A 144,179-nucleotide genomic window follows, 5' to 3' on the forward strand; every position below is an offset into this window, starting at 1 on the left:
AGCAACTGGAAGCAGTTAATTCCATAAATTATCTGGGAGTACGCATTAGGAGTGATTTAAAATGGAATGATCATATAAAGTTGATCGTTGGTAAAGCAGATGCCAGACTGAGATTCATTGGAAGAATCCTAAGGAAATGCAATCCGAAAACAAAGGAAGTAGGTTACAGTACGCTTGTTCGCCCACTGCTTGAACACTGCTCAGCAGTGTGGGATCCGTACCAGATAGGGTTGATAGAAGAGATAGAGAAGATCCGACGGAGAGCAGCGCGCTTCGTTACAGGATCATTTAGTAATCGCGAAAGCGTTGCGGGGATGATAGATAAACTGCAGTGGAAGACTGCAGGAGAGACGCTCAGTAGCTTGGTACGGGCTTCGGTTAAAGTTTCGAGAACATACCTTCACCGAGGAGTCACGCAGTATATTGCTCCCTCCTACGTATATCTCGCGGAGAGACCATGAGGATAAAATAAGAGAGATTAGAGCCCACGCAGAAGCATACCGACAGTCCTTCTTTCCACGAACAATACGAGACTGGAATAGAAGGGAGAACCGATAGAGGTACTCAAGGTACCCTCCGCCACACACCGTCTGGTGGCTTGCGGAATATGGATGTAGACGTAGATGACTCAAATATTAATATATCGACTCTTCTGTCACAATCTTTACACAGAATTTTATACAAAAAGTAATTTTTTAGAAAATGTTATTACAATGCACCCTTGAATGACTACGAGACAATTTGTTGCTTTACTGGGAGCACTCATTCAACTCAGGGAAAAGAAAAAAAATTAATATACACATTTTTACATGTTCGACAAGAGCAATCCAATAAATCAAGTTCCTTGCGCTGGCTTGTCCACCAGTATACGTCAGCATGACTTGTGAGCAACTCTGTTGTGTGACAGAGCACAGTTGACACACTTGTCGACTTGGGCACGACACACGATGCAGGTCGCAAGTACTGTGGAAGAGTGACGTCAGATGCGGGTTGCGTGACGTCACTGGATGGCAGCCAGTGTGATTTCCGCCAGTACCGCCCGCGATCCACGTACAACGCGCTGTTTTCTTCCTTCTCACCCCCGTGTCTGCTCGTATTCTTGTAGCAGTGCCGAAGTTCCGGGATCCGTGAAATATTTGTTCCACGCAATCAGTCTCTTGAAAAAGATGCACTACTACAGTGCACACACATAGTTAAAATACGTAGATAAATACATATACAACAGATAAAATTTGAATAGTATCGTGATTTTTCAATGTTTACACTTGTACAATATGAATTATTTCTTTTCATTTGATTTTACTGAGTGGAGAGACTTGGATATTGCTCAGTGCAAAGGTGTAGCTTGAATTCAGAGGAAATTATACAGGGTGTTACAAAAAGGTACGGCCAAACTTTTAGGAAACATTCCTCACACACAAATAAAGAAAAGATGTTATGTGGACATGTGTCCGGAAACGCTTAATTTCCATGTTAGAGCTCATTTTAGTTTCGTCAGTATGTACTGTACTTCCTCGATTCACCGCCATGATTTCATATGGGATACTCTACCTGTGCTGCTGGAACATGTGCCTTTACAAGTACGACACAACATGTGGTTCATGCACGATGGAGCTCCTGCACATTTCAGTCGGAAGTGTTCGTACGCTTCTCAACAACAGATTCGGTGACCGATGGATTGGAAGGGGCGGAGCAATTTCATGGCCTCCACGCTGTCCTGACCTCAACCCTCTTGACTTACATTTATGGGGGCATTTGAAAGCTCTTGTCTACGCAACCCCGGTACCAAATGTAGAGACTCTTCGTGCTCGTATTGTGGACGGCTGTGATACAATACGCCATTCTCCAGGGCTGCATCAGCGCATCAGGGATTCCATGCGACGGAGGGTGGATGCATGTATCCTCGCTAATGGAGGACATTTTGAACATTTCCTGTAACAAAGTGCTTGAAGTCACGCTGGTACGTTCTGTTGCTGTGTGTTTCCATTCCATGATTAATGTGATTTGAAGAGAAGTAATAAAATGAGCTCTAACATGGAAAGTAAGCGTTTCCGGACAATGTCCACATAACATATTTTCTTGCTTTGTGTGTGAGGAATGTTTCCTGAAAGTTTGGCCGTACCTTTTTGTAACACCCTGTATGTTCGATTTTCCTTTTTCGTCGTTATAGTACTCTGCTTATCTACGGAAGTCAGAAGCTGACAAGTTCACACGAATATTATCGTGTCCATGTTTTGTTTACATATATTTACATTTGAATGTTCAGTCACGTGCACCGAACAACCATTCGACGACAATCACTTTCTACTGTAGGGGCATCTGCAGTTTGGTTGAGACATGATCGTTGGACGCTGCGACTCCTGTTTATACTATGTGAAGTTTTCTTGTAGAGGACTGTTGTTGGAGACGCCTTTTGGGTTCCTGTGCAGTGGAATCCACCGATACCTCTACGGTAGCATAAACCCCCCCTGGAGGAAGCAACTCCAGTTTTTCCATGAGATAAGTGCACATCTTTGTATCCAGCAGAAATGCTGTGTACTTGTCCTAATATTCGTTTAACATGAAAGGGTACAGTACCGCCCGACATTGAAAATAGGTACAACATACTTCATTATTTTTGTCAGAACAACACATTTTTTTCTAATAATAACTCAACTTCAATTAATACAGCGAAGCCGGATACCAGTGTGGGAAAGAATGACAATTTATTTATTTAATTGATCACATGTGCACTCCCACAAAATAAATCCCTACATCCAGTTTGGTGAGATCTGTGAAATGAATGAATGTATGGTCGTTCGCTAACCGCAGATGGTGAATATGAATATATGATCATCTTTGAGACGATCCTTTGGCCACCTTTGGTGGAACCAAAGAGATGAAACTTACCGGAGCTTTGAGCGCCTGAAATGTGGCTGACCAATACGGTAGCAAGGTGCTCCCCCACTTCAGCAGAGGTGCGAGAGGACCTGGAGAACGGCCATGTTTCGGCACTCTGCCTTTGGATCTTGTGCTGTTAAGACCTGTCTTAGTTGTGCTCCGTAAAGACAAAAGAGTGGAGACATGGTATGCACGTGGAATATTTAAGAGTAGTTTGAAATAATAATTTCTCTATTTCAGGAACTTTTGTGGGGAGAATTAAGTGTCAGGCAGGTAATATTAATGGGATCGTAGTAATCTTCGGAAGTGACCAACGGTCACAATGAAACCACATGTAGCAATAAGTTGAAATACTTCCGTGTGCTTAAGTTAAGCTGAATTACTAGCGGTTGTACAATAAGTTGAAATATTTAAGAAACAGCGTGTGTACCATAAGTTGAAATATTTAAGAAATGGCGTGTGCAGGACTTGAAATTAGAGACGAGTACTTCCACGTGGTGAGTACTGTGTGAGTCTCAAACTGTGTATGAGACAAAAGATAAAGGGAAGTACTCGTCCATGGTATCAGTTGAGGACTCGCGTGTGTGATGAGTACGTTCTTAATATTACTTTGCGTGATATGATTCCGTGTGACGCTAGATTCAAACTCTGAGAGAGAAGCAAGGTGAGTCGGCCGTCTATCCAACAACGCCACTTGGCTTGCATTGCACAGGAAGACGTGCATATATCTCCAGGGTTCATAGTAGGAAAGTAGAATTACGAAGTGGGGCAGTGTCGTGTGAAACTGGGATGAATATTAATTGAAGTGGGAAAGGTGAAAGCGATAATGTTGTGACTATTCCCTGTGTAGTATTTCATATTGTAGTGTGGTGTATGTCATGTAATTTGGGTATGTGTGGTTTGCATGGGAGAGTAGCGAGGTAGTTTCAAAAGATTAGTGGGTTATGCTTGTTCCTTCGGTACCGCTCGGTCTGGAGGAAAGTTTCGTGATGATGAATGTGAGAGTCGAAGTGTGAGGTATAATAAAAGATCCACCATCCTATCCAGAAAGTGCACTGTAGCGTTAAATAATTACGAGACCATAAGGTAGAGAATCACCAATGTAAAGCCATGTCCGCTGGGCGGAATTTTTCATGTGTTATTGTTGTAGGTTATAGAATTTGTGTGTTTAGGTTATAGAATTTATCGGAATAAATAAGATAGTGAAAAGAAAAAGATTGGTGGACTTTTCCTTCGAATTGTATGTTGTCATGATGTCCCGAATTTATAATGTGTGCGCCATTCATATTCAGTGCGGTGGCCACGTGTTGATAAAAGCCGTTAAATAAAAAAGAAAGAAAATGTGGTATTGCCAGTGCGTAGTGTACAGTCAGAGTTCTGTAAATCACTGATAGTCAGATGCGTGTTTCCGTTGCGTATTATTCATACAGGAGGATAATTTGCAACTTAATTGTGAGTACTAGAGCTCATGTTACTCGATAAATAAGAATGAGTCCACTCGCTTGGCAGACCACTCATCTTGCAGGCCTGACTGCTTGATGCCACAGTATGAGCAAGGCATGTGGGTGCCTCTCAAACAGCCCGCCATGGACCGGGATTAGGCACAGTGCACTTACTCTCTGCCCCAACACAAGATTGGTCGCTGTTTATCAAATAAACACCATTAGTTTGTTTTCGCCATAATAGAAATTTACGCACTTTTGTACGTGACTCCTTATTTAGTAGAGGCTTTTATATTTATAGATTCTCTGTCCAAGTCATTTTATCTAACAAGTTCATTTTCTTACTCGTCACATATTTTTACATATTTCATTTATCCTATTTTCAGCCTTGAAAATATACTTAGAATCTGGATTTAGGATTGATGTATCAGACAGTTTATATTTCATTTACTTGTAGACACACAAAAGTCAGGTCAGAGAAAGTGAGTGCTCAATACCAAAGTATCTACTGTTAGAAATGATTTAAGTACAAAGCAAACAGATGCTCACGCAAAAGGAGCAGTGGAGAGAAAAAAAGCCCTCTAGTTACAAGTTTCTTGTCAGCAGTACATGTTGTTTAGTAGTATTTTGTGTGAGTGAAACACTGATGTTTACTTTTCAAATAGGCTAGTACATTACATACATGCGTGCGTTCGTGTTGTGTTTGGATGGTGCAAGGCACAAAGTGTATCTATACAAATGTTTTCATTTATTGACAGGACATCAACCTCTCGCATTCTATTATTCGCTCACTTTAATCAGCTCATAGTCATCTATTCTCTTCACAAAATAAATGTCATAGTATTGAAATGGTTTAAACGTAGAACGTATTCAGCAATGTGTAAATCTGAGATACACCTTTGCACTCTGAGAAACAACCTTATATCTACACAGGTGAAAATAGATAGATTCATAATAAACAAAGAAAATGCATAGACAAAAGCGAATTGGTCCCACTGCACATCTTCTTGAGATTAACACGTGGGACCGTATGCAAACGGGTGAATATAACTCCAGCTAGCGTAGATCCTGCATCTCTGATATACAAGCGCATTGCGAATATACTGCTAATTCCAAAATAAATCAGGATACATGGCGTTTCGTATGTTTTAAGTCGTTCGGCGAGCAGAATGACGGGTATTCTCGTAGCTGTTACTTACCTTTCATAATGTTTATTTATTGGTTTGCCGTACATTGAAAGTTCTTCAGATGTTTGTGTGGGTACAAACCTTCAATCTTATTGGTTCTAGAATTTGTGAGCAAACAACCACCTGGGTGTGGAATGCGTGTGATGATATATGGTCCTTCGTAATCTAGCTCCCAGTTTCTGAATTTTTTTGTGAAGATTTGTGGTGAGTTCTGAATAAAACATAATTTCTATTTAATAATTTTGCGTGTTTTTTAGAGTCTTGCCATACTGTGATTTTCTAAGCAGCACTTGACGAGTGCAGTTAAAATGGATCTTACCTTTTCTTCGTGGTATTGTGCTTGCCTCAGAAGCTTCGGAAGAGGATCTACCCACTCGTTGGTTTCTTTGACACCCAAGTCTGCAGGAGTTTATTGTGTGCCATAACACGATGGGAAGGTGGTTCACTTCCTGCTCAAAATACTGTGCCAAGCAAGTGTGTTGCTTGTGTGTTTAAGTGTGTAATATTCTGTTTAATTTTCAGAACATTTGTTTGTAAGGACTTTCTTGTGGAATAAAGCGTGATACTGAAATTATTTTTTGTGCATCTTTCTCGCAGAAACTCTCTCCATTTGTAGCCAGTGGAGTAAGATGCATTGTTCGTCAGCAGTGACTTGGGTTTTCCTAGTGTGGTGATGTAATCATTTGAAATTCTTTCGATAATCGCTGCAACCATAGTAGTCTTAGCTGCATATAACTTTGCAAACTTCGAAAAAAATGTCATATAAAACAATAGCGTATTTGATATCTCCTCAGACGGTTGGGTGTGGACGGCAATATTAACAGCTACAATTTCAAGAGGATTGTTCGACAAAATATAGCGCAATTCAGTCTTGTAAGGTGCTAGGACATGGGCACTTACACGTTAGCTTACCAACAATAGTATTAATAATAAAGGGACTGGCAAGAGCATCAGGTCATGACTCTATTGAATTACGATAAATATGAGGCACTCTCGAGCAGTATTCCCTGCATGTCTGCATGATTAAGTCACTAACTTAAAGCGTTGGTGAAAAGTGTCGGAAGTTGATAATTGTGGAATATAAAGTCTGCAGCTGGCCGTAGCTCGCCGGCCCGCCGTGGGCGGTTGGTAGCGGCCACCGGAAACCAGGGACAATACGGCGCATTTGGGGATAGCCCGGCATCTGGAACCACCTGTGCTGGGCAACACGTGGCGAAGACGGAAATTTCGTTTGCCTAGGGGCGTTACGAACTACTCGATCATTGGGTAGGTCTCAGAAACGCCGTTGGAGGGATTTCTGCGATGATAGAGCGTTCGACATTCTTCCGCCGCGTTTTAGTACGCGGGGGAGACGGGAGAATTGTGGAGAGAGAGGACTTCGCCTTCAGCCATCGAGCGGTACGGACTTGGAGACGGCGTCTTGGCCTTCGCCTTCGAAGGGAGATATACGGTCTGTATCGCGGCACTGCACGAACAAATGTTCCGTGCAGAGTTCTGCGCTTAGAGCTCTTTGTGTGTTCAGAAGCGAGATTTTCACCAACGCTTAACCACTTCCAAAAACTTACCTAATATTCTTGATCAGGTAGTTATCCTTGCGAGGTGACGAGTATTTATCAACGTAGCTGCCTGTAATAGGGGGCAAATAATTACAAATTGTTAATGTGCAATTCTCAGGAGTGTGTGGGTGGACAAAGAAATTGACATTTTTGTTGTAAATTTTGTCAGTTGTGGGGAATATCAAATTAAAATGCCAGTATTACAATCAAATTATCGACTTCGTTGTAGTTATCATTTACCCGGTCCCAGTAAGCTTTACATGTACTCTAGTCACTGCACAGCTTGCTCAGACGGGAAGGAAAGAAGGTTTGCGCTCTTCTATGTCAGCGACAGACTAATAAGCTTACAGTCTTACATGTTGATGGATTTCGCTTTCTAACGGATGACAGGTGCTTAATAACCGTTGTACTTTTCGTCGCAGATTTGAGAATTAGCAAAATAGGTGGTAGCATAGCGTCTCCAGGCATGATGGGCATACAAAATAAATTTAACTACACTCTCTGATGGTATTCATACACACAACAATTCGTATTAAGATTTCTTCTATAGAACAATACGTTATTGTGTAAAGTGTAATATTGTTATTCTGTTTCAGCTGTGGGATCTGCTTCTTATGTTTCTACCACTAATGTAGTAACTGAATTTTTTTAAATGCCTACACACTTGCTAGTGTTTCTAATTATGTCGCTGAGTAAGGACTCTCGCATTCAGCGAGTGCTCTACTTGCAAAACTAATCACTTTTCCTTCACACTTATCCTACTCTTCATCAGTTTGAAACAGACACGAGACCAAACATGTATATAAGGCATCTGCAGCGACACAAAAAAAATTTCAGGATGATGTAGGATATCTGAATTAACTAACCCTTGTTTGATTGCATGAAAATCATTGGTGCAGTCCTGTGTTCAAAACCATAAAGCGTTTTGCTTAAGTAAACCCAGTAATGCTGTGCTATTTAATGACTGATCTGCAAAGAAACGCCGGAAGAAATAGAGACCAAGAAATGCTTTTAACTGTTTGTTTGTGTGTGAATATGGGATATTCTTGACTATGCTAATTTTTTCAGGGACAGGTTGTATTCCCTGTGAGGATATTATATGGCCTAAAAATTTGATCCCCTCTCTTGCAAACTTAGATATTTGTAGGTTTACCATTACACCTAATTGTATAAACTTCACTAGTGTTCTTTCTAGATTATGTAGATGTTCTTCCCAAGTATCTGTTGCTATTAGAATGTTGCCAACATACAGTGTTACACTTTATAGCATTTCTGCACCTTGTACTATGTGTAAAGCAGTGATGAACACTGGAGAACCAACTTAAGTCCGAAAGGTAAGACACTAAACTGATAACTCCTAACACCAAAAACAAAGGCCATATATTTTCTAGATTGCGGTGTTAGTTTTACTTGGCACTAGGACTTATTAAATCATTACTTGTAGAGTATTTGATAACATGGCATTTTTGTTACTGCTCATCGAGGTTTTCAGGTCTTCCGCGTAGAGGTACAATTAGTCTTTTTATGGCTTGTACGTATAACACGGGACAAATCCTTCCATTAAATTTGGTTACCGATAATAATACAGTATGGGATATAGATGGTACAGTTATGTCCCATTCTAGTATATCTCTCACTCCAGCTTAATTCGTGGCAAAATACATTATGGAGCGAACTTCCATTCTGAAAAAGTAGGTTTTAATAACATCTGCTTTGCATTTAAATACCTGTAAATAGTGTAGTAATAAATCATATAACTACTTACCTTGTTGTTCCTTTTTAGTTGCTGTTATGAAATAATCAGTAAAATAATAAACGAAATTTCACTAAGCAGTGTATTTGCCTAGAAATCACCTACCTATAACTTCGTAATTTGTAACGGATAAGTGTTTTCTGGGGCCGGGGGGGGGGGGGTCACTATGGTGGAGGCGAGTGGAAAGAAGGCACAGGTCTACAAAATGAAGAGCAAGCAGGCGAGTCGCCATTCTCTTTACCACACTACGTCACAAGAAGCAACTACAGTGTATTCCTCAAAGTTATGCCAACCCCTTTGCTGTGCGCCTTCTGGAGATGCCTTTTGTGGAAGAACGCTACTATCTTACAGAATGTCTAAGAACCAGATTCTTTTCTAACAGCACAGAACAGCGTGCAGAGATTTATGTAGCCTCTGTCCATATGTTTTTGTTACATTACCATTGTTTACAGCTCATATTTGTATTCCATGAAGTACCATCGCACTTTGTTGAAAATAAACAGTCTTCAGGCCTGTCTACATACTGTATCACTACTGATCATAAGGCACACTGCAAAACAGCCAGCATAATTTTGTGGCACTCCCTGTAGTCGCTATTTGTGACGTAGTGGGGTAGAGAGAGTGTGGACGCGCCTGCTTGCTCCTCATCTTCGAGACTTGTGAAACAGGGAAGTGCAAGGCCACAATCTAGCGATCTACCTTCCATCTCACTTCTGCTTTCCACTCACCTGCACTCTGTTACATGTCGCAGAACACAATTTATTGCGCAACACGGCTCTATTGCACTTTGCCATGGTACACACATTTAACATTCGTTCTTAAGTCACTTCATGTAACAATAAACATTAACTTTATACCATTAAAAGAGCATATTTAATAATCCGCCATTTTTTCATTCCCTGTAACAAGGAAAATACACTACTGGCCATTAAAATTGCTACACCATGAAGATGACGTACTACAGACGCGCAATTTAACAGACAGGAAGAAGATGCTGTGATATGCAAATGATTAGTTTTTCAGAGCATTCACACAAGGTTGGCGCCGGTGGCGACACCTACAACGTGCTGACATGAGGAAAGTTTCCAACCGATTTCTCATACACAAACAACAGTTGACCGGCGTTGCCTGGTGAAACGTTGATGTGATGCCTCGTGTAAGGAGGAGAAATGCGTAGCATCACGTTTCCGACTTTGATAAAGGTCGGATTGTAGCCTAACGCGATTGCGGTTTATCGTATCGTGACATTGCAGCTCGTGTTCGTCAAGATCCAATGACTGTTAGCAGAATATGGAATCGGTGGGTTCAGGAGAGTAATACGGAACGCCGTGCTGGATCCCAACTGCCTCGTATCACTAGCAGTCGAGATGACAGGCATCTTATCCGCATGGCTGTAACGGATCGTGCAGCCACGTCTCGATCCCTGAGTCAACAGATGGGGACGTTTGCAAGACGACAACCATCTGCACGAACAGTTCGACGACGTTTGCAGCAGCATGGGCTATCAGCTTGGAGAACATGGCTGCGGTTACCCTTGCCGCTGCAGCACAGACAGGAGCGCCTGCGACGGTGTACGCAACGACGCACCTGGGTGCACGAATGGCAAAAAGTCATTTTTTCGGATGAATCCAGGTTGTGTTTACAGCATCATGATGTCGCATCCGTGTTTGGCAAGATCGCGGTGAACGCACATTGGAAGCGTGTATTCGTCATCGCCATACTGGCGTATCACCCGGCATGGTAGTATGGGATGCCATTGGATACACGTCTCGGTTACCTCTTGTTCGCATTGACGGCACTTTGAACAGTGGACGGTACATTTCAAATGTGTTACGACCCGTGGCTCTACCCATCATTATATCCCTGTGAAACCCTAAATTTCAACAGGATAATGCACGACCGCATGTTGCAGGTCCTTCAGGGGCCTTTCTGGATACAGAGAATGTTCGACTGCCGTCCTGGCCAGGGCATTCTCCAGTTCTCTCACTAATTGAAAAGTCTGGTCAATGGTGGCCGAGCAACTGGTTCGTCACAATACGCCAGTCACTACTCTTGATGAACTGTGGTATCGTGTTGAAGCTGCATGGGCAGCTGTACCTGTACACGCCATCCAAGCTCTGTTTGACTCAATGCCCAGGCGTATCAAGGCCGTTATTAACGCCCGAGGTGGTTGTTCTGGGTACTGATTTCCCAGAATCTACGCACCCAAATTTCGTGAAAATGTAATCACATGTCAGTTCTAGTATAATACATTTGTCCAATGAATACCCGTTTATCATCTGCATTTCTTCTCGGTGTAGCAATTTTAATGGCCAGCAGTGTATTAGTCCTAGAGAAAACATGAGCAGCAGTCGAGATGACAGGTATCTTATCCGCGTGGCTGTAACGAATCGTGCAGCCACGTCTCGATCCCTGAGTCAACAGATGGGGACGTTTGCAAGACGACAACCATCTTCACGAACAGTTCGACGACGTTTGCTGCAGCCTGGACTATCAGCTCGGAGACCGTGGCTGCGGTTACCCTTGACGTTGCATCACAGACAGGAGCACCTGCGATGGTGTACGCAACGACGCACTTTGAACAGTGGACGTTACATTTCAGATGTGTTACGACCCGTGGCTCTACCCTTCATTCGATCCCTGCGAAACCCTACATTTCAGCAGGATAATGCAGGACCGCGTGTTGCAGGTCCTTCATGGGCCTTTCTGGATACAGAAAATGTTCGACTGCCGCTCTGGCCAACACATTCTCCAGTTATTTTCTATATATACATCTGCACAGGTGTAGATGTATAAAATACGTACGGTGCGTGACGGAGGGTGGCGTGCACCACTGCTAGTGATTCCCTCCCCTGTTCCACTCCCAAACAGACTGAGGGAAAAAGGAGTGCCAATATGCCTCCATATGAGCCCCTTAGTATCTTATCTTCGTGGTCGTTATGCGCATTGTATGTAGGTGGCATCGGAATCGCTCGGCAGTCAGCTTCGAATGTCGATTCTTTAAATTTTCGCAGTTGTGTTTCTCGAATAGAACGTCACTTTCCCTCCAGGGATTCTCATTTGTGTTCCCGAAGCATCTCCGTAACATTTGCAAGTCGTTCATACCTACTGGTAACAGATCTAGGAGCAAGCCTATGAATTGTTTCGATATCTCTTCCCTTATCCTGGTACGGATCCCAAACACTCGAGCAGTCCTATCTGCGGTCTCCTCTAAATGTGAACCACGCTTTCCTAAAATTTTACCAATAAACCGAAGTCGACGATTTGGCTTCCGTGTAACAGTTCCAACATGCTCGGTCCATTTCATATCGCTCTGCAACGCTACGCCCAGATATTTAAACGACGTGACTGTGTCAAGCTGGACACAACTAATATTGTATCCGAACATTACAGGTTTTTTTTCCCACTCATCCAAATTAACTTACATTTTTCGACATTTAGGGCTAGCTGCCATTTATCTCACCAACTGGAAATTTTGTCTATGTCGTGTTGTACTTCTCTACAGTCACTCAACATCGACATCTTACCGTACACCACGGCATCTTCTGCACACTTCCCTGGGGCACTCCTGACGATACCCTTGTCTCAGATGAACATTCGCCGTCGTTGACAACATAATGGGTTATATTATTTGAGAAGTCTTCGAGCCACTTACTTCTCTGTAAACTTACTCCATATGCTCGTGCGTTCGCTAACAGCCTGCAACTGGGCACCGTGTCAAACGCTTTCCGGAAACCTGGAAATATGGAATCAGCCTGTTGCTCTTTATCCACAGTTGGCAGTGTATCATGTGACAAAAGGGCAAGCTGAGTTTCGCACGAGCGATGCTTTCTAAAACCATGCTTATTCATGTACACAAGGTTCTCAGCCTCAAGTAAGTTTATTACATTCGAACTGAGAATGTGTTCAAGGATTCTGCAGCAAAGCGAAATTAGGGATATTGGACTGTAATTTTGCGGGTCTGTTCTTTTAACCTTCTTATAGAATCAGCAGTTTTTGAGGTATCCTCATCCCCTCCCCCCCCGCCACCACCCCCTCACACGCTACCGGTGTAGATTTTTAGTATGTTGTTCTTGGCACTCCGTCGTAACACACATACATACACACACACACACACACACACACACACACACACACACACACACATTAGTCATACCGGACTCGAGAGTCCATTACCGCAGCCACGTGTTTTCGCCATCTGTCCCTGTCTTGGGTTATTTCCTTCCATTCACCTTCAATACCTAGGCTCCTCAAATCAGTCTACACATTGTCCTCCCATCTACGCCTCGGTCTCCCCACAGGACGTTTTCCCTCTAAGTGCCCTACCAGTACTCTGCGCGCTGTCCTGCCCTCATCCATTCGAGCTACGTGACCCGCCCATCGCAGCCTACGTGATTTAATAATTCTGATTATGTCAGGGCTTGAATAGAGTTCGTGAACCTCTTCGTTATGCAGTTTTCGTCGCTCTCCGCTAATATCCCTTTTTGCTCCGAAAATTTTCCTTAAAATTTTGTTTTCAAATACTCGAAACGGCTTTTCATTTTGCATTGTGAGAGACCAAGTCTCACACCCATACACCATAACTGGTAGAATAATAGTTTTGTATATTCTAATCTTTAAATTCCTAGACAATATCCGTGATGAAAGTAATCTATTCAGTGAGACGTAGCACGCATTTCCCGCCCGTAATCTCTTCTTCAGTTCGGATTCAATCTCATTTCTCGAAGTGATGTCCACCCCTAGATACTTAAATGTGTTCACTTTTTCAAACAGCATGTCTCCAACTCTTAACATTTCCTGATCTACTGCTGTTGGCGTTCTAGTAGTAACGAGGTATTCAGTTTTGTCTTGACTTATCCTTAGACCTACATCTTCACTAACCTTGATTAACGCATTCGCATTTGCTGTTACAGATGCTTTCCTATCGCTAATGATGTTTAGATCATCTGCATACCCTAATATCTTAATATTTCCATTTAACTCCACACCCTCTGAATTATCTGCTGCCATTCGTACTATATATTCTAGGACTAAATTAAAAAGTAGCGGAGACTACCGCTGTACAAAAATTTGCAACTACAAGAATTTTTTTCTCTAATTTTCCTTCATTGACTGGACTGTTATTTCCACGGTACTGGCTCCATTTATACCGAAACTGCAGGCCATGTAGGGGTCTCAGTTGGATCTTAAGTCGTCGGGACGATCGCAGAGTTCTGTAAGTTATACCGAAATGGCCTTTTCATTCCGAGTATTCTGTCCCAGCTTACTGATAGGCGGGCGACGGTCCTTGGATCAGGCAGACTACTGTTGGTTGAAATGGATTTCATGCCGCAGATTTTCTACCTTAGGCAGACTATTCAGCTACGTAGTCGAAATTTCACGAACAATTCCAATTATTTTATTCACTGGTCGGAGCAACAAAACCACGCCGGCCGTTGTGGCCGAGCAGTTCTAGGCGCTGCAGTCTGAAACCGCTCGACCGCTACGGTCGCAGGTTCGAATCCTGCCTCCGGCATGGATGTGTGTCATGTCCTTAGGTTAGTTAGGTTTAAGTAGTTCTAAGTTCTAGGGGACTGATGACCTCAGATGTTAAGTCCCATAGTGCTCAGAGCCATTTGAACCATTTGAACAAAACCACAATCATAAAGTCCTGTGCTCACTACGGCCCACAATCTATAATCTGGGTACCTACACTACTGGCCATTAAAATTGCTACACCAAGAAGAAATGCAGATGATAATCGGGTATTCATTGGACAAATATATGATACTAGAACTGACATGTGATTACATTTTCACGCAATTTGGGTGCATAGATCCTGAGAAATCGGTACCCAGAACAACCACCTCTGGCCGTAATAACGGCCTTGATACGCCTGGGCATTGAGTCAAACAGAGCTTGGATGGCATGGACAGGTACAGCTGCCCATGCAGCTTCAACGCGATACCACAGTTCATCAAGAGTAGTGACTGGCCTTTTGTGATGAGCCAATTGCTCAGCCACCTTTGACTAGACGTTTTCAATTGGTGAGAGATCTGGAGAATCTGCTGGCCAGTGCAGCAGTCGAACATTATCTGTATCCAGAAAGACCCGTACAGGGCCTGCAACATGCGGTCGTGCATTATCCTGCTGAAATGTAGGGTTTCGCAATGATCGAATAAAGTGTAGATCCACGGGTCGTAACACATCTGAAATGTAACGTCCACTGTTCAAAGTGCCGTCAATGCGAACAAGAGGTGACCGAGACGTGTAACCAATGGCACCCCATACCACCACGGCGGGTGATACGCCAGTATGGCGATGACGAACACACGCTTCCAATGTGCGTTCACCGCGATGTAGCCAAACACGGATGCGACCATCATTATGCTGTAAACAGAACCGGGATCACTTCCGAAAAAAATGGCGTTTTGCCATTCGTACACCCAGCTTCGTCGTTGAGTACACCATCGCAGGCGCTCCTGTCTGTGATGTAGCGTTAAGGGTAACCGCAGCCATGGTCTCCGAGCTGATAGTCCATGCTGCTCCAAACGTCGTCGAACTGTTCGTGCAGATGGTTGTTGTCTAGCAAACGTCCCCATCTGTTGACTCATAGATCGAGACGTGGCTGCACGATTCGTTACAGCCATGCGGATAAGATGCCTGTCATCTCGACTACTAGTGATACGAGGCCGTTGGGATTCAGCACGGCGTTCCGTATTACCCTCCTGAACCCACCGATTCCATATTCTGCTAACAGTCATTGGATCTCGACTAGCGCGAGCAGCAACGTCGCGATACGATAAACCGCAATCGCGATAGACTACAATCCGACCTTTATCAAAGACGGAAAGGTGATGGTACGCATTTCTCCTCCTTACACGAGGCATCACAACAACGTTTCACCAGGCAACGCCGGTCAACTGTTGTTTGTGTATGAGAAATCAGTTGGAAACTTACCTCATGTCAGAACGTTGTAGGTGTCGCCACCGGTGCCAACCTTGTGTGAATGCTCTGGGAAGCTAATCATTTGCATATCACATCATCTTCTTCCTGTTGGTTAAATTTCGCGTCTGTAGCACGTCATCTTCGTGGTGTAGCAATTTTAATGGCCATTAGTGTAAATCTGTTGTCTACGCACTGACGCCACTACAGTCTGATTCTTCCTTGTTTACGTTGTGTACTGAGTGTTTAAGATGCCTCCAATAATCATGAGTCCCGCCGACTGTGAAGTACGGACTGTTGAAAGATTTCTTAGTGCTAAAAGCCTAAAAGCGATCGATATTCATCGTGAGATCTGTGCAGTTAACGGAGAAAATATTACGAGTGATGGAATGGTAAGAAAGTGGGTGAGAGCATTTAAAGATGGCGCCACAAATGTGCATGATGGACAACGGAGTGGACGTCCTTCGGTCTTTAATGAAAATTTGGTGCAGGAAGTGGACAATAAGGTGAGAGAAAACAGACGCTTTACGATTTCCTCCTTGCGGGATGACTTTCCTAATGTTTCTCGTAGTGTTTTGTATGGGATTGTGACCGAGCACTTGAATTACCGAAAATTGTGTGCACGTTGGGTACCGAATATTTTGACGGATGTGCACAAAAGCAAACGTTTAGAAAGTGTATTGGCTTTCCTTGAGCGGTACCACAACGACAGTGATGATTTCTTAAGCCAAATTGTTAAAGGGCGATGAAACATGGGTGGCCTATGTCACACCAGAATCAAAGCAACAGTCCATGGAATGGCGGCATTCAGATTCACCCAGAAAAGTTAAGTTTAAGCAAACAATTTCTGCCCAGAAAATCAAGTGCACAGTTTTTTGGGACAGAAAAGGAGTATTGCTTGTGGAATTTCTGCCTCATAATGAGACAATCAATGCAGCGGCTTACTGTAAGACATTGCCCAATCTGCGTCGTTCAATTCAGAACAAAAGACGTGGCAAGTTGAGCAAGGGCATCGTTTTGCTGCAAGACAGTGCCCGTCCGCATGTGGCGAATCAGACCAAAGATCTCATCACATTTTTTCGATGGGAAACTAGCTCATCCTCCGCACAGCCCCGATCTTGCGCCCAGTGACTACCATCTGTTCCTGCACTTGAAGAAACACCTGGGTGGTCAGCGTTTTCAAGACGGTGAAGTCAAAATAGTGGTGATGCAGTGGTTAACAAGTCGGGCGGCAGACTTCTATGAGAAGGGTATTCAAAAAATGGTACAACGTTATGACAAATGCCTCAATATTGTTGGAAATTATGTAGAAAAGTAGATTAAGGTACAGGCTTTCATGTAAAAATATAGCACGAATTTTTTAAATTTCAAAACGGTACTTACTCAAAAAGCACGCCTCGTACATTTAAGTTCGGTATCGACTGCCAGTCCCTCCACCATTAATCAATCCTCTCCAGATCATTCTGCAAATCGATATCGTCTTGGCGTTACTACTTTCTTATAGACTACCGTCTGAGGACAGACTTAGAGAGCTTCAGTAACGGACTTATCACACTTCCTTGGGGTACTCCAGAAATTACATCCGTCGATTTTGTTCTGTTAAGAGTGGCGTGTTGAGTTCTCTCTGCAACTAAGTCTGAATCCAGTTGAAAATTTGGTCCGACGCCGTAAACTCGTATTTTTTTCACTGAACTTCACTGAAGTTACCCCGTGGTCTAGGGGACAGTCGGCTCTCAGCCGTGGCAGCGTGCGGACGGCCCCGCGCGCCGGCCAGTGCTCTGCTGCAGGTGTTTGTTTACTTCCGCGTCGTAGCTTTAAGGCTTGTGTCCGTCCACCATGAACAACATGTCGAGCGCTTACCGCCGTGCGACCCTTAAAGTTTCCTTCCCAGCTGAACATGCGCGACCTCGTGCACATGAAGTTGAAACGTTGTCGGACTTTTCTAACGCGTGACATTCCGGATCAGATTACTCCCCTTTCATTCTTATTTCCAGAACGTGACTATTTTCCTCGGACAAAGACCAATGCTGTGGATTGGATTCGCGGACATGCCATTCACTACCTATTTGGACAAACTGTCGACTCTGTACTCGATTTTTGGACATACCTCAATGACCGTCATTATGTCGTTGTCCGTCACCCAAAACACAGACAATTTTTCTCAAACTTCCTTGGGAGTGCTTTCCACGACCCGCCTCGCAGCTGGAATGTGTTAAGCCAAGAGAGAAGAAGTTTCCCTGTTCGAACCAATGAACATTTCTGAACAATTTAACGGAACACAAACATTTCCAGAAGACGTGACTCAACATATTACCAGCGGGGCGCAGAAGGCCTCTGATCAATTACACAACAAAAAGAAAAACAAAAAGAAAAAGAAAGGAAAACAAAAAAAAGAAAAACAATAAAAATAAAAATAAAATTCAGAATAAGAGGAAAAAACGGGGTAGCATCTTTGATTCATAATCAAAACGTCTTCGGTCCCGGGTTCGATCCCCGCCACTGCCTAAATTTTGATAAATAGTCAGCATTGGCAGCCGAAGACTTCCGGCATAAGAAGTCAGCCTCATTCTGCCAACGGCCTTGTCAAAGAGGGCGGAGGAGCGGATAGAGGTTCAGGGCACTCTCTTGTCCTAGGGGTGGGAAATTGCCCCTAAAGGCGGAAGAATCAGCAATGATCAACGACATGAGGATGCAGAAGGCAATGGAAACCACAGCATTAAAGGCACGTAACGTGTATCAACAGGACATATGTCCTGTATTTGAAGAAGTGTCATGATGATCTCTCCATTGGCAAAAGATTCCGGAATAGTCCCCCATTCGGATCTCCGGGAGGGGACCGCCAAGGGGGAGGTTACCATGAGAAAAAGATTGAATAATCAACGAAAGGATAACGTTCTACGAGTCGGGGCGTGGAATGTCAGATGCTTGAACGTGGTAGAGAAACTAGAAAATCTGAAAAGGGAAATGCAAAGGCTCAATCTAGATATAGTAGGGGTCAGTGAAGTGAAGGGGAAGGAAGGCAAGGATTTCTGGTCAGATGAGTATCGGGTAATATCAACAGCAGCAGAAAATGGTATAACAGGTGTAGGATTCGTTATGAATAGGAAGGTAGGGCAGAAGGTGTGTTACTGTGAACAGTTCAGTGACTGGGTTGTTCTAATGAGAATCGACAGCAGACCAACACCGACAACGATAGTTCAGGTATACATGCCGACGTCGCAAGCTGAAGATGAACAGATAGAGAAAGTGTATGAGGATACTGAAAGGGTAATGCAGTATGTAAAGGGGGACGAAAATCTAATAGTCATGGGCGACTGGAATGCAGTTGTAGGGGAAGGAGTAGAAGAAAACGTTACAGGAGAATATGGGCTTGGGACAATGAATGAAAGAGGAGAAAGGCTAATTGCGTTCTGTTCAAGAATCACAAGAGGAGGAGGTATACTTGGCCGGGGGATACGGGAAGATTTCAATTAGATTACAACATGGTCAGGCAGAGATTCCGAAATCAGATACTGGATTGTAAGGCGTACCCAGGAGCAGATATAGACTCAGATCACAATATAATAGTGATGAAGAGTAGGCTGAAGTTCAAGACATTAGTCAGGAAGAATCAATACGCAAAGAAGTGGGATACGGAAGTACTAAGGAATGACGAGATACGTTTGAAGTTCTCTAACGCTATAGATACAGCAATAAGGAATAGCGCAGTAGGCAGTACAGTTGAAGAGGAATGGACATCTCTAAAAAGGGCCATCACAGAAGTTGGGAAGGAAAACATAGGTACAAAGAAGGTAGCTGCGAAGAAACCATGGGTAACAGAAGAAATACTTCAGTTGTTGATGAAAGGGGCAAGTACAAACATGTTCCGGGAAAATCAGGAATACAGAAATACAAGTCGCTGAGGAATGAAATAAATAGGAAGTGCAGGGAAACTAAGACGAAATGGCTGCAGGAAAAATGTAAAGACATCGAAAAACATATGATTGTCGGAAAGACAGACTCAGGATACAGGAAAGTCAAAACAACCTTTGGTGACATTAAAAGCAACGGTGGTAACATTAAGAGTGCAACGGGAATTCCACTGTTAAATGCAGAGGAGAGAGCAGATAGGTGGAAAGAATACATTGAAAGCCTCTATGAGAAGAATTAAATGATCTGCTGAACGGAATGAACACTCTAATGAGTACACAGTATGGTTTGAGAGTAAATCGGAGAAAGACGAAGGTAATGAGAAGTAGTAGAAATGAGAACAGCGAGAAACTTAACATCAGGATTGATGGTCACGAAGTCAATGAAGTTAAGGAATTCTGCTACCTAATCAGCAAAATAACCAATGACGGACGGAGCAAGGAGGACATCAAAAGCAGACTCGCTATGGCAAAAAAGGCATTTCTGGCCAAGAGAAGTCTACTAATATCAAATACCGGCCTTAATTTGAGGAAGAAATTTCTGAGGATGTACGTCTGGAGTACAGCATTGTATGGTAGTGAAACATGGACTGTGGGAAAACCGGAACAGAAGAGAATCGAAGCATTTGAGATGTGGTGCTATAGACGAATGTTGAAAATTAGGTGGACTGATAAGGTAAGGAATGAGGAGGTTCTACGCAGAATCGTAGAGGAAAGGAATATGTGGAAAACACTGATAAGGAGAAGGGACCGGATGATAGGACATCTGCTAAGACATGAGGGAATGACTTCCATGGTACTAGAGGGAGCTGTAGAGAGCAAAAACGGTAGAGGAAGACAGAGATTGGAATACGTCAAGGAAATAATTGAGGACGTAGGTTGCAAGTGCTACTCTGAGATGAAGAGGTTAGCACAGGAAAGGAATTCGTGGCGGGCCGCATCAAACCAGTCAGTAGACTGATGCCAAAACAAAACAAAAAAAAAACATCAGTGCGCGTCGGTTTCAAATGCCTTCTTGATGTCAAGGAACACGGGCACAGACTTGACCGCCGTTGCCTATTCTTATTTGTAAATACGCGATTTAAATGACAGTATTTTTCATTTACCCTCTATAGGCCAATCTCTCAGTCTAGCAGTAAAGTACGTGCCTGGAAACAGAAAGTATTTTGTGAACTTGCAAACTAATGTATTCGAGAAATATCAACCAAAAACTAAGGTTAACTTCTCGTAACTGGTGTTAGCTACCACGTAAAATATCTGACATGACACAGAAGCTGGTTTCATCCCACTGCGTTTTTTATAACAACCTCTTGCGTGCATTGTACTCTTTTAATCTCATTTTAAGTACGTATCTCGTGTGCTGCTTAATTTTTGCTCATATCCATAATATTGGGTATTTGTTTTTGTTTCATATAAACCACCAGCTGCTTTCGTAGTATGGTGTCCTGTGGACTCACATACATTTGTTATTGCTTATGAGTCCGTATGTGAACCGCCTGATTTAAATGTATTGTACAAGTAAGTATATTGTTCATATTCTACTTCATTTTTGTTCGCACCCACATTTCGTACTTTCTCGCATTTAGTCGAGAACTTCCTGTTAGCAGCTTTTGACAGAATTGGTACTCAACTTTATTACATCTTGCCAGGGAACGAGTTCAGTATTGTAATTCTGCTTTGAACGGTGTCGTTTCTTGCCACACTATTGAACGCAGAATTACATACTGTACTCATTACCTGACAAGACGTAATAAAGATGAATACCAATTCTGTCAAACGCTGCTAACATGGAAAGTTAAATGCCCGAAAGTGCAAAAAGTGGGTGTGAACAAAAGTAGAATACAAACAATATACTTACAGCGTATTAAATCGAACAGTTCACACATGGACTAGTAAGCACTGTGACTCCAGAGAAGCCACGAGAGCAGAAATTCAATAGAAAACGAGCAACATACTTACGCTGGAATTCAAAGGGTGCGATACACACGAGAAGTAGTGATCACGAACACAGTGCAATGTAACCAGCTTTAGTTTACAACGAAATGAAATCAAACACGGAAGACTTCAAATTTCCCAATAAAAAATCGAGATAAAGGACTGGTAAACGTTTAACACTCCAAATGGCCTGGTAGCGAACGAAGGTCGTGTCACCGGCAGTCCATATACACTACGTGATCAAAACTATCTGGACACCCTCAAAAGCAGTGGTTAGACACTGGACTCGCATTCGGGAGGACGACGGTTCAATCCCGCGTCCGGCCGTACTGATTTAGGTTTTCCGTGATTTCCCTAAATCGCTCCAGACAAATGCCGGGATGGTTCCTTTCAAAGGGCACGGCCGACTTCCTTCCCCGTCCTTCCCTAATCCGATGAGATCGATGACCTCGCTGTCTGGTCTCCTTCTCCAAACCAACCAACCAACACCCCCAAAAACACGTTTCTCATAGTAGGTGCATTTTGCTGCCATCTACTGCCAGGTACTCCACATCAGCGACTTCATTAATCATTACACATCGTGAAAAAGCAGAATGGGGCTCTCCGCGGAACTCACGAACTACGAACATGGTCGGGTGATTGGGTGTCACTTGTGTCATACGTCTCTACGTGAAATTTCCACACTCCTTAACATCCCTAGGTCCACAGTTTCCAATGTGATAGTGAAGTGGAAACGTGAAGGGACACGTACAGCACAAAAGCGTACAAGCCCATCTCGTGTGTTGACTGACAGAGACCGCCGACAGTTGAAGAGGTCGTAATGTGTATCCAGACCATTATACAGGAATTCCAAACTAAATCAGGATCCACTGCGAGAACTATGACAGTTAGGCGGGAGGTGAGAAAACTTGGATTTCATGGTCGAGAGGCTGCTCATAAGCAACACATCACGACGGTAAATGCCAAAAGACGCCTCGCTTGGTGTAAGGAGCGTAAACTTTGGACGATTGAATGGTAGAAAGACGTTGTGTGGAGTGACGAATCACAGTACACAATGTGGCGATCCGAAGGTGGGCTGTGGGTATGGCGAATGCCCGCTGAACGTCATCTGCCAGCGTGTGTAGTGCCAACAGTAAAATTCGGAGGCGGTGGTGTTATGGTGTGGTCGTGTTTTTCATGGAGGGGGCTTGCACCCTTTGTTGTTCTGCGTGGCACTATCACAGCACAGGCCTACATTGATACTTTAAACACATTCTTGCTTCCAACTGTTGAAGAGCAATTCGGGGATGACGATTGTATCTTTCAACACGCTCGAGCACCTGTTCGTAATGGACGTCCTGTGGCGGAGTGGTTACACGACAATAACACCCCTATAATGAACTGGCCTGCACAGAGTCCTGACCTGAATCCTATAGAACACCTTTGGGACGTTTTGGAACGCCGACTTCGTGCCAGGCCTCACCGACCGACATCAATACCTCTACTCAGTGCAGCACTCCATGAAGAATGGGCTGCCATTCTCCAAGAAACCTTCCAGCACCTGACTGAACGTATGCCTGCAAGAGTGGAAGCTGTCATGAAGGCTAAGGGTGGGCCAACACCATGTTGAATTCCAGCATTACCGATGGGGGCGCCACGAACTTTTAAGTCATTTACAGCCAGATGTCCGGATATTTTTGATCACATAGTGTATGTGTTTCACCCCCTGAGGAAAGCACACTAATGCTAACTGCCAGCGCGGGTCAGTTGCTGGGGCATTGTTGGAGTCAACCCCACAATGCACAAGTGATTCATTTGCCCGTACCTTTTACTATTTTGCAAATGTTACAGTAAAGTTATTTTATTAAGTACGTCCTAACGAATAACTGAATGGGACATTTCCTTACTGTTTCGCACATTCGCTTAATAAACAGTACTGAAGTTACTATACTCGAGTAACCAATCAGCCACGTTAGCTAAACGCAGGAGCTCGCCAAACTGTAGTGCTTGGTTTCCTCGATCGCAGAGTATATGTATCTATGGAGCTTGCATTGCCTACTGGGCACGTTTTGAACATCAAACCGGGATAGTCACGTGATTTTTGGACTACACTGCTTGTCTAAAATTTGTGGTGAAAGCGTAGCTTGAACATTACACTTATTTTGTCTTGTTTTGTTTACGTTTCTGCGCTTTTGAGTTTTATTAACAGTTGTGGTGCTACGGATGTAAAGGAAAGACTCTGAAAGGAGGACCAGTACTTTTCATAAGTATGTACAACGAAAGTATAATTGTAAATGCCACATTGATATGAAGCACTTTATATGTTAAAAAATATCGAGACATAGTATTATAAAGTCTTTCGTTGCAGAGATCATTTCTGCGCTTTTGTGGCTTGTGTTTACGACACAAGTGCTGGCTAAATTTGCAAGTGTATTTGATTAAACTGCCAGTCAGTGTGTACGTAATGGTGCTGCGTTCGTCTGCAGATAAAATTTATACATGACAGTCTCATTAATGTCCTCAGATTTATGCAGGTTCTCAAACCATTCTGTGTATCTAAGTATTTCTGCCTAAGGCGGTTTCCTGTACAGTGACATCGTAACGCAGTTCATTAGAACCGAGATTCGAAAATACGAATAAGTGCAACGTAAAAAAAAAAAATACTGTTGGCTGTCAATTCTTATCCCGTTACCGAAAAACACCTAAATAAAGTGGAATCTGACCTATGATACTGCGGCAAAAAAACACAATACCATTGCTCTTCACATCTTCACAGCTTCAGTTCCTGGTACAAAGCTGATAAGATGTCTGTAAAACACGTATACTGAGTTTCACGCTACTTCTTAAGGCGATCTAACTGTAATAGCGAAGTAATAACACTCAAAATAAGCTAATCGCTCAAAGGGTTAAAATTCACCGTCCCAGACGTCGCGGACAGAATTCTCCTCCTGCACCTCTGAATGCTCACTCCATAGATATCTATACTCTATGGTCGCTAACGCTGAACGATACCTTTTTATGACGTCAGCGGCCTATTGCAACACTTCTTTAAGGAACAAGAATAATATTTTTGTGCCTCGCGCTTCCGCGAAACTACGAGACTGTGAGCTTAGTGGCTGCTTCACTAAACTTCTGTGCACAGCACGCTCAGTGTTCGTGCGTATCTGCAGAGATACAAAAAACCCTAATCTTCCTTTTTTTCTTTCTGAAACTCCTTGATTTGTGGACCCAGAAATATATCTTCCTTCGCCGTCGCAATTAAAGACGAGGCAATTTGTCAGCTAGATTTGCAAATCCTCCGCTTGCTGGATGCGAGGTCGTTACAAATTGTTTCATTAGGCCAAGCCGGCTGTGAAATGGTGGGAGTAGTATATCTACACGAGCTTCCAGATTTTCGCGTTGAAAACTTTTTCCTCTCTCTTCAGCTCCGCTAAGGTCATTTCTTTCTCCCGTAGTGAGTGAGATTTACGGTCTTAACTACCCCTTGCGAAGGGAACATTTACATTCGTGCAGTCTTGTTGCATTCCCAGTGACACAGTAATACTTGGAAGTCATTGCATATTTCCCGTTTCCGTTCATTGTATTTCTCTGAATGTAATGTGCTTTGCAGGAGCTTGTAACTAGCTAACGGTGTGCGCAGCTGGGACATTGGAAATGGAATCACGTCTGTACCTGCCCTCGCTGAGGTCGGTACTTCCATGGCGAAGAGTGTAAATCTCAACCAAGGAGTTCGGCATGTTATTTACTTCTGCTTAAATCACGCACTAAACCATTGAAACCTGTTTGATATAGTGTGACATTGACTCATCTTCATTGCAATAACGAGAATCCTTTTTTTCTGTACGTCTGATTTCTTTTAATTTTCATCGAGGGATACAATAAACTGACATGGGCTGAGTACAACGTTTAAGCAACTAACGGGAATGCAGCCGGATGACTACGTCGACAACCAGCGATATTTCGACAGGAGCCCACCCTGCCATTTTCAAGGCATAACTGCAGCAAGTAACCGCTGTGCGAGGGAATTTAAAACCTCGATTTTCAAAGAAACTCCGAAAAGATAGCACTCACTCATACTGTAAAGAAAGGCGTTCCTCTTCGTCCGATTGCGAGTAACATTGGTGCTCCGATACAGCAAAACACCTTGTCACTCTGTTGAGCCCTATAGTGGATCGGTGTGAGCTTCACATTAAGAATTCGGTGGATTCCTTGCGTGGTTTAGAGAGAAACCGTGTGAATGACTTTGATATTCTAGAAAGTTTTGATGTGGTCTCTCTCTTCACTCGTGTTCCTCTGTCTGAGTCGTTATGGTCGATTGAGGTTAGGTTTGGTGCTGAGTTAACGAATTTATTTCGACATGTGTTGACTTCCACGAGCATACCGATGGAGTTGTGATACCAAGCCCCTTGTCAGGTATTATTGCCAATTTCATTATGGAAGACTTCGAGAAACGACCCTCTTAGCTGGCGGCTTTTAAGTCTGCGCGGTTTTTTTCATATATGGCAGTGAGAATTTGAACGACTTTTTGGAACACCTGAATTCAGTCCACCCGAATATTTGTTTCACGACGGAGGTGGAAAAGGATGGCTATCTTCCCTTCTTTGATGTGTTGGTCAGAAGGTTGATAGGAAGCCTGCTGACATTGACTTGTATCTGCAGGCTGGTAGCTGTCACCATCCGGCCCAACTTTGAAGGGGTACTCTGTTCCTTGGTTCACATGGTGTGTGTAACCGTGGACCCTGAGAGTTTGTCAGCCCATCTCGAAATCACCTTTCGTCAGAATGGTTACAGTGAGAGACAGATCAGACGTGCGTTGCGCTGTCGACCAACTGTGCACTGGATGACTGGTGATGATACAGAGGTGGCACCAAAGTCTACGGCCTTTCTGCACTACGCAGGGAGTATTTGGAACAGGTCTGGTAATATTTTGCGGAAATATGGTGTGAAGTGTGTTTTTCGACCCATCATTTAAGATCAGGGTCCTTTTAGATTCCGTAAAGGATTATCTTGGTTTGCGTAAGCCTGGTGTCTACCGTATTCCTCGCAATTGTGGCGTGTCGTATATTGGTCGGACTTTTGCGACTGTGGAGGACCGGTGTACTGAATATAAGTATCAGCCGAGTAAATCCACCACTGTAGACCATTGTCTTCCGACAGAATATAACAGGGACATTCTGGTACGCTCTTCCAGCTATTGGGATACTGTTGTTAAGGAAGCTGCTGAAATTACGTAAATTAGCAAGTTACCTTATAAATGGAGATGGTAGTTTTTGTTTAGGTTCTGATGGAATCCAGCTCTCTCCATTGTCAAAAAAGCAAAGGGACAGAGTTGATGCTACCTCACCGACTGATTATTAATGTCGCCATCGATAACTTCTGACGTCGATCATCTGTGGTTTGTGATGACGCTATTGTTTACAGTGTGTGTGCGTGTTACATTTACGGAGTTGCTCTGAAACCGATGTTTTAAATTGACTTGTGCAAAGCTTGCTTGCTGCAGTTATGTCTTGAAAATGACAGAGTGTGCTCCTGCCGATATGTCGGCGCGTGTTGACGTCACCCGGCTGCATTCCCGCAAGTTATTTGAACACTGAGACATGGCCCTCTGGCTTTTTTTCCATTGTATAGGCATAGCACGCAACGTTACCTCTTTTTTACCTTTTCGTCAATTAATTCACATGCTGTACAACATAATGGGATGCCCACTCCGTCTCCAGCTTCTATTCCAAAGCAATGTTTGAACGCTTTCTTGGTGACTTGTTCAAATTTTCTTACAATGTTGAAAATAATAAAACTGTAATAGCTGTTGTCTAGATTAAGCAGACATCTAGGCACTTTGTGGAAATCAAAACATATCTTGTCGGTAATATAGCCACATAACATTAGTACTGAATACCCCTCCGAAACACTAAACTGTGGAAGCGAACGCTTCATGCAGTTTCTGAACCGAATGAAACCAGTTTCAACACAGTTAGTTATAAATAATCAACCAACGCTTAGGAATGTCACATAGTTCTTGCTTCAATAAAAATTGCCATTGAAAATACATTGTTATCGGCATTTATTACTGTTAACGACAATTACTGTTGACCCAGTCGAGACGTGTAATGTTGTTCTGAAGTGTCAGCGGATGATCATATCTATCCTATTTTCGCCTTTCAACTGCTGTTAAACAAGAACGTGGTCCATTTGATCACACTAGGTGCATCGACATGAACGTGTATTTTTCTAGAATTTTCATGTGTTTAAGGTGAACTTTATATCATTCGTGTCAAACGCAGAAAATTCTACACATCAGGTTTTACAAGGTATGAGTGTCCAAAACCATTTCAGAATTTTAAGCGGTCGTAGACTCGTCAGATGCAGAGTAAAAGACGATTTGTAGCTAGAAATAAACAGACGGATCAGACAAAGAGTCATAAATGTAGATTATAATAATTTAAGGATACAGAACTATATCATGATAACTCAGGCAAAGTTAAGCATTTCAGGAAGTGAAGGTTTGACAGAAGTAGACGAAACGGGCATTATTTAACGAAGATCCTTATGCAAGCAGCTAATGACGTTGTAGATACGAAATAATTATTAGAAAACACACTGGAATGGGCCAGCTATTAAAAAGTGGGAATTTAAGGTAAACAAAATTTGTCAGAATGTCTTCGAAATGGTAGGAGAAGATACAATTAAGGTTTTAGTAAGAGAAAGTATTTGAAAATCAGTATTGACAAAACAAAGCAGAACACTATTCGTGGTAGAAAGGACGTTTCATCGGCTATGATGGCAGAACGCACATTAACTAACAACATATTCTATGTTTGTACAGCTAAAGGGATGAACTGAAAAATTAGGTAACTGACAATGAAAATGATGATATCACAAAAAATGGCTCTGAGCACTATGGGACTCAACTGCTGAGGTCATTAGTCCCCTAGAACTTAGAACTAGTTAAACCTAACTAACCTAAGGACATCACAAACATCCATGCCCGAGGCAGGATTCGAACATGCGACCGTAGCGGTCTTGCGGTTCCAGACTGCAGCGCCTTTAACCGCACGGCCACTTCGGCCGGCCGATGATATCACATATTCCTCAGATAATGCAGGTTTGAACGGCGACCAACACAATCAGGAAAAACGTGTTTGTTTTATTTCATAGTGGCAATGTTTTTATTTGGCCTACTGGTTACCAGTTTCGAGACATAGTATCGTCGTATGATCAAAAAGTTGCTCTCTATGAGAAAAACGTATTGTTTAAAGCGCAACGTATATATTTTAAGGTTGCGCTATCATACGTTTGCTACCACAGAAAATATTTCGTAAATGTTTCTTATATTACTATTTTAACTATGTGCTGTGATTTTTTTGACCGTGTGATGGTGCTGCGTGTCGAAACCGGTAGCCAGTACGCCAAACAAAAACATTGCGTCTATAGAGTAAAACAAATACTTTTTCCTAATGATGGAATTCCTAAAATAATGCCAGATGACCGATATAATGCCATTCGAGATGCAGAAAAAATAACGAGACGGCGGTGTTTAAGCAGAAATTATAAAAACTGAAACAAATGTCACACAAAAAAAATCTTTTACAGAATATCTGCGCGAATACATTATTTTTCATAGTTTGAGCAATGTTGTAATTATTCTACTTCACACGATAAGAGACAGACAAAGCGTAAAAGACTATACTTAGAGACGTTTTCCAAGTGTTTGGAAAAAAGTGCAAGCGATTCTCGTATATAAGAATGGTGAAAGAACGGACCCGTAAAATTACAGACTATTAACCTTAAAGTCCAGTTCCTTGCAGAATTCTTGAGTATGTTCTACTTTGGAATAAGGTACTATAAATTTTCTTGAATGAGAGAAACTTCTTCCCGGAAATCAACACGGATTTAGAATTCGTCGCTCGTGCGAAACTCAGCCTGCGCTTTCCTCAGTGATATCCTGCGAACCATGGATGAAGGGCAGACAGACAGATTCCATATTCTTAGATTTCCGGGAAGTGTTTGACGTACTGCAGTACTGCTGGCTGTTTACAATTCCCAGAGAATACGCGATAGATTCCCAGATGCGAGTATCTGAGTGACTCGAATACTTTCTAAGAATCTAGTACGAGTGTTCATCAGAGTGACCTAAGGAAGTGTGATAGGACTGTTCTTGTTCTTTTCATACATAAACGATTTTTTCGGACAGAGTGAACAGAAATCTGTGGTTTTTCGCTGATGACGCTGTGGTGTACTGGAGTTGATCGTCTTTGAGTGACTGTGGAAGGATACGGAATAACTTGGATAGAATTTCAATTTGGCGTGAAGAATGTCAGCTTATTCTAAATGTGGACAAATGTTAGTTAACGCAAGTGAATAGGAAAATAACTCTAGAAATTTAGAAAATAGTATTAGAGGTATTCTGCTTCACAAAGTCACGTCGATTCAATTTATAAGCGCAACGTTACAAAGCGACGTAAATGGAACGAGCACATATGGTCGGTTGTGGGAAAGGGAAATGGTCAGACGTGTTGAACCAATGGATGAGGGAGAAGAATTATTAACATTATTAGAATGAACTCACGAAAATGTTTTTAAACAGCGTTAAGAAAAATGGAAATCTCACTCGAATCAGAAAATATCTTCAGATTACGAGGTGCCCGCAGACCAGAGGGCTTCCGGCCTAGATTTGAAGAAGAAGAAGAAGAAGAAGAAGAAAGATAAGGATTCTGCATCCGTCTGCATCTACATGGTTACTTTGCTATTCACAAAAAATTGCCTGGCAGAGGCATTTTAGACGGAGATCATGCTCGGATTGTTTCAAGGATGAGGAAGGAAGTCGACCGTGTTCTTTCAAAGAAACCATCCCGGCATTCTCCTGCAGTGATTTAGGAAAATCACGGCAAACCTAAATCTGGATGGCCGAACGCGGATTTGAACCGTTTTCCTCCCGAATTCCAGTCCACTGTGCCAAGACTAGACTCGAATACAAAAACAGAATATCGAATACTGAACAGCAAAATATCATAAATGCAAGGCCCACGTTACGATACGGAAACAGAGACCGACAGTAGCTCTCTTAGTGGCCTGGCAGGCAGTTTCAAATAGGGAAAATATGGCGTGAGAATCCAGATTCTTGTCTTGCGAAATATTCACCTAATGAGTAGGCCTGGCAAAGTAATATATTTGAAATAGGAGAGAGTCAAAAACTAAGATGATCGTCTCGTAGCTGAAGTTCACAGTAACGTAAATTTTCTACATGACATCGATTTGGCCTCTTTACTGTAAAATTATTTATTTGTAAAATTCAATACTGAAATTTCGACCATGTAGCTGTTATCGAGTAGAAACTGTGTTCCTGATTACGAGCTTCCTCTGTGTATTGCATTCTTAGAATTGCATTGTAAATATGTTGCCCGTATTCTGCTTAATGTTTTGCTCCCGTCCGTAATATTGGGCGGGATATATGATTAAGTGTTTGTTTTTGTTTCGTATACAACAGAAACTGGATTCATCGTATGATACTATATGGACTAAAGTCTATCCGTTACTGCTTAGGAATCCGTGTGAGAACTGCTGGTATATTACGTTATTTTTGTTCCCATACATTTCTCGTGCTCTCGCATATTGGGAGGCTACCGAAATTCTTCTTGACTTCTGCTAGAATGTATTGTTTTTCCAGTACGCGTTAACGTGTGAACACACCTGCCTAACTACCGTCACATTTTTAGTATTTGTAAAGAAGAAAGCGCTAGTCGCTAAGACTACAAAGCAAACTCATCTACTTCTACATCTTCATCCATGGTCTGCAAACCACTGTGAAATGCATAGCACTCAGTGGCAAGAAGTTCTAACAATCCGACCTTTATCAAAGTCGGAAACGTGATGGTACGCATTTCTCCTCCTTACACGAGGCATCACACCAACGTTTCACCAGGCAACGCCGGTCAACTGCTGTTTGTGTATGAGAAATCGGTTGGAAACTTTCCTCATGTCAGCACGTTGTAGGTGTTGCCACCGGCGCCAACCTTGTGTGAATGCTCTGAAAAACTAATCATTTGCATATCAACGCATCTTCTTCATGGCGGTTAAATTTCGCGTCTGTAGCACGTCATCTTCGTGGTGTAGCAATTTTAATGGCCTGTGATATATTGACAGGCCAGTGTCAACATACCCAGACTAGTGAACAGGGGTCGACAAGAGATTCGCGAACTTACACCACTTATTGCCTGAACTGCTCTTTTCTGAGCCAAAAATATCGTTTTAGAATGGGAGGAGTTACCCTAAATTATAATACCATATGGCATAAGTGAATGAAAATAACCAAAGTAGACCAATTTTCGTGTCGAACAATCATTTACTTCAGATACCGTTCGAATGCTAAAAAGGATAGCTTTAAGTCTTTGAACAAGGTCCTGAACTTGAGATTTCCATGACAGTTTACTATCTGAACACCTAGAAATTTGAACTGTTCAGTTTCACTTATCATATGCCCATCCTGTGAAATTAAAAGGTCGGGTTTTGTTAAATTGTATGTTGCAAAAACTGAGGCTTACTGTGATTTAGCGTTAGTTTATTTTCTACAAGCCATGAACATATGTCATGAACTGTACTATCTGAAACGGAGCCATTGTTGCAAACAACATCCTTTACTACCAAGCCAGTGTCATCAGCAAACAGAAATATTTTAGAGTTAGCCGTAATACTAGAGGGCATATCATTTGTATAAATAAGGAATATTTAGGAGTGGCCCTAACACTGATCCTTGGGGCATCCCCATTTGACCATACGCCATTCAGACCATTCTCAACACTGTGAATAGTGATTTTTTGCTGTCTGTTGTTGGGGGGGGGGGGGGGGGGCGGGTTAACCAATTGTGCGCTGATCCCTGCATTCTGTAGTGGTCCAACTTCTATTTTATGGTCAACACAAACGCCTTAGTTAAATCTAAAAGATATGCCTAGCGTTCGAAATCTTTTGTTTAACCCATCCAGTACCTCACAGACAAAAGAGAATATAGCATTTTCAGTTGTTAAACGACTTCTAAAGCCGAACTGTACATTTAATAGCAAATTATGTGATATAAAATGATCAATTATCCTTACATGCACAGCCTTTTCAATAACTTAAGCAAACACTAATGTTACAGAAATAGGTCTACAATTGTCTACATTATCCCGTTCTCCCTTTTTATAAAGCGGGTTTACTACTGAGTAATCGTTCAGGAAACTGACTATTCCTAAAGAAAAAATTACAAGTATAGCTAAGTACAGGGCTAATATGTGAATCTTGGTACCTTAACATACTGCTAGGCACTCCATCATATCCATGAGAGTCCTTAGTCTTCAGTGATTGAATTATTGACTCAATCTCCCCCTTGTCTGTATCGTAGAGGAGTATTTCAGACATCAATCTCGGAAAGGCATTTGTCATTTCGCTGTATAAACTAATTTTTTTCTAATTCACCAGCAATACTCAGAAAATTATTGTTAAATACTGTACATATATGTGATTTATCAGTAACAAATATTTTTACTAGGAACTGACTTTATATCGTCGACCTTGTGCTGCTGACAGACACTTCCTTCACAACTGACCATATGATTTTAATTTTATCCTGTGAGTTAGCTACTCTATTTGCGTACCAGATACCCTTTGCCTTCCTAATAACACTTTTAAGCAGCTTACAATACTGTTTGTAATGGGCTACTGTAGTTTGATTGACTACTTCTAAGTTGGCGTCGGAGCCAACGTCTTGCTGCGTCAATTATCTCCCCATCATCCACGTACTGGTTACCGCGAAATGCATTCTTCAGCGGACCGAATGGATGGAAATCAGAAGGTGCTAGATCTGGACTGTAGGGAGATCGGACAGGTATGCTCTACTTTGTCGCGATGAGGACAAATGCCTCGCCCAACGACTCACCGTGCTTTTGTTCGCTTCCAAGCCTCCGTATACAATCTGCAAGCGCCTATGAATATTTGCGATGCTCTGGTTTTTCACCAAAAGAACACTCTGCTTGGAACGCACCACCGTTGCAGACGGCATTTTGAAGGTTCTGTATGTCGCCGCCATCTACCGAAATGCCATGAAACTACAGGGGCTGAAGCAGGAATACCCCACGATGTCCCACAACAAATTCTGCATTTTTTCAACCGAAATTGGCTGAGAAAAAGTGTATTGCATTACATATTGAAAGCCTCTCGTATGTGTAGAAAAAGAAGGTGTGTATAGGAGAATAGATCGTGATAATAGTATTTTCGTGTCCCTCAGTGGCCTAGTGCAAGTCTTTCATTTTGACGGCACTTCGGCGACATGCTTGTCCCTAACGTACCCCGGTTGCTCAGTCAATGAAAGGAGACTCATATTTTAGCGTGGAATCCGAACCACGAGTCGTTTCTACCGAATTACCACATTACTGAGAGGTGAATGGTAGGTTAAAAAACAGAGTGAAAAAGTCTGTGAACCCACCAGAATTCGACTTCGCGATCTTTCGGTTTCGAGGCACACACAGTATGGTTCAAATGGCTCTGAGCACTATGGGACTTAACATCTGTGGTCATCAGTCCCCTAGAACTTAGAACTACTTAAACCTAACTAACCTAAGGACATCACACACATCCATGCTCGAGGCAGGATTCGAACCTGCGACCGTAGCAGTCGCGCGGTTCCGGACTGAAGCGCTCGGCCACCGCGGCCGGCGCGCACGTAATATCCCCACACCACGAGACCTTTGCCAGCTTCTTGCCACTTTCCGCTGCTCTCGTTGTCGTCGTAGCTGTTCACCTCACTGCTTTTCCCGCCAGAGACCACCTCCTGTGCTCCTTTGCAAGGAGCTCGGAAGTAGAAGAGATGGTTACCAATAAATAGACGGGAGAAGACCCCTTTTACAATTGGGCACAAGATCGAACAAGACAGTGAGAATCCAAGTGTACATGCCTACATAAACCTGTGATGAAGAAGAAGAAGAAGAAGAAGAAGAAGAAGAAGAAGAGTGTATAGTGAGATACAAGGTGCTGTAAACATTGTCAAGGGCAAGACAACTTTATCATTATGCAGGCTGGAATGCATCAGTGGGAGAAGGAAGAGATGGAACTATAGAGGGTCTTTGGGCTTGGAAAAGAACGGGGAGACAGATTTGTAGAATTCTATGCAGAACATCGGACAGTAACACATAACACGTGGTTTCAGTACCATCAGCGAAGAAGGTATACATGGACAGCCCCTTAACATAGGCAGAATACCTGATCTACTTCATCCTAGTTAGACAAAGGTTCTGGATTCATTAAGAAACTAGATGCTACTTAGGCCCAGACATTGATAGTGGACATACCGTAGTAATAGGAGAAAGTGATCTGAAATTCAAAAAAACTGAAGAAAATAACTTCGGAGAAACGGGATCTGAATAGATTAAAGAATGATATGGTTACGTCGACATACAAGGAACAAACAAATATAGTTACAGAAATGTTGAAGAAAGATGGGTGTTGTTGAAAAGCAATACACTCCGGGCAGTAAACGAAGTAGTTGGGAGACAGAAGGCAAAGCATGATTAAATATTGATTACAGAAAGCATAAGAACAAAAATAAATATTAGATGTAAGCTGTAACAATAACACTGAGGAAGGGCGAACGCAACATAGAGCATTGAGAAATGAAGTCAACCGAGAGTCAAAATAGGTTAAACCACAATTCTTGCAAAACCAACGCAATAACTCAAACAGATCTTTGAAAAGAGCCAAATCAAATGGAGTAGAGTCCGCTAGTGTTATACTGTATATGGGGAAATACATAGCAGAAAGGTGGAAACAATAACTTGAAAAACTGTATGCAGACAGTAATGAAAATCTGAAACTGGAGAACGATGAGGAAATTAATCCAGAAAAAGAGGGAGACTATATCTTGCGCGATAAGTTCGACCTTGAAGTCCGGCAGCTAAAACCTGGGGAAAGCCACTGATTGGTTATATACCAGCAGAACTCATCAAGGCTGCTGGGAAACAGCTTCGTGAAAGACTGTTCAATCTCATACACGTTATATGCGAAACCAGGGAGCTTCCAACAGACTTTAAAATGTGTGTCACATTCCCAATACCAAAGAAAGCGTCTGCTAACAAATGTAAACAATATAGGTCCCTCAGCTTGATAACACACGCCTCTAAGATCTTGACCTCTGTGATTCTAAGGCTGAATGAAGGCAGGTTAGATGCAATGATCACGGACGACTTTAAAGGAGGTGTAGATACAATAGAACCAATACTCGGCTTACGATTAATTCTTGAGAAAAGATTAAAGATAGGTTAAGAGACGTTTATTCCCTCAATCGACTTCGAAAAAGCATTTGACAGGGTACACTGTCGCTAGCTTTTTAAGATGCTGAGAGGCAAAAGGTATAAGGACAGAAGAGTAATGCAGAGACTGTATAGAGAAGAAGTGGAAAACATCAAGAACAAACTACTGGTAATCAGGGTGTACTACAGGACCGCTCACTCTCTCCTACTCAGAGAGTAATAGATGAAGGCAGAAGAAACTAGAAGCTATAAGAAGAATTAAAATTAGAGGTAAGAAAACAGACGTTCTGAGATTTGTTGACGATACCGCAGTGTTAAGTGAAGATGGAGAACAATTAGAAGTGATGCTGTTTAATATTTTTTTGTGTGGGATCTAAAATTTAAAAAAACCTCTCTCACACCGGCCTGATTTAGCTTCACTGATCAGGATAGTAAAAACATGCGTATATTAAGGGAATTTTCATTCACAAAGCAGGCTTATCACATTCACACAGTTCAATACTGTTCTATCCTGATTAAATTGAGCTTAACTTAAATTCCATAAGGCAGTGAAGCAATTTCGAAGTTTCGGTGCGACGAAAATTGTCAGTCGATTCCTGAAAACATTTGTAACAATTATTAACTTTCGGTGATCACATGGGGAAGACCGGAGATTTGCTGGTAAGACCGTGTTGGCCTATTTATTTGAAGTAATAAACTGGGTATCTTGAGCATACAAAACGGCAGGTTCGACCAGTGTAAATCAGACGTTCCCCACTGATCCCGTGCAACACAGCGTAGTAAGCAGACACTGTCAATAATAATCAGTTAAATAATACGCGAACACACTTACTTTAGTTTAGTTCATGTATTAAATTCCTTCTCATACAGAATCTCATCAAAATGGCGACTAGCTCAACAATACATACATATACATCCACCTTCTTTCACGGCTAATCGGCAAGATCTCCTCCATTCTTTCCATAAGAGAATACACAGATAGCAGAGAAGCTATTCCATGGAGTAAATGGACGCTCCAAGGAATAATAGGGCTTCAAACTACTTTGCATTGATAATCATCGTATATTAAAGTTTAGGAATCGGTAAGATAAGAAGAGATATTTCGAGATATGTACTGAGTTATATAATTTATAAAATTTCTGAAAATATCGCGGAGAGACCGCTGCAAGAGACATTACAGCTGGCCCATATGAAAACCATTCTCAGCTCCTCCTACAGCTTGAATATTAGTAACGGTAAAACAAAAATTGCACAATGCTGATTGCTCACTTAATAATGAGCGACTGGAGACAGTTGAATCCTTTCCCTACCTATGAAGTAAGATTACATCAGATGGAAGGTTGAGTAAGGATATTGCAAGCAGAATCCTCCAGGAAAAAGCTGCTATTAACAAGAGAAGAAAGCTTTTCACAACCGTCAGCAAAGACAAGCATATCAGAAAAACTTCATAGGTTGTTTGGAGTGTACCGCTGTACGGAAGTGAAACATGGACACTCAGAGAAGCAGAAAAATGTAAAACAACAGCCTTAAAGATGCGGTGCTAATGCAGAAGGGTCAAGATTTCCTGGGTAGGCAAGTCTTCAAACGAAGAGATGCTCCAAGACTGGAGGAAAAGAAGCCTTGTCTCCTGAAGGTAATCGAACACAGAAGGACACATGGTTCGGGAAGCTGCTGTGACATGATGGTGTCATTAAAATTGTCAGTAAAGGGACAGTAGAAAGGAAAAATACGAGAGGCATATCGAGACTAGACTACATTAACCAGAAACTAGGATATCAGCTGCACCACCTCACCTCTCAAGAGGAAGGCCGGAGACAGAAATGCAAGACGGACTGCTGCTAACTAACGTGATGGTTGAAGAAGACCTAAGAAGTAGACCGCCTCCTGTGTAGTTGACCAGCTCGGAGCTGCCGTAGTTGCCACAATATGTCACCCCAAACGCCAATTACATATGGAACAGGTAACAGCATATTTATTGGACTCCTATTATTTCTTAGAGGTAATACATTACGTACGCAAAACTTCTTCGTCATTCAGTCTATCTGCTAGGAAATCCGTATCAAGATCCGTACAGTAGTTTCTGAGATTAGTCGCAACACACAGACAGAAAGTGTGGCTGGTGACTTTCATTTACAGTATGTACCCCTGACTGGCTTGTGATTACCTTCATTTAACCCAAATAGAGCAGCCATGGATCTGCTCTCCTCTCTCTCTCTCTCCCTCCCAGCCTCCCTTTTTCCTGGATGGCAGCTCATTATGTGGCACCGTTGGCTGCCGCTGCGCGTGCACACAGAGCCGGCCGTAATTACAGCTGACACTCAACGTGCCACTTTGCATTCCTGTTTCCTGACTCGCAACGGCTTTCAGCTTTAAAGCGCCCTTTCCCTGCCCGCTCCCAGTGGCACAGTGGCACACATCTGTGAACACTCAAAGTAACTTCTCTGAAGTATATTCGTTCTCGTGTAGCAACCTCATAGAGTTGTTGGATGTCCTCGTGAGGGGTAGCGTGCCAGATTCTGTCCAAATCGCGTGTTCCATTCTCAAAATCCCGAGCTGGTTGGAGGATCCTGCCCATAATACTCCAAACGTTCTACATTGGGAAGGGATCTCCTGCGAAACGCAACTCGCGCTTTTTTCACATGATATCTTGCGATCCATCGATGAAGGGTACCAGACGGATGCCATATTGCTTGACTTCCGGAAAGCGTTTCACTCGGTGCCCCACTGCAGACTTCTAACTAAGGTACGAGCATATGGGATTGGTTCCCAAGTATGTGAGAGGCTCGAAGACTTCTTAAGTACTAGAACCCAGTACGTTGTCCTCGATGGTGAGTGTTCAAAAAATGGCTCTGAGTACTATGGGACTCAACTGCTGAGGTCATTAGTCCCCTAGAACTTAGAACTAGTTAAACCTAACTAACCTAAGGACATCACAAACATCCATGCCCGAGGCAGGATTCGAACCTGCGACCGTAGCGGTCTTGCGGTTCCAGACTGCAGCGCCTTTAACCGCACGGCCACTTCGGCCGGCGATGGTGAGTGTTCATCGGAGGTGAGGGTATCATCTGGAGTGCCCCAGAGAAGTGTGGTAGGTCCGCTGTTGTTTTCTATCTACATAAATGATCTTTTGGATAGGGTGGATAGCAATATGCGGGTGTTTGCTGATGATGCTGTGGTGTACGGGAAGGTGTCGTCGTTGAGTGGCTGTAGGAGGATACAAGATGACTTGGACGGGATTTGTGATTGGTGTAAAGAATGGCAGCTAACTCCAAGTATAGATAAACGTAAATTAATGCAGATGAATAGGAAAAAGAATCCCGTAATGTTTGAATACTCCATTAGTAGTGTAGCGCTTGACACAGTCACGTAGATTAAATATTTGGGCGTAACATTGCAGAGCGATATGAAGTGGGACAAGAGTGTAATGGCAGTTGTGGGGGAGGCGGATAGTCGTCTGCGGTTCATTGCTAGAATTTTGGGAAGATGTGGTTCATCTGTAAAGGAGACCGCTTATGAAACACTAATACGACCTATTCTTGAGTACTGCTCGAGCGTTTGATATCCCTATCAGGTCGAATTGAGGGAGGACATAGAAGCAATTCAGAGCCGGGCTGCTAGATTTGTTACTGGCAGGTTTGATCATCACGCGAGTGTTACGGAAATGCTTCAGGAACTCGGGTGGGAGTCTCTGGAGGAAAGGAGCCGTTCTTTTCGTGAATCGCTACTGAGGAAATTTAGAGAACCAGCATTTGAGGCTGACTGCAGTACAATTTTACTGCCACCAACTTACATTTCGCGGAAAGACGACAAAGATAAGATAAGAGAGATTAGGGCTCGTACAGAGGCATATAGGCAGTCATTTTTCCCTCGTTCTGTTTGGGAGTGGAACAGGGAGAGAAGATGCTAGTTGTGGTACGAGGACTGCGGAGTATGTATATAGATGTAGATGTATATTTAGACCTTGCTGGCCGGGATAGGGTTAGGTAAGCACAAAGTTAAACAGTAAAAGCTCTTGCCGTGAGCGAGCGGGCAATATCTTGCTGAAATGTAAGTCCAGGAGGCTTACCATGAACCGTTAAAAAACAAGAGGTACAACGTCGTTACGTAATACTGTGACGTTAAGGATACCACAGATGACAGCCAACATGGTCCTGCTATGAAATGAAATGGCACTTGGTTGTCGAGCTGTGTGGAGGGTGGCAGTCAGGTTGGCGTTTCCAGACGCGTCGTCGCTGATAATCTTGGCTCATTTCGATGCGGGACTCATCCCTGTTCTACTCCAGTCAATGAAACTCCAGCCCGAATATGCCCGACGCCTTTGCGAACAGTCTTCTCGGTGTATAGAGGTGAATTGTGGTCGGCATAGGGAGTGCGGTGACCTCAGCTCCCTTTCTGGGAGCCGCCTGTTAATGGATCTCGCGGTCACTAAAACAGCAGCTGCACGTCGGATCAATGACGACGATGAATCCGGGGCTGTGACTGCCTCTCCGACGACTGCTAGGTGCTCAGTTTGTACCCTCTTTCTAGGTCAGTGGTTCCCAGTCTGGGGGTAATTACTGCCTCAGGGGTGAAATGAAATTTTTTGAGGGGTAAAAACTAAACGAGTCAATTCTGTTTCAGTCACGAAACTAAATTATTTTAAAAGATCGTTACTATTATCACAGTTTTGTAATACTCTACTACTGATTATGTAAGTTACCAATAATTACACTACTGGCCATTAAAATTGCTACACCACGAAGATGACGTGCTACAGACGCGAAATTTAACCATCAGGAAGAAGATGTTGTGATATGCAAATGATTAGCTTTTCAGAGCATTCACACAAGGTTGATGCCGGTGGCGACTCCTACAACGTGCTGATATGAGGAAAGTTTCCAACCGATTTCTCATACACAAACAGCAGTCGACCGGCGTTGCCTGGTGAAACGTTGTTGTGATGACTCGTGTAAGGAGGAGAAATGCGTACCACCACGTTTCCGACTTTGATAAAGGTCGGATTGTAGACTATCGCGATTGCGGTTTATCGTATCGCAACATTGCTGCTCGCGTTGGTCGAGATCCTATGACTGTTAGCAGAATATGGAATCGGTGGGTTCAGGAGAGTAATACGGAACGCCGTGCTGGAACTCAACGGCCTCGTATCACTAGCAGTCAAGATGGCAGGCATCTTATCCGCATGGCTGTAACGGATCGTGCAGCCACGTCTCGATCTCTGAGTCAACAGATGGGGACGTTTGGAAGACAACAACCATCTGCACGAACAGTGCGACGACGTTTCCAGCAGCATGGTCTATCAGCTCGGAGACCATGGTGCGGTTACCCATGACGCTGCATCACAGACATGAGCGCCTGCGATGGTGTACTCAACGACGAACCTGGGTGCACGAATGGCAAAACGTCATTTTTTCGGTTGAATCCAGGTTCTGTTTACAGCATCATGATGGTCGCATCCGTGTTTGACGACATCGTTGTGAACGCACACTGGTAGCGTGTATTCGTCATCGCCATACTGGCGTATCACCCGGCGTGATGGTATGGGTTGCCATTGGTTACACGTCTCGGTCACCTCTTGTTCGCATTGACGACACTTTGAACAGTGGACGTTGCATTTCAGATGTGATACGACCCATGGCTCTACCCTTCACTCGATCCCTGCGAAACCCTACATTTCAGCAGGATAATGCACGATCGCATGTTGCAGGTCCTGTACGGGCCTTTCTGGATATAGAAAATGTTCGACTGCTGCACTGGTCAGCACATTCTCCACATCTCTCACCAATTCAAAACATCTGGTCAATGGTGGCCGAGAAACTGGCTCGTCACGATTTGCCAGTCACTACTCTTGATGAACTGTAGTTATCGTGTTGAAGCTGCATGGGCAGCTGTACCTGTACACGACATCCAAGCTCTGTGTCACTCAATGCTCAGGCGTATCAAGATCGTTATTATGGCCAGAGGTGTTTGTTCCGGGTACTGATTTCTCAGGATCTATGCACCCAAATTGCGTGAGAATGTAATAAAATGGTTCAAATGGCTCTGCGCACTATGGGACTTAACATCTGAGCTCATCAGTCCCCTAGAACGTAGAACTACTTAAACCTAACTAACCTAAGGACATCACACACATCCATGCCCTAGGCAGGATTCGAACCTGCGACCGTGGCGGACGCGCGTTTCCAGACGGAAGCGGCTAGAACCGCTCGGCCACAACGGCCGGCAGAATGTAATCACATGTGAATTCTAGTATAATATATATGTCCAATAAATACCCGTTTATAATCTGCATTTCTTCTTGGTGTAGTAATTTTAATGGCCAGTAGTGTACGTTTTCATAATTAGTAGCATTAGTGCCGTGGAGGTTACAGGTTCCACACATAGTTCCCCCATTACACACATACATTGTGCTTTGTCCCGTTCATCGCTGATGATAAAAGTGAGACATAAATCTAAAAAATGCTAAATATCTCAATAAATTGTCTTCTGCAAGTTGCAGATAGCACGTGCTGTAGTCCAGAAATTGGTACACTATTGCCGGCCGCTGTGGCCGAGAGGCTCTAGGATTTCAATCCGGAACCGCGCTGCTGCTACGGCCGCAGGTTCGAATCCTGCCTCGGGTATGGATATGTGTGTTGTCCTTAAGTTAGTTACATTTAAGTAGTTCTAAGTCTAGGGGACTGATGACCTCAGATGTTAAGTCCCATAGTGCTTAGAGCCATCTGAACCATTTTGCTACACTATTCGCTTCGAAACAGGCAAACGAATCAATGGACACACGCCACAGCAGTAACTACGTAAGAGCTATTAAAATGTAGTAAAAAGTATTATTATTATTACTGCTACTACCACTACTATTAGTGGGTGTGATCAGACACAAAGCATTAACAGCCTGAAGTCTTCCAATTTCTGCCACTTCAGAAGTTCAGCAGTCAAGTAATTTAGGAACAGTAAGTATAGCGCACACATTTTAACTTGGTTGTTTTTAAATGGGGGTTCCAGTGTGCAGATCAAGCAATTGCCGGAACGGAGAGGAGTAATGCAAGAGAAGTACGTTCTGTAACTAGTGTCTATCTTCACTGTGGGTAGTTAGCTTTCTTATCTGATAAGAAGTTGTGGGCAGGACTTATTATGGAACGCCAAGACCTTCGTCATTCATTCTAACACATACACTCGCAAATAAATATCATTCATCTGTCATCATTTTAAAAGCAAAAGTGTCCCAAGAAAAGTTGTATGAAAGTATCCACGGAAAGCAATATTTAAAAAACAAACAGAACAAATGTAATAATGTGTTACAGTGTTTTATAACTATGCTATTTTCTGCATTTTTTAGATTTAAAGTACCCACTGATGATGGCGATATTTGCCGCTGAAACTATTTTGACGAAATAAATAAGTAAATAAATAAGAAATAGTGTTCTGCATCATGGCGGACTCACATTTCCCATATTGTTGCCAAAGAAAGTCTTTCATTCTACAGTTTAGTTAGGTCCGAAAGTTGGTGATAATGTGGAGGACGGGGGTAGGGCGACGGCATGGGTGGCGGGGCGGGGGGGGGGGGGGCGGGGGACAGGGGTACTAGCTAAGTCTAGTTGCAGTCAGGGTTAACGACATAACAAAGGTTGGACATTCACCCATGGGCCACCAAAGTCTACAATTTTCCGTCGTTATGTGTATGAATCTGAATTTATGGAGAATTTCTATAAGTGATCCGTGAAGCAGGAGCCGTGGAAAAAATTGGTGTTTTGAAGAGCGCTCCGCAGAGCGTAGTCTGAAGCAGTCGCCCTCCGTTTCCGGCGGTGGCGCCGCTGTGGCAATCGCAGCGTTGGTGTCTCTCTCTGGTGGGAAAGGGGAAAGGTTGCCTGTTCACGTGCATTTAAGGAGCGTTATGAGCTCGCCAGTCCCACCATCTGCACTTAACACTCCCATCACTACACAGGACATCAGGCCGGCCGCGGTGGTCTAGCGGTTCAGGCGCTGCAGTCCGGAACCGCGGGACTGCTACGGTCGCAGGTTCGAATCCTGCCCCGGGCATGGGTGTGTGTGATGTCCTTAGGTTAGTTAGGTTTAAGTAGTTCTAAGTTCTAGGGGACTTATGACCTAAGATGTTGAGTCCCATAGTGCTCAGAGCCATTTGAACCATTTGAACCAGGACATCAGCCTCACACTCCGCACTAACGCAACACTGCTCCTGGCCACGACCCCGTTACCTACCGCCACCTCAAACACTGCCCCCCCTGATTCCTTTCCATCCTTGCCACCCTCTACAATGTCATCCTTGCCACTGACTTCTATCCCGACCTGTGGAAAACCTCCCGTATCCTGATGTTCTCCAATCCCAACAAGCCTCCATCTGATGCCTCTTCCTATCGTCCTATCTGTCTCACATCGGTGTTCAGCAAGCTCTTGGAATCCATCCTTTCCCGGCGCATCCATCTCCACCTCCACCAAAACCACCTCCTCCCAAACACCCAATGTGGCTTTCGACCTTCCTTCTCTGCTGATGACCAACTCCTCCGCCTCACTCATCTCCTCTCCCTCCAGCTTAACTCCCGTCGCTCCGCCATTTTTGTCTCACTTGACCTCGAAAAGGCCTACGACCGTGTCTGGTATCCCGGTCTCCTGTTTAAACTCCAAACCTACGCCCTTCCTATCAACTACATCCGTCTGGTGGCCTCCTTCCTCTCCCACCGCCCCTCCTATGTTACCATCCATAATGCCAATTCCCACACCTTCTACCCCTCTGCAGGTGTGCCCCAGGGCTCTGTCCTCTCCCCTCTCCTCTACCTCCTGTACATGGCAGATATGCCCCAACCCCTCCCCTCCAGTACACCTCTTGCAATATGCTGATGACACCGCATTGCTCGCCCTCGCTCCTACCCTCCACCGGTCCCAATGCCTTCTCCAGAATCACCTTGACCTTTTTGCTGCATGGTGTAACCAGTGGCTCCTGAAACTCAACCCTTCCAAGACCCAGGCCATCATCGTAGGTCATACCACTCGCTCCTTCCGGCTCCTGGATTTCTCCCTTACTGTCTGCGCCCGTCCTGTCCGCCTCACCCCCACCCTCACCTACCTTGGCCTCACCAATGACCGTCACCTCACCTGGATCCCTCATCTCCGCTCCATCCAATCCAAAGCCCACAACCACCTCCGACTCCTCAAACTCCTCTCTGGCCGGACATGGGGGTTGCACCCCTCTACCATCCTCCACACCTACAAATCCTTAATCCGTCCCAGCCTCTGTTATGCCAGTCCTGCCTGGATATCTGCCCCCTCCCAAATTCTATAAGTCCCTCCAGATCTTTGAGCGTCATGCACTCCACCTCGCCTTCCGTATACACCTCCCGTCCCCCACACGGATCCGCTATGATCTCATTCCTTCCCCCATCTGCTCCTATTCCTTGAACATATCCGCATCCTCTACACCTCCCGCCGTCTTGAACCCCCTCACCCCTGCTTGCTCCTCTCCTCTCCCATCCCCGCCCCCTGCCACGTCTTCACCATTGTCCCCCCTACTCTCCATCTCTACACCCTACATCTCCTTTCCCAAGGTGGCTTCCATCAACTCCCCCTCCCGGATGATGCCCTTTCTCCCTCCATTTATCCTTCCTATCAATTCTGATCCTCACCCCCCTCCTTTCCTCCGTCCTTTCCCTGGGCTCCCTCTTCCTCCCCCCCTTCCATCCTGTGTTTTCTCTCCGCCTACCCTCTCCCTATCTCCTTTCTCCCCCCCCCCCCCGCATCCTTTTGTACTCCCCTTCTCTGCCTTCCCCACTCCCTGGCACGTCTGCTCAGCACGCCCCCCCCCCCCTCTTATGTATCCTCATCTTCCATTGGCTCCATTCTCCCCTCCCCCTTCACTTTTCCTCTCCTTCCCCCCCTTTTTTCCTGTCATCTGACCAGTTTCCCCCCACCTGCTCTCGGGTGTGGTATGTCATATTTGTGCCAATTTTTTAGTGCAGTGTTTAAGTGAGTGTTCAGTGTTGTGCGTCTTTCCACAGTGTTGCGAACAGAAATCATGCTGTCGCTGGGTGTGCTTTTTATATCTATTGAGAACAGAAACCAGACTGTCGCCGTGTTTTTTAATTGTTTGTCTATTATTTTTCTGCTTCCTGTGTATTTTATTAGCATCATCCACCCTGTGTTTTATGTTTTAAGCTCCAGTATTTTCTGCCATTTTTCCTTTAAGTCACCGATTTTATCACCAACTGTTATTTTTTTATTATCTTCATCTTTTTAAAACAAATTCTGTAGGCTGAAGAGCGGCGTAATAAGCTGCTGCCAGCCCGCCCCCTTTAGGGGGAATCGAAACTCAATAAAGGAAAAAAAAATAAATTCACCAGTCGGTCAGTTGGTCATCCAGGCCCGTGTGGGGCAGACAATGTCTGTCTGTCGTCCGGAGTGCTAGTATGTGTTAGGCCGCCAGTCTGCTCGAGTTTGTTCAGACAATGGGCATTGGCGGTTGGATCGATCGGTTGGTCGGTCGCGCACTGGGACACAAGATGATTTGTCCGTCTTGAGTGTCGGCGCATGTGAGGTCGCCAAGTCAGTCCAGTGGGCCGTGCCGTATAGCGAGGGGTAGTGGCTTCGCGGCCGACACGAGAGCTACTCTAGCCAACCCACGACATCAGTATGGCCGCGACGGGAGATCGGCGCGCCTTCCTGCGTCCATTGAAGCGGCTGGCAGCGGACGGTTCGGGAGAGCGTTTTGAAGATGCTGCGCCGGGTCTTCGCCAGACATCGCAGTTTATTGGAAGTTAAGTGATTCGTGATATGTTGTTTCGTTTACTTGTTAAATTCTACTGGTTTTCTTGGTCAGTCTCTCGTCCCCAGCTTGCTCGTCTGTCTCTCGTCCGCATTTGTTAGGCAGTTAGTGTATGTCTGTCTGCCTGCCTGCCTTTGTCATGTTTGTCGGATTCGGTGTTAAGGAATTTATGGCTTAAGGTGTAAAGGCCGAATTTCTGAAATATGTTTTTATCTTACCTATCATCTGGAGAGGCGGTATATGTATAACGTAGAGCACGTTTGTACATTTTATGTAAGACTGCATTTCATGGGTTTTTATTTAAGTGGTCATTTTAGTATATAAAGTTGCCACCCTTCCACCGTAACAGTGTTCTTTTAAAAACAAGTTGCACTTTCGGTGGCAAATAATTTTTAATGTGAGTGTTTTGTACCATTTCCACCCTTCTTACGGGGTGCATAGTTTATGTGCTTGTGTGAGTTGTTAAAATTTTTAGTTTAAAGTAATCTGGTGTGTTGCAGATTTGCACCAGTGTAGTCTTTCAGAGGTTGTTGTGAGCGGTCGTGACTACGGCCGTGTTAAAAGGGAGCGGCAAGGTTCACAGCACGAAAGCTCATACTGTCAAAAAAAAATTTTGTTATTTGTGCCTCTGAATAAATTGTGACTTGCTATTTACAGGGTGCTTTCTGATTATAATTTTAAATCTGTTTAAAAAGGGGGGAGGGGCTTTTAAGGAATAAAATTTCCATTCATTAAAAAAAAAATAATTTGTTTTCATCAGTTACCCACTGGCAACTACTTCCACTCTCACATAGTGTGATTAAATGTGTTAATTTTCTTGATGAATCATTAGTAAATAAAGTAAATTCCTTAAGAAAAGTTTTGAAAGAAAATCAACGGTTCAAAGCGTAACACTGTCTTGCGCATTGCCGCCTTCATAACCATGTGGCTTTGGAAAGCGGATATCTCATTTAGTTTTCGTCATATTGTTATTTGAATGTAACGTGTTTAAGTGTTGATAGCGATTTTTGAAGTGAGTGGTTTTCTGGAGCAACTACGCAGTGTAAATTTTTGCATGAAGCTGGGCAAAACATTTACAGAAACGTTTCATCTTTTCAAAGAACCATCCCGAGATGATGCTCTGGGTCGTGCGTAATGTTACAAATGATTTTCACAGTTCAGAAATGGTTGTCAGCCAATTGATGCTCGACCAATCTTTCCGCTTCAACTGATAACCAACACTTTCAGAAAATCAACAATCTGGTGCCTGCAAATCGCTGACTGACTGTCAGAGAAATTGCGGAAGAGGTTAGTACGTCAGTCTAGTCATGTCATGAAATTTTGACGTAAAAATCAAACATGCGTCGAGCTGCAGTAAATTTGTTCCTCGTTTCATGAATCAGCTGCAGAAAGAAAATCCAGGGGCCGTTCCTCAGCAACTCCTTGGAAAAGCCAATGACGAGTCATGCAAAGGATTATAACGGGAGACGAAAGTTTGGCGTACGGTTGCGACATTGAGACAAAAGTTCTGTCATAACAGTGAACTGGCAAAGGATCCCCACGCCTCAAGAAGGCACGTGAGTATCGATCCAATGTCGAAGTAATGCTCACTTAACTTCGTCCATTGCCCAGTTTTGTCCCAAAACTCGACCGCAGCCTTCTTACTCGTCAGACCTGGCTCCTAACGATTTCTTCTTATTTCCGAAATTAAAATGAGTTCTTGAAGGACCCCGTTTTCATGGTATTGGTGAGATCAAAGCAAAGTTGTCGCTGCCCTTAAACGCCATCTCAGATGAAGCTATACAGAACTGTGATGTGAAATGTAAACACTGCTGGGAAAAGTGTGTGAGTAGGCAAGAGGAGACCCGATAAACTGTAATTAAGAATAAAATTTTAAAAATAAAGATCGGTTATTTTCCGAACAGACTTCGCACATACACTTTGCCCCATCTAACTTTGCCACCTCAAATATTTCCGAAAAGATATAATATGTGAAAAAAGTAAATGACCACGAATGCACCTATGTCAGGGGCTCACACAGTTGGCAGAAATGCACAGTCCCTACAAATAAAAAAACATCACTTCCAACACTAAGTTGCGTTTATGTTTTTGTTTTTGTTTTAATGGCTCAACGTAAAGTTTTGTAGCGAAATAAAAACTAGAGATGCGATTAGTGATGGCAGACTTGGTTTCACTGCTCTACACGTCATTTCCTGTTGAAAACTTAGACTTCAAATAATGGAAACACAGTTTCTGGCGTCATGCTGTAATACCGTAATGCGTATTGCCTGCATTGTCCTGATGTCTGCCGTAGGTAAGCTTGCTCTGTGCATTGCGGCAGATCCTCTGACGCTGTTGCAACCGTTTGAAGTCTACGTATTTCAGAAGATATGAGGTGTATAACAGTGAAACCCGGTATGCCACCAGTAATTGTACCTTAATTTTCATTTCCGTTGAAAAACACATATGTGCTATTAAAAAAAAGAACTTAACTTTGTGTTGGAAGTGATGTTTGTTCACGTTTATGGATTGTGCATTCCTGTTTCTTGCGTGATCCCCTGACTTAGGTGCATCCTTGCCCAATTGCACTTTTCACGTATTGTTTCACTTCGAAAATATAAGACGTGGCAGAGTTAGGTGGGGGCCCTATATATAAAGGGCGATTCCGTGATGACGTTAACAATCTTTCAGGGATGATGGAGACGGGTAAATGTATCAGTCTGAGGCCAGGGACCCTTGTCCATAAACGACCGACTCGAAAGACAAAAGCAAAAGTCGTTCTGATACCTCTGAGTGGTGGAGTACATGCACCGCTAGTGTTGCTAAGATTCTAGGCGAGGCAACTTTTAAGGCCGTGTCCTACGTGAGCGACAGAAGCGAGCGACTTCTGGATACGCGCCACACCAGCTGCAGTCAGCAACATCGGGCGAAAAGCTTGGATGTCCTACGTGCGAACGACCATGTCGCGTTACAAGGTGGCTGCTTAGAGCCGACCAGCTGTTTCTATAAAACGTCGTCCCTAACCTGTAGAGTACTATAGCTCGAGAGCAAGGCTACAGAATTGTGTGTACTTAAGAAAATTAAGCGAAAGGGAATGCTGTGCATGAAATTTACAAAGGGAGGAATCTCCATGGAGAATTTCATAAATATCGTCAACTACGAAGATCACCAGACAAATTCTTCGAATACACGTGAATGAACAGGGTAGCATTCGCCTATCTCATCAATAAATTAAATACGAATGTTTTTTTTACATGATCAAGAACTTGTAACAGCTAATAAATGCAGAGGAATGACTACCTATGCTAAATGCAAACATAAGTATACAAATTCATATCAACAAAAATAAGCTAACTGTGGTGTAGGGGTAGCGTTTACAGTTCGTGATTGTTAGGAAGTGGTCTTGGGTTCGATTCCGACCTGTTTTTATATTTTTACTGATTCATTTACAATCTGTATACCAAGTTTTACGTATACTCTATACACTGCATCGCTAAGTATATTTTTAAGGTCTTGCCAAAGAACCTGATCTTCACACCTATCCCAGTATGTCACACACAATTCATTCCTAATAAATTACAACGAACCACGAAATTTACAGATATTTGATGTTGCGAACGTAATTCATCAGCTGTCAGTGTTAAGGCCAAGCGTTTCAATTACTCTAAATAGTCTGTAAAAGTAAAGGTTGCAAAATTTTTGAAAAGAAAGGTAAGTGTTTGTCTAAAAGTATGAAATAAAAAATAATAGGGAAATGTTTGGTGCACCTCATTTTCTGTTCACGATTTCGAGCATCATTCAAAGGCATGTAGAACGTTTCTCTGATCTACTTATTGCTTTCCCACAAATAATTTCGTAAAATATTTTATTTCTTTCATTTTTTTATTTCAAGTTTTATTCAGAAAGTATGATTTTACTGAGTCCTCGTTTGCCTTCCTAACGTACTTGATTCGAAGGAAGCCTTTTTGACATTTAAATACCGCACCAATGTATCTTTTTATGTGCAAAATAGCTAGGTCTTGAACAGATGAAATTTTTTACATTTCATTTACAGCGGCTTTTCGTGAAATATTTAAATTTTTCCTCGGCTTATTAATTAAGTTTTCCTTAATTACCCTGGTTACTTTCAAGCAGTTAAATATTTTCATGCCAAACTAGGCCTCATGCTGGTCACTTTGATACCCCGTTTACCTGTTTCTCTCCCTTTGTTTGGCTATGAAAATTTGGACAAAACCTCATGGTGTAAGTTATAGGGAGTCTTGTGTTCGGCTCTGCTCATGCAATTAGAAAAACGTATCTAGTGTTAATCATATGGTAAAATTGTCCTTTCTGCATGCTGTCATTTCCAAAATTCGTCGTTTCGATATCTTGAACCTTTTATGAGATACGGCGATTTTTATGACCACTTGATTCCCGAAGCACAGGAAAGGTTCAGATGCGCCGCGAGAGACTCGTCCGCGGATATATAGTAACAACCAATATCTCAAGAATGAAAAGAGATATCAATCCGGTCTCAACTGTAAATACAATTTAGATATATTGGTTACATTTCATACCCAATAATGTATGGCCTTAAATGAACTATACAGAAAGTCTACACAATATGATTTTACCTGTGTAAATTTTTAAAAATTTCGTGCAACCATGTATTTAATTTCGTGCAGCACAGTAACTATGACGAATAACGAAAATAAATTCAGAGATTTATCGTTTAAAGATATCAAGCTATAGGTTGCGGAAGAATCAAATTTTTTCACCTAATAGTTTTCTTAAAATCGGATGTTAAGTATTTCATAACTGCCGTCGCGTCCGCTCCACTGCTTGGCAGAGAAGACACTTGGCTGTCGCTCTGTGTCGCGCGTGTTGCAGCGACAAGATTCAAACACGTTTAAATTCAAACGTCGTCAGTTGCAGCGGGAGACAGGCAGCGACACAGATGTCGCCTGAAGCTGTCACGTGCTGTCGCTCGCTTCTGTCGCTCACGTAGGACACGGCCTAAGAGGCGCCAATATAGACCAAACATGAAAAAAATTCTTTAGCAAACATGATCTTTAAAATTAAGGTCTTAAGAGGTAGAAGCACGTGTTTATCTTCGATAAGGAAAAACACATTTCTACTGCAAGCTCTTTGGTTTCCCTAGTCTTGGAGGAGGTAGTATGGACCAAAACAAGAAGAAATTTATCAGTAACTACGAGCTCTAAATTGCATACCTCAAGAGCTATTGCCGCTTGTTCAACAGAAGAGCTGTGCTTCACAGTATCGAAAATGAACAAGTGCTCACAGTTCTTAAGATACGCGCTGTAGAGCCCACGCATACTGGACGTTTTTGTCTTGTTTTGGTCCATACCGCCACCTCTGAATGTGCCTGCTCTACAACTTAGCAGCAACAGCGCCCGTTCGTGTATTCCACCGTCAGAGATGGCAGACCGATTTTTACTTATAACTTCGGGCTCGGTCCTTTCCAGACCAGGGTCCCTTATACTGATACATTTAGCCCTCTCCATCACTCCTGAGAGTTTGTGACGTCATCACGGAACCACTCTGTATGTAAGCGTGTCTTTCGTAACAGCCCCACCGAGCGAGGTGGCGCAGTGGTTAGCACACTGGACTCGCATTCGGGAGGACGACGGTTCAATCCCGTCTCCGGCCATCCTGATTTAGGTTTTCCGTGATTTCCCTAAATCGCTTCAGGCAAATGCCGGGATGATTCCTTTGAAAGGGCACGGCCGATTTCCTTCCCAATCCTTCCCTCACCCGAGCTTGCGCTCCGTCTCTAATGACCTCGTTGTCGACGGGACGTTAAACACTAATCTCCTCCTCCTAATAGCCGTCAGGCGAGTTTGCTTTGCCGTTTCTCTTTTGCGGTGTGCAGCTAGAGTGAGCCCAAACAAATACTGATCATCACGTTTTTCGTGCGACACCTAGTGTCGACGGAAAACGTGTGTTTGTTTCCTGTTACAAACAAAACGTCTTTGAAATTGGAAATCTGTGTGCCCATTCGATAAAGCGATCCCAAATTAGTCTATGTACGTGCGGTGCCTGACATGTCCGACACAACAGACAGCACTGTTTTTTGTACAACGGCCGTAAACATTAATATTTCGAGTGGGTTACCGATGTCACCCGCAAGTGAGCACTGAACTAATTCCATGATGTAAGTTGAAAATTTGTGCCGGACGGGGGACGCGACCCCGGATTTCCCGCTTTCTGCGAGCTGTCGCCTTAATCGCTTTTTTTTTTCTTTTTTGCGTAATCGAACCCGGGGTGCTAAATGGCCGTCACGCCCGCTGAACACCTTTCTTTTTAGTCTGCACAGTCAAATTAATTACGTGGAAGAAAAAAAAGTAATGCAGCAATGGATATTTGAACCCTAGACTTCGTGCTCGTGAAACAAACATCTTAACAGAGGTTTTTTCCTTTTTTTTTTTTCTCTGGCGACCTTTATTTTATTTTTTATACTGAGTACGTATGAAGCAACAAACACAAAGAAACACTTCTAGAACTCACCACATGCGGCGTCGATACACCTCGAGCGCCGCAGCCTACCAAAGTGAAACAAAAATCAACAGTACAGTGGTACCACACGCCAAAAATTATGACATCATGGAAACTAAAAAGAGCCATCTTGTCCGCTGGGAACACGTTATCGAAGCATGCGGCCAGTAAGAGGTAATAGAACACAGTACGCTGTCCTCGATGGTGAGTGTTCATCGGAGGTGAGGATATCATCTGGAGTGCCCCAGGGAAGTGTGGTAGGTCCGCTGTTGTTTTCTATCTACATAAATGATCCTTTGGATAGGATGGGTAGCAATGTGCGGCTGTTTTGCTGATGATGCTGTGGTGTACGGGAAGGTGTCGTCGTTGAGTGACTGTAGGAGGATACAAGATGACTTGGACAGGATTTGTGATTGGTGTAAATAATGGCAGCTAACTCTAAATATAGATAAATGTAAATTAACACAGATGAATAGGAAAAAGAATCCCGTAATGTTTGAATACTCCATTAGTAGTGTAGCGCTTGACACAGTCACGTCGATTAAATATTTGGGCGTAACGTTGCAGAGCGATATGAAGTGGGACAAGGATGTAATGGCAGTTGTGGGGAAGGCGGATAGTCGTCTTCGGTTCATTGGTAGAATTTTGGGAAGATGTGGTTCATCTGTAAAGGAGACCGCTTATAAAACACTAATACAACCTATTCTTGAGTACTGCTCGAGCGTTTGGGACCCCTGTCACGTCGGATTGAGGGAGGACATAGAAGCAATTCAGAGGCGGGCTGCTAGATTTGTTACTGGTAGGTTTAATCATCATGCGAGTCCCCCCTGCGGGTCCGGGGATTAAAATAGGCCCGAGGTATTCCTGCCTGTCCTAAGAGGCGACTAAAAGGAGTCCCACCCCCTCAAGGGGGTCGTTAGCGCCTGCGTCCGGAGACGGACGGTTCCACGACCTCTATTTGCGATCATTTTGCTTTCTCACTTCTCGTTTCTTCCTTCCTTTGGTTGGTTCCTTTCTTTGCTCTTTTCCTCCTCACTGTCTTCCTTACTCTTTCCCTTGTCTTATTCTCCTTGTCTTCTCATTGCCTTCTTCTCCTTGCCTTCTCCTTGCCCTCTCATTGCCTTCTTCTCGTTGCCTTCTCATTGCCTTCTTCTCTTTGCCTTCTCATTACCTTCTTCTCCTTACCTTCTCTGGTCTCCGCCTCAGCGTTTGAGACAGTCTGTCCTCTCCCTCCCTCTCTCTCTTCTTTTTCCTCTTCTTCCTTCCTCCCTGTGCGTGCCTGAAGGCCGACCCACGCGTTCGCACGCGTAGCCGGTGATGGGGTAACGCGTAATTCCCCGCCCTGGGTAGACATGTAAGGCACGCGCGTACCCCCTGGTAAAGGCCAGGCCCGGGGAGGGGTGATTGCCTGAGCTGATACCTTCTGACCATGCCGATTGGTCCCTCCGTCTGTTTCTCGGGAGGTGTGACCTGAGGTGTAAACATTCACCTAAGGCGGGAGTGCCCTCTGAGAGGGTCCCCACAAGGAAGGAGCGCGCCATCGGAGACGCTGGCAATCATGGGGGATTCCTCCGCAATGGATTTCACTCCATCTGTCTCGACTTCTGCCCAAAAACGGAAACGTGACCAGCCACCAGTGACAAAAGTACTACCGCCTGCCCCACAGTTCCTCGTCGTTTCTCGATCTGAGGACGGAAAGGATTTTTCCTCTGTCAACCCTTTCGTTATCCAGAAGGGTGTAGATGCCATAGCCGGATCTGTCAAATCTTGTACCAGGTTGCGTAACGGTACCTTATTACTAGAAACTGAGAGCGCCTTTCAGGCACAAAAACTGCTTCGGGCCACACTCCTGTACACGTTCCCTGTGCGGGTGGAGGCTCACCGAACTTTGAATTCGTCTCGTGCTGTGGTCTATACTAGCTCCCTCGACGGATTGACTGACGAGGAGATTCAATCATTCCTCGCTGAGCAGGGCGTGACGGCTGTCCATAGGGTCATGAAAAAGGTCGACAATGACCTTGTACCAACCCGGACACTATTCTTGACCTTCGATAGTGTTAAGCTGCCATCGCGCATCAAGGCGGGCTACGAGGTTATTTCTGTTCGCCCCTATGTCCCGACACCTACGCGCTGCTACCAGTGTCAGCGTTTCAATCACACTCGACAGTCTTGTTCCAATGCGGCTAAATGTGTCACTTGTGGCAGGGATGCCCATGAGGGTGACTGTCCACCTCCGTCTCCTCGTTGTGTGAACTGTCAGGGTGACCATGCCGCATCCTCCAGCGACTGTCCTGTCTATAAGGAAGAACGCTGTATCCAAGAAATTCGGGTCAAAGAGAAAGTGTCCACCTCGGCTGCTCGCAAGCTATTGGCTAGTAGGAAGCCCACGCTGCTCCCAGCTGGGAAATACAGTACTGTCCTCGCCTCTCCTCGGACTACCAGGGAGGTGGCAACCCAGACATGCGATCTGACCTTCAGCACCACGGTCGTCCGTTCGGCCAGTGCTAAGATCGCCCGGTCGACGTCTCCTCTTCCTCCCGTCACCCCTCAGACACAAGCACCTTCATCAGCTTCTGCCAAGATGAAGACCCAGAAGTCAGATGCACGGGCCTTCAAGAAGGAACCGTCCCATGCAGACTTCCTACGTACCTCGACCTCCCAGCCTTCGACCGGTACTTCTACCAAACGTCCTTCCAAGAAGGCTCATAGGAAGCACAGTTCTCCTTCTCCGCCACGGCGCATTTCTTCTCCTGCGCCACCCAGTGGTTGCCGCCCCAGGCCGTCATCCGTTTCGCCTGGCCGCACCGCTGGTAGCCGAACATCTGGCCGTTCACCGGCGGAGGAAGCTCCTCCTCCCGGCCATCTTCCCAAGATGGCCGATGAACCTGTAGACCCAATGGACGATGACTGTCCGCCTACTGATAGCGGCGGCAGTGCTCGCTCGCAGCCAGGCCCTCAGCGGCCTTCGAGGTGACCCCTTCTTTCATCTTCCTTTTCTTCTTACGATGGCACTTATTCACTGGAATATTCGCAGCATTCGCTCCAACCGAGAGGACTTGAAGTTGCTGCTCCGCTTGCACCGTCCGCTCGTCGTAGCCCTCCAGGAAACGAAGCTACGCCCATGCGATCAAATTGCCTTGGCACACTACACCTCCGTGCGTTTTGACCTACCCCCTGTGGTAGGTATCCCGGCTCATGGAGGGGTTATGTTGCTGGTCCGGGATGATATTTACTACGATCCCATCACGTTGCACACCGGCCTGCAGGCAGTTGCCATCCGCATTACTCTCCCCACTTTTACATTTTCCATTTGTACCGTTTACACTCCATCGTCATCTGCCGTTACCAGGGCAGACATGATGCAACTTATTGCTCAGCTACCTGCACCATTTTTGTTAACTGGAGACTTCAATGCCCACCATCCCCTTTGGGGCTCTCCAGCATCCTGCCCGAGGGGCTCCCTATTAGCAGACCTTTTCAACCAGCTCAATCTTGTCTGCCTCAATACTGGCGCCCCTACTTTTCTTTCGGACACATCTCACACCTATTCCCATTTAGACCTCTCTATATGTACTCCCCAACTTGCACACCGGTTTGAGTGGTATGCACTTTCTGATACATATTCGAGCGACCACTTCCCGTGTGTTATCCATCTCCTGCAGCATACCCACTCTCCGTGCTCCTCTAGTTGGACCATCTCCAAGGCAGACTGGGGGCTCTTCTCTTCCAGGGCGACCTTTCAGGATCAAACCTTCACAAGCTGCGATCGTCAGGTCGCACACCTCACGGAAGTCATTCTCGCTGCTGCTTAATATTCCATCCCTCACCCTACTTCTTCTCCACGTCGCGTACCGGTCCCCTGGTGGACTGCAGCATGTAGAGACACTTTACGTGCTCGTCGACGTGCTTTACGCACCTTTAAACGCCACCCTACAGTGGCGAATTGTATCAGTTATAAACGATTACGTGCTCAGTGTCGTCGTATTATTAAAGAAAACAAGAAAGCCAGCTGGGCTGCTTTCACAAGCACCTTCAACAATTTTACTCCTTCTTCTGTTGTCTGGGGTAGCCTGCGCCGGCTATCTGGCACTAAGGTCCACTCACCAGTTTCTGGCTTGACGGTCGCGAATGACGTCCTTGTGGCCCCTGAGGATGTCTCCAATGCCTTCGGCCGCTTTTTCGCCGAGATTTCGAGCTCCGCTCATTACCACCCTGCCTTCCTCCCCCGCAAACAGGCAGAGGAGGCTAGGCCACCTAACTTCCGCTCCGCCCCATTCACCATGCGGGAACTCGAAAACGCACTTGGCCGATCACGGTCCTCCGCTCCAGGGCCGGATTCAATTCATATCCAGATGCTGAAGAACCTTTCTCCTGCGGGTAAAGGTTTTCTTCTTCGTACTTACAATCGTATCTGGATTGAGGGACATGTTCCCGCATGCTGGCGCGAGTCTATTGTTGTCCCGATTCCTAAGCCGGGGAAGGACAAGCACTTGCCTTCCAGTTATCGACCCATCTCGCTTACCAGCTGTGTCTGTAAAGTGATGGAGCGAATGGTTAACTCTCGATTGGTTTGGCTGCTCGAGTCTCGACGCCTACTTACCAATGTACAATGTGGATTTCGTAGGCGCCGCTCTGCTGTTGACCATCTGGTTACCTTGTCGACCTTCATTATGAATAACGTCTTGCGGAAGCGCCCGACCGCGGCTGTGTTCTTTGATTTGGAGAAGGCTTACGACACCTGTTGGAGGGCGGGCATTCTCCGCACCATGCATACATGGGGCCTTCGCGGTCGCCTCCCTCTTTTTATTCGTTCTTTTTTAATGGATCGACAGTTCAGGGTACGTGTGGGTTCTGTCCTGTCAGACACCTTTCGCCAGGAGAATGGGGTGCCACAGGGCTCAGTTTTGAGCGTTGCTCTCTTCGCCATCGCGATCAATCCAATAATGGATTGCCTCTCAGCTGGTATCAGGCTCCCTTTTCGTGGACGATTTTACCATCTATTGCAGCGCGCAGTGTACACGTGTCCTGGAGCGCTGTCTTCAGCGTTCTCTTGACCGTCTTTACTCCTGGAGTGTCGCCAATGGCTCCCGTTTTTCTGCCGAGAAGACGGTCAGTATTAACTTCTGGCGCTACAAAGAGTTTCTCCCACCGTCCTTAAGACTCGGTCCCGTTGCTCTCCCAATCGTGGAGACAACAAAATTTTTAGGTCTTACATTTGACAGGAAACTTAGCTGGTCTCCACATGTGTCTTATTTGGCTGCCCGTTGTACCCATTCTTTAAATGTCCTCCGTGTTCTCAGTGGTATGTCGTGGGGAGCGGATCGAACCATCCTGCTTCGTCTATATAGGTCGATCGTCCGCTCCAAGCTGGATTATGGGAGCTTCGTATATTCCTCTGCACGGCCATCCATCTTACGCCGCCTCAACTCCATACAACATCGGGGTTTACGACTTGCGATCGGAGCGTTTTATACTAGTCCCGTAGAGAGTCTTCATGCTGACGCTGGCGAATTGCCACTCACCTACCGGCGCGATATACTGCTTTGTCGGTATGCCTGTCGGCTACTGTCAATGCCTGACCACCCGTCTTATCGTTCCTTTTTTGACGACTCTCTCGACCGTCAATACGGGTTGTATGTCTCTGTCGTGCTACCCCCTGGGGTTCGCTTTTGTCGCCTCCTTCAACTCCTTAATTTTTCACTCCCTGCAACCTTTCGAGTGGGCGAGAGCCACACGCCACCTTGGCTCCGGGCTCAGGTCCGCGTTCACCTTGACCTCAGCTCGCTCCCAAAAGAGGTTACCCCCGGTTCGGTCTACCACTCCCGTTTTGTTGAACTTCGTTCAAAGTTCATCAATATGACCTTCATTTATACAGATGGCTCAAAGACCAATGACGGGGTCGGGTGTTCTTTTATTGTCGGGGCACAAAGTTTCAAATACCGGCTCCATGGCCATTGTTCGGTCTTCACAGCTGAGCTCTTTGCCCTCTACCAGGCTGTTCTTTACATCTGCCGCCACCGACATTCTGCTTATGTCATCTGCTCCGATTCCCTGAGCGCCATCCAGAGCCTCAGTGATCCGTATCCGGTTCACCCTTTCGTGCACCGGATCCAACGCTCTCTTCAGCGGCTGGTGGACGTCGGTTCTCCGGTTAGCTTTATGTGGGTTCCTGGCCATGTCGGTATCCCTGGGAACGAAGCTGCAGATGCCGCGGCCAAGGCTGCGGTCCTCCAGCCTCGGACAGCTTCTTGTTGTGTCCCTTCATCAGATTATAGCAGGGTCATTTGTCGGCGCATTTTATCGCTGTGGCATGCTGATTGGGCTGCACTTACAGACAGCAAGCTTCGGGCCTTGAAACCTCTTCCCGCGGCTTGGACGTCCTCCTCCCGCCCTTCTCGGCGGGAGGAGGTCGTTTTGGCCCAGTTACGCATTGGACACTGCCGGTTCAGCCATCGCCAACTGCTGACGGCTGCGCCGGCGCCGTTCTGCCCATGTGGGCAATTGCTGACGGTCCGCCACATTTTAATGTCATGTCCTGATTTTAGCACACTGCGTCAAGATCTTAACCTACCATGTACTTTAGATGCCATTTTAGCAGATGACCCACGAGCAGCTGCTCGTGTTCTTCGTTTCATCAATTTGACAAACCTCTCTAAGGACATTTGATGATGCTGTTTTTTAATCCTATGCCTGTCAGTCTGTCTTTTATCGAGTTTTCCCTTTTAGTTGTTGTTTTAAACTTGTGCCTCGCGGTGCATTCTTAACTTAGTCAGGGCGCTAATGAACATTGAAGTTGTGCGCCCTAAAACCACAAAAAAAAAAATCACGCGAGTGTTACGGAAATGCTTCAGGAACTCGGGTGGGAGTCTCTGGAGGAAAGGAGGCGTTGTTTTCGTGAATCGCTACTGAGGAAGTTTAGAGAACCAGCATTTGAGGCTGACTGCAGCACAATTTTACTGCCGCCAGCTTACATTTCGCGGAAAGACCACAAAGATAAGATAAGAGAGATTAAGGCTCGTACAGAGGCATGTAGGCAGTCATTTTTCCCTCTTTCTGTTCGGGAGTGGAACAGGGAGAGAAGATGATAGTTGTGGTACGAGGTACCCTCCGCCACGCACCGTATGTAGCTGTAGAAGAGGCGGTCGTCATTTCAACGATCGTCACGTCGCCAACCGTCGGAGTCTCCGGGGTCGCTGCACACAGTCAGAGACTCTTTCCATTACCGTGTGGGGACAGTGGAAGCACCAAGTCTGCAATTCACCTTCTTCTCGCACCCGGCACGAGCCAGCTCGCCAATGGGTCTGTGAACGACGGCCCCAGGTAGTTAGCAAAACGGTTCCTGTATTGCATTCTGTTTGTTAAGACCATGCACTCGTCCCTCATGTATTGCCACAAATTGAGTACATCCTTTTCGCCGGCGCGGTAATGTAATGGATCGCCATTCACTTTACCCATCTGACCGCATTCATCCATGTCATCGGGAAATAGACGGCGTCGGGATGAAAGAGATCCATGGGCACAATTGAAACATAGCGGCGACGTAGAGGGAAAGCCAGTATCTGGTGGATCAGTTTCCAGCACTCGCATGCGGAGCCACAGTTCAATCTGTGTTTGTCCGTGTCTATCGTCAGACAAATGTGGCACATGGGATCGTCATCTACACTACTGGCCGTTAAAATTGCTACGCCAAGAAGAAATGCAGATGATAAACGGGTATTCGTTGGACAAATATATTATACTAGAACTGACGTGCGATTACATTTTCACGCAATTTGGGTGCTTAGATCCTGAGAAATCAGTACCCAGAACAACCACACCTCTGGCCGTAATAACGGCCTTCATACGCCTGGGCATTGAGTCAAACAGAGCTTGGATGCCAATGCAGCTTCAACACGATACCACAGTTCATCAAGAGTAGTGACTGATGTATTGTGACGAGCCAGTTGCTCGGCCACCATTGACCAGACGTTTTCAATTGGTGAGAGATCTGGAGAATGTGCTGGCCATGGCAGAAGTCGAACATTTTCTGTATCCAGAAAGGCCTGTACAGGATCTGCAACATGCGGTCGTGCATTATCCTGCTGAAATGTAGGGTTTCGCAGGGATCGAATGAAGGGTAGAGCCACGGGTCATAACACATCTGAAACGTAACGTCAACTGTTCAAAGTGTCGTCAATGCGATCAAGAGGTGACCGAGACGTGTAACCAATGGCACCCCATACCATCACGCCGGGTGATACGCCAGTATGGCGATGACGAATACACGCTTCCAGTGTGCGTTCACTACGATGTCGTCAAACACGGATGCGACCATCATCCGAAAAAATGGCGTTTTGCCATTCGTGCACCCAGGTTCGTCGTTGAGTACACCATCGCAGGCGCTCCTGTCTGTGATGCAGCGTCAAGGGTAACCGCAGCCACGGTCTCCGAGCTGATAGTGCATGCTGCTGCAAATGTCGTCGAACTGTTCGTGCAGATGGTTGTGGTCTTACAAACGTCCCCATCTGTTGACTCAGGGATCGAGACCTGGCTGCACGATCCTTTACAGCCATGCCGATAAGATGCCTGTCATCCCGACTGCTAGTGATACGAGGCCGTTGGGATCCAGCACGGCGTTCCGTATTACCCTCCTGAACCCACCGATTCCATATTCTGCTAACAGTCATTGGATCTCGACCAACGCGAGTAGCAATGTCGCGATATGATAAACCGCATTCACGATAGGCTACAATCCGACCTTTGTCAAAGTCGGAAACGTGATGGTACGCATTTCTCCTCCTTACACGAGGCATCACAATAACGTTTCGCCAGGCAACGCCGGTCAACTGCTGTTTGTGTATGAGAAATCGGTTGGAAACTTTCCTCATGTCAGCACCTTGTAGATGTCGCCACCGGCGCCAACCTTGTGTGAATGCTCTGAAAAGCTAATCATTTGCATATCACAGCATCTTCTTCCCGTCGGTTAAATTTCGCGTCTGTAACACGTCATCTTCGTGTTGTAGCAATTGTAATGGCCAGTAGTGTAGGTGAATTGCGTGGAGCCTTCGTTCCTCTTCGGCTATCTAAGCATGCTTTCCGTCCGACTCAAATTCTCAACTCATCGTACACTGCGAAATAGCTACCGCTGTCCATGTATGTTGTATATTTGTAAACTTGACTGCAATGATAGCCTCTTGGCGGATGCACAGCTGAGTCCGAACTTCTTGCTTGAATACATGAAGCGCTGTGAGAAAGTGAGGTGAACGGGCAGGGACACTACTTGGTAGTGTGTGGTAAGTTGATAATTTGAATCAGACAGGAAGCACGGTAAGACAGCCAAAGCATTAAGGTGGCCACTCGTGCAAAGCAGGAAATCTTGGTACGAGTCCCGGTCGAGCAAAAATTTTCTCCGGCGAAATGCGGATGATATCAGTACCTCCCTCGAAATATCCAACTCAGTCTTGTGCGATATTCATTCAAGTACAGTGAAACTCAAAGAATGAGCAGCTCTTCAGCGGCGACAGAGCAGCGCTGCCACATGGTGGTAGAAGTCAGTGCAGACCAGGGCTGCTGTCACTGTTGACTGATTATTCTGCGCTTTTACTGTCCTTAATACATGTTATAATGGGAGGCGGGGATTGCCGATGTGGGTGGCAGTTCTCTGGCGAAGATGGGTACACGTCCAGCAGAAGAAGATCCTGGTGAGTTTGCTGCAACTTCTGTGTTGGTGTTTGTTCACTATGATGGGACTTAGGAGCTGCAAGTGACGAAGGCGAGCGAGGTGAATACTCTGACACAACGTCCGCTGGCACAGCGGCCTCTGATTGCTGGCAGTGCACCCCGCTGCTATTGCTGCTGCTCATATTCCACGGTCGAAGTACGAGTGGTGCAGCGGCGGTAATTACATGTACATCTAGCTGCATCACGCGCCTATATCTCAGAACACAGAAGTCCCCCGTTGACACCTCGGTCGGGGCGAGTCCCTACTTTTTTTGTAAATGAAGATGGTTGCACAACCACTGTAACCTATGTTCGATATGTTGCCGTGATGAAAAGCTTTTTTACGCACCAACTGTCCCAACAGTTGGTTCCAACACGACGCAACATGGGCACATTCGGCACGGATATCGTCGGTGTTGTAACCGTGACCGGAACAGTCGCGGGGTTGCCGAGAACGAATTGCGGCCGGACCAAACGGTAGCTCCCCTCGAACAAACCGACGAACGGGAAAGGACGGACACGAACAACGACGGACGACCGAGCAAGACCTTACGAACAACAACATGCAAGAAGCAACAAGGTCACAAGCGACAGCCTCACGAATCCACAACGTCTACTCGTACACAGAAACAAAGCAAAGTAAACACACTGTCTGCAGGCGAGATGTCGATAGACTCACGTGAATATCAGACTGCCTCGCTGAGCTTCTTTTTTTCCTTTATTGAGTTTCGATTCCTCCCCGAAGGGGGCGGGCTGGCAGCAGCTTAGTATGCCCATCTTCAGCCTACAGACTTTGTTGTAGAAAGATGAAGATAATAAATAATAAAAACAGGCGATAAAATCGGAGACTTAAATGGTAACATGGCGAAAAAATCGCGGAACGTAAACCATAGAACAAAGGGATGACAATGCTAATAAAATACGTATGAAGCAGACAGGTAAAATAATAGACAGACAATTAAAAAAAAACACGGCGACAGTCTGGTTTCTGTTCGCAAAAGACATACAATTCACACCCAGAGACAGCATGGTTTCTGTTCGCAACACTTTGGAAAGACGAACAACACTGAACATTCACTTTAACACTGCACTAAAAAGTTGGCAAATATGACATACCGCTGCCGAGAGCAGGTGGTGGGAAACTGGACACGTGATGGGAAAATAAAATCGGGGGAAGGAGAGGAAAAACGAAGGGGGGAGGGGGGGAAAGGAGTCGATGGAGGATGAGGACCCATAAGAGGGGTGGGGGGTGCTGGGCAGACACGACAGGGAGTGGGGAAGGCAGAGGAGGGGAATAGAAAAGGACTTGGGGGAGAAGGGAGGTAGGGAGAGGTTAGGAGAGGAGAAAACAGGATGGAGGGGGACGAAGAGGGAGCCCAGGGAAAAGCACGGAGGAAAGGAGGGGGGTGAGGATGATAGAAGGGATAAATGGAGGGAGAGAGAGCATCATCCGGGAGGGGGAGTTGATGGAAGCCACCTTGGGAAAGGAGATGTAGGGTGTAGAGATGGAGGGTAGGGGGGACACAAAAGTGAAGGTGTGGCAGGTGGCGGGGATGGGAGAGGAGAGGAGAAGAGCAACCACGGGGTGAGGGGGATCAAGGCAGCAGGAGGTGTAGAGGATGCGGATATGTTCGAGGAATAGGAGCAGATGGGGGAAAAGAATGAAGTCATAAAGGATCCGCGTCTGGACAGGACGCATATACGGAAGGCGAGGCAGAGTGCATGACGCTCAAGGATCTGGAGGGATAGAATTTGAAGTGGGGGGGGGGCAGATATCCAGGCGGGACTGGCATAACAGAGGATGGGAAAGATTTGTAGCTGTGGAGGATGGTAGAGGTGAAACCCCCATGTCTGGACAGAGAGGAGTTTTAGGAGTGAGGCGGTTGAGGGATCTAGTTGAGGTGACAGTCAATGGTGAGGCCAAGGTAGGTGAGGGTGGGGGAGAGGTGGACAGCACTGTAAGGGAGAAATGCAGGAGCCAGAAGGAGTGAGTGGTATGACCTACGATGATTGCCTGGGTCTTGGAAGGATTGATTTTCAGGAGCCACTGGTTACACCATGTGGCAAAAAGCTCAAGGTGATTCTGGAGAAGGCGTTGGGACCATTGAAGGATAGGAGTGATGGCGAGGAATGCGGTGTCATCGACATACTGCAAGAGGTGTACTGGAGGGGGCGGCAGTTGGGGCATATCTGCTGTGTACAGGAGGTAGAGGAGAGGGGAGAGCTCTGAGGCACACCTGCAGAGGGGTAGAAGGTGTGGGAATTGGCATTATGGATGGTAATATAGGAGGGGTGGTGGGAGAGGAAGGAGGCCATCAGATGGATGTAGTTGACAGAAAGGGCGTAGGTTTGGAGTTTACACAGGAGACCAGGATGCCAGACATTGTCGTAGACATTTTTGAGGTCGAGGGAGACAAAAATGGCGGAGCGACGGGAGTTAAGCTGGGGGGAGAGGAGATGAGTGAGGTGTAGGAGTTGGTCACCGGCAAAGAAGGAAGGTCGAAAGCCACATTGGGTGTCGGGGAGGAGGTGGTTTCGGTGGTGGTGATGGATGATCCGGATAAGGATGGATTCCAAGAGCTTGCTGAACACTGATGTGAGACAGATAGGACGAGGCATCAGATGGAAGCTTGTTGGATTTGAAGAACATCAGGATACAGGAGGTTTTCCACAGGTCGGGGTAGAAGCCGGGAGCAAGGATGACGTTGTAGAGAGTGGCAAGGACTGAAAGGAAGGAGGGAGGGCACTGTTGAGGTGGCGGTAGGTAACGGGGTCATGGCCGGGAACAGTGTTGCGTTTAGTGTGGAGTGTGAGGCTGATGTCCTGTGTAGTGATAGGAGTGTTAAGTGCAGATGGTGGGGTGTGGCCCAAGTATTGGAAGCTAGGAGCAAGGGGAGGAACAGAGGTAATAGTACAGTTGATGACATCAGGTAAGAGGGAATAATCAAACTGGGGATCATCTGGGGTAGAATAAACATCAGTTAGGTGAGAGGCAAAGTGGTTGGCCTTACTGAGGTTGTCAGGAAAGGGACGGTCATCAAGGAGGAGAGGGTACTGGGGGGTGCGGCCGTTCCCAGTAAGGCGGTGGAAAGCAGAACAGTACTTGGAAGAGTTTATTGGGAGCATGGTGCTGAGTTGTAAACATGTCTGGCGCCAGGCGTGGCGTTTCTTCACAGTAAGTAGGTTGCAGATGTGTTGTTGTAATTGCTGGTGGTGGGTAAGTGTGTCCTGGACACGAGTGCGGAGAAAAGAGTGGTACAGGCGGCAGGATTCTCGAAGGAGAAGGACGGCCTGTGGAGGCAGGGTGGGGTGGTGAGGGTGGATGGCTTTGGTGGGGATATGGATGACAACGGCGTCAGACAAGGTCTGGTGCAGGAAGGCAGCAGTGTGAGAGATGTCATCAGGAGATTGGAGGATAAGGTCGTGGTCTTCAACCTGGCTGTGAATGGAGTCCCAGTAGGCATCCCAGATGGCACGGGAGTAATCAAGGACAAGTTTAAGAGGGATGTCAGGGTGAGCAGTGGGGCGGGGATGGCGACCACTAGAGATATTGAGGAGAACAGGAGCATGGTCACTGGCAATGAGGGCAAGGACATCAGCGGTGATGCGACCAAGGAGGTTGGGAGAGGCAAGGACCACATCGGAAGTGGTGTTGGATTCGGGTCGGGTGTGCTGGGGGAGGAGAACCAGGTCTCCCTGGATGGTGGTGATAAACTGATGCCACCGCTGGAGGGTAGCAGGATCACGGCTGTGGATATTGAGGTCGGCAGTAATCATGTAGGTCGAGAAGGTGCAGTCAATGTGGCCCAGGAAATCATACGGGATGGGGGTGTGAGGGTGGACATAAATGGTGGCACAGGTGATGGTAAGGGTGGGGAAGTACAGGCTGAGGGTGAGATGCTCGGCAGGTGGCCTATAGCAACGCCGCCATGTGCCAGAGGGTACAGGTTATCGGTGGGATCAACAGGACGGACAGGGATGGTGAGCTCAGGGGTGACTGGAGGAGGTTTCGCTTTACACTTCGAGGAGTAGGTAGGATGTGGTTCGTTACAGGTGTTGCAGGGGGGGAGAGAGGTGAGGTTGGGGCAGTTATTGAGGAAGTGGGAAGCTTTGCAGTGGGGACAAGGAGGGGGGGTTCTTGCAGGCAGAATTAACATGGTCATTGTAAGTGAGGTAGCATTGGCAGTGGTAGGATTGGGCTGGAGAATGGGAGGGGTCCACCTTATGATGGCGATTGTATATGAGGGCTCCCTCAGTGAGGAGGCAGTCGATGGAGGAGGGGGATTCAGTGAATATCTGCATTAGATAAGTCGGCCCGGCGTCATTAAAGATGCAACGGGCCAAGCGGATTTCGATGTTGGGCAATGACTTGAGTTCTGCCAACACCTCAGCCTCCGTGACCACGTGGCTAAGCTTCGTGATCACTGCAGTGAAGGTTGGCAGACGTCAGTGAGGTTGAGGCTGACGGGGAGAGGATGGGGTGTGGTAGGGGGTGAGGGTTGCATGTTGGCCAAGCCAGATACATGGGATGCAGGAGAGAAGATCAGTGTCGAAGGAAGCATTGGAGGATTTAATGAGGACCGAGTCCTTATGAGGAATAAGAAGGGAGACAGGGGCATTGGGGTAGTACTTACAGATGGCCAGGGTGAGGGTGCAGGCATCAACTGAGGGTCAGGATTGGAGAGGACAAAGGTGTGGGTGGCAGGCGTGGCAAAGTTGAGGGTCGGGGTCGCGTCCATGGGGGTGGGTGGGTCACGTGGATCGGGGATTTTCTTTGAGGAGATTGTGGGGGAAGGGTCAACATTAGGGCGCTTGGAAGGTTTTGCGATCATGATAGGGCAGAGAGAGGGCTGGAGGATAAGGTTGCAGGGGGAGATGATGGTGAGCAGTACAGCCCTGAGAACCGGATGATGCTGAGGGAGGGGGCAAGGGTGTCACAGAGACTGTGGAACGGCGAGCCGAAATCTGTGCTGGCTTGGAGCCTGTCAGGGGTGGTGCAGGGAGCAGCAGAAAGTCTGCACATATCGATGGGGCGACAGTGACAGGGGCGGGAGCGTTGGGGGTAGTTTTTTTTTTTTTTTTTGGTCATCAGTCTACTGACTGGTTTGATGCGGCCGGCCACGAATTCCTTTCCTGTGCTAACCTCTTCATCTCAGAGTAGCACTTGCAACCTATGTCCTCAATTATTTGCTTGATGTATTCCAATCTCTGTCTTCCTCTACAGTTTTTGCCCTCTACAGCTCCCTCTAGTACCATGGAAGTCATTCCCTCATGTCTTAGCAGATGTCCTATCATCCTGTCCCTTCTCCTTATCAGTGTTTTCCACATATTCCTTTCCTCTCCGATTCTGCGAAGAACCTCCTCATTCCTTACCTTATCAGTCCACCTAATTTTCAACATTCGTCTATAGCACCACATCTCAAATGCTTCGATTCTCTTCTGTTCCGGTTTTTCCACAGTCCATGTTTCACTACCATACAATGCTGTACTCCAGACGTACATCCTCAGAAATTTCTTCCTCAAATTAAGGCCGGTATTTGATATTAGTAGACTTCTCTTGGCCAGAAATGCCTTTTTTGCCGTAGCGAGTCTGCTTTTGATGTCCTCCTTGCTCCGTCCGTCATTGGTTATTTTACTGCCTAGGTAGCAGAATTCCTTAACTTCATTGACTTCGTGACCATCAATCCTTATGTTAAGTTTCTCGCTGTTCTCATTTCTACTACTTCTCATTACCTTCGTCTTTCTCCGATTTACTCTCAAACCATACTGCGTACTCATTAGACTGTTCATTCCATTCAGCAGATCATTTAATTCTTCTTCACTTTCACTCAGGATAGCAATGTCATCAGCGAATCGTATCATTGATATCCTTTCACCTTGTATTTTAATTCCACTCCTCAACCTTTCTTTTATTTCCATCATTGCTTCCTCGATGTACAGATTGAAGAGTAGGGGCGAAAGGCTACAGCCTTGTCTTACACTCTTCTTAATACGAGCACTTCGTTCTTGATCGTCCACTCTTATTATTCTCTCTTGGTTGTTGTACATATTGTATATGACCCGTCTCTCCCTATAGCTTACCCCTACTTTTATTATCTCGAACAGCTTGCACCATTTTATATTGTCGAACGCTTTTTCCAGGTCGACAAATCCTATGAAAGTGTCTTGATTTTGCTTTAGCCTTGCTTCCAGTATTAACCGTAAAGTCAGAATTGCCTCTCTCGTCCTTTTACTTTTCCTAAAGCCAAACTGATCGTCACCTAGCGCGTTCTCAATTTTCTTTTCCATTCTTCTGTATATTATTCTTGTAAGCAGCTTCGATGCATGAGCTGTTAAGCTGATTGTGCGATAATTCTCGCACTTGTCAGCTCTTGCCGTCTTCGGAATTGTGTGGATGATGCTTTTCCGAAAGTCAGATGGTATATCGCCAGACTCGTATATTCTACACACCAACGTGAATAGTCGTTTTGTTGCCACTTCCCCCAATGATTTTAGAAATTCTGATGGAATGTTATCTATCACTTCTGCCTTATTTGACCGTAAGTCCTCCAAAGCCCTTTTAAATTCCGATTCTAATGCTGGATCCCCTATCTCTTCTAAATCGACTCCTGTTTCTTCTTCTATCACATCAGACAAATCTTCACCCTCATAGAGGCTTTCAATGTATTCTTTCCACCTATCTGCTCTCTCCTCTGCATTTAACAGTGGAATTCCCGTTGCACTCTTAATGTTACCACCGTTGCTTTTAATGTCACCAAAGGTTGTTTTGACTTTCTTGTATGCTGAGTCTGTCCTTCCGACAATCATATCTTTTTTGATGTCTTCACATTTTTCCTGCAGTCATTTCGTCTTAGCTTCCCTGCACTTCCTATTTATTTCATTCCTCAGCGACTTGTATTTCTGTATTCCTGATTTTCCCGGAACATGTTTGTACTTCCTCCTTTCATCAATCAACTGAAGTATTTCTTCTGTTACCCATGGTTTCTTCGCAGCTACCTTCTTTGTACCTATGTTTTCCTTCCCAACTTCTGTGATGGCCCTTTTTAGAGATGTCCATTCCTCTTCAACTGTACTGCCTACTGCGATATTCCTTATTGCTGTATCTATGGCGTTAGAGAACTTCAAACGTATCTCGTCATTCCTTAGTACTTCCGTATCCCACTTCTTTGCGTATTGATTCTTCCTGACTAATGTCTTGAACTTCAGCGTACTCTTCATCACTACTACACTCCTGGAAATGGAAAAAAGAACACATTGACACCGGTGTTTCAGACCCACCATACTTGCTCCGGACACTGCGAGAGGGCTGTACAAGCAATGATCACACACACAGCACAGCGGACACACCAGGAACCGCGGTGTTGGCCGTCGAATGGCGCTAGCTGCGCAGCATTTGTGCACCGCCGCCGTCAGTGTCAGCCAGTTTGCCGTGGCATACGGAGCTCCATCGCAGTCTTTAACACTGGTAGCATGCCGCGACAGCGTGGACGTGAACCGTATGTGCAGTTGACGGACTTTGAGCGAGGGCGTATAGTGGGCATGCGGGAGGCCGGGTGGACGTCCCGCCGAATTGCTCAACACGTGGGGCGTGAGGTCTCCACAGTACATCGATGTTGTTGCCAGTGGTCGGCGGAAGGTGCACGTGCCCGTCGACCTGAGACCGGACCGCAGCGACGCACGGATGCACGCCAAGACCGTAGGATCCTACGCAGTGCCGTAGGGGACCGCACCGCCACTTCCCCCTGGGGTATCGGCGAGGACCATTCGCAACCGTCTCCATGAAGCTGGGCTACGGTCCCGCACACAGTTAGGCCGTCTTCCGCTCACGCCCCTACATCGTGCAGCCCGCCTCCAGTGGTGTCGCGACAGGCGTGAATGGAGGGACGAATGGAGACGTGTTGTCTTCAGCGATGAGAGTCGCTTCTGCCTTGGTGCCAATGATGGTCGTATGCGTGTTTGGCGCCGTGCAGGTGTGCGCCACAATCAGGACTGCATACGACCGAGGCACACAGGGCCAACACCCGGCATCATGGTGTGGGGAGCGATCTCCTACACTGGCCGTACACCACTGGTGATCGTCGAGGGGACACTGAATAGTGCACGGTACATGCAAACCGTCACCGAACCCATCGTTCTACCATTCCTAGACCGGCAAGGGAACTTGCTGTTCCAACAGGACAATGCACGTCCGCATGTATCCTGTGCTACCCAACGTGCTCTAGAAGGTGTAAGTCAACTACCCTGGCCAGCAAGATCTCCGGATCTGTCCCCCATTGAGCATGTTTGGGACTGGATGAAGCGTCGTCTCACGCGGTCTGCACGTCCAGCACGAACGCTGGTCCAACTGAGGCGCCAGGTGGAAATGGCATGGCAAGCCGTTCCACAGGACTACATCCAGCATCTCTACGATCGTCTCCATGGGAGAATAGCAGCCTGCATTGCTGCGAAAGGTGGATATACACTGTACTAGTGCCGACATTGTGCATGCTCTGTTGCCTGTGTCTATGTGCCTGTGGTTCTGTCAGTGTGATCATGTGATGTATCTGACCCCAGGAATGTGTCAATAAAGTTTCCCCTTCCTGGGACAATGAATTCACGGTGTTCTTATTTCAATTTCCAGGAGTGTATATTGTGATCTGAGTCTATATCTGCTCCTGGGTACGCCTTACAATCCAGCATCTGATTTCGGAATCTCTGTCTGACCATGATGTAATCTAATTGAAATCTTCCCGTATCTCCCGGCCTTTTCCAAGTATACCTTCTCCTCCTGTCATTCTTGAACAGGGTATTCGCTATTACCAGCTGAAACTTGTTGCAGAACTCAATTAGTCTTTCTCCTCTTTCATTCCTTGTCACAAGCCCGTATTCTCCTCTAACCTTTTCTTCTACTCCTTCACCTACAACTGCATTCCAGTCGCCCATGACTGTTAGATTTTCGTCCCCCTTTACATTACCTATCCTCAGTGCAGCACTCCGTGAAGAATGGACTGCACCTGACTGAAAGTATGCCTGCGAGAGTGGAAGCTGTCATCAAGGCTAAGGGTGGGCTAACACCATCCTGAACTCCACCATTACCGATGGAGGGCGCCACGAACTTGTAAGTCATTTTCAACCAGTTGTCCAGACACTTTTGATCACATAGTGCACTTTACAATTAACGTGTGAAATATTTGACGATAAGCTTTTAAGCGAGGATAAGTTAAGAAAAGGTTTGAAATTAAGTTTTTAAGCTTATTGTAAGTCGCAAAGTGCTCTCTGTATCAAACACTGTATGAATATACTCTTGGTAGTTTGCATTCTGTTGTGTACAGAAACTGGTTTTCCGCGAACCCGAATGTTTATGACTTCATATCTCGCCAACTGTGTACCGTACAATAGTATAATTTTGCTCTTACATTCAGGGGTATATACGGATACTGTCTGCAAAATGTGTTACGAATAGAATTAGTAGTAAAGAAGTAGAAAATTAAAACGTTGCTTAAGTTTCGCAGCATGAACAGGGAAAATGTACTAAGTTGAAGGCCGGCCGCGGTGGTCTAGCGGTTCTGGCGCTGCAGTCCGGAACCGCGGGACTGCTACGGTCGCAGGTTCGAATCCTGCCTCGGGCATGGGTGTGTGTGATGTCCTTAGGTTAGTTAGGTTTAAGTAGTTCTAAGTTCTAGGGGACTTATGACCTAAGATGTTGAGTCCCATAGTGCTCAGAGCCATTTGAACCATTTTTGTACTAAGTCATAAACTTCCTTTCACTGTTTTGTGGGGATGTGAGGCGGCAAAAGTTCCCTAAAAATTTGAGATTATGTGTAAGTTTTGTTGCAAGTCACCAGATGCTCAGATTCACAAATGCTGGATGTATACAGCGTGGGTGGTTTGCGCGCTACGATTTACGCTGCCTGGAGACGTGTTCTGACTGTAATACGTATCTTGCTATGTTAAACCTATAACATAAGATTGTAGTTCTTAATGAGTAGCTTATAACAGCATTCTAAATTTTTAAATTCAGTCAGTACTCATCTAAAATATTGAAAATAAATTGTTTGTCCCACAGGAAGCCGTGAGATAGGCAACCTGCACTCGCGCTCTTATGCTATGTACTGTTTCCGCCGTTTAGTAATACAGATTATGTATACAGGTAACATCAGATCCTGTTATTAAGATCTTACTAACATAGGAATGAGAAGTGCTATAAGGACGATACCGGTCACAACAATAACAAATCACCTACCGAAACTTAGGACTTGTGAAATAAAGTCCAGTGTCAATTGCCCTATAACATCTAGACATGCCATTTATCAATCTGGTTCAAATGTTTAGAGGTATAAAGGTGCTAGCGGGGAAGTGGCGCGAATTTTAATGTACCTAGCATGTGTGGTTACAACTTGCAAGAACTATATTTTTCATCTGCTGTGATTGTTTCACTCCTCTCGTGCTAGAAGGGTTGTCACTGGCATAAATATCACACTCTTCAGAAAAAGAAGTTTTCAAAATGGATAAAGGCAAAACAATTTAATTGAAGAGTGAATCATTTACGTGTGTTCTAAAGTAATAAAACGTACATTTCACTAGTGGTGTAGTACAGAATTATACCGCTGACTTGCTTCGTTTTTGTTTGAAACCACAAAACTGAGAGAAAATAAAAATGAAAAAGAAATTTAAAAGGCTAGCACGCGGATGTCGGTCTTAATATGAAGCACTGAACTTTGACTAAAAGATGAAGGAACTTCACTGGCAAAAGATGTTTATGGGGAGGGAGGGGGGTGAGGATAGATGGGAGCTCTATGAGGGTAAGTGTTGGCTGTGTGCCACTGAAGAGAAAAGGAGTAGGAGACAGGAATATTGGTAGAGCTGCAGTATGGAAAAGATGGAGAGGGAAAAACGGGGGGGGGGGGGGGGGGAGGGGGGGGGGGGGAAGTGGGACTAATGTGCTGCGGAGGGATAGGTGGGGAACATCTGAACACTTACAATTGATATCTGAACTACATATCGGCGCAAATTTGATAGTCTGTTTCAGTGTGGGGTATGTCTTTGGATGTACAGTGGTTTTCACTTTGGACGAGAAGAAATGAGAATTGATGATATGGTAAAAGATCCACGTGGGAACGCGTGGAGTAAACAAGACGGAGTTTGTGGCGTTCAAAGATTTAACTGGAATGCTAGAACGTTGGTGGAGCGGATATCTGTGCAAGACTGGCGTAGCAAAACGTAGTTCTAATAGTTTTAATTGGTTTGTATCAGTCTACTTGTACGGCCAGATTTTAGTAATTTTAGTCTATCATGGCTTTTGTTGCTTCATTAGCATGTGGGGTTTCCAAGTTAGTTGACGGTCGAGTGTTAGTCTCAGGATTTTAGTGTATTTGTTAGTTGGATATAATGCCATGAACAGTTAGGTGGAAGTCATGCAGGTGGAGGCCGCGGATGTTTCGTATTATAACTATTGCCTGAGTTTTGGAAGAGTGTTCCTTGAGGATCCATTAGTGGCATTAACAGGCAGACTGGTTACAATGTAGCTCCAGGGATCGTTGGGATTTCTGGAGTGTAGAGTACAGGAACATGAATGATGTGCCATCAGCGTAATGAAAGAGGTGAACAAGTCTGGTAGTTTGGGCATATTGGCAGTGTAGAGAACATAGAAAGAGAGGAGAAAGGACAGGTCCATTGGGCACGGCTGCAGTAGGATGTGCTTGCAGTATCTCCCTTTCCCAAGAAAACATCAACCACCCTGCTTTATGAGTTCGAGCATCATCGACCATCAGTACGAACGAAGTCTGGGCCCACAGCATCCCGCAACGACCGCACCTGAGGTCTCAAAATCTCGTCTCGATACCTGAGAGCGATTAAACCGATTCACCCGTACGATTTCATTGTGAGGTGTTTGAGTGGTCAACATAACCCCTGCCCAAACTGTTAGGGATCTTCCTCGATATCTGTCTTGTTCCACAATGTTTGGGACCCAAAATAGTGTTCCACGTTCCCTCCAGATGCGAATCCGCAGAGAATCACTCTCCAGACAAAATCGGCACTCATCTGTGAAAAGAACATTGGCCCACTGTTCGATGATGCAAGGTCAGATGCCAGTTGCCGTGCAGTGCTAAGGCGGTACCATCGTGTCCTCACAGCAAAATAACGGTCCTCTGTTTCTGATATCACACGTTATAAATCATCGGGCCACAAGAGTTTGCTACTGTCCTGCTTCCATTCTTCGTACGGCCCTCCACCGCAGAGAGTCAGGTAGGCGTCTTCTCTGTGCCAAGCTGCTCCGTCTGTGACAATGTACACAGCGATTATGGATGTGGAACTACCCGGCAAACCCTGCCCCGTTTGAGAGGGGCCAAGACGTCATCGTTGGGATTATTGTCGGTTGACCGGAAAGCCATCTTCCGTACAGAAAACGATCGAACGAACGTCTTTCGACAGTTTGTATAATTATATCGTGAATTAGACACTGGACGGGGAAATAGCGGTTGTTGCTTTAATTTCGGATACCAGTGTATTTAATAGCATCGAAGATGAACAAGTGCTCCTACCTCTTACGGTATGTATTTTAGAGGCTATGTAACTTGCATCCTTTGCCACCCAGGGCACAGGCGTAAACTGTGTTGCCGAGCTTAAGGCGCACCAAATACTTTCTGGGCCACTTCTATTTTGCCTGCCCGGTGCAAGGTGTATCATAAAATTGACACAGTTAGAAATAGACGGCAACCGAAGTGAACACATTTCAAACGTCACGGGCATGCAGACGCGCAGTCTGGGAGATAATTGCGATTTGTTGGTGCCCCATCTTGCACGTGCCATATTCCATAACCATGGACTATGGATTAAATTTGATTCAGGCGCTCAGTCCGGAGCCGTGCGACTGCTACGGTCGCAGGTTCGAATCCTGCCTCGGGCATGGATGTGTATGGTGTCCTTAGGTTAGTTAGGTTTAAGTAGTTCTAAGTTCTAGGGGACTGATGACCAGAGATGTTAAGTCCCACAGCGCTCAGAGCCATTTTTTGATTAAATTTGAACCGACTTAGATAGGGACTCAGTCGAATAGTTTACATTGCAAATGCAGCTGTACTAACGACGCCCATATTTCATACTGGAGTCTCTGGCGGCCGACAGTAAAAGGTTCGTCAGCGGAACTTTGGTTAAAAGATCGTTTTTTCTTCTTTTACCAGTGTTCGCAATTAATTATGATACACAGTGTATATAACACTTCTCATTCTTATGTTAGTTTGATTTTAATTACAGGACCTGATGATGGCAGTAGACCAAACTTTTCACTGATACTCTGGCAGAAAAAAATCGCAGTGCAAAAAAAAAATTAATGTAGAACAATGAATTTTTGGGAATATATTTGTCTAGGTAACATATTTAAGTGATTAACATTGCAAGATCACAGATTAATGTAAGCGCGAAATAAGCCATAGCAGTTGGGAAATGCTGGTACATTAATAGCCGATGTAACCGCCATAATGTTGAATGCAAGAATGCAAACGTTGATCCATTGTATTGTGCAGGTGGCGCATGTCAGTTTGTGAGATGGAGTTCCATGCCTGTTGCATCTAGTCTGTCAAAGCAGAGACAGCTAATGTTGTTTGTGGATGACGGTAGAGTTGTCGTCCGTTGAGGTCCCTTATGTTCTCGATTGCAAGCAGATCTGGTGATTGAGCGGGCGAAGGCAACATGACTGTCAAGCCTCTCTAGAGCATGATGAGTCGCAACAGTGCTATATGGGCGAGCGTTATACTGTTGGAAAACAAGCGCTGGAATGCTGTTCATGAACGGCAGCACAACAGGTCGAATCACCGTACTGAGGTACAAATTGGCAGAGTGTGCTCCTCCTGTTATACAAAACCGCAGCCCAGACCGTGACTTCAGGTCTAGGTCCAGTGTGTCTAACACAGACAGGTTGATTGCAGGCACTCAACTGACCTCATTCTAATCAACACACGGCCATCACTGGCACCGAGGCAGAACCACAAAACACAACAGACCTCCACTCTGCCCTCCAATGAGCTCTAGCTTGGCACCACGGAAGTCACATATGGCGGTGGTTTGGGTTCAGTGGAATGCACGCTGCATGACATCTGGTTCGGAGCTGTCCTTGAAGTAACCGATTTGTAACAGTTCCTTGTGACAAAAAATACATGAGCACATACCGCAAGACATCACCGGCAGTGTTGATTACAGAGCACACATGCTGACAGATATCATCACACACACACACAGAACACCTGTATACCCACACAAAGAATGACAAAACACCAAAATATTCCCTGGACTACACAATTAACACGACTCAAACATGACTCAAAACGTAAACGTAAGCTTTACCAACGAGCAATTTCAGATAGAGAAAGACAATTACGACTACCGGCTTGCCAAGGACAAATATAAACTTGAGCTGAATAAGACCAGGAAAGACCATTGGAACAGCCATGTAGCAGCACAAACACGATTAAACATTTGGGGGGAACCATACAAAATCGTGACAGAGAAAATTAAGAGCCCACTGGTTCTGGGAACGCTGCAACAGGAGGATGGTGAGATGACTAAGGGCTGGAGACACACAGCGGAGTTCCTGCTGAGCAAACTCCTGCCCGACGACATCGCAGACACAGACACACCACAACATGCAGCACTGAGACGCGAAGTAGACACAGTATACACCACACTAACCGTCACCTGTCCATTTGCGCAGGAAGAAGTGGCGACAGTGATCTCAGAAGTCAAAAACAAAAAGGCGCCTGGACCGGATGGTATCCACTCTGAGGTACTGAAACAAATTGCACCGCAGATCACCCCGTTTCTCACAACGTTGTTAAACGATGCATTAAGGCTGGGCCGTGTGCCTGCAGTGTGGAAGACCTCGAAGGCGGTTATCATCAAAAAGGCTCCAGACAAAGACCCATCAGACCCCAAGTCATACAGACCAATTTGCCTTATCAATACACTCGGTAAAGTACAAGAAAAACTACTCTGCAAAAGACTACAAGCACACCGAACACTACGGGGACTGACACCACACCAATACGGCTTCAGGGAAGGGAAATCTATAGACGACGCAATTAACAGAGCACTCCAAATAGTACACGACACACCCTCCAAATACACACTTGCAATTATGATAGACATCTCAGGTGCCTTCGACAACCTCTGGTGGCCGGCCTTGTTCAAGAGGCTCAGACACCTGCAGGTACCGGAGTCTCTGTATAATAGTTTCATGGACTACTGCAGAGACAGAACGGTCGTTTGGCAAATGGACAACCAGAAAGTGATTAAACGAATTACAAAAGGCTGTCGACAAGGGACGATCTGCGGCCCCATCTTCTGGGACATAGTTATGGAACCGCTCCTACAGTTGCTAGAGGAGCACATCTTGACAGATGGAGTTGTCGCTTATGCTGATGATCTACTCGTCGTAGTTTCAGCAAACAACCGTGCCCAGCTAGAAGAAAGAGCCAATGGAACACTTAGGACAATAACCCAATGGTACACAGATAATAAATTAAAGATAGCAGGAAACAAAACAACTTATACATTGCTAAAGCGTACCCTGCGCAGGAACCCAATAGTAAAAATCGGGGACACAAACATAAAAAGACTAGCAGTCACGCGCTATCTAGGAGTATACATTGATGAACGATTGAACTTCCACGAACAAATGCGAATATGCACAAAAGAAGCAGAAAAGATACTACACAAACTGGCTAGGCTACATTCGGGACAATTCAGACTACCCTGTCAGTGACACGAACATACCATTGCGCTCTCTTCGAGTCAGTACTATGCTTTGCTGCCAGTACGTGGGCCCACAGGTTAAATCTCTCAACCAACAGAACCATTGTACGTCGAGGCCAAAGAAGTGTTCTACTTCGACTAACAGGGGCATTCAACACAACATCAAATGACGCACTATGTGTCGTCATGGGAATCTTCCCCATAGATATCACCATCAGGTACCGCGCCGCAATGTACTGGCTTAGGATGGGGAGAATAGACCAGGTTCGGCAGATCACTGGTGTACCGATTGAAACAACACGCCAACTCAGAGCATGGCGAGTGGATACCTGGCAGATCGAGTGGGCCAACAGCGATAAGGGCCGCCGTGTATACAACTTCTTCCCTGACATCCGGGAAAGACTAAAACTAAAACATATTGATCCCAGCCGCGGTATGGTACATTTCATCACAGGACATGGCCCTTATCCCACGCACTGTACCGCGTGTCTCTGCAGCAGACTAATAGATGCACATGTGGGGAAGAAGGTTCGCCTGAACATACTGTCTTCTTCTGCGGACAACGCACAAACATAAGACACACAGTACACATAAATCGCCTGAACACACAGAACGAACTACATGCCATAATACGCGACCGGGAAAGGTGGACTGAACTCAACAAACTAACGGACGAAATCTCGAAGATCCGACAAATAGAATACTTGCGCAACAGACCCTACCGAAGGCAAGTCGTTCCAAACAGACGTCACGATGCCCAGGGGGACACAGATATGATTAGCACCACGAGTGATGAAGAAGAAACAGATACAGACCAGGGCACCAGCACAGATATTGAAGCGTCCAGCGCGGATGATCCATAATGTCAACCAAGTCAAATTCAAAGAACAGAGTGGAACAACCGACAAGAGGTGCACAAGTCACACACAATCCTAAAAACAGATTGCACCTTATATGTAAATAGTTAACAGCATCTCCATGTCTAATAAGAGCTTAAAGCTGGGTACCTCTTCAACGGACCTACGCCTTCCGTTAAGAGGCAGCGCACAGTCTGGATGGAAGGATCTTAATTTTGGTCCCTCTCTTTTGAGCCCAACCCGACGGATACCTATGGTAGATCGGGGAAAACCACCGCTCAGGTTGTGTTGCTGGCGGGGCCGGAAGGTGCTAACTGCCACACCACGTATCTTTGTCTCATTGGCTCAGCGTGAACTGTTTGTACAACCAACCTACACAGCCTATACCTCAACCTCCACTACACTAATAACTTCTGATCTGAAGCTTACGCCCCCTGGTAAGAGGCGACGCACGTCCTGGATGGAAGGATCTTAATTGTGGTTCCTCTCTTTTGAGCCCAACCCGACGGATACCTATGGTAGATCGGGGAAAACCACCGTTCAGGTTGTGTTGTCGGCGGGGCCGGGAGGTGATTGGGCCTGATGTACTCTACTAGGAGCCCTGTAGTCTCAACACAAACCGTTAGCGTCATTACCTTATTACTTTTACCACAAGTACCCTTTCATTAGCAGCTTTGAGCCAAGCACAAAATCAGTTACCTCTCGTATATCGTAAATAGTGTAGCAGGCTGGACATGGAGGTCTTAGTCTTAGTTTCTAGCTTTAACGTACCCTAATCTCTTCTAGTTAAGGTAGGTAGATGTTAAAGGCATGGTGAGCGACGGCCAGCGTCTTGAGGGTCATTCCAAGACCCGGGCCGCCGTCCACAACCAGGTGACGGGCAATATTATACCTGTTGTTGTTGTTGTGGTCTTCAGTCCTGAGACTGGTTTGATGCAGCTCTCCATGCTACTCTATCCTGTGCAAGCTTTTTCATCTCCCAATACCTACTGCAACCTACATCCTTCTGAATCTGCTTAGTGTATTCATCTCTTGGTCTCCCCCTACGATTTTTACCCTCCACGCTGCCCTCCAATACTAAATTGATGATCCCTTGATGCCTCAGAACATGTCCTACCAACCGATCCCTTCTTCTGGTCAAGTTGTGCCACAAACTTCTCTTCTCCCCAATCCTATTCAATACTTCCTCATTAGTTATGTGATCTACCCATCTAATCTTCAGCATTCTTCTGTAGCACCACATTTCGAAAGCTTCTATTCTCTTCTTGTCCAAACTATTTATCGTCCATGTTTCACTTCCATACATGGCTACACTCCATACGAATACTTTCAGAAATGACTTCCTGACACTTAAATCAATACTGGATGTTAACAAATTTCTCTTCTTCAGAAACGCTTTCCTTGCCATTGCCAGCCTACATTTTATGTCCTCTCTACTTCGACCATCATCAGTTATTTTGCTCCCCAAATAGCAAAACTCCTTTACTACTTTAAGTGCCTCATTTCCTAATCTAATTCCCTCAGCATCACCCGACTTAATTAGACTACATTCCATTATCCTTGTTTTGCTTTTGTTGATGTTCATCTTATATCCTCCTTTCAAGACACTGTCCATTCCATTCAACTGCTCTTCCAAGTCCTTTGCTGTCTCTGACAGAATTACAATGTCATCGGCGAACCTCAAAGTTTTTATTTCTTCTCCATGAATTTTAATACCTACTCCGAATTTTTCTTTTGTTTCCTTTACTGCTTGCTCAATATACAGATTGAACAACATCGGGGACAGGCTACAACCCTGTCTTACTCCCTTCCCAACCACTGCTTCCCTTTCATGTCCCTCGACTCTTATAACTGCCATCTGGTTTCTGTACAAATTGTAAATAGCCTTTCGCTCCCTGTATTTTACCCCTGCCACCTTTAGAATTTGAAAGAGAGTATTCCAGTGAACATTGTCAAAAGCTTTCTCTAAGTCTACAAATGCTAGAAACGTAGGTTTGCCTTTCCTTAATCTTTCTTCTAAGATAAGTCGTAAGGTCAGTATTGCCTCACGTGTTCCAGTGTTTCTACGGAATCCAAACTGATCTTCCCCGAGGTCCGCTTCTACTAGTTTTTCCATTCGTCCGTAAAGAATTCGTGTTAGTATTTTGCAGCTGTGACTTATTAAGCTGATAGTTCGGTAGTTTTCACATCTGTCAACACCTGCTTTCTTTGGGATTGGAATTATTATATTCTTCTTAAAGTCTGAGGGTATTTCGCCTGTTTCATACATCTTGCTCACCAGATGGTAGAGTTTTGTCAGGACTGGCTCTCCCACGGCCGTCAGTAGTTCCAATGGAATATTGTCTACTCCGGAGGCCTTGTTTCGACTCAGGTCTTTCAGTGCTCTGTCAAACTCTTCACGCAGTATCGTATCTCCAATTTCATCTTCATCTACATCCTTTTCCATTTCCATAATATTGTCCTCAAGTACATCGCCCTTGTATAGACCCTCTATATACTCCTTCCACCTTTCTGCTTTCCCTTCTTTGCTTAGAACTGGGTTTCCATCTGAACTCTTGATATTCATACAAGTCGTTCTCTTATCTCCAAAGGTCTCTTTAATTTTCCTGTAGGCGGTATCTATCTTACCCCTAGTGAGATAGGCCTCTACATCCTTACATTTGTCCTCTAGCCATTCCTGCTGAGCCATTTTGCACTTCCTGTCGATCTCATTTTTGAGACGTTTGTATTCCTTTTTGCCTGTTTCACTTACTGCATTTTTATATTTTCTCCTTTCATCAATTAAATTCAATATTTCTTCTGTTACCCAAGGATTTCTACTAGCCCTCGTCTTTATACCTACTTGATCCTCTGCTGCCTTCACTACTTCATCCCTCAAAGCTACCCATTCTTCTTCTACTGTATTTATTTCCCCCGTTCCTGTCAATTGCTCCCTTATGCTCTCCCTGAATCTCTGTACAACCTCTGGTTCTTTTAGTTTATCCAGGTCCCATCTCCTTAAATTCCCACCTTTTTGCAGTTTCTTCAGTTTCAATCTACAGGTCATAACCAATAGATTGTGGTCAGAGTCCATATCTGCCCCTGGAAATGTCTTACAATTTAAAACCTGGTTCCTAAATCTCTGTCTTACCATTATATAATCTATCTGATACCTTTTAGTATCTCCAGGGTTCTTCCATGTATACAACCTTCTTTCATGATTCTTAAACCAAGTGTTAGTTATGATTATGTTGTGCTCTGTGCAAAATTCTACCAGGCGGCTTCCTCTTTCATTTCTGTCCCCCAATCCATATTCACCTACTATGTTTCCTTCTCTCCCTTTTCCTACACTCGAATTCCAGTCACCCATGACTATTAAATTTTCGTCTCCCTTCACAATCTGAATAATTTCTTTTATTTCATCATACATTTCTTCAATTTCTTCGTCATCTGCAGAGCTAGTTGGCATATAAACTTGTACTACTGTAGTAGGTGTGGGCTTCGTATCTACCTTGGCCACAATAATGCGTTCACTATGCTGTTTGTAGTAGCTTACCCGCATTCCTATTTTCCTATTCATTATTAAACCTACTCCTGCATTACCCCTATTTGATTTTGTGTTTATAACCCTGTAGTCACCTGACCAGAAGTCTTGTTCCTCCTGCCACCGAACTTCACTAATTCCCACTATATCTAACTTCAACCTATCCATTTCCCTTTTTAAATTTTCTAACCTACCTGCCCGATTAAGGGATCTGACATTCCACGCTCCGATCCGTAGAATGCCAGTTTTCTTTCTCCTGATAACAACATCCTCCTGAGTAGTCCCCGCCCGGAGATCCGAATGGGGGACTATTTTACCTCCGGAATATTTTACCCAAGAGGACGCCATCATCATGTAATCATACAGTAAAGCTGCATGCCCTCGGGAAAAATTACAGCTGTAGTTTCCCCTTGCTTTCAGCCGTTCGCAGTACCAGCACAGCAAGGCCGTTTTGGTTATTGTTACAAGGCCAGATCAGTCAATCATCCAGACTGTTGCCCTTGCAACTACTGAAAAGGCTGCTGCCCCTCTTCAGGAACCACACGTTTGTCTGGCCTCTCAACAGATACCCCTCCGTTGTGGTTGCACCTACGGTACGGCTATCTGTATCGCTGAGGCACGCAAGCCTCCCCACCAACGGCAAGGTCCATGGTTCATGGGGGGGATATTGTACCTATCCCTTCTCTATTCAGTTCTCTTCCTTCCCTCTTTCTAAATATTTAATTTCGTTTTGTTTATTAATATCTTACTTGATTTTGTATTAGTTATAAGTTTTTCTAATGCTGCACAAAAAAAAAGATATCAATTGGATCTAAACAGAGCCCGCCTCCACGTGGCAGGACACGGGCAACGGTGTGAGTGGGGACGGGAGCCGGTGTGGTGTTACTTTCAGTCACTCCGGACTCTGGACCCAGTCAAAGCGGCTAAGTGGCAACATACGACCCACCATGAGAAATTAGAAGGTGGGTCATAAAATACAGGGTGATTCAAAAAGAATACCACAACTTTAAAAATGTGTATTTAATGAAAGAAACATAATATAACCTTCTGTTATACATCATTACAAAGAGTATTTAAAAAGGTTTTTTTCACTCAAAAACAAGTTCAGAGATGTTCAATATGGCCCCCTCCAGACACACGAGCAATATCAACCCGATACTCCAACTCGTTCCACACTCTCTGTAGCATATCAGGCATAACAGTTTGGATAGCTGCTGTTATTTCTCGTTTCAAATCATCAATGGTGGCTGGGAGAGGTGGCCGAAACACCATATCCTTAACATACCCCCATAAGAAAAAATCGCAGGGGGTAATGCTTGCTGGATACGTGCTACATTTTCATCACTCGTTCTCGGCCGTCCAGAACTTTTCCCTTTGCACAAACACCCATTCTCTGTAAACTGTTTATACCAACGTTTAATACACCACCTATCAGGAGGTTTAACACCATACTTCGTTCGAAATGCACGCTGAACAACTGTCGTCGATTCACTTCTGCCGTACTCAATAACACAAAAAGCTTTCTGTTGAGCGGTCGCCATCTTAGCATCAACTGACGTTGACGCCTAGTCAACAGCGCCTCAAGCGAACAAATGTACAACTAAATGAAACTTTATAGCTCCCTTAATTCGCCGACAGATAGTGCTTAGCTCTGCCTTTTGTCGTTGCAGAGTTTTAAATTCCTAAAGTTGTGGTATTCTTTTTGAATCACCCTGTATAAGCAGCTAGTGAAAAAAAAAGTGAGTGTCACTGTGGTGCCAACATTTGCTCAGATTGCTGCTGCAGATGCAGTACGGTGCGCCGAAGCTCTATACCGAACACTATGGTCTTCCCTATCGGTGGTGTCACCTGACCGTCCAGATCCGGTCTTCTTGCCACCCCACATTCCCATGACCATCGCCGCCAGCAATCATGTACAGTGGCTACATTCCTGCTAAGTCTTTCTCCAATATCGCAGAAGGCACACCCAGCTTCTCGTAGCCGCATTACGCGACCTCATTCAAAGTCAGTGAGGTGGGGATGAGCCGCAGTGGTCCACAACCCCACGATGACTACCGCAGTCCACTTCACCACTCCGCCGCCCCACACCGAACCCAGGGTTATTGTGCGGTTCGGCCCCCGGTGGACCCCCCAGGGAACGTCTCACACCAGACGAGTGTAACCCCTTTGTTTGTGTGGTGGAGTAATGGTGGTGCACGCGTACGTGGAGAACTTGTTTGCGCAGCAATCGCCGACGTAGTGTAACTGAGGCGGAATAAGGGGAACCAGCCCGCATTCGCCGAGGCAGATGGAAAACCGCCTAAAAACCATCCACAGACTGGCCAGTTCACCGGACCTCGACACAACTCCGCCGGGCGGATTCGTGCCGGGGACCAGGCGCTCCTTCCCGCCCGGAAAGCCGTGCGTTAAGACCGCACGGCCAACTGGTGCGGACGAGGTGATGATAATGGAGTATTTGTCTCCTCAAAGGCATTCTTGACTAACATCAACTCACCACGTCCTCTCTCAGAGAGAACTGGCTCTCACGACTCTTACAGCGTGTATTTAAAGCTAACCTGATTCACATCCTCGTAGAGGTGCTGCTAGCACCACTCTTATGTGACTGGCGAAAAATTTGAATAGGCATCATCTTTCAGACGTAGAAACACGCCTACCAACTTACTTCTAAGCCGCACAACTCCTTCTTGGTGTTGCGATTTTTTCCCGTCAGTGTATAATGAATAACAAAGACGCTAAATGGGGTAGATACTTTTATTGGCAAAACCGAGATAGTTACTGACCAAACCAGCGAGAACGGCACAATAAAATCACTGAATTCTCAGTCTCTGCACTCGCGATGCAGAAGTCTGAAGTCGCAGTGAGAAGTGACTCGTAAGAGGACTTCCAAAGACTCTGCGAGGGAAGAGAGCGGAGATTGGCCCCCACTTGTTCCCGCGCTGTTCCTTTCCTTTCCGACCCTCGCAGCCACGTCCCGCGCCGCGGGCAAAGTTTATACCTGCCCGCCAGCTTTCGCAGTTAATCGAGAACGTGATTGCCGCGGAAGTTCTGGACGGCGGGCGTTCGTCACGGAAACAGATTTTGGTAATTTAACCGGCGCCGGCTTCTGTCTGGGCGCCTCGGCTCCGCAGGAATCCTGCGAGCTGCGCCACGGGCGGAAATAAATCAGAGTCAGCAGCGCCAGTAGACAATGCAGCCGCGCGCGCGAACAATGGCTGAGCACGCACGGCGCTTCCCGCACCAACACGGCTCCCCGAGGACAGCAAATGGGGCCACGCCTGCTGGGGTCGGCGCACAGTGATACTGCAGGCACTCGGGTCGCCAGCGGAATTCCGAACTGCGTAAATCACCAGCATGGGCGTCCACGGTACTCCGATATTGTGTGTGTGAAATCTATGGGACTTAACTGCTAAGGTCATCATTCCCTAAGCTTACACACAACCTAAATTATCCTAAGGAACAAACACATACAGCCATGCCCGAGGGAGGACTCGAACCTCCTCCGGGTCCAGCCGCACAGACCATTACTGCAGCGCCTAAGACTGCTCGGCTAATCCCGCGCGGCACTCCGATATTACCTTCATACTTTCAGTACCATTTGGACGTATGTGTACCACAATAGGAATTTACTGCAATAAATGCGTTAGTGTGGCTGGTAATGGGTAGCCTACAAATGCTTTGCATAATTATTATAATTACAGATTTCCCTTGTAGGCTGTGCTGCTTTTGTGTGTTGGCCATTTAAACGCAGCTATTGTAACTGGTTCATGTGCGTTAAGGAGACTGAGAGTTAACATGCGTTCAGTGTTCGTACAGCTCTGCGGCAATTACACAGAGCCTCTGCTCACAGCCCATTCTGAGTCCAATTTTTCCTCTATATCTTTGTGTATGAATCAGCGTGTGAGTGTCTATGTTTTGAACATGGCTCCACATATCAAGAGGCGTAAAGTAGTGGCTTTGCATTGCCAAACTAACTGGGTTGTGCCAGATCGTAGAGACCAAAGAGCTCGTTGAACAGTAATAGGGCAAGAGCTCAGACAAAGCATCCCCCGGAGAATTTCGAACAAAGTCACCCCTCAAAAAAAGGTGAACTTATATTTACATAACATCAAATATTATAGTATATACTTATATTCAATCAAAGAATAACTGGGAATGAACTCTATAGATGTAGCAGCCAGGGCGAACAGGCTTAGATGGTGGGGTCATGTTACACGCATGGGAGAAGCAAGGTTACCCAAGAGACTCATGGGTTCAGCAGTAGAGGGTAGGAGGAGTCGGGGTAGACCAAGGAGAAGATACCTGGATTCGGTTAAGAATGATTTTGAAGTAATAGGCTTAACATCAGAAGAGGCACAAATGTTAGCACTGAATAGGGGATCATGGAAGAATGTTATAAGGGGGACTCCAGACTGAACGCTGAAAGGCATAGTCAGTCTTAAATGATGATGATGATACTTATATTAAACTAATAATAAAGTATCAGAACCTAATAAAAACGCGAATGTTAGGGAAAAAAATTGGAAGTGGCAAAACGCGAACAACCGCCCCAACTCACAGCTCAATACAACACAGCGACGCTACCCATTACGCTAAACCAACAACACGCCCTTAGTATCTAATCATATTATTTTACCCCTTGCTGAAAACCTTACTCGTAGCTATGTTACTAACTGAAATTTAATTATAACAAATTGACCAAAAACAATGCGTTTTGGGTGATCTTCAGTGTGTCGTTGCCTTCAAATAGCCTACTCTCATAACACACAAGTTACAATAATTCTTTTGCCACGAATATGATGTTTCTCATTATTTTATTGGAACGAATCATACAGTTAACAACGGGTTTTCCATTGATTCTCAGTTTGCTGGTGCTCAGAAACGGCATATATACATATAGGCTTGAAATGAATGCCAATATGGCGCCTTACAACTCTCTACTGAAGGGAGACGGCGTGCGTGTGACGTAGGCGGCGTTGTGCCATCTCATTGGTCAACTCTCAGACGCACGCTCAGTATATCTGACATGCCAGATATTGCTCTGCACGTTCGGAAAGACTCCCGAACGTGCTATTGCACGCTATGACGTCAGAAACTCGGCACGCTCAACGCTCGGACGCACGGTCTGTGTGCCGACGGCTTAACCTTAACGGAAAGTTACCACCGCTACTGCCACGAAGTGAGGGAAAGAGAAAAGTGACAGAATTTCTTGCCTGGTGTGCAGCAGGATAAACAGGATGACGTGTATTACGTCAGACAGTCACCTGACATCACTTAACGTCTGCCTTACTGCACGCCGCAAAACCGACGTTATGTCGCTGGCGTTCCATACGTAATTGTGGCTGACTCTTGCAATCCACTAGTTGATAAAGGTATTAAGTTCACTCAGGTTGATCCTATAGAGATACTACTTTTTTCTAGCTGTGATGAAAGGGTAATTAATTCGCGAACTGTTTGTATCTGTAAATTTATCCAGATAGACGTCTTATTCCACGTGTAAAATACATGCACGACGGCTTCCTTCGTTTCAGTGGTAGGCCCCACGGATATGGGCGTTATAGAATGTAGAGTTTCTCCTTGGTTTACAGTTGTTTACGTGTTCTCCTTCTCTTAAATTCTATGTAGTGAATATTGTATTGGGATTCTCGGGAATTTTCTGGTAATTGGATCTGTGTTAATCTTTGTCCTATGTGATCTAATTGTATTTGTGTTCATCTTTGTCCTATTTGGCCCTTATACAGGGTGTTCAGAAATTCCCGTTACAAACTTCTAGAACTTGTAGAGGCGAGTGAGCACATACTAGTTTGAGTAGAAACCCAGGTCCGGAAATGTACTGTTTCCATTCTGCGACGGTTTCAGTTCAGATATGTAACACGTACACATCTGCTGAGGGAAAGAGAAAAGTGACAGAATTTCTTGCCTGGTGTGCAGCAGGATAAACAGGATTACGTGTATTACGTCAGACAGTCACCTGACGTCGCTTAACGTCTGCCTTACTACGAGACTCCCGTAGTGACAGAGGAAGGTCAGCTGGCACGAGCTCCTGCTACTGTAAAAGAACAAGCCTCGTAGGTACGAGGCGTATTCGGAAAGCAAGGTCCGAAGAGGCGCAAAATGGAAACCGCTGCGAAAACGCGATGAAACTTTGCGCAGATGTGTTGGGTACTGTCTTTAGTGTGCCTGTCGCTCGCTTCACGTTGCTCTTTTCAGTTCAGAGCGCAAATTGATCACGTAGAAATGCGTAAAACAACAGTGTCTTCCACCAAGTATGTGGATCCGGTGAGAGATTTCGCCTGAAGCTAAGCAGCCCACATAACATAAATGTCATGTGTTTCATTCTTCAAGACAATGCTCAGCCGCTTTCTGCAGGGACAATGAAGACGCTGCTGTAGCGTTTTCGATGAGCAGTGATCACTCACAATGTAGCTATTATTTGGCTCCCTCCGGTGTTTATCTCTGTTCACACGAACCTCTGGCTATGAAGGCAACATTTTGGCACAAACAACGAAAGGCAGACCAGTATAGAGAATTGTCGGGAAGCACTGGCGGTTCCTTTCTGGAAAGTTTGCACAACGCCACGACAAATGTCTAAGCCTAACCACGAGACCACGTTCTGCTGATGCTAGAAGTAGACTCGCCACTGCAGGAAATAAAACCCTCTAGTGTAAGGTTGCTATCGATGGGCCGCCTCCATCGATGAGCCAGTTCGATCTCTGTGGGCATATTGACAATAGGGGAGCGGCGACTATTTAGAGAGGTAGCTGGACGGTGTGGCTAACTGTTGCGAATAAAACATTTTTGATTTTCACTGTGGTTTTCATTGCGCGACCGATCGGACGTTACTTTCCGAGCAGCCCTCGTACAATGTCTGTAAGCGTTGGTGGTCGCAACATCGAGCTGCTGTTGTAATGCATCAGTACTGTTCTGTATGTACAGTATACTGAGTTCTTTTTTGTTTTGGAATAATGTAAACACACAATGTTTAAGTGTTAATATAAACAAATAAGCTTAAGTGGTAAGTGGATATTTCTTTATGTTTCGTTTCGAATTGCTGCTTAATAATTGTACTGTGTCACGCTTAATTCGGTTTCTCAAGCAGAGATGCACGAGTTAAAATTTTAGCTGAGACAGTCGTAGAACGGAAACGGTGCGTTTCCGGACATCGGTTCCTATTCAAAATATTATGCACTCCCTCCCCTCTACAGCCCTAGAAGTTTATAACGGCAATTTCCGAACAACCTACATTCACGACGCCTCCGTAACATCCGCGGACTCATAATACTGCATTGCTTAAAGAACAGCCCACAATATGTAACTTTGATCGAATATTTGCGAGATGTATAAACTTTGCAATACTTCCTCATTTTTGTATGGTTCTCGAAGTTACGTAATTCTAATCTTAGCCAGCCTTGTGCACTCAGATGTACAGATACAGTTTGTTAAAAGATTGGTTACAGTGAACATATTCCAACGAGTACCTGCTTAGTGTAAAATTTCCATTATTTATTACGGATTTTTTTGGACTTACAGGGAGCCAGTCCTGTCAAAACTTTACCATCTGGTGAGCAAGATGTATGAAACAGGCGAAATACCCTCAGACTTCAATCCCAAAGAAAGCAGGTGTTGACAGATGTAAAAATTACCGAACAATCAGTTTAATAAGCCACAGCTGCAAAATACTAACAAGAATTCTTTACAGACGAATGGAAAAACTAGTAGAAGCCGACCTGGGGAAGATCAGTTTGGATTCCGTAGAAACACTGGAACACGTGACGCAATACTGACCTTACGACTTATCTTAGAAGAAAGATTAAGGAAAGGCAAACCTACGTTTCTAGCATTTGTAGACTTCGAGAAAGCTTTTGACAATGTTGACTGGAATACTCTCTTTCAAATTCTAAAGATGGCAGGGGTAAAATACAGGGAGCGAAAGGCTATTTACAATTTGTACAGAAACCAGATGACAGTTATAAGAGTCGAGGGACATGAAAGGGAAGCAGTGGTTGGGAAGGGAGTAAGACAGGGTTGTAGCCTCTCCGCGATGTTATTCAATCTGTATTTTGAGCAAGCAGTAAAGGAAACAAAAGAAAAATTCGGAGTAGGTATTAAAATCCATGGAGAAGAAATAAAAACTTCGCCGATGACATTGTAATTCTGTCAGAGACAGCAAAGGACTTGGAAGAGCAGTTGAATGGAATGGACAGTGTCTTGAAAGAAGGATATAAGATGAACATGTACAAAAGCAAAACGAGGATAATGGAATGTAGTCGAATTAAGTCGGGTGATGCTGAGGGAATTAGATTAGGAAATGAGACACTTAAAGTAGTAAAGGAGTTTTGCTATTTGGGGAGCGAAATAACTGATGATGGTCGAAGTAGAGGGGATATAAAATGTAGACCAGCTATTGCAAGGAAAGCGTTTCTGAAGAAGAGAAATTTGTTAACATCGAGTATAGATTTAAGTGTCAGGAAGTCATTTCTGAAAGTATTTGTATGGAGTGTAGCCTTGTATGGAAGTGAAACATGGACGATAAATAGTTTGGACAAGAAGAGAATATAAGCTTTCGAAATTTGGTGCTACAGAAGAATGCTGAAGATTAGATGGGTAGATCACATAACTAATGAGGAGGTATTGAATGGGATTGGGGAGAAGAGGAATTTGTGGCACAACTTGACTAGAAGAAGGGATCGGTTGGTAGGACACGTTCTGAGGCATCAAGGGATCACCAATTTAGTATTGGAGGGCAGCGTGGAGGGTAAAAATCGTAGAGAGAGACCAAGAGATGAATACACTAAGCAGATTCAGAAGGATGTAGGTTGCAGTATGTACTGGAAGATGAAGAAGCTTGCACAGGATAGAGTAGCATGGAGAGCTGCATCAAACTAGTCTCAGGACTGAAGACCACAACAACAACAACAGGGATCCCCTTGAGCGCGAGGTCGCAAAAGGCCAATGACGTTTACGCCATTCGACGCCCCCACATATTGTCTACCATACAACCACAATATTGGCTGCTACTGGAAACAGGGGGCGGGACTGGAGGTATACAATGGCGAGCACAGCGTGAAACTACGGAGAGTATTTGAACTGCTTAGTCGACGAGTAACACACAACAGTTCTACAGTGCTAGTGGTGTCGATACAAAGCAGAACAATGGCAACAATTAAAAGCAAGCACTGCATTATATTTACAACAACAGTTTCTGAGGTTGACATTTCGTGAGAAAGGAACCCAAGGAATTTTGCAGAGTCGGAAAGAAGTGGCAGATGAAATATTAGCGTTCCTGCAAGATGAGTGAAACGTGAATTTATTTTCAAAACTTTTTCTTAAGAATTTACTTTATTTACTAGCGATTCATCAAGAACATTAACACATTTAATCACAATTTGTGAGCGTGGAAGTAGTTTCCAGGGAGTAACTGATGAAATCAAAATGAAATTGCTTTTAACAAATGGGAATTTTATTCCTAAAAGCTTTTTTTTTTAAGAAACAGATTTAAAATTATAAGCAGAAACCAGCCTCTAAATATCAAGTTACAATTTATTCAGAAGCAGAAAGAAACAAATTTTTGAGTGTATGAGCTTTCGGCTGAGAACCTTGCCGCTCCCTATTGACACGGCCGTAGTCACGGCCGCTCACAACAACCTCTGAAAGACTACACAGGTGCAAATCTGCAACACACCAGATTACCATAAAATAAAAGTTTTAACAATTCGCACAAGCACACAAACTATGCACCCCATAGGAGGGATGGAAATGGTACAAAACATACAATTAAAAAATTAAGATGGCACCGAAGGTGCAACTTGATTTTAACTTCTAAGAGAAGTCTTACGGTGGAAGGGTGGCAACTTTATATACTAAAATGACAAATTAAATAAAAGCCCATGAAATGCAATCTTACATAAAATTATACAAGGTTGGCCAAACATGCTCTACAGTACTCTCAAGATGATAGGCAAGATAAAAACATATTTCAGGAAATAGGCCGTTACACTTCAAGCAATAAATTCGTTAGCACCGAATCCGACACACATGGCAGAGGCAGCTATTAACGTACAGCACATTGATAGGGAGATTGCCGAACAATCCGAACTGCAGGTTGCTCTAACCCGCCCCTATTCCACAAGGGAAAAACGGACCACCCAACTCATAAATAACCACCTTCCCGCGGGTGGCCAAACGGAGAAGAATGGTGGGATGACCCCAAAACAGAGCGGCTGGTGACCTCACGAAGAACCAAGTAGACTTTAACAAGTAAGTGAAACAACATATCATCCACTTAACTTCTAACAAGCTGCGATTTCTGGCGAAGACCTGGCGCAGCACCCCCAAAACGCTCTCCCCCAACCGTCTGCTGCCAGCCGCTTCAACGGACGCAGGAAGGCGCGCCGATCTCCCGTCTCACGGCCAGACCGATGTAGCGGGTTGACTCCTGTTGCTCTCGTGTCGGCTACGAAGCCACTACCCCTCGCCATACGGCGCGGCCTGCTGAAATCACGTGGCGACCTCACATGCGCCGACGCTCAAGGCGGACAAGTCATCTTGTGTCCCAGTGCGCGATGGACCAACCGATCGATCCAACCGCCGTTGCCAGAGCAACTCGAGCAGACTGGCGGCCTAACGCGCAGACTCAGATGCAGAAACTAAGCCCCCGACCGGGCGACCACTCGTTGAGTTCTGTCACTGCGCCACAAATTCGGACGAGAGACAGACTAGCAAACTGGGGACGAGAGGCTGACCCGAGACTGACTCCAGACTCACCCAGACTGACCGACTGACTGGCGAGCTCATAGCGCCCCTTAAATGCACGTGAATAGGCAACCTTTCCCCTTTCCCACCAGAGGGAGACACCAAAGCTGCGATTGCCACAGCGGCGCCACCGCCAGAAACGGAGGGCGACTGCTCCACACTAAGCGCTACGGCGCGCTCTTCAAAACAGCAATTTTTACCACGGCTCAATGAGTTAGTGGAATGTTAGTGTCCTGTACGCTCCACTGTGCAGACAATACACATAAGGAGTACGTTGATGACGACACGTGCTTAACAAGTAAAAGTAATAGTGAAACCCATACAGAACCATGTAGTTCATTATCCTTGTCGGTTAGGGAGGCATAAATCCCGTCTCTGGTGAAACGTAATACAGAACAGTTTTCGTCCAAGGAGAGGGTACTAAAATTAGCAGCGTACGTGGAAGATGGTGCGCAGCATAGTAAATAATTATTATGAACAGATTTCGAATGAATCTGCAGCAATATGACCGTGTAGTGCATAAGAGAAACTACTGATACTCAAGGAAGGGCAAGGCACACTTGTTATAACGACTGATGTTTGCGCATTTCAGGGATGCTCAATACAATTTAAAGAATGTGCATGGTTGTGATCCACTTTGTTATGCACATCAAATTGCGCGCGACATAGATTACAGCGATCTCAAGGGAAGCAGTGGATGGCTTCATAACTTCAAACAGTTCAACAGAGTTGGAAGATACCGAGCGAGGAGGCACAGTCATTAGCACACTGGACTTGCATTCGGGAAGACAACGGTTCAAACCCGCGCCCAGTCATCCAGATTTAGGTTTTTCTTGATATCCCTAAATCATTGCAGGCAATTGCCGGTATGGTTCCTTTCAAACGACACGGCCGGCCTCGTTCCCCATCCTTAACACAATCCGAGCTTGTGTTCCGTCTCTAATGACCTCGATATCGACGGGGCGCTAAAACCAATCTTCCTTCCTTCCTTATAACTGGAAGACGTAACATTAGAACTGGAAAACGTAAGATAACGAAATTTCACAGAAAGCATCAACTTGACGATGCATAGCTAACTGCGGAATCAGCCCAAAAATTTGTAGATGAGATAAAGATACTTATCCCGTCATTCAGTAACGAATTTGTATTCAACTCCGGCTGATCAGTATTTGAGAAGGAAATGCATACGAAAGGAACCCTGGAAATTAGAGGTACCAAGAGAGTTGTAACCGGATCAACTCACGCCAGTGCCATAATAATGCATTCGTGTACAATTATGCTGACTGTTAATCTGGATGGTAAATTGGCTGGAAAGTTATTTACTGTGGAGAGAAAAGTTGGGGGTGCTTTCGTGTGAGTGATCTCGCAAGGGCAGTACAGAATATTTACGTGACAGCAAGCAAGAGTGTGAAAAAGGGCGTAAGAGAACTACTACTAACGTATCAACACTGTTTTTGGTCAACAGCTGGTGAAAATAGCTTGCCTTCCCATGGGTCCTGATCTGCGTATAAGAATTATACTCTCTAAGAGCAAACTGTTGTTGTTGTTCTCTTCAGTCCTGAGACTGGTTTGATGCAGCTCTCCATGCTACTCTATCCTGTGCAAGCATCTTCATCTCCCAGTACCTACTGCAGCCTACATCCTTCTGAATCTGCTTAGTGTATTCATCTCTTGGTCTCCCTCTATGATTTTTACCCTCCACACTGCCCTCCAGCACTAAATTGGTGATCCCTTGAAGCCTCAGAACATGTCCTAACAAACGACCCCTTCTTCTAGTCAAGTTGTGCCACAAACTCCTCTTCTCCCCAATTCTATTCAATACCTCCTCATTAGTTATGTAATTTACCCATCTAATCTTCAGCATTCTTCTGTAGCACCACATTTCTAACGCTTCTATTCTCTTCTTGTCCAAACTATTTATCGTCCATGTTTCACTTCCATACATGGCTACACTCCGTACGAATACTTTCAGAAACGAGTTCCTGACACTTAAATCTATACTCGATGTTAACAAATTTCTCTTCTTCAGAAACGCTTTCCTTGCCATTGCCAGTCTACATTTTATATCCTCTCTACTTCGACCATCATCAGTTATTTTGCTCCCCAAATAGCAAAACTCATTTACTACTTTAAGTGTCTCAGTTCTTAATCTAATTCCCTCAGCATCACCTGACTTAATTTGACTACATTCCATTATCCTCGTTTTGCTTTTGTTGATGTTCATCTTATATCCTCCTTCCAAGACAGTCCATTCCGTTCAACTGCTCTTCCAAGTCCTTTGCTGTCTCTGACAGAATTACAATGTCATCAGCGAACCTCAAAGTTTTTATTTCTTCTCCATGGATTTTAATACCTACTCCGAACTTTTCTTTTGTTTCCTTTATTGTCTGCTCGGGGATAGGCTACAACACTGTCTCACTCCCTTCCCAACCGCTGTTTCCCTTTCATGCCCCTCCACTCTTATAACTGCCATCTGGTTTCTGTACAAATTGTAAATAGCCTTTCGCTCCCTGTATGTTACCCCTGCCACCTTCAGAATTTGAAAGAGAGAATTCCAGTCAACATTGTCATAAGCTTTCTCCATGTTTACAAATGCTAGAAATGTAGGTTTGCCTTTCCTTAATCTATTTTCTAAGATAAGTCGTACGGTCAGTATTGCCTCACGCGTTCCAACATTTCTGCAGAATCCAAACTGATCTTCCCCGAGGTCGGCTTCTACTAGTTTTTCCATTCGTCTGTAAAGAATTCGCGTTAGTATTTTGCAGCTGTGACTTATTAAACTGATAGTTCGGTAATTTTCACATCTGTCAACACCTGCTTTCTTTGGGATTGGAATTATTATATTCTTCTTGAAGTCTGAGGGTATTTCACCTGTCTCATACATCTTGCTTACCAGATGGTAGAGTTTTGTCAGGACTGGCCCTCCCAAGGCCGTCAGTAGTTCCAATGGAATGTTGTCTACTCCCGGGGCCTTGTTTCGACTCAGGTCTTTCAGTGCTCTGTCAAACTCTTCACGCAGTATCGTATCTCCCATTTCATCTTCATCTACATCCTCTTCCATTTCAATAATATTGTCCTCAAGTACATCGCCCTTGTATAGACCCTCTATATATTCCTTCCGCCTTTCTGCTTTCCCTTCTTTGCTTAGAACTGGGTTTCCATCTGAGCTCTTGATATTCATACAAGTGGTTCTCTTTTCTCCGAAGGTCTCTTTAATTTTCCTGTAGGCAGTATGTATCTTACCCCTAGTGAGATAAGCCTCTACATCCTTACATTTGTCCTCTAGCCATCCCTGCTTAGCCATTTTGCACTGCCTGTCGATATCATTTTTGAGTCGTTTGTATTCCTTTTTGCCTGCTTCATTTACTGCATTTTTATATTTTCTCCTTTCATCAATTAAATTCAATATTTCTTCTGTTACCCAAGGATTTCTACTAGCCCTCGCCTTTTTATCTACTTGAACCTCTGCTGCCTTCACTACTTCATCCCTCAAAGCTACCCATTCTTCTTCTACTGTATTTCTTTCCCCCATTCCTGTCAATTGTTCCCTAATGCTCTCCCTGAAACTCTGTACAACCTCTAGTTCTCTCAGTTTATCCAGGTCCCATCTCCTTAAATTCCCACCTTTTTGCAGTTTCTTCAGTTTTAACCTACAGGTCATAACCAATAGATTGTGGTCAGAGTCCACATCTGCCCCTGGAAATGTCTTACAGTTTAAAACGTGGTTCCTAAATCTCTGTCTTACCATTATATAATCTATCTGATACCTTCTAGTATCTCCAGGATTCTTCCATGTATACAACCTTCTTTTATGATTCTTGATCCAAGTGTTGGCTATGATTAAGTTATGCTCTGCGCAAAATTCTACCAGACGGCTTCCTCTTTCATTTCTCTCCCCCAATCCATATTCACCCACTATGTTTCCTTCTCTCCCTTTTCCTACTATCGAATTCCAGTCACCCATGACTATTAAAATTTTCGTCTCCCTTCACTACCTGAATAATTCCTTTTATCTCATCATACATTTCATCAATTTCTTCATCATCTTCAGAGCTAGTTGGCATATAAACTTGTACTACTATAGTAGGCATGGGCTTCATGTCTATCTTGGCCACAATAATGCGTTCACTATGCTGTTGGTAGTAGCTTACCCGCACTCCTATTTTTTATTCATTGTTAAACCTACTCCTGCATTACCCCTATTTGATTTTGTATTTATAACCCTGTATTCACCTGACCAAAAGTCTTGTTCCTCCTGCCACCGAACTTCACTAATTCCCACTATATCTAACTTCAACCTATCCATTTCCCTTTTTAAATTTTCTAACCTACCTGCCCGATTAAGGGATCTGACATTCCACACTCCGATCCGTAGAACGCCAGTTTTCTTTCTCCTGATAACGGCGTCCTCTTGAGTAGTCCCCGCCCGGAGATCCGAATGGCGGACTATTTTACCTCCGGAATATTTTACCCAAGAGGACGCCATCATCATTTAACCATACAGTAAAGCTGCATGCTCTCGGGAAAAATTACGGCTGTAGTTTCCCCGTGCTTTCAGCCGTTGACAGTACCAGCACAGCAAGGCCGTTTTGGTTAGTGTTGCAAGGCCAGATCAGTCAAACATCCAGACTGAAAAGGCTGCTGCCCCTCTTCAGGAACCACACGTTTGTCTGGCCTCTCAACAGATACCCCACCGTTGTGGTTGCACCTACGGTACGGCCATCTGTATCGCTAAGGCACGCAAGCCTCCCCACCAACGGCAAGGTCCATGATTCATGGGGTGAGATGAGCAAATACACCTCCTGAAAAGTGAGTAACATTGCAGCCCGTAACATACGTCTACCCGTGGTCTAGGGGTAGCGTCTTTGATTCATAATCAAAAGGCTTCCGTCCTGGGTTCGACCCCGCCACTGCCTAAATTTTGATAAATAATCAGCATTGGGGGCCGAAGACTTCCGGCATAAGAAGTCAGCCTCCTTCTGCCAACGGCCTTGTCAAAGAGGGCGGTGGAGCGGACAGAGGTTCAGGGCACTCTCTTGTCCTAGGGGTGGGAAATTGCCCCTAAAGGCGAAAGAATCAGCAATGATCAACGACATAAGGATGCAGAAGGCAATGGAAACCACTGCATTAAAGACACGTAACGTGAATCCACAGGACATGTGGCCTGTATTTGAAGAAGTTTCATGATGATCACTCCATTGGCAAAAGATTCCGGCATAGTCCCCCATTCGGATCTCCGGGAGGGGACAGCCGAGGGAGAGGTCACCATGAAAAAAGATTGAATAATCAAAGAAAGGATAACGTTCTACGAGTCGGGGCGTGGAATGTCATAAGCTTGTACGTGGTAGGTAAACTAGAAAATCTGAAAAGGGAAATGCAAAGGCTCAATCTAGATATAGTAGGGGTCAGTGAAGTGAAGTGGAAGGAACACAAGGATTTCTGGTCAGATGAGTATCGGGTAATATCAACAGCAGCAGAAAATGGTATAACCGGTGTAGGATTCGTTATGAATAGGAAGGTAGGGCAGAGGGTGTGTCACTGTGAACAGTTCAGTGACCAGGTTGTTCTAATCAGAATCGACAGCAGACCAACACCGACAACGATAGTTCAGGTATACATGCCCACGTCGCAAGCTGAAGATGAACAGATAGAGAAAGTGTATGAGGATATTGAAAGGGTAATGCAGTATGTAAAGGGGGATGAAAATCTAATAGTCATGGGCGACTGGAATGCAGTTGTAGGGGAAGGAGTAGAAGAAAAGGTTACAGGAGAATATGGGCTTGGGACAAGGAATGAAAGACGAGAAAGACTAATTGAGTTCTGTAACTAGTTTCAGTTAGTAATAGCGAATACCCTGTTCAAAAATCACAAGAGGAGGAGGTATACTTGGAAAAGGCCGGGAGATACGGGAAGATTTCATTTAGATTACATCATGGTCAGACAGAGATTCCGAAATCAGATACTGGATTGTAAGGCGTACCCAGGAGCAGATATGGACTCAGATCACAATATACTAGTGATGAAGAGTAGGCTGAAGTTCAAGACATTAGTCAGGAAGAATCAATACGCAAAGAAGTGGGATACGGAAGTACTAAGGAATGACGAGATACGTTTGAAGTTCTCTAACGCTATAGATTCAGCAATAAGGAATAGCGCAGTAGGCAGTACAGTTGAAGAGGAATGGACATCACTAAAAAGGGCCATCACAGAAGTTGAGAAGGAAAACATAGGTACAAAGAAGGTAGCTGCGAAGAAACCATGGGTAACAGAAGAAATACTTCAGTTGATTGATGAAAGGAGGAAGTACAAACATGTTCCGGGAAAATCTGGAATACAGAAATACAAGTCGCTGAGGAATGAAATAAATAGGAAGTGCAGGGAAACTAAGACGAAATGGCTGCAGGAAAAATGTGAAGACATTGAAAAAGATATGATTGTCGGAAGGACAGATTCAGCATACAGGAAAGTCAAAACAACCTTTGGTGACATTAAAAGCAACGGTGGTAACATTAAGAATGCAACGGGAATTCCACTGTTAAATGCAGAGGAGAGAGCAGATAGGTGGAAAGAATACATTGAAAGCCTCTATGAGGGTGAAGATTTGTCTGATGTGATAGAAGAAGAAACAGGAGTCGATTTTGAAGAGATAGGGGATCCAGTATTAGAATCGGAATTTAAAAGAGCTTTGGAGGACTTACGGTCAAATAAGGCAGAAGGGATAGATAACATTCCATCAGAATTTCTATAATCATTGGGGGAAGTGGCAACAAAACGACTATTCACGTTGGTGTGTAGAATATATGAGTCTGGCGACATACCATCTGACTTTTGGAAAAGCAACATCCACACAATTCCGAAGACGGCAAGAGCTGACAAGTGCGAGAATTATCGCACAATCAGCTTAACAGAACATACATCGAGCTGCTTACATGAATAATATACAGAACAATGGAAAAGAAAATTGAGAATGCGCTAGGTGACGATCAGTTTGGCTTTAGGAAAAGTAAAGGGACGAGAGAGGCAATTCTGACGTTACGGCTAATAATGGAAGCAAGGCTAAAGAAAAATCAAGACACGTTCATAGGGTTTGTCGACCTGGAAAAAGCGTTCGACAATATAAAATGGTGCAAGCTGTTCGAGATTCTGAAAAAAGTAGGGGTAAGCTATAGGGAAAGACGCGTCATATACAATATGTACAACAACCAAGAGGGAATAATAAGAGTGGACGATCAAGAACGAAGTGCTCGTATTAAGAAGGGTGTAAGACAAGGCTGTAGCCTTTCGCCCCTACTCTTCAATCTGTACATCGAGGAAGCAATGATCGAAATAAAAGAAAGGTTCAGGAGTGGAATTAAAATACAAGGTGAAAGGATATCAATGATACGATTCGCTGATGACATTGTTATCCTGAGTGAAAGTGAAGAAGAATTAAACGATCTGCTGAACGGAATGAACACTCTAATGAGTACACAGTATGGTTTGAGAGTAAATCGGAGAAAGACGAAGGTAATGAGAAGTAGTAGAAATGAGAACAGCGAGAAACTTAACATCAGGATTGATGGTCGCCCGCATCTCGTGGTCGTGCGGTAGCGTTCTCGCTTCCCACGCCCGGGTTCCCAGGTTCGATTCCCGGCGGGGTCAGGGATTTTCTCTACCTCGTGATGGCTGGGTGTTGTGTGCTGTCCTTAGGTTAGTTAGGTTTAAGTAGTTCTAAGTTCTAGGGGACTTATGACCCCAGCAGTTGAGTCCCATAGTGCTCAGAGCCATTTTTTTTGAGGATTGATGGTCACGAAGTCAGTGAAGTTAAGGAATTCTGCTACCTAGGCAGCAAAATAACCAATGACGGACGGAGCAAGGAGGACATCAAAAGCAGACTCGCTATGGCAAAAAAGGCATTTTTGGCCAAGAGAAGTCTACTAATATCAAATACCGGCCATAATTAGAGGAAGAAATTTCTGAGGATGTACGTCTGGAGTACAGCATTGTATGGTAGTGAAACATGGACTGTGGGAAAACCGGAACAGAAGAGAATCGAAGCATTTGAGATGTGGTGCTATAGACGAATGTTGAAAATTAGGTGGACTGTTAAGGTAAGGAATGAGGAGGTTCCACGCAGAATCGGAGAGGAAAGGAATATGTGGAAAACTGCAAGTGCTACTCTGAGATGAAGAGGTTAGCACAGGAAAGGAATTCGTGGCGGGCCACATCAAACCAGTCAGTAGACTGATGACAAAAAAAAAAAAAAAAAGTTAGATATAGTGGGAATTAGCGAAGCTCGGTGGCAGGAGGAACAAGACTTTTGGTCAGGTGAATACAGGGTTATATTTACAAAATCAAATAGGGGTAATGCAGGAGTAGCTTTAATAATGAATAAAAAAATAGGAATGCGGATAAGCTACTACAATCAGCATAGTGAACGCATTATTGTGGCCAAGATAGACACGAAGCCCACGCCTACCACAGTAGTACAAGTTTATATGCCAACTAGCTCTGCAGATGACGAACAAATTGAAGAAATGTATGATGAGATAAAAGAAATTATTCAGGTAGTGAAGGGAGACGAAAATTTAATAGTCATGGATGACTGGAATTCAATAGCAGTAAAAGGGAGAGAAGGAAACATAGTAGGTGAATATGGATTGGGGGGAAGAAATAAAAGAGGAAGCCGTCTGGTAGAATTTTGCACAGAGCATAACTTAATCATAGCTAACACTTGGTTCAAGAATCATAAAAGAAGGTTGTATACGTGGAAGAAGCCTGGAGGTACTGACAGATTGCAGATAGATTATATAATGGTAAGACAGAGATTTAGGAACCAGGTTTTAAGTTGTAGCACATTTCCAGGGGCAGATGTGGACTCTGACCACAATCTATTGGTTATGAACTGTAGATTAAAACTGAAGAAACTGCAAAAAGGTGCGAATTTAAGGAGATGGGACTTGGATAAACTGAAAGAACCAGAGCTTCTAGAGAGTCTCAAAGAGAGAATTAGGGAACAATTGACAAGAATGGTGGAATGAAATACAGTAAAGAAGTATGGGTAGCTTTGAGGGATGAAGTAGTGAAGGCAGCAGAGGATCAAATAGGTAAAAAGACGAGGGCTAGTAGAAATCCTTGGGTGACAGAAGAAATATTGAATTTAATTGATGAAAGGAGAAAATATAAAAATGCAGTAAATGAAGCAGGCAAAAAGAATACAAACGTCTCAAAAATAAGATCGACAGGAAGTGCAAAATGGCTAAGCAGGGATGGCTAGAGGACAAATGTAAAGATGTAGAGGCTTATCTCACTAGGGGTAAGATACATACTGCCTACAGTAAAATTAAAGAGACCTTTGGAGAAAGGAGAAAGACTTGTATGAATACCAAGAGCTCGGAAACCCAATTCTAAGCAAAGAAGGGAAAGCAGAAAGGTGGAAGGATTATATAGAGGGACTATACAAGGGCGATGTACTTGAGGGCAATGTTATAGAAAGGGAAGAGAATGCAAATGAAGATGAAATGGGAGATACCATGCTGCGTGAAGAGTTTGACAGAGCACTGAAAGACCTGAGTCGAAACAAGGCCCCAGGAGTAGACAACATTCCATCAGAACTACTGACGGCCGTGGGAGAGCCAGTCCTAACAAAACTCTACCATCTGCTGAGCAAAATGTATGAGACATGCGAAATACCCTCAGACTTCAAGAAGAATATAATAATTCCAATCCCAAAGAAAGCAGGTGTTGACAGATGTGAAAATTACCGAACTATCAGTTTAATGAGTCACGGCTGCAAAATACTAACGCGAATTCTTTACAGACCAATGGAAAAAGTAGTAGAAGCCGACCTCGGGGAAGATCAGTTTGGATTCCGTAGAAATATGGGGAACACGTGAGGCAATACTGACCCTACAACTTATCTTAGAAGCAGAAAAGGCAAACCTACGTTTCTAGCCTTTGTAGACATGGAGAAAGCTTTTGACAATGTTGACTGGAATTCTCTCTTTCAAATTCTGAAGGCGGCAGGGGTAAAATACAGGGAGCGAAAGACTATTTACAATTTGTACAGAAACCAGATGGCAGTTATAAGAGTAGAGGGGCATGAAAGGGAAGCAGTGGTTGGGAAGGGAGTGAGGCAGGGTTGTAGCCTCTCCCCGATGTTATTCAATCTGTATATTGACCAAGCAGTAAAGGAAACAAAAGAAAAATTCGGAGTAGGTATTAAAATCCAAGGAGAAGAAATAAAAACTTTAAGGTTCACCGATGACATTGTAATTCTGTCAGATACAGCAAAGGACTTGGAAGAGTAGTTGAACGGAATCGACAGTGTCTTGAAGGGAGGATATAAGATGAACATCAACAAAAGCAAAACGAGGATAATGGATCGTAGTCAAATCAAGTCTGGTGATGCTGAGGGAATCAGATGAGGAAATGAGACACTTAAAGTAGTAAAGGAGTTTTGCTATTTGGGGAGCAAAATAAGTGATGATGGTCGAAGTAGAGCGGATTTAAAATGTAGACTGGCAATGGCAAGGAAAGCGTTTCTGAAGAAGAGAAATTTGTTAACATCGAGTATAGATGCGTCAGGAAGACGTTTCTGAAAGTATTCGTATGGAGTGTAACCATGTATGGGAGTGAAACATGGATGATAAACGGTTTGGACAAGAAGAGAATAGAAGCTTTCGAAATGTGGTGCTACAGAAGAATGCTGAAGATTAGATGGGTAGATCACATAACTAATGAGGAGGTATTGAATGGGATTGGGGAGAAGAGGAGTCTGTGGCACAACTTGACTAGAAGAAGGGATCGGTTGGTAGGACACGTTCTGAGGCATCAAGGGGTCACCAATTTAGTATTGGAGGGCAGCGTGGAGGGTAAAAATCGTAGAGGGAGACCAAGAGATAAAAACACTAAGCAGATTCAGAAGGATGTAGGTTGCAGTACGTACTGGGAGATGAAAAAGCTCGCACAGGATAGAGTAGCATGGAGAGCTGCATCAAACCAGTCTCAGGAATGAAGACCACAATAACAACAACAACATAACATATAATAGCAGCACCTGCAGCTATGCGTTAAAGGATAGCCAGTTTCACGACAGACTGTTTCGCATTCGGTTGCATGCCATCACATTCCATCAGTCCTCATCTCTCCAATATGATTCAATAAGCATTGTTTTTGAGTGGTACCTAGCTGAACGTCTTACGATTTATAGCTCCCAAGGGGTTCGCCGTCAGTCTTTATTGCGTGAACCTTTGTGATCACTGTGGCGAGCCATTTTTGATTCAGTGCTCATGGTGCAAGTTGTGGTTTGTTTTGAACATTTCTTGAATATCGACGATTTCCATTATGTCAAGTATAATACATACAACCGATACAAGATTGACCTCTGCACCTCCCGGACACTCATTTTCTATCGCCCTCCTGATGCACACGATGAGTCACTAACAGCTAACATTTTTCCTGTCATAATTATTAACACAATACTTTCAAATGAGCCTTACTAAAGACTGAACTTGCAACCTCGCACTCAAGGAGTTACTTGTTAGTGTTAAGTTCGCGGTGTCCGTTGTGTTCACGTACTCCACAATGTGAGACTAGCTTATAAGCGTAGATCACGAATTACTTATTTGTAGACAGCTGCATGTATACTGAACTTTTCGCAATTTTCCTAATTCTGGATCTATTTCACTCAGTGGGTTTCTTGTTCGCCGTCTCGAGTTCTATTATACCGGATGTAAGTCAGTAATTTAAGTAACTGATGCTATGATATGAATTCTTTACCTGTACCCACGAAGGACCATTTCGGCATCTGATTTTACGTTTTTTGTTCCAGTTTGGAACACAGAAGTCCGTGACACGGCTCAGTTTCTACAAACTACTATCTGACTCCTAAACGGTGGTAAGATAAATGAGTATCTTGCGTAGTTTTTCTATATGAAACGATGCGTGAATGATTTTTGTGTGTGTTCCTATCTATCTCCTATTGTAAAAGAAGGATTGCATCAACATGTACATATTTACTATTATCTTGATCACTATGATAATACGATTGTTCACGAAGTGATCATGACAAGTTTATTTTTGTTTTCTGATCCCTATGAACGCCTTATTGCGAAATGTATGTCTGTAAGTTGGATCACAAGTTCGAGGTGTTTTTGTTTTGCACGTTGGTATTCCGGTTGCTATAGGCTTATTTATCGATTTTCATTTTTTATTTATAGTCCAGTATCGCAATTTAAGTTTACATATTGCCATTTTGTCATTTGGAGAGAATGAGCGGAGCTGAGAACGCTAGAAAATCGAATGCCAAGTGGAGAAATAACATTTCCGACGTATTCTGCTGTTTAAATTCAGTAGAGGGACGACAGCAGCAGAGGCAGCCAGAAACCGCGCCGAGTTTGGGGGTGATGCCACGCGACGTAGCACGGCAAGAAAATGGTTTTCTAGTTTTAAGGAGGATCGTTTTGGCATTAGTGAATCTCCACGTTCCCGAAGACCTTCCTGGTATGATGAAGATCGTTTAAAAGCATTAACCCACCATGATCCACATCAGTGTATTTGAGACATGGCAAATGTGAAGAATTGTGATCATTCCACCATCGTGCGACATGTTTATAAAATGAGAAAAGTTCAACAATCGGGTGTATGGGTCCTGTATGCTCTACGCCAAAACCACAAAAGTCACTGGGTGACCATAGGCGCATCTCTGCTACCTCGTCATCAGTTGGTTGATGAACAACACCGACCATTTCTATCCAGTACCGTCACGGCTGACGAAAGACGATGTCTTTATGCTAATATAAGAAAAAGAAAGAAATTGTTGTGCCCAAACAAAGCAGCAACTCCCATGCAAAGTTCTGCCCGCGTTCACAAAAGATAATGTCGTTTATGTGATGGAACAGCGACGGTGTGGTGTACGTGGGTACTACGAATTGCTTCCGCAAGATGCAACCATCACTGCTCAAATTTATTGTCAGCAACTCAGACGTCTTGCAGACGCAGTGCAAGAACAACGACTAAGAAGACTGCGTGAAGCGATGCTACTCCACTATATCGCCAGTCAGACTGACAGAAAAGACTACACAGGAATTGGGTTCGGAAGTCATTCCACACACACCTCATTCGCCTGATCTTGCGCTCTCAGATTTTCACTTCCTCTGCTCACTATCGAACAGTCTTCAAGGAAGTTCATGTCCAGATGAAAATGAGCTCCGAACATGACTCGACGAGTTCTTCGCCTCAAATCCACGTGATTTTTTTAAGTCGCGGGATCGAAAAGCTACCCGTGCGTTGGCAGACTGTTGTAAATAGTGAAGCAGAATATATTATTGATGACTAAAGTCTCTGTTATGTATATCTGTTGCGTTTATTAAACTTATGGAAGAACGCTACCAACTTAAGCACCAACCCAATATTACCCTTCGTGGAGTAATAAATGCACAATTCATTCCTGTAATCTGTTAGTACTGTAAAGGACCCTAAAGCTGCACTGCACCTATCCTCCTCCTCAACATGTCGTTATTCCAACGCCTTGCTGTATGAAACGCGTGGTAAATCGTTCCTGTAATGAAAAGAAGGAATGACTCCAAAACTAATTTGCCAGCCCCCTTGCTTTATGCAATTTCTGAGTCAGCTTTGGATTTCTCACATGCCTATCTAGTTCTAAATATTTGGGAGTTTTTGTCATGATAAATGGGCATGTTGGATGATGAACCTAGAGTACACGGTTATAGACATAATCTTAATAGAGTCTACAGCGAAGAATCAGGCAATATAGGACTACTCCAAGTGTGATACATCCCATGAATGATTTGTGCCGTTGATAGCATAATCCATACAGACTATAAAAATGGATGTGTGCGTGTGTGTGTGTGTGTTAAAAAAAAAGTTCAAATGTGTGTGAAATCTTATGGGACTTAACTGCTAAGGTCATCAGTCCCTAAGCTTACACACTACTTAACCTAAATCATCCTCACACACCCATGCCCGAGGGAGGGCTCGAACCTCCGCCGAAACCAGCCGCACAGTCCATGACCGTAGCTCCTTAGACAATCCCGCGCAACTGTGTGTGTGTGTGTGTGTGTGTGTGTGTGTGTGTTTTCCACAGCTCCTCCTAAACCGCTGCGCTAGACCCGCTGGACCGATTTCAATCAAACTTGATACGCATGTCACTGACTGGTAGCGTTGTACAAAAATCTTTCTAGGAAAGTTTCATTGTTCTTTTTATCTGTTTCTGTGCTGCAGCAATGTATACTTGACTCTTAAAATAATTCTATTCTTGTAATTATGACCTCGTAGGTCTGGGTTTGGGGCTCACTGAAGGGAAACAGTTTCAATAGAGGGCGACAGGGGTATGAAAAAAAAAAATGCATGTCGTGATTCACCTGTGATTCTGTAGGGGCTGAAATGTTGATTCAGATGTGTCATCTATTCTTTCCATCTTTCCTTCATCTCGTCGAATTGTCGGAAGGGGAGAGGTGAGAGCTGAATTCCTTCTTCTAGCTTCTGGGGCCTTTTGCAGCAGGGTGCTTGCGCTTGTACAAGACAAGAAATTGCTGATAGCACTCCTGTTATTTGTTGACTCTGAAACTGAACGAGACATGTCAGGCGCTGCTCAACAGTTATATGTTGCTCTCCCTGGTTTGCCATGATTCCTTAAATATCTCAACATAAATATTTCAGCTTATGTGTTTCAAGTTAATTTATCGAGTGAGTTTTCCCAACATGTACAAACTCTAGGGACTGATCGATGGCCGGCCGCTGGTGGCCGAGCGGTTCTGGCGCTACAGTCTGGAACCGCGCGACCGCTACGGTCGCAGGTTTGAATCCTGCCTCGGGCATGGATGTGTGTGTTGTCCTTAGGTTAGTTAGGTTTAAGTAGTTCTAAGTTCTAGGGGACTTATCACCTCAGCAGTTGAGTCCCATAGTGCTCAGAGCCATTTTTTTGACTGATCGATGAAAGGATACGGAACAAAAGAAGTCTAATGAACTTACGTCCGGAAATGCATGGTTTCAATGCTAACACCATTTATTCAATCGCCGGCCGCGGTGGTCTCGCGGTTCTAGGCGCGCAGTCCGGAACCGTGCGACTGCTACGGTCGCAGGTTCGAATCCTGCCTCGGGCATGGATGTGTGTGATGTCCTTAGGTTAGTTAGGTTTAAGTCGTTCTAAATTCTAGGGGACTAATGACCACAGCAGTTGAGTCCCATAGTGCTCAGAGCCATTTGAACCATTTTTGAACCATTTATTCAATCATACCTTCTTACAGAGACTGCAGTCTAATACGCGCTGTACCGTGCAGCCAGAGTTACAGTATGCATGGTTTCCTCCTATTGTACACAACGTTTCCGTATTCCCATCGAAAGCTTACCGACATGTTGTTTACCTTCGGAAAGGCAAATGAAGCGGGCGGCGGGCAGCAAGGTTGTATCAGGAGACTTGTCCCCGCCGACAACAACCACAGTACTCAATGTCTGCAACAGTGTCCCACCGTTTGTCTGAGACAGGGTCGTTTCAGGAAACAGGAGATCTTGAATGATGTAGCCGAAATGCTCGAACACCAGATTTGGAGAAAACCGTGATTAACAGGAAGTCTTGATGGATGTAGTCCAAATGTTCGGACACCAGACTTGAAGAAAAACGTGATTAACACTGGAAGGCGACCGCCGTGTCAGTAAATGGTAATTGGCCCGCCAGTAGAGGGTAGACCAGACGACCGTGTGGAATATTGACTGTTGTTGTGACTACCCCTATCGTTTACAGCGTGTGCAGGGCTTACTAGCGACAGACTTTCCACATCGGGAGCTGTTTTGTCACTAGTTTCTTCACCGGGCAACCACGATTCCAGGATTTGTGTCATCCAACCTTTTAGGTGGCGTGGTATCTTCAACTTTCATAACAGTCCTTTGTGGGGTAATATGCAGAACCCCAATGGTATGGGGACAGCGAATCATCAGCATTGGTGAAGCCGGAATGTCCGAGCCGGGAAAATTGGCGACTGTATTTTGGGACCAGTCTTCCTTCCACGTCGTCTAACAGGCCGGAACTTGCGTTTCTTGCGGGCGAATTTGTCTCCCCTGCTGAAAGAAGTGTCACTGATGATTCGAACGCTTATGTGGCTGCTACATGATTGCGCTCCAGCCCATTTTGCCGTCAACGTCCGGACGCATGCCAATCGTGTCTTGCCGGCCGGAGTGGCCGAGCCATTGTAGGCGCTACAAATGGCTATGAGCACTATGGGACTTAACATCTGAGGTCATCAGTCCCCTAGAACTTAGAACTACCTAAACCTAACTATCCTAAGGACATCACACACATCCATGCCCGAGGCAGGATTCGAACCTGCGACCGTAGCGATCGCGCGGTTCCAGACTGAAGCGCCCAGAACCGCTCGACCACACCGGCCGGCTAGGCGCTACAGTCTGGAACCTTGTGACCGCTGCGGTCGCAGGTTCGAATCCTGCCTCGGACATGGATGTGCATCATGTGCTTAGGTTAGTTAGGTTTAGGTAGTTCTAAGTTCTAGGGGACTGATGACCTCAGAAGTTAAGTCCCATAGTGCTCAGAGCCATTTTAACGATTTGAACCAATCGTGTCTTCCCCGGTCGATTGATCTGACGAGGTGGTCCAGTTGCATGGCGTCTTCGTTCATCGAATCTCCACCCACGCGATTTCTGGTTATTGGGCCATCTCAAAAGTATCGTGTATGCAGAGCGCATTTGAGTGTGGAGACACTGGAGCAGCCTATTCACACTGCCTTTGACGCTGTTCGGATGCAGCTTGGCCGATGAGAACGTGTGAGACTGAACACGCTAAGGTGCGTACACGCATGTGCTGAGGCACATGGAAACGATTTTCAGCACATACTGTAGCTGTGGCTCTACGGTACAGCGCGTATTAGACCACAGTCTGTAACGATGTGTGATTGAATAAATGGTCTCGAGTATGGAAACCATGCATTTCCGGACATAAGTCCATTAGACCTTTTTTGTTTCGTATCTTCTCACCGATCAATCCCTAGAGTTTGTACAAGTTGGGAAAAAAATCACCCTGTATATACGCACACAAAAAAGAATTCAATGACAAGAAAATAATTGTCTAGCTCTGGTGTCCAAAGCTTATTGTTCCACAATCCTTTTGCTCGTCACCAGTCTGTTATAGCTTCCTTGCACACTGTGTGGGTCTTTAGCGGATAAAGGAGCGAGGAACAGACGTCGTTCATGAACAGAGAATTCAGATACTAATTTATTCTATATCTCATATCAAGTAGTAAAAGTAATACATAACTCTGTTGCTGTAGTTGCAGCGTCAGTTGCTAACAGTAGATGTGAATGTAGAAACGCATACAGATACAAAAGATATATAAATCTGTCACTCTTCAATACAATGTCTATTCATAAGATGTCATGCCCTGGCCAATATGGAAGTCTGAAAATGTCATTCAACTGGCAAACACACAAAATGGGCTCAGTGCTTGAATGCTCAGACTTAAGTACACCCGCCACTGAAGCTCCGGAGAGGGGATGCTTGCATCTCATTGGCAGCGGCGTAATGTGTCGTGGCAACGCCCTCATCCCGCGGTGGCGACTGTAGGAAGCGCGGTGACGTAACTGGCGGCGAGTGTAATTGAAAGTGCGACTGAACCGATAGCGGCCGATACCGCAAACACATTGCTACGTCCTCGTCCTCTGGTCCGGCAATAAAGGAATAAATTCCCGGATCATCGTACAGTTTTCTTAATCTAACTCAAAAACAATTTTTTCTTATAATATAATTGGATTTAATTATGTAAGATGGCATAAATATACAATGTGACTTCCATGTGTGCAGCATTACAATACCGCTAATGCTTATTGTCATCAAAGGAACCGAAATGACAGATGCCAGCATCCATTAGGACAGGGCTTCACAACATACGTGCTTGCGGAGCAAGCTGTGAGCAGCAAGGCGCGAGTACGGAGCAGCGCGAGCACGCGACCCCCACTACCGGACCAGAGCTGAGAGTGGGGAGAGTCACGTGGGGCACACAACAGCTGCCGCCACTCAATGTAAATCCGCGGCCACCTGCAGGGATATCACTCACGAATTATTACTGCGACAAATGAAACAAATAAAGGAGAATGTACACATGCCACATAATTTTATTAGCTTAGTGTATGCCTCTACATTCGTATTCATTTGTGAACTGTTACACAATAAAAGGTGTCACTGAAGTGTGGGATTCTCTGTTATCTTGTACTTTTTGCCCTTTATAATTGCGTCTATGTTTGGAGTAATTGTTCTTGTGCATTGTAGGCGCAGCGTGCAGTTTAAATTTCGATCAGACAATGCGTTTCTCAGGAGCGTCTTGTTACATTTCATTGCAGAGAACAGTTATTCACAAACATACATGGAACCGAACATTGATATTATTGTAGCCGCCAGTTTGTGCAAATGAGGAAATCTATCCTGAGGGAAGTGTCCGTAAAATTCCAAAATGTTTTTCTTGTTCTGAAATTTGTCTCTGTATTCTCTGTCACACTGCAGGTCAATAATTTCTAGTTGCAGCTCAGGACGAATCTCTTCAATATTCGCTGAATATGGAGAGGAGAACAGATCAGAATCACTGTCTAGTGCTGTCAGATCTTGAAAGCGTTGATCAAATTCTTCCTTAAGGGCAACTAAACTATGTGAATAACGTTCACAGTCTTTGTGAACATCTTGCATGGATGACAATTTAGGAAAATGAGCTAGATTTCCTGTTTCCAGCTGACTCACCCAAAGTGTCAATTTCATTTTAAAAACTCGTATTCGATCTATGAAATGAGTAATTAGCAGATCTTTACCTTGTAGTGAATGTTCAAAGCATTCAGATGGCTAGTTAAATCTGCTAAGAACGCGAGATCACATTTTCATGAAGGCTCTTTCAATTCAGGAACACACATGTTATTTATTTCCATGAACATATTTATCTCATCTAATTGGCAAAAATTCGATTTAATAATTCGCCACGACGTTGTCCAAGACGCGACGCACACTAGCGACTGCGACGGGTCGCTACGTGACGTCAGAAGTTGCCTGCTGGCGCATGCGCAGTTCGAGTTTGGGATGCGACGCGCGACTGTTGCGGCAGCTGCCGCAGCACTGCACCAGAGAGCAGTGTTGCGACGGAAGTCGGACGACACAAAGACGTACGGCTGCGAGAAAGATGTCGAGTCAGTCAAGGAAAACTGAAATGAGCCACTCACAGGATGTGATGATCTGTGAGCTGGTCTCGCAACATCCTTGCCTTTACGATTTGAAGAACCCTAAATATAGGGACACTTTGTTCAAAGACAGAATTTGGGAAGAAATTGGTGCACAGTTGAAACTGGCAAGTGAGTGAAATATATATTATTTTCCCATTGATGCAAATTTTTCAGTCCTGTTATGAAAATCTGTATAATCCATGCAGATGTAGAATTAGAATGATGAAAATGAACTTGCAGGTCAATTTTCGCATTACTCTTTTTTTGTGACGATAAAAATTGAAAACGGCAAGTACATTATAAAATGAACACTAAAGTACAACGAGAAAGTTACATTTTACAATACCTTCACTTTGAGAGTAAATGGTAGATTGGTCTCTTGATGATACTTTCCAGTTGTGAAAAACCACCAGCAGATTGTTGTACAGCTTTCTGCAATCAATTTCGCTCTGTTGAAAAACGTAAATTTTTGACATTTGTTGGTTTTGTTAGGACGTATACTCCTACTTGGGTATCCTCGTCCAGGTTCAGAAGAAAATACTAGAGGTGATTAATTTATCATCTTCCCAAGAATGAGAAGAAAATATACTGAAGGCAGCATGTCTTTGCTTTTAAGAAACCTACATTTCGTGGCATTTTAAATGAAATTGTCAAGAGCATATGGAGAAATATTAGTAACTCATACCGGAGAAATATATGACATAAAATGGTTTCATTAGGTCCAAATGTGTCAGCGAAACAACATGATTCACGTTGCGCGTCGACAGAACTGGCGGCTAGTCGCGACCCTCCCTGAGATATATGAGACCAAATCTCGGAAACGGAGATCGATATCATTCTGATCTCAACTTTAAAAATAATTTCGATATGTTAGCTTCGTTTCATAGGCAACGATGTATGACCTAACGTGAACCATACGCAAAGTAGCCAGCGACCACATTTTTCACTGTACACAATTCAAATTTTATGCAGTAGGTTACTTGTAAATTAAGTATCGGAATAACTGTGACGAATATCGGAAAAATAGACACCTCATTATCAAGCTGTGATGTGAAACTGTAAGATACGAAAATATCAATTTTTTGTGCCTTTTACTTTCCTCACAATCGATAGGGAAGTAATATACAGGAAAAAAACACGCAAAACCGGAAGAGATACTTTTCAGTTTTTTAAAGTAAAAGGAGAATCTGTATCGAAAAACGAACTCTGGGAGCCGATGTAACTTTGTTCCATTAACATACAGTATTTTTTACAGCAAGAAAATCGGAATTCTTGTTTTTCTTATGTACACTCCTGGAAATTGAAATAAGAACACCGTGAATTCATTGTCCCAGGAAGGGGAAACTTTATTGACACATTCCTGGGGTCAGATACATCACATGATCACACTGACAGAACCACAGGCACATAGACACAGGCAACAGAGCATGCACAATGTCGGCACTAGCACAGTGTATATCCACCTTTCGCAGCAATGCAGGCTGGTATTCTCCCATGGAGACGATCGTAGAGATGCTGGATGTAGTCCTGTGGAACGGCTTGCCATGCCATTTCCACCTGGCGCCTCAGTTGGACCAGCGTTCGTGCTGGACGTGCAGACCGCGTGAGACGACGCTTCATCCAGTCCCAAACATGCTCAATGGGGGACAGATCCGGAGATCTTGCTGGCCAGGGTAGTTGACTTACACCTTCTAGAGCACGTTGGGTGGCACAGGATACATGCGGACGTGCATTGTCCTGTTGGAACAGCAAGTTCCCTTGCCGGTCTAGGAATGGTAGAACGATGGGTTCGATGACGGTTTGGATGTACCGTGCACTATTCAGTGTCCCCTCGACGATCACCAGTGGTGTACGGCCAGTGTAGGAGATCGCTCCCCACACCATGATGCCGGGTGTTGGCCCTGTGTGCCTCGGTCGTATGCAGTCCTGATTGTGGCGCTCACCTGCACGGCGCCAAACACGTATACGACCATCATTGGCACCAAGGCAGAAGCGACTCTCATCGCTGAAGACGACACGTCTCCATTCGTCCCTCCATTCACGCCTGTCGCGACACCACTGGAGGTGGGCTGCACGATGTTGGGGCGTGAGCGGAAGATGGCCTAACGGTGTGCGGGACCGTAGCCCAGCTTCATGGAGACGGTTGCGAATGGTCCTCGCCGATACCCCAGGAGCAACAGTGTCCCTAATTTGCTGGGAAGTGGCGGTGCGGTCCCCTACGGCACTGCGTAGGATCTTACGGTCTTGGCGTGCATCCGTGCGTCGCTGCGGTCCGGTCCCAGGTCGACGGGCACGTGCACCTTCCGCCGACCACTGGCGACAACATCGATATACTGTGGAGACCTCACGCCCCACGTGTTGAGCAATTCGGCGGTACGTCCACCCGGCCTCCCGCATGCCCACTATACGCCCTCGCTCAAAGTCCGTCAACTGCACATACGGTTCACGTCCACGCTGTCGCGGCATGCTACCAGTGTTAAAGACTGCGATGGAGCTCCGTATGCCACGGCAAACTGGCTGACACTGACGGCGGCGGTGCACAAATGCTGCGCAGCTAGCGCCATTCGACGGCCAACACCGCGGTTCCTGGTGTGTCCGCTGTGCCGTGCGTGTGATCATTGCTCGTACAGCCCTCTCGCAGTGTCCGGAGCAAGTATGGTGGGTCTGACACACCGGTGTCAATGTGTTCTTTTTTCCATTTCCAGGAGTGTATTTGAATCCGCCGCCGCCGACCAGAGCTTGGGCAACAGCGACGACTCCTGTCGTGTTGCGGCCTTGTCGCCGTCTGCCAGGGGGGGAAAAGAGGAGGGGGCAGCGTCGCAGTCGCAGCCAACTGACGCGTCTTGCACAACGTAGCTTAAGCCAGCGGACCGCGCTGTAATTAGTCAGGCTACCATACTGGCTTTCCTCAAGAAAGCTTTTAAATTGTCTGTGTTGTAGCCCATGCTTCCTTATATAATTGGTTGCACGAACAACAACACTCATCACATTTTTTAGAGTGATACTCTTTGCACATAAATTTTCCTGGTGGATCACACAGTGAACGTCCCTTATTTCATTCGGCACGGTCAGTTTTTGCATTTATTCCTTCAACAGCACAACGAAACCTAATTTTTTCCCTGTCATCGCTGGTGCACCATCTGTAGACACTGAAACTAAAGAATTCTACGACAATCCTATATTTTCAACACTTTCTTCAACACTATTTAAAATATAACCTCAGGTTGTAGTGTTCTTCGTGGCTACTACATCGAGGAGCTCCTTCCTCACCTGAAGATCTCTATTAACACCTGTAATAAATACGGAAAGCTGCGCTGTTCCAGTGATATCAACACTTTCGTCCAGAGCTAGAGAATACGCCGTAAAATCTTTATAGATATTTGCAAGCTGGCTCTGGACGTCGTCTGCCATGTCCTGTATGCGACACATAATGGTCATGTCAGATAATGGCACAATCCGAAACTGTTCAACTTGAGATGGACACAAATGTTCCGCTGCAACTACCAAACATCTTTTATTAAATCGCCATCAGTGAAGGGGCGCAGGGATTTTGCTAAAAACAAAGCAATTTTGTAGCTCACTCTGAGAGCTGCCTCAGTTGATTTTTCTTCGTCATCCAGATCTTCTTCGGATAGCTTCCTTTTAAGTTTAATAACTTCCTGTGCACGATCTGGTCCATCACATCTTCCACTTCCGTAGTCTTTCGCGTGGTACGACATATAATGTCGCTGCAAATTAAATTTCCTAAAAGAATTCAGCGTTTTGTGACATACTAAACATTTTGCAACGCCATCTTTTTCTGTAAACAGATACAATTCCTCCCAATGGGGGTTGAACTGCGAAAGCATGGTTGGGGTTACACAACGGCGACTTGACATGATTCTTAACCAGCGAAGTGACTGTTAGAGCTGATCGTAGTACTTTAAACGTTACACAGTCGGCGCGAATTCAATAGGCACGCTGCGGCCCTATTCAAACGTGCGCGCGCATTTCCCCTCCCTCCCCTCCCTCCAAACTCCGCGACCTTGCACCTGCTCGCTAGCACGTGCCTGAGCAGACGCGAGTACTCGCGCTCAAAACCGGCCAGTTGTTACGCCCTGCATTAGGAGCATGTGTAATGTGTCTAGGAAAACTGTGAGAAGAAAGAAGTTTTTTCTTTCTTTTACGTTAAGATTTATTATTTTGTAGCTATTTGTGGTAAATTTTACATAGTCATAGGAACTAAGAAAACGTAATATCTTTGTAGTCATAAACGTGTGTGTGTGTGTGTGTGTGTGTGTGTGTGTGTGTGTGTGTGTGTGTGTCCGCCCGTCGAAGTGATCTCATGGCAATAAGTTGTCAGTCGACGATTTATACTGGCATCTTTCCCGTGCCTGACTTGAGTAGGGACGACCGTTGGTTGGCCGTTCTGTCGGTCGTCGCAGCGGACGACGTGCATTTGGTCTTAGACCGCTTCTGGCTTCTCTGTGTTTGTGCCGACTTACAATTCGTCCGTGTTGTTTCACAGTCACTAGTTTTAGTATTGTGAGTTGTTGGTGGAATTGTTTTCCCGGATCCGTGTGCTCTTGTTGTTTTAAATGAGCAATTATTTTAATGCTGTCTGCGTACTGGATTTGGTGAGGAGTTGTGAACGGATATCAGTTCGGTTGGGGCGCAGCAGCGAGCAGGTCCGTGCAGAGCGGGGGCAAGCCGGTGCCGCTGGCAGCGTTCTGCCACTGCCGGATCGAGGAGGGGCAGCTGCGAGAGCGACGGCTTCGTTGCACGCCAAACCCTGGACGTTTAAGTTGAGTGAAGAGTTAACTGCTAATGCAACCTCGACTATTCTGAGATCTCGCCTTTGGTCGGTGGGTTGTTGCTCCCAGGGCCGATGAGCCTGGCGGCAACGAGTAAAGTGTTTCGAGGCGGTGAAATATTGCAGTCGTCTTTCCCTATTCGTTATTCATAATTGAATTTAGCATTATTCTTATTAGTGAAGTGCAACCAGTGGTATTTTCTGCCTTGTGGCCGCTAACGCACCAGCTACCTGCCCTGGAGGTTAGTGTACTTGTCCGGCAGTGTACCTTTCCTCGTCGTGTTGACGCTGTCCGACACGGTGTGTAGTTCGACAGCCTCTTGTACTGAGCATATTTTTTGGGAGGTCTACCTTGGTTCTAGTGTTTCCTTCCGCCTTGGGTGTTTTCTGAAGACGTAGTGCTGTCTGTCTCTTCGCCCTTGCCTAAAAATATTCCATCGTTGTACCGGTGATCGGACGTTAGGCGGATTAGTTAGTCGCTCGGTCGGCGCTTAAGCTGCCCCTAGTTTGAGTTGCCATCCTGTTACGTGAGTACAACTCTTAGCTGCCAGGCCTCACCTTATCTTATGTTTGAATTACCTTGGAACACTTGCTGAGAACCGCTTGTCCTGATTCCTTAGATTGTGATGTTTGTTTTAAGGGTATTTGTAATTTTATAATTATTTTTGGTGTGGCCTTCAGCTGAGCAATAATTTCACTTCTTTTGTGATAAGGCCTTCGGCCGTCTTACAGTAAGTTTTTTTTAAGAAAACTTGTTTTAAAAGCGACGTATTTATTTTAAAAGTGCTATTTGTAATTGTTTTCCTCACTTCTTATTCAGGCCTTCAGCCGTTTGTTATTTTACATTGTTTGTGGCCTTCAGCCAAGTAATAATTTCACTTCTCTTATAATAAGGTCTTCAGCCGTGTTAAAGTTTGTTTTAAAACGAAGTATTTTTCTTATTATGTGCTATCTGGAATTGTTCTTCTGACTTCTAATTGAGGCCTTCAGCCGTTTGTTGTTTGAGGTTATTGTTGGTGGCCTTCGGACCTAAAATTGTGAAAATTTTTTTTTGTGATAAGGTCTACAGCCGTCGTACAGTCAATTGTGGTTTTTTTAGGAGATTATTTTAAAATTTTAATTTCTTTAAATGAAGTTTACGTATTTGTTGTGCAACCGAGAGTAACGGATTATGGCCCCGCCCACAATCGTAACCTCATCCTGCCCCATCCTGAGACATCAGCTGGCTGGCTCTGAGCACTATGGGACTCAACTGCTGAGGTCATTAGTCCCCTAGAACTTAGAACTAGTTAAACCTAACTAACCTAAGGAAATCACAAACATCCATGCCCGAGGCAGGATTCGAACCTGCGACCGTAGCGGACTTGCGGTTACAGACTGCACCGCCTTTAACCGCACGGCCACTTCGGCCGGCTGAGAAATCAGCTCTCAATTAAGCTACATCCAACTTCTTTTAATAAGCTTCCTCTGTCTATATGAGTTATTGCTGGGGCTTGTTGAATTAATCAGCCATATTAACAGTGGGTAATAAAAACTTTACTTTCAAAGGGAAACTGTCTGAGTGTTTAGGAACACAAAAGCTGTTTATTTCTTTATCAACTGAGTATGAGATAAGGATTTCTAATAGAAGACACTGCACAACAAGGCGAAAAATTACGTGCGATTGGCGAATCCAGGCTACACGCGATCAGTGCAAGATTCGTTTTGGCGTACCACGATTAAATTACTGAGACTGCAAGACCATGCAGTGCTGTGCGGCTGGTCCCGGCGGAGGTTCGAGTCCTCCCTGGCGCATGGTTGTGTGTGTTTGTCCTTAGGATAATTTAGGTTAAGTAGTGTGTAAGCTTAGGGGCTGATGACCTTAGCAGTTAAGTCCCATAAGATTTCACACACATTTGAACCATGCTGTGAAATGGTAGAAGGTCGATCTTACAAGGGGAGGCCGCCAATTGTGAAATTCAGATTCGATTCATACTGCGCATAATAAAAGCTCATGGCCAGAGGTGTAATGTGGTAAAGCACCAAGATGCACTTCTCAGTCGTTCTCGAGAAAATCGACAGTTAAAAGAAACCGTTGCGGTGAAATACTCTCTACGATTAATAATTTTCTACAGCGTCGTGGCGCAGCGGTAAGCGCTCGGGTTCGTAATCCGAAGGTCGCCGGATCGAATCTCGCGCCATGCAACCCTTTTTTTTAGTATTTGTTTTTTGTAAAATTCCCGGCAATCAGTTGCAACAATTACGCATATAATAAGTTGTTGAAAGTCGTTTGTCGTGGAAAAACTGGCGACTTCGAACATCATTATATTTTTCGCAAACAAAGTTGTATTTCACAAATGTTATTAATTGTCTTCATAATGTTAACCACGCATATTTAACGGAAGACGTAGAAACGGTATTCCGAAACGAATACGTATAGCGTAAGTCAAACGTTCGAATTAGAATAGAGACCCCACGAACACAAATTTGCTGCGGCAGGTATGAAATATAAACTCCGTTACTCGCTCATTACACTTTAAAGACAGATGTTGAATGGGCCGAAACGAGCCGCCGCATAACAGTATAGCTGCCTGCTAACTTCGAAAGAAGGTAGATGCGGTCCCTAGCGCAACTTATAACATCGTCAAAAATTAGTGCGGTACACCCTGTTAAAAAAAACGCAAAAATGGAGGCGGTACAATTGGAGAGCGATCCGTTTTCACCAACACGCATAAGCAATTCATTAATAGTTTATATATATATATATATATTAATTACAAAAAACTATTAATAAAAAAAATTGCATGGCGCGTGATTCGATCCGTCGACCTTCGGATTACGAACCCGAGGGCTTACCGCTGCGCCACGACGCTGTAGAAAATTATTAATCGTAGCGAGTATTTCACCGCAACGGTTTATTTTAACTGTCGATTTTCTCCAGAACGACTGAGAAGTGCATCTTGGTGCTTTGCCACATTACACCTCTGGCCATGAGCTTTTATTATGCGCAGTATGAATCGAATCTGAACTACACAATTGGCGGCCTCCCCTTGTTAGATATTTCCAGCAAAAAATCAGCACCCGTAATTACTCCAGAAAGGACAATCTCTGCAAATGTCGGCATTGTATAAAAATCTTTGTAGCAAATATTTTTTGCTCGTTCAGTTTCTGTAAGAGAGGCTTAAAGCACTTAATTGATAGGTGACAGAGCAAACTGATAATATAGTGCGTTGTCATGCTGATACGAGCACTAATCACGTCCGAACTGTCCCCTCACTGCATGCAGTACACACTGCTGTAAAATACGCTCATATCCTTCCGCTTGCAGCACTTTCTCAAGTGCAATAAACGGACCACACCCTAATCACGAGAAACGCCGGCGCACGCAAACATCCTCTCCTCTGTATATCAGCTGGTGGCACTACACATGATGGCAGTTAACGTTCCCTAGGTATTCGCCAAACCCAAACTTTTACATTTAATGGCAACAGGGCACACCGTGATTCATGATTGCAACTCTTTTCCAGCCATCCACTGCCCAGTGGCGTTGCTCTTGGCACCTTCTCAAGCGTCGCTTAGCGTTGACTTCAGAAACGTGCTGCACGTGAGTAGTTGTTCGACCATTGGACCCCATTCCTTTTTATTCCCTCTGCACGCTCATTAAGCTGGCTGGACTGTTGGTAGCAGTTTGGAACTCGCGAGCGATTTCTTCCGCTCATTTCATGAGATTTTTCACAGTCGCTCTACGCAGTTCTCAACGGTCACTCTCCGTCAGTATGTGGGATGTGTCTGGTCTTGGTTTCGATGTCGAATCTTCGTGATTGCACTTCACATCACCTATAGTTGCCTTGGGCGGCCTTAAGGGTTGAAATGTTGCTGGCTTTGTTACCCACAAAGGAACTCGCCATCGCACCTTCGTCAGATTTAGTAGAGAGTTGGCCCATTGGATAGCCCATTAAAAACTGAACACAGATCAGGCATGAAAACAGTAAGAAGATGTACTGAACTGTGGAAGAAAGAAGCAAAATAGATACAATGAACGGTCCAAATTTAGTATGTGCAATATCGATCGCTGTTGATGACTGTCGTGTTGTGGTTGTGTGGTCACGGTGTAGGACTGCAATGTGGGAGATCCGAGTTCAAATCTCTCTTGTTCAAATTTTTATTTATTTTCTTCTTCACAAAATTACGAACTGTTCGTCACATCAGTGACTGGACGTCAGTCCGCTCGCTATATTCAAATTTGTGTACGTGTCGTGGCGTAATGTCCGTTTGCAACAGAGACGTGTAACGAAGGGACCTGCAAACATGAGTACCTGCTATTTCTTCTACACAAGTACCACATGTTATGCCTCTTACGTTCCGTTTCGTATGTTTTTACTCTTGAATTCCTTTGTTGTAACATAGTTCACATCCATGTATTTGTTGTTTTCATTTCTTTTTTTTTTTGTTATGGTTTTAGGGCGCAAAACTGCTACGGTCATTAGCGCCCGGTCTGTGACTTAGGAAAAGCTAAAAAACGAAACTGGAAACCAGCAGCAACGGGAGCAAAACTCAAAAAAGTGGGGAAACCAAAATCAGAAGGAAAGCTTAAAAATACCACTATAGAATGGGGCTTATTTGTCCCCAAAAAGAGCTTCAAATTACTGACGTCATCTCACTGGCACTAATGAAATCGAGAACGCGATCGGCTGATCGTGTGTCATCTGATAAAATGGAAGATATATCAGGCGACAGCTGTAGACGGGCGAGTAACGGAGTAAAATAGGGGCACTCAAGTAGAAGGTGACTCACCGTCCACAGTTGAGAGCAGTGGGGACAGAGTGGGGGATGATCGCCGCTTAAAAGATGTCGATGGCTAAAAAGACAGTGCCCTATCCGGTGTCTGGTTAAAATTATCAAATCCCGACGACGAGTTCGGGAGGAAGAGGTCCAAGCACAGGGAAGAGCTTTCACGTCCCGCAATTTATTATGGCGAAGTGTCGACCAATGTGAGAGCCATAAAAGACCAACACGACGACATAAAACACTCCGTAGATCGGCGAAGGGAATCATGCGAATAGCTGGCCAAAGAAGAGAGACTGCAGCCTTGGCCGCTATATCGGCCGCCTCATTTTCATAGATACCAACATGTCCTGGGATCCAGAGCAACGCCACAGAGGCGCCCCTCAAGTGGAGCAAGTTGAGGCAGTCCTGAATCCGGTGGACCAGAGGGTGGACAGGGTAAAGAGCTTGGAGGAGAGAGCTGAGAGAGTCTGAGCAGATAACATACTGTATCCGCTGATGGCGACGGATGTATTGGACAGCCTGGAGAACAGCGTAAAGCTCCGCAGTATAAACCGAACACTGGTCGGGAAGTCGAAATCGATTTCGGGTGTCGCCAACAATATAGGCACTCCCAACACCAAACGATGTTTTTTAGCCATCAGTGTAAGTAAATGTGGCATCCTTCATTTGTGCTCATAGAGCAGCAAATGCCCGACGATAAACAAGAGAAGGGGTACCATCCTTGGGAAACTGACAAAGGTCACGGAGCAGGCAGGTCCGGGGCCGGAGCCAAGGCGGTGCTGTACCCCAAGTTGTCAAGAAAGTTATAGGAAAGTGGAAAGAAAGAGAATGGAGCAGTTGACGGAAGCGGACTCCCGGTGGTAGTAGGGAGGAAGGGTGGCCAGCATACCATAATCCAAGGAGGTGTGGAAAAAAATGTCATGGGCCGGATTTGCAGGCATGGAAGACAGATGGCTAGCATAACGACTCAGAAGAACAGCTCGCCGATTGGACAGCGGAGGTTCAGCAGTCTCGGCATATAGGCTTTCCACAGGGCTGGTGTAAAAAGCTCCAGACACTAAACGTAATCCACGGTGGTGGATAGAGTCGAAACGCCGAAGAATAGACGGCCGAGCAGAGGAGTAAACTATGCTTCCATAGTCCAATTCCGAGCGCACTAAGGCGCGATAGAGGCAGAGAAGGACCACTCGATCCGCTCCCCAGGAGGTGCCATTCAGGACACAGAGGGTGTTGAGGGATCGCAGACAGCGAGCCGAAAGATAGGAAACGTGGGAGGACCAGCACAGCTTTCTGTCAAACATAAGACCCAAGAATTTAGCGACGTCCGCGAACGGAAGGTTGACAGGACCTAGATGTACGGAAGGCGGAAGAAACTCCGAACGACGCCAAAAATTAACACAAACGGTCTTACTGGGAGAGAAGCGGAAGCCGGTTTCGATACTCCAAGAGTGGAGGCAATCGAGACATCCTTGAAGACAAGAAGGCTAGTCCGTTGAGAGCTGTAGTAGATCGCAAAATCGTCCACAAAGAGGGAGCCGGAGACATCAGGAAGGAGACAATCCATAATTGGATTTATGGCAATGGCAAACAGTACAACACTTAGCACGGAGCCCTGGGGTATCCCGTTTTCTTGGGAGAAGGTACGGGAGAGAGTAGTGTTCACCCGCACTTTAAATGTGCGCTCTGCCATAAATTCACGAAGAAAAATGGGCAGCCGACCTCGAAAGCCCCAAGAGAACAGTGTGCGGAGGTTGCCTGTCCTCCAACAGGTATCGTATGCCCTCTCCAGATCAAAAAATATCGCTACTGTTTGGCGTTTCCGGAGAAAATTGTTCATGATATAAATGGAGAGAGCAACAAGATGGTCAACTGCAGAACGTTGCTTTCGGAAACCGCATTGTGCAGATGTTAAAAGACTGCGGGACTCCAGCCACCAGGCTAAACGGCAATTCACCATACGCTCCAAAACCTTACATTCACTAGTGAGAGAAATAGGGCGATAGCTAGAGGGGAGATGTTTGTCCTTTCCAGGTTTCGGAACAGGAACGACGATAGCTTCACGCCATCGTCTGGGAAAAGTACTGTCGGTCCAAATTCGATTATAAAGGCGAAGCAGGTAACGCAGACTATGGTATGATAAATGCACCAACATTTGTTTGTGGATACCATCCGGTCCTGGGGCGGAAGAGCGAGAAGAAGAGAGTGCATGTTGGAGTTCCCGCATGGAGAAAACAGTATTGTAGCTTTCGCGATTTTGAGAGGAGAAGGCAAGAGGTTGCACTTCCACTGCACGTTTCTTCGGGAGAAACGTTGGCGGGTAATTTGAAGAGCTCGAAATCTCAGCAAAGTGTTTACCCAATGAGTTAGAAATTGCGACGGGGTCCATTAATTTACCGTGCGCGACAGTGAGCCCAGAGACCGGGTAGAAACTAGGCCCTCCAGATATCCGCCGAATCCGACTCCAAACTTCCGAGGAGGGATTGAAGGTGTTAAAGGAGCTAGTAAAGAAGTCCCGGCTTGCCTTCTTGCTATCGCGGAAGACGAGGCGGCATCGCGCACGGAACTGCTTATAGCGGATACAGTTGGCCAAAGTAGGATGGTGGCGGAAAACGCGAAGAGCACGTCGCCGCTCACGTATTGCGTCACGGCATGCCTCGTTCCACCAAGGAACTGGGGGGCGCCGGGGCAATTCGGAGGTGCGAGGTATTGAACGTTCCGCAGCTGTAAGAATAACTTCTGTAATATGAGTGACCTCGTCGTCGACGCTAGGAAAGTGACGGTCATCGAATGTCGCTAGAGACGAAAAAAGTGTCCAATCGGCTTGGGCAAACTTCCAGCGTCTCGGGCGCATATATGGCAGTTGTGGCTGCAATCGAAGGACACATGGAAAGTGGTCACTAGACTGTGTATCAGCAAGAGCGAACCATTCGAAGCGCCGAGCTAGCGGAACAGTACCGACCGAAAGGTCCAAATGAGAGAAATTTGTCGTGGAGGCAGACAAAAACGTAGGGTCCCCAGTGTTGAGGCAAACAAGATCAGCTTGGTGGAAGACGTCTAACAATAGTGAGCTGCGCAGACAAGGATGCGAAGAACCCCAAAGCGGGTGGTGGGCATTGAAGTCCCCAACCAGCAAATAGGGGGGCGGAAGCTGACCAAGAAGATGAAGGAGATCAGCTAGTGCCATTTGTGTGGACGATGGAATGTAGACAGTACAAAGAGAGAAGGTGTATCCAGAAAGGGAAAGACGGACAGCGACAGTTTGGAATGAAGTGTTTAAGGGGATTGGGTGATAATGGAGAGTATCATGGAGAAGAATCATGAGTCCTCCATGTGCTGGAGGGCCTTCAACAGAGGGGAGATCAAATCGGACTGACGGAAAATGGGGGAAAACAAAGCAGTCGTGGGGATGCAGCTTTGTTTCCTGAAGACAGAAGATGACCGGAGAGTAGGATCATAAGAGGATCGACAATTCATCCCAATTGGCTCGAATGCCGCGGATTTTCCAATGGATAATGGACATAGGGGGGGACAGAAAAGGGAAGAATGTGACCAAGGTTGCCCTCAACTCAACGACTGCTCAGAGCTTGCGACCGACAGCGTGGAACGGCATTCAGCCGAAGGCAGAAGATCCTGATCCATAGGTTGTTCGGGAGCAGCTCCTGCCACCAGCGATCGGCCGGTTGATTGGCCGCCAGCAGTGTGCTTTGGCGACACAGAAGGCGGCCGAGAGCAGTTACTGTCAGGCGGAGAAGGAGAGGAACTGGGGTTCTTATTAGCCTTTTTGGAAACAGAACGTTGAGATGGAGGAACTGATGGTTGAGAAGTTGGAGTATGTAAAAAATCTTCACGAGTAGGCTCTTTTTTGGAAGTCCGGGTGTCTGATTTTGGGGCTCGAGATTTAGCAGAACCCGATGAAGGGTGAGCCATAGAGTGAGCAGGTGAGAGTGGGGAGGTTGAAAGGGCGATCTTTGTGCTGGCCGATCTGAGGACCGTGGCACTAAAGGTGAGATCTCAAGTCTGAGTTGCTGCCTCCTTTGTTGGCCGAGGAGAGGCAAGGACAGTGCTGTATTTACCTTTGTGAGGCACAGTGGGCTTTCGACTGGCGAATAACCTTCGAGCAGCAAAGGTCGACACCTTTTCCTTCACTCTGATTTCCTGAATGAGCCATTCGTCTTTAAAAATGGGGCAATCCCTAGAGGAAGGAGTGTGCTCACCCATACAGTTGATGCAATGAGGGGATGGAGGTGGACAAGCACCCTCATGGGCATCCTTGCCACACGTAACGCATTTGGCTGGATTGGAACAGGACTGGCTAGTATGATTGAACCGCTGACACCGATAGCAACGCGTAGGGTTTGGGATGTAAGGGCGAACGGAAATTATCTCATAGCCCGCTTGGTTGACCGTGGCATCCTTGCCACATGTAACACATTTGGCTGGATTGGAACAGGACTGGCTAGTATGATTGAACCGCTGACACCGATAGCAACGCGTAGGGTTTGGGATGTAAGGGCGAACGGAAATTATCTCATAGCCCGCTTTTATGGTCCATGGGAGGTGAACTCTGTCAAATGTCAAGAAGACAGTATGGGTTGGAACGATGTTCGTGTCAACCCTTTTCATGACTCGATGAACAGCTGTGACGCCCTGGTCAGACAGGTAGTTTTGAATTTCCTCGTCGGACAATCCGTCGAGGGAGCATGTATAAACGACCCCACATGATGAATTTAAAGTGTGGTGCACTTCCACCCGGACAGGGAAGGTGTGTAGCAGTGAAGTACGCAGCAATTTTTGTGCCTGGAGGGCACTGACTGTTTCTAACAACAAGGTGCCATTTCGTAACCTGGAAGAAGACTTTACAGGACCTGCAATTGCGTCGACACCTTTCTGAATAATGAAAGGGTTGACCGTGGAGAATTCGTGACCTTCGTCAGACCGAGAAACAACAAGGAACTGTGGCGACGATGGAACAACTGTCTGTGGCTGAGACTCATTGAACTTCCGCTTGTGAGCAGGCATAGTAGATGATGAGGAAACCACTGCGGAAGTATCCCCCATGATTAACGGCGTCTCCAATGGTACGCTCCTTCCTTGTGGGGGCCCTCTCTGAGGGAACTCCCGCCTTAGGTGATTGTTCACACCTCAGGTCACACCTCCTGAGAAACGGACGGAGGGACCAATCGGCACTTTCGGAAGGTATCAGCTCGGGCAATCACCCCTCCTTGGGCCTGGCCGTTACCAGGGGGTACGTACGTGTCCTACCTGTCTACCCGGGGCGGGGAATTACTCGTTACCCCGTCACCGGCTATGCATGGGAATGCGTGGGTCAGCCTTCAGACATGCACAGGGAGGAAAAAAGAGAAAGGGAAAAACAAAGAAAGGGAAAGGAAAGAAGAGAGGTCTCAAACGCCACAGCGGAGAAAAGTGTAAAGAGAAGAGGTAAGGAAAAGGGAAGGACAAAGGAAGGACAAAGACTTGCCAGCAGAGAAAGTGAAGAAGAGAGACTGTTTTACATTTTCGAGCGTCCGTCTCCGGACATAGGCACAAAACATACTCCCAGAGAGGGAGAAAGGGAAGGAAAGAGGCGGTGGTGAGGGGGGGGTCATAGATGTGCGATGGGGAAGGATGCGGAAAAGGAAGGTATGCAACCCGGAAAGGAAGGAGGGCCACATTAGCTTGGGGTCCCGTGCTCGCTATGCACGTATCCACAAAAGAGTTGTGGACCCCTTGGGGGGGTTTTCATTTCTGTAAGATGTCTATGTGGCATCTCGCCTGCTTTCATTATTCATCACATTTACTTGCGACGGTGATATATTCTTACCACATGACTCATATTCTGTGATCGATTCAAGAATCAAAACTTGCAGACGGATGGCAAGAAGCATAACATGTGGTACTTGTCTAGAATAAATAGCAGGTAAGCACATCTGTGGGTCCCTTCGTTAACGTCGCTCTTGTAAACGGACATTACGCCACGAAACATACACAAATTTGAACACAGCGAACAGATACGTCAGTAGCGGTCGCGCGGTTCCAGACTGAAGCGCCTAGAACTGCTCGGCCATAGTGGCAGGCACAGTCCAACACCGTGACCACACAAGCATGACACAATGGTAATTGACATCGCTCAATGCTGCACATATTAAATTTGGACCGTTCACCGTTTGTATTTTGCTTCTTCTTCCTGTTTCCGTGCCTGATCTGTGTTCAGTTCTTAATGGGCTATCCAATGGGCCAACTCTCCACTAAATCTGATGGGGGTGCGACGGGGAGTTTCCCTTGTCAGGTGACACGCAATGTTGAGTCCACGTTCAAAGTCACTGAGCTTTCCTGCTGTTAGTGCTTCTCTGCTCACAACACGATACTCCCTGACTCCTTTTATACTGGCCGTCTGCCTCTCATCACACCTAGTGCACAATTCCACATTACACAGAGGTGTTCGGATAGTGTTGGTAAGGTAGTGTATATGTATGCATTATTTACAGTGGAGGTACATAAGATAAGAATAGTGGAAAAAACAGGCTGTACATCAGAAATTCATTACACAGTCATATATACACTACTTATTGCTGTTACTTAAGGTAGGATCATAAGAACTGAAATAACCTTAATCACAACACAGAAATAAATTAGAAGACTCCTTCAGTAATGCATCTTGGTTTTTACATTATACGTATAACTTGCAAAATGGACATGTACTGCGTTGTTTACATTTATATTCCATTCTCTTTGGTGGCTTTGTTATCGGTCGGCCTGATTATTTATTTATAATAATTTTTTTACATGAACTCTTCAACTGACTAAAAACTACTTTTTGTAAATATATTTTAAGACACGTTTTAGATTTACACAATGCCATTATGTCTTTGGTGTCATTTGACAGTTTATTGTACAGCTTGATTCCTTGATAAAACATAGTGTTCTGGGTTGTCTTTTCATTCTTTATATTCAGGTCGAAGCAATTACTGTATCTAGTTTGGTGATCATGTATGAATCTCTTTGATACGTATTGCACATCTGGAATATAAGTTTACTTCTAACAGTAAAAATACTCCACATTTTAAATACATTGAAGGAGTGGGCCCTTTGTGACGTCTGTTGTTATAGTTTGAATATATTTTCCATGTTGCAACCCAGATAATTTTATCATAACTGATGATAGAATATATCTGTGCAGAATGTTGTTCTTAGACATGAAGTATTATACACTGTGGTAAATATTCGTAAGGTGTAGCATGCTGTGCTAATTCCTTTTCCAAGTACTCTGAGACGTTAATCCCATTTTAATCGCTGACCGACACATATATCTAAAGATTTTGTGCTTGTTACCCATTCTATGGTCTCATTACGCACTTTAAGTCTTGTTGTATTGAGTTTTTTTTAATTAGAAGTTTTTTTGCTAGTCCTCCTTATACGAAAAGTCAAACAATGTAACTATATTATGAAGAGGATTGTTGCTCCTCACCATACAGCGTAGGTACTGAGTCACAGATAGGCACAACAAAAAGACTGTCACAATATGAGCTTTTGGCCAACAAGGCCTCAGTCGAAACAAAACAACACAGACACACATACACACTCATGCAAACTTTATTCATATGCAGATGATCACAGTATCTGGCAGATGAAACTAAAAGTCCAGGAGCATGTGTGTGTGTGTGTGTGTGTGTGTGTGTGTGTGTGTGGGTTGTCTTTTTTCGACAAAGGCCTTGTTGGCCAAAAGCTCATCGTTTGTTGACCAATTACAGAATTGCGTAAACGACTTGTTAGTTACCACTATTAACATTTCTGGTACCAAATCTATAACCGTTATACTGCAACATATGCAAATAATGCGGTTTCGTCTTGTGTGAACCATAGTGGAAGTCACTAATGTACACAACTGGCCATTAAAATTGCTTCACCACGAAGATGACGTGCTACACACGCGAAATTTAACCGACAGGAAGAAGATGCTGTGAAATGCAAATGATTAGCTTTTCAGAGCATTCACACCAGGATGGCGCCGGTGGCGACACCTACAACGTGCTGAAATGAGGAAAGTTTCTAGCCGATTTCTCATATACAAACAGCAGTTGACTGGTGTTGCCTGGTGAAACGTTGTTGGGATGCCTCGTGTAAGGAGGAGAAATGCGTACCATCACGTTTCCGACTTTGATAAAGATCGGATTGTAGCCTATCGCGATTGCGGTTTATCGTATCGCGACATTGCTACTCGTGTTGGTCGAGATCCAATGACTGTTAGCAGAATATGGAATTGGTGGGTTCAGGAGGGTAATACAGAACGCCGTGCTGGATCCCAACGGCCTCTTATCACTACCAGTCGAGATGACAGGGATCTTATCCGCATGGCTGTAACGGATCGTGCAGCCACGTCTCGATCCCTGAGTCAGCAGATGCGGACGTTTACAAGACGACAACCATCTGCACGAACAGTTGGACGACTTTTGGAGCAGCATGGACTATCAGCTCGGAGACCATGGCTGCGGTTACCTTTGACGTTGCATCACAGACAGGAGCGCCTGCGATTGTGTACTCAACGACGAACCTGGGTGCACGAATGGCAAAACGCCATTTTTTCGGTTGAATCCAGGTTCTGTTTACAGCACCATGATGGTCGCATCCATGTTTGGCGACATCACGGTGAACGCACATTGGAAGCTTATATTCGTCATCGCCATACTAGCGTATCACCCGGCGTGATGGTATGGGGTGCCACTGGTTACACGTGTAGCAATTTTAATGGCTAGTAGTGTAAATAAGAAAATGTTTTGGTCCTAACACAGTCTCTTGAGGAATTTCGATTTTCAAATATTCCAGATTTATAATATGTCTCACTACGTATTTTTGAGCCATATGAATTGTGGGAGTTGTGTCTCGTTCGTGTTGGCCTGGTGGTTAAACAGAGGTGATACTATTCTTCTGCCAGATACAGCACAAGTGAAATTACACTGGAAAGGAACGGCCGACAGCGCGCTCGCCAGTTGGATTACGGCATTTTTGGCCCGCAGCAGCGGCAGCGCGTTCATCAGGAAGACACAGCCTATAAGTCAGGGAGCGGCCGGAAGTCGGCCGGCAGCAGCTGTCAGCGTGCACGTCCGCCGCAGTAATCCACGGGACCCGCCTGAAGGAAATTACGCGGCACCGATTTCCCCCGGGTGATAACACGGGCCAGACCACCAAGATCTGACAGAGGGAAAGGGAACAGAGGGGACGGGGGTTGGAGCAACGAGCAGAGTGAACTACGAACAGCCTCCTGCGCATCCTGACGGTCATCCAAGAAAATATGTGTAGGACAAAATAATACACTAGTGGCCATTAAAATTGCTACACCAGGAACAAATGCAGATGATAAACGGGTATTCATTGGGCTAGTATATTATACTAGAACTAACATGTGATTACATTTTCACGCAATTTGGGTCCATAGATCCTGAGAAATCAGTATCCAGAACAACCACACCTCTGGCCGTAATAACGGCCTTGATACGCCTGGGCATTGAGTCAAACAGAGCTTGGATGGCGTGTACAGGTACAGCTGCCCACGCAGCTTCGACACGATACCACAGATCATCAAGAGTAGTGACTGGCGTATTGTGACGAGCCAGTTGCTCGGCCTCCATTGATCAGACGTTTTCAGTTGCTGAGAGATCTGGAGAATGTGCTGACCAGGCCAGCAGTCCAACATTTTCTGTATCCAGAAAGGCCCGTACAGGGCCTTCAACATGCGGTCGTGGATTAGCCTGCTGAAATGTAGGGTTTCGCAGGGATCGAATGAAGGGTAGAATCGCGGGCCGTAACACATCTGAAATGTAGCGTCCACTGTTCAAAGTGCCGTCATTGTGAACAGGAAGTGACCGATACGTGTAACCAATGGCACCACATACCATCACACAGGGTGGTACGCCAGTATGGTGATGACGAATACACGCTTCCAATGTGCGTTCACCACGATGTTGCCAAACACGGATGCGACCATCATGATGCTGTAAACAGAACCTGGATTCATACGAAAAAATGACGTTTTGCCATTCGTGCAACCAGGTTCGTCGTTGAGTACACCATCGCAGGCGCTCCTGTCTGTGATGCAGCGTCAAAGGTAACCGCAGCCATGGTCTCCGAGCTGATAGTCCATGCTGCTCCAAACGTCGTCCAACTGTTCGTGCAGATGGTTGTCGTCTTGTAAACGTCCGCATCTGTTGACTCAGGGATCGAGACGTGGCTGCACGATCCGTTGCAGCCATGCGGGTAAGATGCCTGTCATCCCGACTGGTAGTGATACGAGGCCGTTGGGATCCAGCACGGCGTTCCGTATTACCCTCCTGAACCCACCGATTCCACATTCTGCTAACAGTCATTGGATCTCGACCAACGCGAGCAGCAATGTCACGATACGATAAACCGCAATCGCGATAGGCTACAATCCGACCTTTATCAAAGTCGGAAACGTGATGGTACGCATTTCTCCTCCTTACTCGAGGCATCACAACAACGTTTCACCAGGCAACGGCGGTCAACTGCTGTTTGTGTATGAGAAATCTGTTGGAAACTTTCCTCATATCATCATGTTGTAGGTGTCGCCACCGGCGCCAACATTGTGTGAATGCTCTGAGAAGCTAATCATTTGCATATGACAGCATCTTCTTCCTGTCGGTTAAATTTCGCGTCTGTAGCACGTCATGTTCGTGGTGTAGCAATTTTAATGGCCAGTAGTGTAGAAATCTTCATCGTCGTATTACAGCATATGACAACAAATAGGCTTGATCCCTTTAAGGATGTCCACATCAAGACTGGAACCAGTAACTGTAGTCGCGTTCTAGCAATCCTAGATCCATTTCAGGAGCAGATCCAACAGATACTACACCCTAAGACACATGCTCTGCATGGTCAGCAATCCTCGGCTTACATTTCAGCAAGACAATGCTCACCTGCACATGGGGAGAGTCTCTGTGCTTGCCTTCGTGTTTGCCAAACCCTATCTTGGCCGACAAGGTCGCCGGATCTCTCCCCGTTGAGAACGTTTGGAGTATTATGGACAGGACCCTCCAACCATCTCGGAATTCTGACGATCTAACTCGCCAATTGGAAAGAATTTGGAGGGCATCTATCAGCTCTGTCTATCAGTGCCAAGCCGACTAACTGCTTGCATAAGGGCCAGGGGTGGACCAATGGGTTATTGACTCACTCAGTTTGTGAAGACCTTTCTCTTGAATAGTTCGTCCAATCGTTATGGAATCGTAATCATTTGTTTGTCTGTACAAGTACATCACATCTACCGATTTCCGTCCAATTCGGATAATTGCTTCGTGGTACATGATTTTTCTTTTGTCTTAGAGTGTGTCTGACGGCAAGACCCAGCTTTCATAGACCCACGCAATAGATTATCCGTAAAAAAGGCGAACGTCCTACAGTTAATAAGATGTGGTAAAGAACGCTCCCATAAAACAGAATGTTAACGTTTGGTGATGACCGGCCACGACCAATGGTATGTGGGTGACAGTCCACTGGCTAAAACTGTTGCTGCCATAATACCAGTATGTCAAAGAAAAGGGACTGCAGTGTAAGGGTTCCCGTTAAAACCAAAACAGAGGTAGCCACCCATGAAGGTAGTGACTTGACTCCAATTTGTACATGAATACGCAGTTGTAAGTACTGTGAAACCGGTAGTGCCTACAGCTGAAGCGGCTTTATTAAAGTTAAATGTTATAAAGTTATATCTGAATTTATTTGTCTAGAGTGTTCCGTCATATGGAAGCGTAACATAGACGACAGAGACAAGATAGGGCACATTTGGAGGCATCAAAGAAACGTTTATTTGATAGTGAACGAGAGTATGGCGGGGGAGGGGGGGGGGGGGAAGGCGTGGGGGGAGGAGGGAGGGCGTAAGGGGAGGGGATCGTCAGAGAAGACTGAGGCTTAGTTACAGAAAGCTGGTTCAAGCACACGACAACAACACGAGACGGAATCTTACACTCCAGTAAGGTCAACGATGGATAATTTAAGGTTGGTCTCTATTTTGACCTCCAGAACTATGTCTCTGAATCCTTTGAATTTTTGTATTCAGAGTTCATTAAAAGCGCCGTGCACGCCTTTCCAAGTGGCAGAGTTTATCTTTTAACAAGATAACGCAAGGCAGTAAGTTGCACGTTCTGTCCTGATCCACCTCGGTATAGCGGCTGTTCTGCAGATCAGACACCCATTAAAAATATCTGGTCAAGATTTACAAGAGACTAGCACTTCACTGCTAGACAACCGCTGTGATTGATGAATTGTAGCATAGAGACGAAGCAGCACGGATTGACGTAATCGTATCTCTCATCCAAGCTCATAGTTGCCGGCATAGGCGGCAATTCTACGTACTAATTTTTGCACCCAGATTCCCCACGAATCACCTATGAATGTAATCATGTGTTTTTCACAGTATACTTTATACGTAATATACGTAAAAGTACGTTATTTCTGTTTTTCCTGTACTTCCCAATTCACTGTTCAGCAATGCATTTTGATGCCTTATATCTTTTATAATTGTGTACATTCTCCAAGAAATTGTCAAGTATTTACAACGTTATTCCCCAGATCCACTGTCAGTCACAGTCACGTTGTGTAGACCTACATGTACATCAGTTGTACATATGGTGTCATATGATGGAAAAATATCGCACCAGGGGTAAATTCAAAGGGAACAGTGTATTTCTCTTCTTATGTTGATATCACTGAATGCAAGCTTTCTTTTTTTTTCTTTTTTGTTTTCGCGCGCGTTTTGGTGTTTACACCTTAAGTATTGTTAAACAGATTCGAACATATATTGTTGCACTTGTAAGTTTAGACTGTGGTCTGTAGCAGTTCTCAGTGCAATGTACAATTATGGTTAGTTAACCTTTACAGTTTACAAGAATGCTTTCATCATCGTACTAGAAGATGGTAAGCACGATTTCCTTGTAACTTAGTTAATTCAATTTGAAGAAGAAAATATGACTGTAGTTTGTCCGCGTATCTCACTTGCACTAATGTCTAGTTAACTTTTTATAGATATCTATTTACATTGGCAGGCTATCGAACAATGCCGTGAACTTGTAAAAATAAGTTTGGTGCTCTTCCGAGATGCAGTTATAACCCTCGTTCTCTTGAAAAGACGATTACTGCTATAAGATCAGGAAAAACGTCTACAGAAAGGCATCAAGCAAATTTAACATACCACGTTGAACCTCAGAGTACAAACACATAATTGGAAGGAAACAGCTATATAGACAGTTTGTCGGAATCGTAACAGAAGTGGGTGCAAAAGGAGTGGAAGACAACCTTCTGCGTCCGTATTAGGGCAGCAAATCTTTGTTCATTTTTCCTTATATTCCAGATGATAATAGTGTAGACAAACACCAAATTGTCATAGTGTTGGCGACTCCTAGAGAAGAAAAGCGGAGACTTCTGTTCACTGAGAATATATTGCTGATTTATCATTTATGCTATGTGTAGATCGTCATTGTTAATCAAATATTTTCTGTGTGTGTCAAAATTTTTCTAAACGTGTGTTAAATGTTTTCTGACCACATGTAAATTATTTTGTGACTACATGTAAAATATTCACTAAACAGCAAAAAGAATTTCCGAGCATGGATATTTTATGAAAAGAGTGTTTGTGTCCGAAATTATTCCATTACAGTGAAATAAGGAGCTTTGGATGGACATTCAACGAGCATCTGGAATTATCCCAGTATATGGGGTAACAATGGACAGTTTTATTTGTTAGGATCTGGTTGCTCTAATAATATTTTTGATCATATTATTCTTCGATGTCATCCACAAAATCTCTTCTTATCTGTTACGCGAATTTAACATTCTTTAAAGTAATCTTTAAAAATGTTGTCACATTTGCAGTACATGTCCTTAGACATTTAGTGGCTCATAGACAATGTATCATTTGAGGGACCCAGCATGTATGAAATTTATTTCTCTTTCCATTAAGTAGTAGATGCCCTTGCACATTTTAATATCATTTTATACCTCATGAGTAATTGCTTAGAGCAATCACAATATTTATCATCAGAAGCGTTATGTCAGAGCAAGCGATGCCTCTTTGTTCAAGATACATGCATTTGATCTTACGAATTACACGCAATTACAGATCTTGCTAACACAGTACCTAATGTATCGATTCGAACTGCATCTCATAGCTTCATTTTACTTAACAATAAAATCACTGAGTAAAGAGTAAGTGAAAACAAATCAGGATCAATTTTCTTATCAGCTTTTCAATGTCCAGATCACACTCGAGTTTTGAAATAATACTACAGAATTCCCCTCTCCCTCCCCGCCCCTCCACGAATCATAGACTACAGTAAGTTGGGGTAGCTTGCGTGCCCCGTTGATACAGAGATCCGTTCTGTACGTTCTGTAGGTGCAACCACAGTGGATGAGTGTCTATGGGGAGACCACATTAACCTGTAGATCCTGAAGAAGCGCAGCAGCCTTTTAGTAGTTGCAGGGACAACAGAGTGGATGATAGATCTGCTCGTGTAACATTAGCCAACAAAGTCTAGCTATGCTGGTGCTGCAAACGGCTGAAAGCGGGGCGAAACAACAGCTTTTATTTTTTTCCCAAGGGCATGCAGCTCTGCTATATATGGCATAATGGGTTGCTCTTGAGTTAAATATTCTGGAGGTAAAGTAGTCTGCGATTCGGACCTCCAAACAGGGACAATTCAGGAGGATGTCGTTATCAGCAAAAACAAAAGTAACATTCTGTGAGTCGGAGCTTGGAAAGTTAGATCCCTACATTGGGTAGGTAGATAAGAGAATTTAAAAAGGGGAATGGACAGATATAGAGGGAATTAGTGAAGTTCGGTGGCAGAAAGAACTGAACTTCAGGCCAGGTTTATAAATTCGAATGAAAAAGGGGTAATGCAGGAGTAGGTCTAATAACGACCAAAAAAATAGGAATCGTGGTAAGCTACTATGAAGAGCATACAGAAAGCAATATCGTACCCAAGACAGACCCGAAGCCAACACCCACCACCGCAGTATAAGTTTATATGTTACTTAGCTCTGCTGATGATGAAAAGACTGAAAGAATGTATGATGAGATAAAAGAAATTATTCAGATACATAATGAACGCGAAAATTTAATTCTGATGGGTGACTGGAATTCGGCAGTATGAAAGGAAGAGAAGAAAAAAGAATAGTGGGTGTATGGACTGGGGGAAATGAATGAAAGAGGTAGCCTCCAAGTAGAATTAGCACAGATCATGATTCGAGTGTCGCTGACATTTGGTTTAAGGATCGCGAAAGAGTGTTGTATGCATGGAAAAGGCCTGGAGATACTGGAAAGTTTCAGATTAATTGGAGACTGATAAGACTGGGATTGCGAAACCATATCTTAAAATGTAAGAAACTTCCAGGAGCAGATGTGGATTCTGACCACAATTTATTGGTTAAGAATTAGAGATTCAAGCGGAAGAAATTGCAAAATGATGGAAAATTAAGGAGGTGGAACCTGTATAAACTGAAGGACCCAGAGGTTGTTGAAAGTTTCAAAAGGAGCATTAGAAGACTTTGTCCAAACGGTTCAAATGGCTCTGAGCACTATGGGACTTAACATCTGAGATCATCAGTCCCCTAGAACTTAGAACTACTTAAACCTAACTAACCTAAGGACATCCATGCCCGAGGCAGGATTCGCACCTGTGACCGTAGCGGTCGCGCGGTACCAGACTGAAGCGCCTAGAACCGCCGGCAGAAGAATTTGTACTACAACAGGGGAAAAGAGAAATGAAACAGGGAAGACAGTAGAGGATCACACAGGGAAAAATACAAGAACTATAATCGCCGTCAAGAAAACAGGCACCTCAAGATCATCTCGCCATCTTGCAAGATTACCAGTTAGTGATAATTTCAAATGTTAGTAAAACTTCAGAAAAAATATTAGAGGCTCTGGTTTTAGTCGAGAATATGATGCAGTACTTTCCAAAAGAAAATTTTTGCCAGCTGCTACGGGAAAAAAATAAAAGCTATCTTTATAAGAAATTCTGAAGAAAAATAGTTTTTTACTTCATTCCTGTTGATAAAACAGAACCACTGACGTAAGTGGACAGAAAACATATATGAACAGTCTGAAAGTTTGTAAATGCATGTCGCACAAATTTTATCGTGTAAACGCAAAAGTATTCCGATATAAAAAATAAAATACTGTAAGAGGTGTGAAACTATTCCGCCTGTTGTTGTTGTGGTCTTCAGTCCTGAGACTGGTTTGATGCAGCTCTCCATGCTACTCTATCCTGTGCAAGCTTCTTCATCTCCCAGTACCTACTGCAACCTACATCCTTCTGAATCTGCTTAGTGTATTCATCTCTTGGTCTCCCCCTACGATTTTTACCCTCCACACTGCCCTCCAATACTAAATTGGTGATCCCTTGATGCCTCAGAACATGTCCTACCAACCGATCCCTTCTTCTGGTCAAGTTGTGCCACAAACTTCTCTTCTCCCCAATCCTATTCAATACTTCCTCATTAGTTATGTGATCTACCCATCTAATCTTCAGCATTCTTCTGTAGCACCACATTTCGAAAGCTTCTATTCTCTTCTTGTCCAAACTATTTACCGTCCATGTTTCACATCCATACATGGCTACACTCCATACAAATACTTTCAGAAATGACTTCCTGACACTTAAATCTATACTCGATGTTAACAAATTTCTCTTCTTCAGAAACGCTTTCCTTGCCATTGCCAGTCTACATTTTATATATCTAACGAGAAATGTTGTCGCTGATGAATTTGCGTTCTGTTGGACCGTGTAGAAAATTCCAGCAAGAAAGTTGTTAAGAAAACTATTTTAACATAAGTTTTGGTAACATCTGAGACATCATTATTGTATCGTGTCACCTATGAACGCATTTTTTTTGTGAGAGACTCTGTGCGTGGCAAGCGCGCGAGCACTTACACACCGCCGCCAGGATTTTTGTTCCAACGCCTCGCCTTAATACGACAGAGTATATTCCCTACCTACAGAGATTTTTTTTGTTTGCAGCTCTTACTGACCATTCGTCACTGCACCCGTCACCCAGATCGCCGATATACACAGTAGAAACGTATCAGTAGGTACTTTCAGGCCACTAATTCCGCTGAAGTCGAGCAAAATACGAGTATATTTGTGCATATGGTTTACTGACACCCAATTTTTATCGAAGTATACCACAAAACTGTCGTCCTCAGCAAGCAATAAGTGCATTGTACACAAAACTTCGTTCTTGCAGCTGCAATGAATCTGCAGTCCATTAAAATTTTTGTCCACCATTACACATCCGAATAAAAAACTAAGTGAGCGGCAAAGACACAAAACGGAGGTTTCTGAGGCAGTCGCCGGCTACTCTCACCGTTCATGGTATCTCAGTACAGTTCTAAGCATAACCGTTTCGTCAAAAACGTCAAATCCAATGGATTCCGTTTTCATCTACATCTCTTTGCTCGAGAATTAAAACATATGCTCACATCTAGAGATTATGCCGACGTAATTGCACTCTTAATAGCGAATGTAGTGGATTCCGAAGTACCACAAGGTTCTATTGTCATTTTACGAACATGCGTGAAATGTATATTATTCCACCTTTCTTCACTGTTAGCGAGATCAGTAAAAAACTTCAGTTCATTCGATACGACAGTTTTAGATTGTTTTCGAATGCCTATCCGTCCTGTACACCCGCCCTTGCTACTGCATTTCGCTTACTGCCACACACAGGTCCATGCTACGTCCCACAGAAGACTGAAAGCACAGAGCAACACACGATATCGGACTTAAAAACGCAGAACGTTTAGTTGGCGGCGCTGACCTAGTACACTGGTAACGATGTGGCAACAAAGCTGTCACCACTTAGCCTAAAGCCGTCGGCACACGGACCGTGCTCTCGAACGTGAACGTTGAGCGTGCCAAGTTCAACGCGCTGCTCAACGCTCAGGAACGATGCGACTTGTGCGTACGGTACGTGGGCCCCCAATGTGGTATATGCGATCGCGACGCAGTCCAGCGGCAGTAGAGGGATGTTTCTAGTTCGCAAATCACACTGTTTACTCAATGGGCGCGAGTAAAATTCCCACGTTAGCTCTATTAAAACGCATGTTTCCTCCATCGTCCACGAAAAGGGAAGTACCATGTCCAATCAATAAGGACACAGGCTTATGAAAGTTCCATTACAAACAGTGCGGTGCAAATTTGGAATCCTTCTCCGCATAAGATAAACATTCCCACATTTTAGTACAACCCCAAGGTCAGTCTTACTTAATCACTGTTCCTACCCAGTAGCAGAATCTTTCCAACATGTGAATTACGAAGCGTAAAAGAAAAACGAGCAAAATATCTTTATACAAGTAGCGCAAGCTGTCTTGTAGATTAAGCCAATCGAACAATGTCAACCCTCAAAAAAAGGTGAACTTATATTTACACAACTTCAAATATTATAGTATATACTTATATTAAACTAATAGTAAAGAACCTAATAAACACGCGAATGTTAGGAAATAAAATCTAGTAGTGTCAAGACGCGAACCACCGCCCCAACCAACAAACAATACTACGCAACGACGCTGCTCGTTACGCTAAACCAACAACAGATCCATAATAAGCAATCATAGTATGTTACCCCTTGCAGAAAACCTTATTGTGGTGTCACCGCCAGACACCACACTTGCTAGGCGCCAGTTGAAATCGGCGTTGCTTTCTAATACTTGCCTTACGCCATTCGATCCCCAGAAACCCCTTTTGTTGATGGTAGATGCATCGGATTTCGGGATCGGTGCTGTGCTTGCGCACACAGTTGGCTCACATGATCGCCCTATTGCCTTTGCGTCCAAATTGCTCTCGGCTGCGCAAAGAAATTATTCACAGATAGAGAAAGAAGCTTTGGCTCTCGTGTTTGGTGTTACTAAGTTCCATGATTTCTTGTATGGTCGTCACTTTACCATCATCACAGACCACAAACCTTTGACATCGCTTTTTCATCCGAACAAGCCTGTACCTCCACGTACAGCGCAGAAATTCATTCGCTGGTCTATTTTCCTCTCGCAGTACCGCTACGATATCTTGTATCGGTCCACTGCTAAGCACGGAAACGCCGATGCGTTGTCCCGTTTGCCTGTTGCTGAGGATAAAGCATTCGATTCTTCCGAACTTGCTTGCATGTTCATTGATTCGGAAACCGATGAAGTGGTCGAATCGTTTCCGATTGATTTTCGTCGTGTCGCTACAGCCACAGCTGCTGACCCTGTCCTTGCTATTGTTTTACGTTTTGTTGCTACGCAATGGCCTTTGTCAAAGTCTCGGATCGAGGATCCGTTGGTTCGCCGATTTTTTGCTCACAAGGAGAGACTTTTTGTTCGTCGTGGTGTTTTGTTGTTGCGTTCTGATAATGATCAGTCCAGAGTCGTGGTCCCACGTTCGTTACAGTCCTCTGTTTTACGGCTTCTTCACCAAGGACATTGGGGTATAGTGCGGACGAAACAACTTGCTCGTCAGCACTGTACTTGGTTCGGAATCGATGCTGCGATTACGAATATGTGTTCTTCGTGCCCGGCGTGTGCCGAACAACAGTCCGCACCGCCGCGGAAAGTCTTTGCGTGGCCAAAAGCCACTTCCCCTTGGCAACGCTTGCACATTGATTTTGCTGGTCCATTCTGGAATGCTCGATGGTTGGTTCTGGTCGACGCCTTCAGTAATTTTCCTTTTGTTGTCCGGATGTCTTCCACGACGTCCTCCGCCACCATCCAAGCGTTGTCTGCTATCTTTTGCATTGAAGGTCTTCCGCAGACTATTGTTTCCGACAATGGCCCACAATTCATGTCCGCAGAATTTCAGTCATTCTGCCAGGCCAATGGTATTCAACATCTGACATCCGCGCCGTTTTCGCCTCAGTCCAACGGTGCCGCTGAACGATTGGTCCGGACTTTCAAGTCACAGATGTTGAAATTGAAAGAGTCGCATTCGCGGGAGGACGCATTGTTGCTCTTTTTGTCTTCGTATCGCTCTCAGCCCCGAGATGGTCGCTCGCCGGCTGAGTTGCTCCACGGTCGTCCTCATCGCACCTTGATGTCTTTGCTGCATCCGCCGCATCAGGTTCCTGTGCAGCGGCAGACTCCTGCTTTTGCTCCAGGCGACGTTGTATTTTATCGCCACTATCGAGGTTCACGGCGTTGGCTCGTAGGGCGCATTCTTCGCTGCCTCGGCCGCGCGATGTATTTGGTTTTGGGGGCCTCTGGTGAGGTGCGTCGGCATCTCAATCAGCTGCGCCTCTGTCGTCGCTCGGGTTCTGCCGCTCCCCGTCTGCTTTCAGCGACGGTGCCGTCCGGTCAGCGCCCTGGGGACCCATCTACTGGCTCGCCTCATCCCCAGGTGTTACCGACGATGCCTTCCATTTTGCCCCATGGCGACGCGCCGCCGCCGCCGCAGCAGCAGCAGCAGCAGCAGCCGCCGCCGCCGCCGACCGCATTCGACGCTTCGTTGCAGCCGCCACGCGCCTCCCAGGGTCACGCGCCGCCGATCGCTTCCCGTGACCAGCTGTCCGCCGCCATGGAACTCCCGCCCGCTCCGGACCACGTGACGTCATCGCGCGTCGGCTACCCCGACGCAATGGAGGTCGACACTTCGGCCCCTCATGTCTCTTTACGGGCGCATACACCGCATGTTGACGTGCACCCTGGACTAGTTTTTCAGGCGTTTCCTAGCTCCCCTCGGACCGGATGGCCGGGTGCGGGTGGCACAGCCTCGCCTGTTGTTAGGCTCCCCACCTCCTCGCATACGTCAACATGTGGTCCTCCCCACGGCGGGCGGAAGCCTTATCTCACGACCGTTCGCCGATTTGCGGGGGAGGAATGTGGTGTCACCGCCAGACACCACACTTGCTAGGTGGTAGTTTAAATCGGCCGCGGTCCATGTAGTACATGTCGGACCCGCGTGTCGCCACTGTGATCGCATACCTAGCGCCACCACCAAGGCAGGTCTCGTGATACGAGAGTGGACTCGACCCCAGTTGTACGAGAACCAAGCTACCGCCCAGTTGTACGCGAACCTAGCTATCGCCCAGTTGTACGAAGCCTTTCTCTCTCATTAGCCGAGAGACAGAATAGCCATCAGCTAAGTTAATGGCTACGAACTAGCAAGGAGCCATTTGTATCAGTGCCTATAGCTTACGAGTAATCAAGAGAGATGTATTCCAAGGAATTATTAAAAGTTAAGTAAAAAGCATCTACATACTTTTCTTCTTATTCATTCATAAGTTCTCATGTTCCAGACTTCACGCCCGTCTGCGTATTGCCGTTCGTGCACTATCGGCCACAGCGTTAGTTTAGCATTCCTTTTCAGCAATCAACATCACGGTGTCGGTCCAGCTACCGACACTACACTTATCGTAGATATGTTACTAATTAAATTTTAATTATGACAAATTTCACCAAGAATAATGCGTTTTGGGTGGATTTCAGTGTGTCGCTGCCTTCAAATAGCCTACTCTCATAATACGCAAGTTACAACAATTCTTTTGTCAAGAATATGATGTTTCTCATTATTTTATTGGAACGAACCACACAGTCAACAACGGTTTTTCCAGTGATTCTCAATTTTCTGGTGCATATATGCATATAGGCTTGAAATGAATGCCAATATGGCGCCTCACAACTGTGTACCGAATGGACACGGCGTGCGTGTGACGTAGGTGGCGTTGTGCCATCTCATTGGCCAACGCTCAGACGCATGCTCAGAATATCTGACATGCCCGATATTGCTCTGCACGTTCGGAAAGCCTG

The sequence above is a fragment of the Schistocerca piceifrons genome, chromosome 4, assembly GCF_021461385.2.
Source record: "Schistocerca piceifrons isolate TAMUIC-IGC-003096 chromosome 4, iqSchPice1.1, whole genome shotgun sequence".
Classification (NCBI taxonomy): Eukaryota; Metazoa; Arthropoda; class Insecta; order Orthoptera; family Acrididae; genus Schistocerca; species Schistocerca piceifrons.